This window comes from Eschrichtius robustus, chromosome 2, assembly GCF_028021215.1.
Source record: "Eschrichtius robustus isolate mEscRob2 chromosome 2, mEscRob2.pri, whole genome shotgun sequence".
NCBI lineage: Eukaryota > Metazoa > Chordata > Mammalia > Artiodactyla > Eschrichtiidae > Eschrichtius > Eschrichtius robustus.
The window spans coordinates 161,635,848-161,769,951 of NC_090825.1; the positions used below are offsets into that span (position 1 = coordinate 161,635,848).

At 39.6% G+C, this 134,104-nt stretch overlaps 2 protein-coding genes, 1 long non-coding RNA gene and 1 other non-coding gene across 9 annotated transcripts; 1 reads left to right on the plus strand and 3 right to left on the minus strand.

The window, feature by feature from the left end:
• Positions 1-4,976: 4,976 nt before the first annotated feature.
• LOC137758999 (zinc finger protein 845-like) lies at positions 4,977-51,792 on the minus strand. The gene is given in 12 exon segments (XM_068534930.1): positions 4,977-6,885; positions 20,840-20,929; positions 21,338-21,464; positions 23,425-23,498; positions 24,161-24,249; positions 24,586-24,837; positions 24,882-25,016; positions 25,085-25,348; positions 29,652-31,148; positions 39,859-39,948; positions 48,870-48,965; positions 51,730-51,792. Coding segments are annotated over 9 exon segments (3,786 nt in total). The 5' UTR covers positions 31,073-31,148; positions 39,859-39,948; positions 48,870-48,965; positions 51,730-51,792; the 3' UTR covers positions 4,977-5,551.
• Positions 37,090-37,162, minus strand: TRNAD-GUC (transfer RNA aspartic acid (anticodon GUC)). Its single transcript has one exon. It is a non-coding gene; the product is annotated as a tRNA-Asp (tRNA).
• A 41,390-nt stretch (positions 51,793-93,182) lies between the features above and the next one.
• On the minus strand, positions 93,183-119,235 carry LOC137759852 (zinc finger protein 354B). 4 transcript variants are annotated; one of them, XM_068536541.1, is made up of 5 exons: positions 117,931-119,160; positions 116,699-116,776; positions 114,637-114,763; positions 113,801-113,896; positions 93,183-95,732 (listed from the first exon to the last, which is right to left on the minus strand). In XM_068536541.1, exons 3-5 carry the CDS (start codon positions 114,668-114,670, stop codon positions 94,147-94,149), a joined length of 1,716 nt encoding a protein of 571 aa, XP_068392642.1. In that variant the 5' UTR covers positions 114,671-114,763; positions 116,699-116,776; positions 117,931-119,160; the 3' UTR covers positions 93,183-94,146. The 4 variants fall into 4 exon arrangements, with proteins under 4 accessions (XP_068392642.1, XP_068392640.1, XP_068392641.1 ...); XM_068536539.1 differs by lacking the exon at positions 116,699-116,776 and having other exon boundaries at positions 117,931-118,018; positions 119,068-119,158; XM_068536540.1 differs by lacking the exon at positions 116,699-116,776 and having other exon boundaries at positions 117,931-117,986; positions 119,068-119,156.
• Positions 119,236-119,400: 165 nt separating this feature from the next.
• LOC137758674 (uncharacterized) lies at positions 119,401-133,709 on the plus strand. Of its 3 annotated transcripts, none has more exons than XR_011073028.1 (3): positions 119,401-119,510; positions 124,390-124,680; positions 133,158-133,709. It is a non-coding gene; the product is annotated as an uncharacterized lncRNA (long non-coding RNA). The 3 variants fall into 3 exon arrangements; XR_011073027.1 differs by having other exon boundaries at positions 133,163-133,709; XR_011073029.1 differs by lacking the exon at positions 133,158-133,709 and adding an exon at positions 132,287-132,991.
• Positions 133,710-134,104: the final 395 nt, after the last annotated feature.

A 134,104-nucleotide genomic window follows, 5' to 3' on the forward strand; every position in this document is an offset into this window, starting at 1 on the left:
TTTACCAGTTGTTGTGTGACTTCTGACAAGTTTTCAGTCCTCTCTCTTCAACATTCAAGTGGAGATGGTAGAAATGGTCTCACATAATTATGAGGATTAAGTGAGTTAATATATGCAGAGTGCTTACGACAGTACCTGGCACAGGGTATGCCCTCAAATGTTAACTGTTATCCCCAGCGACTGGGGACACAGCTCTTTATATTCCACAGCCTGAACGCTATGGTTTCTGGGGTCAGGTAGGTTTGGATAGTCATTGTGGGGAGCTAGGACCAGATTGGCCATAAAAAGGTAAACACACTCAGAAGCCGATTTCTGGCCATGTCTTAGTGATATCTAATTAGATACAGGCAGCTTGCACATCTTAGAACACTGGGTACTTTTCTCATTTATTTTCAGAAAGACACACTGATGAATAATTCTTACGGCAACATTTTTTTTTTTTTTTTTTGGTGAGGATAGTGACGTGCGGTGTACAGGGTAACACATAGAACGAGGAGGGACACATCCACATGACCAAATCCTGACACAGGCAGAGAATGATCATGAGCACAACGGAGACGCCCTTGAATGATGGGAACAATAGAGCTTTGTATTTTTTTTCCCTTCACAAATTGGTATAAAAACATTAAAAGTAAAATATTACCCAAAATACATTTAGCAGGAATTGAGGTGGGCCAAGAAGCTAGGCACCTTCCCACTGCAGTATGGAGTAGGGTAGGAGCATTTTGATTATCCTGCTGGCTAATCCAGCCTAGGCGGGTAGGGCAAAGTACAAACAGGGTAAGGAATTAGACAGCTGGAGTTTATGCATTCTTAGATTAATTTCACGTGTAAGGGAATTAAACGTGGTCATTTTCTCAACTGAAGGCATGTGTGCGGTTTAGGGCTATTTTGTTTCAAGACTCTGAGGCTGGAAGCCCTAGTCTGCTGCAGGGTCAAGGTGCCATTTTAAAAGCAGTCGCTGAATATGGAGGAAGGCAACATGTTGGTGAGATGCTGCTCTCTAAGTTAGGCAAACTTACGTGGACAGGGAGAACCGAGGTGCAAAATCAATCAGCTGGAGATGAGGAAGACCTGATGAGAGAAGAATTAGGGCTTCCCTGGTGGTGCAGTGGTTGAGAATCCGCCTGCCAATGCAGGGGTCACAGGTTCGAGCCCTGGTCCGGGAAGATCCCACATGCCGTGGAGCAACTATGTGTGTGCGACACAACTACTGAGGCTGTGCTCTAGAGCCCGCGAACCACAACTACTGAGCCCACGTACCACAACTACTGAAGCCCGCGCACCTAGAGCCCATGCTCCGCAAGGAGAAGCCACTGCAATGAGAAGCCCATGCACAGCAACAAAGAGTAGCCCCCGCTCGCCGCAACTAGAGAAAACCTGCACACAGTAACAAAGACCCAACGCAGCCAAAAATGAATGAATGAATGAATAAATAAATAAATTTATTTTTTAAAAAAGAGAAGAATTAGAGGAATTTGAAAGGGGAAACTTGGAGCAATTATTTTTTCCCTCAGGAGATGGCACTTTCAGTGGCTATTCATGGGAACCTGGGGACATTGAAGAATATAACAAAGTCTACATGCTAATTCTCTACTCAAAGGCTTCCCCAGGAAGAGTAGAATTGGTACTTCCAAGGGGTGTACCCACTGGGCAATTCCAAAGCACCCTAGGAGAGTGCTGGTGTGGGAGACGGGTTCTAGGTCTGCTTCTCTGAGTCCAGATGAAGGGATTGGGTAGACTGGCTCACCACTTCCTCTGTCGCATGCACAGACCCGTTATTTTTTTAAAATTTTATTTATTTTACTCCTTTTTGGCTGCATTGGGTCTTCATTGCTGCACACGGGCTCTCTCTAGTTGCAGCGAGCGGGGGCTACTCTTCGTTGTAGTGTGTGGGCTTCTCACTGTGGTGGCTTCTCTTGTTGCAGAGTATGGGCTCTAGGCATGCGGGCTTCAGTAGTTGTGGCATGTGGGCTCAGTAGTTGTGGCTCACAGGCTCTAGAGCTCAGGCTCAGTAGTTGTGGTGCACGGGCTTAGTTGCTCCGCGGCATGTGGGATCTTCCCGGACCAGGGCTCGAACGCATGTCCCCTGCATTGGCAGGCGGATTCTTAACCATTTCACCACCAGGGAAGCCCCAGACCCGTTATCTTGAGATGGCATAGTCGTGGGTGTGCTGGGAAGTGTTTGTGCCAGTAGGGAGTAGTGGGGGATGGGTTGGATGTGCTGAGGATGGCACATTACCATCTAACCCTGGAGTGTCCCAAACAGTGGTCCTCATCTTCTGTCACGGTGTCTATCAGTAAAACTAGAAAAGCGAGGTGCAGAATGAACTGCTCCTCCTAGGAGGATGGGGTAGAGAAAAGTCCCTGTCAATAATTGCTCAACTCTTGTTAGGCACAGATAAGACAATTCATATGAATATATTTTTTACAAACTAATTCACCAATATAAGCTTAATATTATCTACATTACTTTAGACTTTTTCTATAACAAGGTATTCATGAAAAATACTATGAAATAAAGTATGTTAAAGAAATTTAAAAAAATAAATAATTGCTCAACTCTTGTCTAATACCATGCAGATCAGCTGGCAGAAGAAAAGGTGGCTGAGGGACTTTAACTCAGAGTTCTCAAAAACGCAATTTTGGGGGGTTAAGCCAAAGGTCAGACTGCCAGTGTGGAGAACCTACTTCAGATTTAAAAAGTATGAAATAGCACCCAGGCAAATTTTGGCTCACTTAGTTGAGAAGGTCATACCATAAGGTGTTAATCATATGGCAGAATATAATAAAGCCTCTGCTAATGGTCTGGTCAGATGAAGAGTACTATCATAAATATATCCAAGTTGACTCAGGCATTTCTAATAGGCCATTTACTTTTTGCCTCCCCAGCCAGGGATTAGTGACTAGGCATCTCAGAGGTCTAATTTCATGAAGACCCAAGCCTGACAGTGGTGGGCTCAGGGAAAGTGGACTGTAATCATATGGAGGGCTTTCAGACTGCACTAATGCTGGTGGAAGAACAGCTGCTGGAGCTGCCCCTGGGATGAGTGGCAGCAGGTCTTGGCCTTAGCCCAACTGCAAGCACATCCCAAGGGGCAGCAGCTCTCATTAAAAACAAACAAAAGGAACAACAAAGCGAGCTGAGAAATATGTTCCTTGTGAGGGATTCAAGGCAAGGAGGTAATAGTGAGGAAAAGGCGGGCCACAGGGATAGTACTGAAGGCAGATCTCTGTAGCAGTGAGCAGTTTTCCAAGTTTATTGTGGAATCGGGTTGCCAGCCATGTGAGGCTGCAGATGAACATGTGTGGGCCCAGGGCATGGAGAGTTCCAAGCAACCTCTTGAAATGCTGCTTCACCTGAAGCTCAATAGGGGAGAAAGGATGAGTTGCTGATCATCTAACAGGAGATGCCTACCCACACAGGTGGCCTGTATTAGGTGGGAGCTGAATTTAGAGAACTTGGGTATTTAAAGCTGCTGGAAGCTTCCAAGTCTATGTTCAACCTGAAGTCCTGATTCCACCATGACAGACTATCCTCTCCTGTAACTTGGAGCTGAGGTGCAGCATTTGTAGGGGCCGGCAGTTGCCCAACTTGATAGAGAGCACTTCCACAGACCAGGAACCTGTCACACTGCTTCCCAGACAACAGTTGACTTGCTCTTCTACCTTCATGCTGTAGTGTGCTCCAGCCTGCAGTAGTGTGGGCTCCCCATTCTTTGTGGTGGGGAAGGGGAGGTGCCCCCAGAGGCTGTGTGTGAAGGGACACAGATGTTATTTTATCTGTGATTTCTACTGACAGCACTGAAGAATTAAAAATAGTGAAGGAACTGTACCTGCAGGACTAGAGTATCACTCAGACTTCTGGGCGTGGACACTGCCCCTGCCAGAGAATGTCATGGTGCTGTTGACTACTCCATGGAATTACTCAACATGCTGCTCACCACTGTCAGAATGGGGTAATCTTTAAGTGGTGGAATACCCAGGTGGAGGACAGGAAATGGCCACTTCCAAATGCAAAATCAGAAATTCAAAGCTCTCTGTGTTTTCTGTGAACAGAGTTGATACCTTCAGAAAAGTAGACAAAAGCAGGGCAAGAACTAGGATGCAGCAGTTCAATATTCTGGGAGTAACAAATATACGCTAATGCAGTGGACACAGAGGACTGCCCAGCCAAGGGAAAAAGTGGGTGAGAGCCTTTTGACAACTCCCTTGAGGCTCTAACCTCCCTTGTCAGATGCACATCAGGAAATGCAAGTCACAGAAGTGGCAGTGGCCCAGAACATCTCTAGGGATGGGATCATCACATCCGAAGCTGAGCATGCCCCTGACTGCTGTGTGTAGCGTAACTACAGTGCAGAACAACTGGCTGGGGGAATGTCTGCACAGATTAAGCCCCTACTTTAGGGATTACCCCAGGGTCAGAGTCAAACTGAAGCCCAGAGGAACTGGGTAACTCAGGAATTTTGATCAACCTCTGCCTTCCAGATAGGGGTCCTGAGTTCTGAAAGCTGGGTTTGGAGCAACATCCAGAATCATGGACTGTGTGTGAGGTCAGATCACCACAGTCTTCAAGGGCAAACTGAGTGGTAGTAAGTGACGTGATGTTATCAGTTAGGAGTTGCTAAATCAAAAAGCAACACACGGGGGGCTTCCCTGGTGGCGCAGTGGTTGAGAATCTGCCTGCTAATGCAGGGGACATGGGTTCCAGCCCTGGTCTGGGAAGATCCCACATGCCGCGGAGCAACTAGGCCCGTGAGCCACCACTACTGAGCCTGCTCATCTGGAGCCTGTGCTCTGCAACAAGAGGGGCTACAATAGTGAGAGGCCCGTGCACCGCGATGAAGAGTGGCCCCCCGCTTGACACAACTAGAGAAAAGCCCTAGCACAGAAACGAAGACCCAACATAGCAATCAATCAATCAATCAATCAAATAAATAAATCTTTAAAAAAAAAAAAAAAAAAAGCAACACACGGTTCAAATGAATTGTCCCAGGAGAAGAATACAGGTAAGAAGCCAACGGACACACAAACCAGGGAAATCTGACAAAAGGTGGTTTGAAGCAGAAGGTGGGAAGCATAATTTAAGTAACTCCTGGGCCAATGCACAGGTGACTGCACTTTCTTTACACTGGGTGTAAGCAGCGGGGGTGAGGAAAACAAAGGGTTCCATTAAAGGTAGAAACCCTCCTATATAAGAGAATCAAGTACAGTAAAATGCTTATAGACCATTTTCTTAGTTTTTTGTTCCTGTGCTTCTCAATTTTTACAATTTTATAATTTCTCTTAATGGTCAACTAATTTCTATGTTGTAAATGAAGGTCCATTTTGGTTCTGATACTTGGTAATTCAGACTAATTCAGACTATTCAACTGAGGCAGTTCTGAACTATGAGTGTTTGCCATTAAGTTCTCAAAACCCACACTACTGTGAACCTTGACTCTCAGTAAATAAAATGACTATCTTCATGTAAGCTTTCATGGTTATTCTGTAGAATGGAAATTCTCTTGCATTCAATAATTAATACACTTAGTCTCAAAGCTCTTCCATATCACTTTTCTCCAATATGATGTCTCTGATGCTGAATGAGGTTTGCAGTCTGGTTGAAAGCTTTCCCACATTTATTACATTTATAGGGTTTCTCTCCTGTGTGAATCCTCTGATGTTGAGTCAGGTGTGTACTTCGGATAAAGGCTTTCCCACAGTTTTTACATTTATAAGGTTTTTCTCTAGTATGAATTCTCTTATGTTGAGTGAGGGCTGAATGGTCACTGAATGCTTTCTCACATATATTACACGCATAAGGTTTCTCCCCAGTATGAATTCTCTGATGCTGGGCTAGGGCTGATTGGTCCCTGAAGGCTTTCTCACACAAACCACATCTGTAAGGTTTCTCTCCAGTATGAATTTTCCGATGTCGAGCAAAGGATGAATTATCCCTGAAAGCTTTCCCACATTCATTACACTTATAAGGTTTCTCTCCAGTATGAATTCTTTGATGTTCAGTAAGGGAAGAGTTCACCCTGAAAGCCTTCCCACATTCATTACATTCAAAAGGCTTCTCCCCAGTGTGAATTCTCTGATGCTGAAGAAAACTTGTACTCTGATTGAAGGCCTTCCCACATTCATTACATTTATAGGGTTTCTCTCCACTATGAATATTCTGGTGTTTGGTAAGATGTGCCCTGCACACAAAGGCTTTGTCACATATGTTACATTTAAAAGGTTTCTCTCCAGTATGTATTCTATGATGGTGGGCAAGGTGTATGTTTCGGATAAAAGCTTTTCCACATAAGTTGCATTCAAAAGGCTTCTCTCCAGTATGAATTTTCTGATGATAAGTAAGTGAGGAGCTCACTGAGAAGGCCTTGCCACATTCCTTACATTCATACGGCTTCTCACCAGTGTGAGTTCTTTGGTGATGGATGAGGTGTGTGCTCTGGTGAAAGGCTTTCCCACATTCTCTACATTCATATCGCTTCTCTTTAATAAGAATTTTCCGATTTGCATTAAGTTTTTCAGTATGAATCTTCTGATGTTTATTGAGGGTTGAACTCTTAGTGAAGACTTTTCCACACTCACTACACTCAAAGGCATTTTTGCTAGATTGATATCCCTGACTCTCAACAAAGGATGAGCTCATGGTGCAGTGCTTTCCAGATTCATCACATTTCTTGTCACCAACCACAGATGAAGTTTTCTCGTGAGCAAGCATCACTTGCTGCAACTTTATCTCCTGGCTTCCATGCTGCCATTCCAACAGTGTATCATATTTCCAGTGACTATCTCTAGTGAATCTTTCCTTTATCATCCACTGACCCAATTCTCCTTCAGGAATATCTGCCTTGAAAGTTGATTTCTTACTCACAGGTGTAGTCATCCAGTCTGAAAGATATCAAAAATAAAAATGTCCGTTTTATCCTAGTAAAACATCTAGTTGGGATAAGAACGTGACCTTGTTTATAATGCTAACAGAGAGGTTGTAATTTTGAAGATTTCTTGAAGTGAAGATAAAACAGGAAAAGGGAGAAGAGGTGAACAGAGGACATGGCAGGAAGGGGTTGACAACTATACAATGTATGAAGCAGGAGAGCTTGGAGCTGGCGTTCAGAAGTCACAGGCCTGAGCTGGGATCCTGAGTACAATATTTATTTTCTTCGTGATTACAGAGAAGTTACCTGAATTTTGAAGCCTCAAAAAAAAACCTGTAAGACCACACTATGCTAACAGGTAAGAAAAAAATGTACCTTATCTGTTTTAGTGATATGGTTTTTAAAATAACCTAGATGTGACCTTAAGAAACCATTAAAACTAGAGGTCAACACTTGGTAGAAAAAAAGTTCAGCTTCGGAGTAACTACTAAAACCAGCATTTATGTTTTATAGACTCATTTTAGCATTCAGATGGAAAATAAAAAGTTAGGCTACTGTAGAGCCTGTGAAACACTGATATCTACTAATAAAGTTAGAACCTCCTGCTACCGGTGAGGAAGCAACATCTTCAAACCTATATCAATAATGTGACATCAATATAAGGAAAATGTACCATGAGGATGTATATGTGAGTATAAAAAATTAGGAACAAAGCAGCAAATCTGCCAGGATATATCCAGTATGTCTTGGAGGCAAGGCCCTGAATTTGGGGAAAGGAGTATACTAGTCATTAGAAATGGGACTCTGCTACTGGGATCTGGGCCAAGGTCCCAAGAATTGTCTGACAAAATGATTCCTCTCCCCACAAACAAATTTCACACTTACTCAACAACAGTCTCACTTGGTCTCATGGGTATCCTCATATTAACAAGCAGAGTTCTGAATGCATACTAGTTTTCTGTACATATTTGTGAATATCTGTCTTTTGTGTTAAGTCTATTTAAGACTTTGTACTAAGAAATGCATGATAAGGGCTTGATACTAACACAGATGATGCAAAGATTCCTGGGAAAGCCTATCAAGAACAAGCCTCCCTCAATGTTTTTTTCTCCTACTCACTCTAGAAAATCTATAAAGAGCTATAATAATAATAATAATAAAACTCCTTGTACTTACCTGGAAAAGAAAGTTAAACAGGTGCACTTTAAGGCTAAAATCCTTGTGAGCTTAGAATAATATATCCTTGCTCAAAACAAAGAATGTTTAAAGTTAGACACCAGGTTTGCCAAATCTCAAAATCTTAAGAACTGACTTTTCCTTCTGGACCTGACAGAGTAGCCTGTGGAAGACCAGATTCTTGCAAAAAACACCCGAAAAATCTGAATTGAAAAAAAAAAAATCTGTCTAAAGGCATCAGATATCACTTGAGGCCAACGTGATAGTCTAATATTTGGGATAGAAGGGAAATATAGAGGTGATCCTAACAGTGTTTTTTTTTCCTCAGAGAATTTGCTGAATTCTTAAGCTTCTCACGGCAAGAGACTAAGCTAAGCAGAAATTCAGAATTCTCTATAGTCTTACAGTACTGTTGAGCCAAAAACTGGAGTTCAGGACCTTCTGGGGGGCTGTGGGGTGAACAGTGGTCAGAGTAAACGTGTAAAGCTCTCGGTTGGGACTCCTGGAGGGCTACAACCTAGCAGCAAGAGCAAACAAGAGATAGGTAAAGCTTCACAAACATTCAACCCAATCTCCAGCTAATGAGTCCCAGGGTGGATGGATTAGGGTGGTTTGCTTGTACTCCAGCTGTCTACCAGAGGCAAGGCAAATCTTCTCTGGAGCAACATAACATCATCCAGAGCCTATTCACTCCTTCACACATAATGTCAAGGATTCAGTCAAAAAGTACCAGGAGTACTAAGAAATTATTGAATCAAGAGAAAAAAACAGACAATAGACAAAGACCCTCAGAACTCAGATACCAAAATTATCAGACATGGGGTTTAAAATAAGTGTGACTAACATGTTCAATAAAACAGATAAGAATGAGAATTTTAACAGAGAATTGGAACAAAAGAATCAAATGAAAATTCTAGAACTGAAAAATATAACTGAAATTAAGAACTGAATAGATAGCTTTAACAGTATATCGGACATTGGGACTTCCCTGGTGGTCCAGTGGTAAAGAATCTGCCTTCCAATGCAGGGGACAGGGGTTCGATCCCTGGTCAGGGAACTAAGATCCCACATGCCGCGGGTCAACTAAGCCCACGCGCCACAACTACTGAGCCTGCGCGCCTCAACTAGAGAGCCCATGTGTAGCAAACTACAGAGCCCACGTGCTCTGGAGCCCAAGCGTCACAACTAGAGAGAGAAAACCCACATGCCACAACTAGAGAGAAGCCAACATGCCACAACGAAGAGCCTGTGCGCTGCAACAAGAAGATCCTGCATGCCACAACAAAGACCTGACACAGACAAAAGAAATTTTTTTAAATAAATAAATAAAATGAATAAATATTTTTAAAAAACAGCATATCGGACATAGCAGAAGAGAGGAATAGTGAACTAAAAAAAATACATAGGCAGAAAATATCCATGGTAAAAACCTGGAGGAAAAAATTTAAAGAGACATATAAGACATGGTGAAAATGTTTATTAACACGTGTGACTGTAGTTCTGGAATGGGAGGAGGAAAAGAATGGGGCAAAAACACTATTTTTTTAAAAAAAGGTTGAAAAATGAATTTGAGAAGCACTACAAACTCCAAGCAGGATAAATTCAGAGAAAATCCACCTAGGTACACCATAGTAAAACTACTGAAAACATAAGACTAATTTGAAATTTCCTTGAGAGAAAAAATATATTACCTTTAAAAGAGAAAAAAATAAAACTGATAGCTCTCTTTTCAACCAAAAACAAGGGAAAACAGAAGACAATGAAATAGGGACTTCCCTGGTGGCGCAGTGGTTAAAAATCCGCCTGCCAATGCAGGGGACATGTGTTCGAGCCCTGGTCCAGGAAGATCCCACATGCCGTGGAGTAACTAAGCCTGTGTGCCACAACTACTGAGCCTGCGCTATACAGCCCGTGAACCACAACTACTGAGCCCTCATGCCACACCTACTGAAGCCTGCACACCTCGAGCCTATGCTCCGCAAAATGAGAAGTCACGGCAACAAGAAGCCCGCGCACCGCAACAAAGAGTAGCCCCTGCTCACCACAACTAGAGAAAGCCTGCGTGCAGCAACAAAGACCCAACGCAGACAAAAATAAAAAAATAAATTAAATAAATAAATTTTAAAAAATAGCTCTGTAATTGTGTAAAAAAAAAAAAAAAAGAAGACAATGAAATAGCATCTGAAGTGCTGAAAGAACATAATTGCTAAACTAGAACTCAATAGAAACAAAATGTCCCAAAAAAGTAAATATGAAATAGATATTTCCGTACAAATAAAAACAGGGATTGTGTCAACAGCAGGCCCATATTAAAAAAATAAAATAAAAAGGAGTGTTCCAGGCAGAAGAAAGATAATCCCAGGTGTAAAAGTAAGAACAGGCAATGGAAAGAGTAAATATGTGGGTAAATAAAAATATTATTGCACAAAACAATAATTATAATGTCTTGAGAGGCTGAAAATATATACATAATTAAAATACATAGCAAAAATAACACAAAAAATGAAAGAAAGAAAATAGAATTGTTTTAAGCTATTAGCATTGCCTGGGAATTATTTATTTTGGATAGTAATAAGCTGGTTTTACTTATTAGACTAACCAATAAAAGACTAGTTAAATAAGATACAAGCTCATACAGTCTTTAAGACTAGTTAAAGAAGATACAAGCTCATTGGAATACGGAACAATAAAAATAGTTGATTCAAAAGAAGGCAAGACAAGAAAATAAACGGACTTATAGAAGGTGAGTAAAATTAAAATTAAATAATGAAATAGCAGACATCCAATCCTATACATATTAGTAATTGGTCTAAATTATCCTATTAAAAAACTAAGGTTGTGAGGCTGGATTAAAAAAATAAAATCCAACTATATGGCACTCAGGAGAGAAATACCAAAAATATAGATCCAGAAATAAAAGGAAAGAAAAGAATGGAAAAGGATTTATCAAGCAAGAACTAACCACAAGAAAGCTGGTATACCTATACTAATATCAGACAAATCTCATAATATTAGAGAAAACAGGCTTTAAGATAGTTCATATTGACAAAAGGTTCAATTATCTAGGAAAATATAACAAATCTACATTTTCACATAATATAACTTCAAAATGTATAAAGTAAAAATTGAGAAAATAAAAAGGAAAAATAGAGAAAACTTAACAGTGATAGTGAGATATGTTTACATACCATTCTCAATAACTCAGAAATCAAACCATTAAGAATAGGGGATCTGGGCTTCCCTGGTGGCGCAGTGGTTGAGAATCTGCCTGCCAATGCAGGGGACACGGGTTCAAGCCCTGGTCCGGGAAGATCCCACATGCCGCAGAGCAACTAGGCCCGTGAGCCACAACTACTGAGCCTGCGCGTCTGGAGCCTGTGCTCCGCAACAAGAGAGGCCACGATAGTGAGAGGCCCACGCACCATGATGAAGAGTGGCCCCCGCTTGCCGCAACTAGAGAAAGTCCTCACACAGAAACGAAGACCCAACACAGCCAAAAATTAATTAATTAATTAATTAATTAATAATAAAAAAAAAAGAATAGGGGATCTGAATAACAAGATAAACAAACTTGATCTAAATGATATACTTACAACACTATACCCAACAATGACAGAATATACATATTTAAGTGCATATAGAACATTTACCAAAACTGAACATATAGTGGGATGTGAAGTAGTATGAACACATTTCACAGGGCAGAGATCATTCAGAATGTGTACTCTGAACTCAGTGGAATTATGCCAGAAATGAATAACAAAATACCAAAAAGACGGTTAGAAAATCCACAGATGTTTTAAAACTAGTCCATATATTTCTAAATAACTGATAAAGCAAAGAAGAAATCAAAACAAAAATTAGAAAATATTTTAAACTAAATGATAATAGAACCATGAAATGGAACTTACAAAATGCAGCTACAGCATGGTTAGAAGGAAATGTACATCTATCTTTCTGTATCAATTATCAATCTCAAGAAATCAGAAAAATAGCAAATTAAATACAAAGGAGAAGGAAAGAAATAATAAAAATAACAGAAATCGATAACTTAATAAAAAATTGATAGACCTCTATCAAGGCTAATGGAGAAAGAGAGAAGGCACATATTACCACTATCAAGAATGATAAAGGTGACATCAAGACAAATTCTAAAGAGATTTATAAGATAATAACATAACGAGGAAACTTTATGCCAATAAATTAAAAGACTAAATTCTAGAAAGGTATAGTGTATCAAAACAGATGCAAGAAGAAACAGAAAATCTGAACAGTCTTACATCTAATAAATAAATTGAATCTTCCATTTAATACCTTCTCACAAAGAAATTTCCAAGCAGAGATGACTTCACTAGTGAATTCTTCTGAACATTTAAGGAAGTCCAGTCTGTATATAAACAGGCCAGTGGAACAGATTATAGACCCAGAATCAGACCTATGTACATGCAGTCCCCATATGTATGACAAAGGTACACTGCAGTACAATGGGGAAAAAGATAGTCTTTTCAGTAAATGATCCTGGGTCAACTGAATACCTTTATGGAAAATAATGAAAATAAATCTTCCATGTGGATTGTAGACCTAAATATGAAAAACAAAAGAATAAAGCTGTTAAAGGAAAACACAGAAGATCTTCATGGCGTTAAATGTCTTAAGTAGGACACAAAAAGCATTAACGTTAAGAAAAACCCCAATTAATTGGACTATCCTAAAAATTTTGAACTTCTGTTTTCCAAATAACACCATTATTCAAAGTGTGAAATGATATTTATAATGCATATGTATCTATATGACAGAGGATCAAATCCCAAATGTACAACCCTACAATATATCATTAAGGAAAGATTAGACAACTAAATAGAAAATAGGGGAAAGACTTACAGATACTTTACAAAAGAGGATATTTAAATGATCAATAAAAAAATGAAAAGATGATCGACTTCATCAGTCATAAGTTGAGATACAATGAGATACTCCATATATCCTCTAGAATGGTGAAAAACAAATTTTTAATGACAATACTAAGTATATAAGAGGATATGGAACCCTCATATCCTGCTGGCTGGAGTATAAACTGGTATAACCACTTAAAAAAACTATTTGGCGGTTTCTATTAAAGCTTGCAGGGACTTCCCTGGTGGTCCAGTAGTAAAGAATCCACCTTACAATGCAGGGGACGCAGGTTCGATCCCTAGTCAGGGAACTAAGATCCCACGTGCCGTGGGGCAACTAAGCCCACAAGCCACAATTACTGAGCTCACATGCCTCAACTAGAGAGCCTGCATGCCGCAAACTACAGAGTCCACGCACTCTGGAGCCCGCGCCACAACTACAGACCCCACGCGCCCTGGAGCCTGTGCACCACAACTAAAGAAGAGAAAACCCTCACGCCACAACTAGAGAGAAGTCCGTGCACTGCAACTAAGACCCAATGCAGCCAAAAAAAAAAAAAAAAAAAAAAAAGCTTGCCTACTCATGAACATAGTACTCCTAGCTATATGCTCAAGAGAAATGTATAACGTACATTCTCTAAAAGATGTACAAGAATGTTCATAATAGTTCCAGTATTACTGATAATAGCTCCAAGCCAGAAATATACCAAATGTCTAGCAACAGTAGAATGTATAAATAGTGGTAGGTTTACAGAGTGAAATATCATACCTCAATGAGAATGAACCAACTATTGCTACATATGACAACATGGATGAATCTCAAATACACTGTGGAAGCAAAGAAGCCAGACACAAAAGAGTAGACACGTAAGATTCCATTTATAAAAAGTTTTAAAATAGGCAAAACAAAGTTATGGTCAGGGTAGTAATTATCTTCAGGACAAAAGAAACAGAGGGGATAGGAGGGGATCTCTGGTGTTCTAGGAACATTTTATTTCCTGATACAGGTGCTGGTTATACAGATGTATTTATACTGTAAAAATCTGATGAGCTGTACACTTATAATTTATGTATTTTCCTGTGTTAGTATTACTTCAATAAAAGTTTACTTTAAACAATCTGGCAGTGGCTTTCAAAAATAATAATTTGGCTCAATAAAAACAACCAATTGCTAGCTTTCTTTTCTAGCAGCTATTAGATAGCTATGTTTATTAAAGCCTTTTCTTGATTGTGATCATAAAACATCACCTATATATGAGAAAATTGGCTTTTTAATGTTTTGTGTTACAGGAAAACACTCATCTAATTGTGTATCAAGAGGGGGTCAAACACACCCTGGTTTCACCATGCTGAAGATGAACTGAGATGGGGAAAGACTGGACCCTCAGAGTCAGTTCTCACTGGGGCCCAGGTCACTTCACGGGGGCTGAATTAGGAGCAGTACCTGTAGCTGCATTGGGCCACACTAAAAAAAAAAAGTATGGTTTTAAACTATATATCAATAACTCTAGGGTATCAAGCAAGGCATGCAAGTAGTATGATCGAAACCCTATACAATGTAGTCAAGAGGTCACCCCCAGGGAGGGACCAGAAACTAACCCAATTTCCTCCAAATCATCAAAAGTTTCAAGACTTGGCACTATCAAGTACATCTGAGAGGGGGGAGGATAAAATAAGGAGTTTTGGTTTAAGGTCAGTTTATGAAGGCTTTATGCCCTCAGATCCCTTCCCCAACTCAGAGGAGCTGGAAGGTTTCCCTCTCCCAACTGAGGAAAGCCTCTAACATGAAAGAGATACCAAAGAGATATCAAAACAATCAAAGAGAAAATTTGAGAACACAGTGCCTATAAAGGAAGATGAAAGTGTTTTTGGAAATCATTATGTTTAGAGGTAAAATATTACAATTGTAAAACACGAATAAGAGCTTACAAATAAAACAAGAGTTCTTGGAAATTAAAAAGGATGGCAGAATTTAAAAACTCAACAGAGAATTCCCGCCATAAACAATTAGAAAACCAGGGAAAAAAATGAAACAACTATTTTTAGGCAACAGAAAAGCAATCCTGGAAAAGTAAACTCACAGTGACAGAAGCAGACCTGTGGTTGCCAGGGGCTGGGGACAGGGGATGGGATTAATTGCAAAGAGGTAAGAAGGAATTTTTGGTTAGAGATGACAAAAATGTTATTCCTTTGATTTGGTGATAAATTTGTCAAAACTGATCAAATATTACACTTAAAATGGTGAATGTTATTGCATGTAAATTATACTTTAATGAAGCTGATTAAAAATATTTTAAAAATCTCAATAGGTGAACTGGAAGACATAACTGAAGAAACCTGTCAAAAAGTAGAACAAAAAAAACATAAAGATGGAAATTTTAATAAAAAGGTAAAATTAGAAGACAAGTCCAGGTGGTATTAGGCATTCCATCAAGAGAAAATAGAGAAAACTGAAGGTGGAAATTAAAACTTGCTAAAAGAAAATGTCCAAGATCCACAGGGCAGAAATTTAGATGGAAAGGCTCACCAATGCTCAGTGGATCCAAGTATAGGAGCACACCAGGGTACACCACTGAGAAACACTGGAGTAAATGAGGAGATCCCGCAAGCTTTCAGAGAGGAAAAACAGGTCACAAATGATGAAGAACCTGAAGATTTTGGATTTCTCAATAGCAGACTTAGGTCTAGAAAACAACAGAGCAATGTCTTCAGAATTCTGAAGAAAAAAGATTTCCAGTGTTGAATTCTGTCTAGTCAAACTATCCAGAAAGTGTTACGGCAGAAAAAAGACATTTACAGACTTGCTAGGTTACCAAAAACTTATTCCTGTGCATCCTTTCTTAGGAGGCTACTGGAAGACATGTGCAAATGAAGAGATAAGCCAAGAAAAAGGATGATGTGGGACGTGCAGGCCAGGAAAGATGGGATTTGCAGGAGGATGACAGCTAGGCACCTACCGTTCCAGAACAGAGCAGGTCAGATGGCTCCAGAAGAGACTTCTCCAGGAAAATGAAATTGTCAGAAGGACTTCTGATCTAAAAGTCTTGAGAATCGAGATGCAGACAACTAGAGAAGGTCTGAGATTAAATTAAATTAAATTAAACTAAATGAACCCTGGGAAAGATTGCTTAGGAAAGCAAAAGCAAAAGTTGCCAGGATTTACTTCATGGATCAGCTGTGAATAGTGCTTCAGAATGTAAACAATGACTATTTCTCTGACCATTAAGTACACTATAACTCTACTGGGAGGACAGGGAATGGAAAAGGTAGTAAGATGAATAGTTGGGGAGGTGAGTTTAATCCTCACTTTTTATAGAAGAAATTCAGTAAATAATGCCTAGAACTGAAAAGTCAAGAGGTAGCAATATAAACACATTCCTTGGAGACATGGAAACAAATATACCAAATAATCAGCTGAAAGAAGAGAAAATGGTTACTTCTAAGGAGGAGAGAATGGGGATAAGGGGGGATAAGAGGCCATCAGTTTTCATAATAAACATTGTAGTTTCGTTAAACTAAATGCATTATTGTGATGAAATTTAATACTAAAAATAAAGAAAAAGGACAGAATAAGCTCCAAAAAAGTCAAAGGAAAGAAATAATGAAGAGCAAAAATTAATGAAATAAAGATAAAATAGAAAGGATCAGTAAAGTCAAAAATTATTAATTAAAAAGGCAAACCTCTGATAAGATTTATACAGAAAAAAAGAGACAAAAGTAAATTATTATTAGAAAAAATTCATGCTTTCATTCAACAAATACATACTGGGACCTGATGAGCTGAGATACAAGAGCAAACATGACCAAGTCCTTCCCTCATGGATCTAAGGGTAGAAAGTATTATTTAAACAGGACACAGAAAGCACTAAGATAAAGATCATTAAGACAAAGACTGATTACGAACTTCTGCTAGTAAAGAAAGAGAAAAGATAAGCTATAGACTGGCACACATATTAACTGATAAAGTATTCAATTCCTAATTATATATAGAAGTCCTACAAGTGAATAAGAAAAAGATAAACTATAACAGAAAAATGGACAAAGAATACGAATATGTCACAGAACACAAATAATCAAAATATGAAAAGATGTTCAACTCTACCAGTAAACAAGGAAGTGCAAATTAAAACCACAATGAGATACCATTTCTTAGGAATTTTGGTTAAGTTCCTGTTACTTGCCAAAGTAACATCAACTAACCTGCATCAACTATTAGTATAATTTGGATCAACTAATTTAATCAGCAATCTGGAACCATTTAGTAGAGCTGAAGAAGCATATACTCTTAAACCCACTATTTCTACACCTATGAATACACTTAAAGAAATTCCCAAACAAGGCCCATGTGTATAAGGAAGTATGTACAAGAATATTCAGGTCTGGACTTCCTTGGTGGCGCAGTGGTTAAGAATCCGCCTGCCAATGCAGGGGACACAGGTTCAAGCCCTGGTCCGGGAAGATCCCACATGTCGCGGAGCAACTACGGCCGTGCACCACAACTACTGAGCCTGCACTCTAGAGCCCGCGAGCCACAACTACTGAGCCCTCGTGCCACGACTACTGAAGCCCGCACACCTAGAGCCCATGCTCCGCGACAAGAGAAGCCACCTCAATGAGAAGCCCACGCACCACAACAAAGAGTAGCCCCCGCTCACCGCCACTAGAGAAAGCCCGCGTGCAGCAATGAAAACCCAACGCAGCCAAAATTAAATAAATAAATTAATTTAAAAAAAAAAGAATATTCAGGTCAGCATTATTCAAAAAGCAGCAACAAGTCTGGAAACAACCTACAGGTCTATCAGCAAGAAAATAGTTAAATAAAGGTATAGCCATTGAAGGAGTATCAAAGTGCAGTTAAAAATGACTAGAGCTACACATCTCAACAAGGATTTAAAACAATGCAAGCTGTGGAAAGGTATCTATAGTACAATACATATATATCAAGCTTTAAAGTGTGCAAAGCTAAACAATATTGCTCAGAGCTATGGATAAATGTGGTAAAGAGCAAGAAAAGCAGCACAGGAGCTAATGTAAAATTCAAGCTAGTGGCTCTCTGGTATGAAAGGAGGAAGATCTGATGAGGAGGGGCACATCGAACTTCACATATGCAGCTTTGCTCTGTTTCTTCAGCTGGAGAGCGGGGTATGGGGGGGTGTTTGCCCATTCTTCAGGCTGTTCGAAAATGTTACATGTTCTGTTCTGTAGATAGGATTACAGTATCAAAATACACTTGCTTTAAGTAAAAAAAGGAAATGATAATGCTAAGTGTCGAAATAAAATTATAGCATGTAAAAGAAATAGGAGCTGGTTCTCTACAAAAAGTCTCAACAAATTTTAGAGGAAAAAAACGTAGATAAAGTTGGAAATGAGAAAGAGGATATAGAATGTTAAAATTATAGATGAATACCATGCACAGTTGTAAATGAAGACATTTTATGGCTCAAGAAAAGATAATTTAAAGCTAAAGGGCAAAATGTACAATTGATATAACAAAAAGAAACTAAACAGATTAATAAATAAGGAAAAAATGTAAAAAGTTATTAGCAAACTACTCAAATTAAGGGATCAGGCCATTTTCTTTAGGTTTACTGAGTAAACAATTTCTGTAGAATTAAAGCTATTTTGGAGAAGGGGGGGTGGAAATGACACCATTTGAGGGTCACACTGGTTTAACCCTCATCCTGACTTGCAACAAAATGGCAACATTAAATACATTGATATTAGTTAACCAGCCTGAAGTTCAGTTTTCTGGGTTTTCTGTAAGTGGGGTTAATCATATTTGCCTCACGGGTTGTAAGGTTGAAAAGGGGCAGCTAACAAATCCCTGGAGGTCACCCAGCACAGTGCTGATCCACAGGGGCTCAAATGTCAGCTCCCTGCCTACACTAGATCATGGCCCAGGGAAGAGAAAAATTTTAAAAGAAAGCTATCAGAAGGACTTTTTCTTACTATTATTAAAATTGTCTTTCTAAACCAGGAGTGATTGATGCAACAATGGAAAAGTTCTAGATCCGATCCTTTGAAAAATCAGAGATAAACCTATTATCATTGTTCTACATGGTTTTTGAAGTCCTAGCCAGTCATTAAGAAGTGAAACAGAAATAAGAAAAAACTATACTAAAAATGATTCAGTGAACACTTTAAGAATAAGAATTGGAGAGTGACAAGAGGGGAATAAATATTTGGAAATGACTATCACTTCTTTACAGCAGCAATTTCCAGTTGAAAAACAAGGAGGTAGTTCTATTAAAAAACAAAACTATAACTTTAATAGGAAATTGAAGGAACAACTATAAAACTTTACTGGGGGAATTCCCTGGCGATCCAGTGGTTGGGACTCTGTGCTTCCGCTGTTGTGGGCCTGGGTTCAATCCCTGGTCGGGGAACTAACGTTGGGGAACTAAGATCCCGCAAGCCGCGTGGTGCAGCCAAAAAAAAAAAAAAAAACCAAAACACAAAACACCAAACAAAGAACAACACAAAAACCCAAAAGTTTATTGGGAAATACAAGATTTCTTTCCATGTCTGACTGGCTGACCACTAATCATCCTTCGTGAATCAGCTCACAGCTTAGGGTGTCCAGGAAATTCAGAAACAAGAGGTGCTGGAACAGAGGCTTGTGAAAGGCATCTGGGAAGGACTGAACCATGACCTCATGGTTTTTCATGTCATTACTCACACCTGACTATAAAATCCCTTCTAGGCATAAAAGTCCTCTTCATCTTCACAATCCCCCCTCAGAAGTGCAATAAAGAATTAGTGTCAATGATGAATAATGGAAGAATAAATGATGTTATTATGCCAGAGTACTGGGACAGTGGATTAATTTCTTTTAATTCCCATCCCTTGTCTTTTTTTGTTATAACACTGCTTGTATAATATAATACTGAGTGAAATATTAAAAATGCCTTAGCTTGGGTGTAATAGAACATACAAATTCAGAATGCTATTGGGGTAAGTTAAAAGATTTTTTTGATAACTGAGTTTTGGAGTTAAGACATATAAATTCCATAACAGATTAGATCCTAGACATTCCAGTAAACAGTTATTTACTGTAGGATATAAAGTCCTGCCTACTTCATTGGGCCCCTGTGAAAAATCAGTAACAAAAGGTTTTTAAAAATATTTTACAGTTGGCCAAACGCTGGCAGAAAGTGAAATGTAATGTCTTGAATATGCCAATAGCTCTCTAAAATACTGGGGGGTTTAGGGAGAGGCACCCCTGCTCCTGTTCTTAAGCTACCAGATCCAATGGGTTCCTCAAAACAAGTAACAGCCACTAAACTGTCGTGTTCTCTGTATCCCCAGGCAACAAGTCTTTGCCACTTACTAGGTGCCAAGCACTGTGCTGGGCATGAGCAATACAGCAAAACAGGCAAAAAATCTGGCTGTGCTTGTATGGTGCTTACAGCCCAGTGCAGCACCAGCAGAAGGTGGAGAATGATTAAATGCTGAATGTAGGTACACGTGGATGAACAAAGATGAAGGTGGTTGAAGAAATGTGCAATGTTTAGCTAGAAGAGCTGCCTCAGTAGGCACATGGTGACTGGCCCTAAGGACCAGAAGCTGCTCAGCTGTGTGTAACCCATGCTGTTCCTCCTCACTGGAGAAGTGTGAGCAGAGACTGCACGGTCAGATGCTGAAGGGAACAACAGGACACGCAAGCACAGTGGGGAGCTGTCCATCTACGCCAAATAGAGAGAGAAGAAAAATCATGGGAAGGAGGATCCAGGGAGGCACAAACTGCCAGAAGAAAGGAGTGCCACATGCACGTGGGGACAAATGTGGCAACAAGGTATTGAGGTGAACATGAAGGGAAAAAGATGCTCGTTTCTCAGTACATAGGCCTGGCGCACGTGCTGTGTTCCTCCCAATGCCTCCCACATGCAGGATGCTTACCAAGACAGAAGCCTCCCAAGGAGTCCTCCGGCATCCATTCTTCCCCTTTTCCCAGCTGGGAAAACGTATCTGGCTTGGGTCCTAAGAGTCCTGTTTTTGAGGGAAAAAAAAAAAATGGGCCATATCTGTTCATACTAGAGATAAAATCATTGCAAGGATGAGATCTGGTCCATGGAACTTCCTGGAAAAGGTGACCTGATAGGGGCCCAGGGTAGACAACAGTTCCCAGAAGGAGGAAAAGATGGTTTGGGCCTGACACAGAGAATCTGTTCCCGTCCTTCTCTTTGCTGGAAGGGAGGGAGGATTCGACCTCTAGTCACCTTTGAGACATCTGCACTTAGACTCCAAAGAGCCCTGTGCCCAGGACACAAGGGATAGGCATTGAGATAACATCCTCAGAACACCTCACTCCCAACCCAAACTTCTGTATGGAACCAGTTTAAGGGTCCCAAAGTAATCTCCAAATATGGAGATGAGCCTTCAGAGGCTCCCACTTACCCAGGGACACCAGGTTGCTGTAGTTCTCCAGCATTACATCCCTGTACAGGGCTCTTTGAGCAGGGCTCAGCTGCGCCCATTCATCCTGGGTGAAAAGCACGGCCACATCCTTGAAGGTCACTGATTCCTGTAAGGGCAAACCCATCCCCGTTGACTGGTGGCTACTCCCTCACATGAGTCTCTGGGAAATGCTGTGACCGTCTGCAGGGCTGTTAGCACAGAAGGGGGATGGCGTGCTGTGACAAGGGAAGCACTTCCTCAGGGTCTCCTAGGGGTCAAGCTTTTATCAGACTTCGTTCCCCTGAAGAAAAATACCTTGTGGAGAAGATAGGCCTCCTCAGCACTGGGACTTCACACTGGCTGTTCATCTTGCCCAAAACATTTTCTCCCATCTCCATCAATCTGCACAGCCCTGCCTGTACCCCCACCCCTATGACCAATCCTACCCAGATCTTGGCTTCAGCATTACCTCTTCAGCACCCCTCCTCAACTGCTCCCATATCACCTGTGCAGGGCCATCCAAGCACTGTCCCACTTTACTGAGTTTTGGTTTACTTTTGGTTTCCCCCACTGGACTGTTAACTCCAAGAAGCTATGGACCATTTCCACATCTCCCTTGTCTTCCCCATCATGTCTTCTAGAACATGGCCCATGTACCCAGCACCTGTTACAAATGTGTTACTCAGCAACTCCTGCTTTTCTTCAGCTGAACCCAACACACATACACGGTTCCCATGGCAACAGTCCTTCTGGACAATGTGACCTTGTTCCCTCTGATCACAACTAGTATCTTCTGTGGAAACTCTTGGCTGAGAGGCCAAGGGAGCTGGTGTGAACTGAGAAAGAAGAGTTAAGTAGAAGCCCAGAGAAGAAAGGCAAGGGTCCAAGAGAAAGGACTTTTAGATTATTCTAGACCCCACTTGCATTGCTGAAGTACAGGTGCATTTTGGCCTTTGGATTTTGGGCAATATCCCAGTATCCTTCCAATAAAGGCCTGCTTTTGCTTAAGGTAGTCTGAGTTAGGTTTCTGTTACCTGCACCCAGAGCCTTGCACAAAGTAGGCTGAACCAAGGAACATTTGTTGGACTGAACCCATGAACCAATCTGTCAGGGACCATTGTTCACCTTTGTATCATGGGCATAGATCTAATACCTGGCACATTTTACATCCCTAGTACAGGTCTGCTGAATGGCAACCAAAATTATGGCAGCCTATAAACACAAGATAATTGTGTGACACCAAGAATGAATTTGAGGAAAAGGTTAGGGAAGAGAAATATCACAGTGGACTGGCACCGTGAAGACGGGTTTCAAAGAAAAAGTGGTGCCTGAGATGGGTTCTAAAGGACAAGCTAGAAACCAAGGAGAAGGGTGAGCAACCAGTGAGCTGGGACTGGGTTGACATGGCACTTTCAATCGGCTGCTCAGCCCTTCCAGTGATTTCTGCCACAGATTCCTGCCCTGGACAGGTTTAAGTGTGAATGAATTAGAACAAATTTACCAAATTCATCAGAATGTGTACACTCAAATGAATGTTGTCTCCTTCAAAGTGGAGTCCATACCCTTATTCTAAAGAAGTTAGCACTGCTCAAAGCTTTTTAGTAATTTATTGAAATTGAAAACATACCACTAGAATGATTTCATTTGTACCCAATATTCCTCTGAAGTAAAAAGCCAAATATCATTTAAAAAAAAAAAAAGCCCAGTAAATCCCACCTTTCTAAGAAAGCATTCCAATTTCTGTCTTCTATCACTCCTATGTTAGGTACTGCCTTTACCACTTTAGACACTTATTTTACTTGCTAGTGGAAAGAGTGCAGGTTTCCACTTTGGACCAACCTGGGTTTCATTTCCAGTTGTGTCACTTAGGTGACCTTTAGCAAGTTCCTGAGCTCTGACACCCACCAGGATGTGCCCAAGATGGGGGGGGTGGGGGTGGGCAGGAGCGGGTCAGGCTCCTGAGTGAGACTGGACTGGGAGAAAAGCTCCTGGTCAGGGGAAAGAAACAGGCCCACCCTCTTCAACCACTACATTCAAATCTCCTAAGGCAATTTAGAGGGGGAAGCCCACAGCAATCCCTCACTCACCTGGACCACGGTTGGCAGGCACCTGACTGCCATTCCTTCTTCTCTGAAGAGACTCAGGCTGGTAACACCTTCTACTGTTTATGAGGAGAGGACTGGGTCAAAAGATATCACACAGCAGTCCAGAGTGGGGCTTTGAGCATTCACACCCTGGGAATCCTCCAATACTCCAGGTAGTGAATTCTTAGTCCCTATTTGCTCCCGATCCTCTCTCCTCCTGGAGGGTCTTTCTGATGGCCTCCCCTGTAAAGGGAATAGCTCACCTTGCAGCTACTCCCACCACCCCCCACCAATTTTCCCCCTAGCAATCTGAGTCAGATCCTCCATATCTTCCTTCTGTATCTTTAAATACTTTGACTTTTCTTGAAGAAAGCATCCTCCAGCCCGTTTTCACACTTTCTACACACCCTCCGGCCTTTTGCCCTTAAATTATGCTGAGAGATCTCAAGAAAAGTGTGTCTCCTGCCTGGACAGCTGCCTAATCCTGGGGCGGGGAGTGAAAGAAGTAGGGAAGGAGGGTCGTCTTCTTTCTCCTAGAAAAGAAGCCAAGAAGGCTGGAGTTTCATTGTCGAGACGTCTCTCAAGGCCATGCCGTTCTCTGGCCTCAGGCCTCTCCTTCTCTGGCGCCCAGTTTGGGAGACCTGGAGTCAAAGGTGGGAGAGAAGCAGTGTATTTGTGCGGGGTGGGGGTGGGGGTGGCGGTGGGAGTGGGCGTTGGGCGCCACGAATGTTAATCGTACAAACCACCCTCCCGCCCTCTGCCAGGTCCCCTGGGAAGCTGCTGCAGGGGCTGCGCAGCTGCTGACCCGGCCTCAGCAAGTTCCGGACACTGTGATCCGGACCACACCGGGAGCATCTACCACAGGGCGTAAATGGGCTTCCCGGAGTCGTTTCCAAAACACACGCCAGAGGCCCTGACCGCATCCTTCTCCACATGCACCCGCAGATTCGGACCCTAAACCCGAGAGCTCACACCTGGCCTTTTTGTCTTTGGAAGCAAACCTTAGCCATACGTCCCGGGAAGTTTGGGGCGTCAGATTACCGTCCTTCAGAACAGACCACGACCCAGACCTACTCGGTTTTCATCCGCCCTTCCCACCGGGCTCCACCACCCCAAGGCTGCTCCCGCTCTCTCGATGCGGCTTCGGCCACCGTGTCTAGTCACCACTGGGTTGCCCTTCGAGGAGCTTCTGCCCGCGGCGAGAGACTGCCACCGCCACATCGCAGGCAGAACACAATGAGCTGGAGTCTGCAGTCCGGATCCGAACTGCGCTTGCGCGTTGCCGGGAGACCCGCCGAGCCGGATTCCCTCAAGTCAGAGCTGCAGCTCTTCTGCTTCGCAGACTCCACTTCCCAGAGGGCGAATCGGCGGCAAGCGCCCGCACCAGCGCCGGGCGGAGAAACTGATATTGCGCGCCTGCGCAGATTAGGGCCCCGCCGCTCAACACCCCCACCCCCTACCCCACCCAGGCCAAGGGGGTTTCCTTGCAGAAACTACATTTCCCAGGGACCTCGGCGGAGGCGTCACGGTTCCCTAGGCAGGTAACCACCCGCGCGCTAACCCTCACGTGCGGATTTGGTTCCGTCTTGGTCAGACTACGGAAGGCAGAGACCAGCGAAAAGTTAACGAAGGGATAAGGAAGGTCAGTCCGAGGAAGCGGCACCTGATCCGGTGAGGAGAGCTAATCCAGGACGGCCGCCAAGGGCTCAGAAGGAGGCGACAAGTCGAAAAGGAGCGTTCCTGAGGGAGGACCGCGCGGAGATGACTTGAGAAGGCAGCGGGGCTGTGCCTCGGCCACGGGGATGCAAAAAATGCTAACAGTGTGGCCTGGCGTTCGGGCTGGGGCGTGGTTCGGGAGATGAGTGGGGCCCGGGGACCGGGAGGACGGAGGTGCGGGCTGAAGGCCTGCGGACCAGTGAGGAGGCTGCTGCGGCAGTTCAGGACCCAGCGGATAGAGGCTGGGACCAGAGTGGTGGCCACGGTACCAAGGGCATGGAGCGAGAAACGTCGACAGGTAGAATAAACTTGGTTCTCCACGACTTATCAGGAGGAAGGAGCTGGATGCCAAGGAGTCTGTCTTGTACAACTGGGTAGTATTTAGAAAGGTGGTATTTATTTTTGTGGACAGTATTTTGCGGAGACGGGCAAGGATGAGGTAAAATATAGAAAGATCCAACTGGAGATATTTAGTTGCCTTTGAATTTTCACGGAGCTTGGGAAGGAAAGATGAGAGAGTTTTAACTTTGTCGGTGGCGAAAAAAAGCCAAGAACGGGACCTGAGATTTGTCAGCTAGGGAACTGTTGGCCACCTCTTAGTGAGCAGTGTCAGTGACTTTACTTACGTGACACTATGGCATTCTGTTTTGGCTTTTACTGAAGATTTCATTCTATAGACACTTTTGGAGCATTTATGTGTCAGGCATTGTGCTAGGGGCTGGAGAAATAGTGAAACCCTGAACTTATGCAGGTTGAATTCTACTAGAGGGGGTACTCAATAAACAGAAAATATTGATTAGGTAGTGATGACACACTGAGGCTGTGTTACGGTTTAGAGTGTGACGGGGGTGGGGAGGTGGGGATTATTTTCAGGAGCGTTTTGAGAAGTTAGTTCTCTTTGAGGAGGTAACATTTGAGCAGAGATTTGAATGTAGTGAGGAAGGAAACCATGTGAATATCTGGGAAGAGAACAGAAATGCTGACCAGAGATAGAAGTGTGCTTGGTGAGCCTGTGGTTTAGCAAGGCCAGTGTGACAGGAGAGGGCATAGTGAACAAGGGAGAGTGGGAGAGGAGGTAGGAAGGGTAATTAGAGGGCTTGAAGGCCATCGTAAAAAGTTTGCATGTATTCTCTGTGTGACAGAAAACCATCGAAGGGGTTTGAGCAAAAGAGTGGCTTGGCTGAACACATTTTGACAGAATCACTGGTCTGCTGTGGGGCGAACAGGCTGTGGTGCAGCTAGAGGGAATACAGGGAAACCAGTTAGGAGGCTATTACACCAGTGGTGGGGGTGGGGGAAAGAGAGAGCCTCCTACAATTATATCACCTTCCTACAAGGCATTTGCTTTGAGAGCCTAAGATAATTAAGGGTTCTGGATGCCATGCTAAGGAGTTTGGATATTGTTCTGTTTTCAGATATATAAGGATAATAATAATAAAATATTTATTGAGCACTAAATATGTGTTGGGCACTTTCATAAGCACTTTACATTAGTATTGAATGTAATCCAAAGCTATGAGGTTTGCACTGTTAACAAATAAGAAAACTGAGACAGCTATATATTAAGTGCCTTGCACAAGGTCTCATGTCTAGTAAGTGGGACCAGGAGTCCTGCCCCTGCTGACAGAGGAAAGGTGCAGAAGTTTCCTCCTGACTGTTGCCCAGAATGGCTAAGCACTGACATACCAAGGCCCGAAGCTTCCAAAACTCCTGAAAAAGTAGTGAAACCTTCATTTATCTGACCCATTTCTCCTGCTGCTCCCTCTAAGTGTTAATATTTTACCAGTTTGGGGTTATTGCATCCATCTTAGGCTTCAATACATTTTATTCTTACTTTCCCCCTTGTCCTCTGCCTTCCTTTTGAGCCTTTAATTTTGCTACTGTCTTTATAATCTTCCATCTGTTTTCTACCCATCTCTCTGCCTCCTTCTTCCCCTCCATTTCTGTCTCTTGAGATCAGGTGGGGAACAAGAAAATACATGAAGGGAAAGGAAGAAGCTGGATGCAAGGGAGAGACATTATTTAAAATCTTAAGTTTCTGAGGTTACAATTAATTCAGTGTTTCATTCCTCCTTAGTCCTTGCCTTTTCTAATTCCATAGAGGTCCTGTAGCCCAAAGAGACCAAACTGCTCAAATTCCAAACACTCAGAGTCCATGGGGAACCTCCCGCCATTGCCACCCACAAATATCTTCTGTACCCATCGTTTCTTGCTTCCCACCTCTCCCAGTGGAAGGTTTCCTTCCTCCTGTTGAAAAAGATCCCTGCAGCCTCCACCTGTGCCCCAAATCTTATTTTCCCACTTTGAGCTGCACATCCCCTCCTTACTGCACCTTCAGACTCTCCCATGCAGTGATAAATATGCTCAGTTCTTCTACCTTAAATCATACAAACGCTCTTGGCAGATTATTCGTTGGCTAAATCAACACCTTTCTCAATCCCCCCCTTTCCTTGCCTACCTCCTCTATAGAGGCTGGAAGAGCTAAGTACTTATTTTTTTCAGCCTCCTTTGCTCCTAGCCTCCATGCAACACAGCTGTGGTCAGTGAGGTTTAGGCAGAAGTCTGCTGAGGGGCTTCTGGGAAAACATTTTCTGATAAAAGGCACAGATGTTGCTGGTGCTACACACACCCTTTCTTCCTGCTCTGAATGCAGATATTTTACCTGAAGCTATAGGAGCCATCATGTGACATGATGAAAAAGTCATGAAACTCAAGGCATTGAATTATTTTGTCTGAACCAATGCCAACCACCTCCAGATTTGTTATGGGAGAAAAACAAATCCCTATTTGCTTGTAAGCCATTGTTATCTGGGCTTTCTATTATTTGTAGCCAAAAGCTCTTCTGATATATACACCCTCTCTCAACCACAATCTCTCTCTAGTTATCTTCCTAAATTTCTCCTTTCTCAAACTACTAAGTTCTTTTCAACCTTTAACTCACTCTTCAACCCACTAAAATTTACAGAGGTTATCAATAACCAAAACCAAAGGCCATTTTCTATTTTTACCTTACTTTAATCCTCTGTGGCATTTGAAAATATGAAGTATTCCTATCCCTATGCTAAAATTCTTTTTCCTATGCCACCACCTTCTCCTGATTTTTTTCTGTTTTTCATTTTTCTTTTGCCTGTTGTTTCCCCTCAGCTTCTACTGATGACGCCTTCCACTTACTGCATTCAAAGACAGTACTCCCAGAAAACCCTTTATCACTGCCCCTTCTTATTCTACTGCCTATCAGGAATCTTCACTTGGATACCCACAGACTCATATAATACCCCCAGACCAAACTCATCATTGCCCCACAAAGTCGGTCAACTTTTTGTGTTCTTAATTATGGCACCCATCCACCCAAATAAATTCAAGTGCTCACATTTAATTGATTACATTACCTAGATTCTGCCTTATTATTGCTTGAATTCTTCCTTTCCTCTCCCATCCCACTGCCAGTTTCTCGGTTCAGCCCTTAGAAAACAAAACAGACTATCTTATGCAGTTAGATTTCCTAATCATATTTATCACCTATTTAGCACTTATTAAATGTGTATAAAATAAATGAAATTGCCTTAACTACTCTCATAACTATAGATCTATAAAATCTTTCTCTATGATTGTTTTGAATATGTTGTGAGTAGCAAAGATTTTGTTAATATGTCAAATTTTCATGTCTGTTAGTGTTTAGCCTCTTCTCCTTTCCACTTTGATAGTTAGAGTACAACACAAATATGTATTTGAATCCTATGTACTCAAAGACTATATTTGTTATATTGTTTTCTAAGTAATTAGCTTATTTAACAATAGTTTAATGACTGTTAATTGAGAACTTAAAACAGCATGCTATTGCATTAAGATTTGCACAATTATTCTATCACCTGGTAGCAAGCAGCCAATATTTCAGAGGAGAAAATAACAGGGGGAGGGGGAAGGACATGGAGGGATAATAGAAGTTGGTATTGGTAGAGAATTTTGACTCAAAACATTCAGGGAAACCAGATTGTGGAACAGGAGCATCTAGATAACATATATAACATGGTGAAAAATCAAGCATATTTATGTTTGTAGCATTTTAGAGCTTATAGGGATCTTGGAGCCTTCTAAATCTAAAATCCCTCATTTACCAAATAAGGACACTGGGACCTGGTGAAAGTAGGTGACTTGTCCAAGTTAGTGGCAGATCAGGACTACATACCAGGTCTTTGGGCTATCCAGTTAAGCACTCTCACATTTCCTCTCCAGTGTGAAGTCTCTGATGTCCAAAGGAGAATCTGCAGTATAATACAATAGAACTTATCTTCAGCATGAATCCTCATTGCTTAGAACATTAGCTACTTAAACCTTCTGGTATAAAGTTTTACTTTCTGAATCAAGATTTCTCCACTTTTATATGGTTTCTCTGCAGTGGTCTGTATTTTCTGATATGGTATATTATACTTCAACTAAAAGATTACTATAATCGTTACATTTATTAGGTTTCTACATTACATGACTTATCTGATTATCACTGAAGAGTTCATCACGGTGAAGGATCCCATGGAAGCTTCCCTCACGTATGAGTTCTCTGATGCCGTGTAAGATTTGTACTCCGACTGAAAGCTTTTCCACATTCATTACACTGATAGGGTTTCTCTCCTGTATGAGTTCTCTGATGCACTATAAGGGATGAATTCTTAATGAAGGCTTTTCCACACTGATTGCATTCATAGGGCTTCTCACCAGTATGAATTCTTTGATGCTCAATAAGGTATGCGCTCTGGCTGAAGGCCTTTCCACATTCACTGCATTCATAAGGCTTCTCTCCAGTATGAGTAACCTGATGTACAGTAAGGGATGATCGCCCAGTGAAATGTTTTCCACATACCATACACTCATAAGGTTTCTCTCCAGTATGAATTCTCCGATGCTGAGTAAGAGATGAATTCTTACTGAAAGCTTTCCCACACTGATTACATTCAAAAGGTTTTACTCCAGAATGAAGTCTCTGATGCTCTATAAGGTATGTACTTTGGCTAAAGGATTTCCCACATTTGTTACATTTGTAGGGTTTTTCTCCAGTATGATTTCGCTGATGCAGGGTAAGAGCTGAGCTCTTACTAAAGGCTTTTCCACATTCACTACACTCATAGGGCTTTTCTCCAGTATGGCTTCTCTGATGAACAGTAAGATGCATACTTTGACTGAAGGCTTTTCCACATTCATTACATTCATAGGGTTTTTCTCCTGTATGAGTTCTTTGATGCACTGTGAGGTTCATACTTTGGGTAAAAGCTTTACCACATTCATTACATTTGTAGGGTTTCTCTCCAGTATGAATCCTTTCATGTTGAATAAGGGATGAATTCTTGCGGAAAGCTTTTCCACACTCTTTACATTGATATGGTTTCTCTCCAGTATGAGTTCTTTGATGAACAGTAAGGTTCATGCTCTGACTGAAGGTTTTCCCACATTCGTTACATTTGTAAGGTTTCTCTCCAGTATGAATTCTTTGATGCACGGTAAGCGAGGAGCGTTCAATGAAGTGCTTCCCACATACATTACAGTTATAGGGTTTCTCCCCTGTATGAGTCCTCTGGTGCTTAAGGAGGGATGAACTCTGGCTGAAGGTTTTCCCACACTCGTTACATCCATAGATTTTCTTTCCTGCAAACATTCTTTGAGTTTTAATTAATTCAGCATTTTGTTTAGTGTCTTTTCCATGTGAATTCCAACTGTGAGGACTTTTCCCCACAGGAATAGTTTGTTGTGTATCAATGATTGAACCCTGACTGAAACATCTTTCAAATTCATTACCTCCACATGTCCTTCTCACAGTGAGGGTTTCCTTATGGGTAATGTGTACTTGGCCCAGATGTCTATCCTGGTTTTTCTGTTGCCCCTCTAACCAATTATCAGGTTCCCAGGTTTCCCCTAAAGAAGAATGCCAGAGACCTTCTCTTTCCATTATTACCCCATAAGATAAATCTTCAGTAATTTGGGCTTTGTAGTTGACTCTTTGGTTTCAAGTCTTGTCTCCCAGTCTGAAAAAAATAAAAAATTCAAATACACATTGGTTTCTGTGCTGGGAGACTGAAAACTGTATAAGGCAGGAATAAGAGAATGAAACTGAGAATAACTATAGGGCACATTTGAGAGCTTTCAAAGATGTCCCTATAATTAGGAAGAGAATTGGAAGGGAGGGAAAGAACAGTGAGCCGTCCATAAATAATAGGAAAACTAGAAGCAGGGTAAGCAGAGGAAAGAGTGAGCCTATGCAGGAGGGATAGATACTGAAATCACTGCTGGACAAGGCTAAATAATGAATACGGAACTAAGGGAAGATATACAGACGAGCTGGGATTGGGAGAGGCAGATCACAAAGCCCTGGCACATTTATCTGGTACTCCTACCAGCAGTTTCTTCCCTCCCGAAGGCTGCCTATAATTCTGATACTAAATCTTCACAAAACATCACAGTGTGACACAGTGAAAAGATTGTTTACCCTAGAGTCAGACAAACGTGGGTTTAAACACTGGCTGTTAATCACTTATCATCTTAAGTAATTGTTTCTCTGAGTCTGAGTTTTCAGAGCTATAAAATGAGGATAAAATAATCTGATAAGGATTAAGTAAATTAATGTATATAAACTACCCTTAGGGAACATACTTGTCTGGAACGCAAAATACCAGAACATGCTTGAAACTTAAACTCTCAAGGTAGGACGGCAAAATCTAAAAGCTCCTCTCTGCTCCGCAAGGAGCATGTGGTTTTCTCACTCTCCTAAGAGAGGACTCTCTTAAGAGAGTCCTAAAGGGCCCTACCCTTTCCTAAATATCCATTCCTTACAGATAAGAACTGGTGGCAGAGGCAGGTAGGGGAGAATCTGTTGAACTGCTTGAGATGGGGCTGGAGGAAAGGCCTTGTAGCCACTCAGACTTTATTTTCTCAGATCCCATTTCTTATCCCAGACAAAACATCCTGGAGGCAGAGAGGCAGAGCACAGGGAACTACAATCTGAGAATCACCTTGTCAGCTTGATCAAAATTATCAACATTGAACCAACAGACCAAAGGTCTGTGGGCAGGAGGTTTACTATGAAGCAAAAGATACGCATGAACTGGACTTCCTCCTTCCAATCTGACCTGCTTACATAAAACAAGAGAAAAAGTGGAAAGCCAAGCAGGCTCCACCTATAAAACACACACACCACCAAGTAACCTCACAGAGGACCTATCCAGTCAAGCATGAAATACCAACAGGCAACACATGAACTGGAGGCTGCCTCTTGCCCCACTTCACTCTATCATATCCAGCTATCCAACTGAAGTTCTTTGAGATCATTCCAAGTGCTACCCAGTAAACAACATAAAGGACATGGGGCATCTATTCACACTGTTAGACAAATACAATGTCCAGACAGACAAAACTATTCAAAGATAAATGACACAGAAAATATCAAATTTGGAAACTAGGTAGAGGTTCAAGAAATTCTTAAAATAATAAAAGCAGGAGAACAAGGCGGGGGGGGAAGCATTAAAACCAAATGGGAGAATAAACATTGGAAGAATAAATGCTTCCAGTCATCAAAAGATGTAAAAAAAAAAAAAAAGTTACATACTGGGAGGAGGGATTTGCAACACGTGACCCAAAAAGAGCTCTAGAACTTAGACTTGGAAAACAATACCTGTAGAACACTAAGCCCACTAGAAAAATGGACAAAAGGCTTGAATAGACACTTAAGGAAAGGAAACCTGGGGACTTCCCTGGTGGCGCAGTGGTTAAGAATCCGCCTGCCAAAGCAGGGCACACGGGTTTGAGCCCTGGTCTGGGAAGTTCCCACATGCTGCGAAGCAACTAAGCCCGTGCGCCACAACTACTGAGCCTGTGCTCTAGAGCCTGTGAGCCACAACCACTGAGCCCACATGCCACAACTATTGAAGCCTGCGCGCCTAGAGCCCATGCTCTGCAACAAGAGAAGCCACCGCAATGAGAAGCCCATGCACCACAACGAAGAGGAGCCCCTGCTCGCCGCAACTAGAGAAAGCCCACACACAGCAATGAAGACCCAATGCAGCCAAAAATAAAAATAAATAAATAAATTTATTTAAAAAAAGAAAAAGAAAAGGAAACCTGAATAGTGAGTAAACATAAGCAAAGATGCCAATCCAACAGTAACCAGGAGAAGGTTGAGTAAAGCCTCAGTGAGATACTATTACCACATCTACCTGAGAAACAAAATTCAAAAGTTCAAACTGACAGCTTCAGAATTTAGAAAGATGTGCAGTATGGGGAACTTTCACATACTGCTGGTAGGAGTGTAATTTGGTTCAAGTATTTGAAAAACAGTTTAGCACTACCTAGAATGTAGAACAGGCACACAGACTATGATTTAGCAAATCCACTAGTAGGTACATACACTTAGGTAAATCTATCTTGTAAAGGTTCACCACGATTCATAATTTTTAAAGTAGCATTGTGTACAATAGCAAAAAACTGGAAACAACCCAAATGTCTACCAACAGGAGAAACGATAACTAAATTGTCAAATACTTATACAAGAGAAATGAAAACAGTGAATGTTATGGATTTCACGTCTGTTCTCCCCAAAATTCATATGTTGAAGCCTAATCCCCAGTGAGACAATATTAAGAAGTGTGGGTCTTTGGGTCATTAAGTCATGAGGGTAAAGCCCTGATAAGATTAGTGCCCTGATAAGAAGTGGCACACACGAGGGAACTTGCTCTATCCTATGAACCAGGAGGAGGGCCCTCACCAAAAACCCATCCATGCTAGCACCCTGATCTCAGACTTCCAGCGTCTGGAACTATGAGAAATAAATGTCTGATAAATTCAGTCACCTGGTCTATGGTATTCTGTTACAGCAGCCTGAACTGCTTAAGACAGTAAACATTAATAAACTAAAGCCACACATATCAATATAAATGAATAAATAATTTAAGCAAAGTCACAGAAAAATAAATACAGTAAGAGTCCATTTAGGTAAAGTTTAAAAACAGACTATAACTAAATATATTGTTCATCTGTGGATAGCAATACTATAAAGAAAAGCAAGGGAAGGGATTTATCACAGAAGTGAGAACAGTGGTTATGTCTTGGGTAGAGGAAGAGGATGGGAATGAGCAGGTGCATATAAAGCTACTAGGGTACTAGCAGTGTTCCGTTTCTGAATCTGAATCTGGGCTCTAGTGCCTGGGTGTTTGCTTTCGTTATTATTCATTCATTTTTATCATCATGAACTATAAAAAAAGCAGTACGGTTAAGACAACAACTTTGGAGCTGCTCCACCTGGCTCCATCACTGTTAGCTGTGCGACCTTGGGCAGATTACTTAACCTGTCCTGTGCTCCAGTTTCCTCATCTGTAAAATGGTACCTATCTAGTGTTGATATGTGAACAATAATTAGTTGATATTTATAAAGGGCTTAGAAGACTAGGTAGGTTTTTGCTAAGTAGTACCCATATTTTACACATTCTTCTGTATATATGACATTTCAAAAAACAAATGAGAACAACAACAAAATATTTTCTATTTTGGAAAATATTGATCATTTTAAATTGAAACATATACTGCAGAAAACTTAATAGTAAGGGTTCAGTATATCTTCATGGAATTTAGAGACCTAATTTAAAAAGTTACCTCTGAAGATTTGCTGCTTAAGAAAAAGAAAAAAAATAGACTGCCCTACAAATTTTTTAAAAACTGGCCTAACTGATCACTCCAAGAACATGGGATGCCAAAGGACAGTGGAGTCATGTCTACAAAGGACTGAGGAAAAACTGATGTGACTCAAGAATTCCACATAGCCAGTCTCTATACATGCATAGGAAAAAAACAAAACACGTTCTTAAATATGAAAGATTCAGTAATTGCAATACTCCTAAACCATTCCTGAAATATTACTTAAATGTTTAAATGTTTGAACAAAGGATTTATCCAGGAATTCCAGAATGCTCACTATTAGGAATCTAGTAATATATTAATAGGTCATGGGAAAAAGGGCATATGATCAACCTGATGGATGCTTCAAAGTATTTGATAATATCCAACATCCAATCCTGATTCAAAAACAAAAATATTAACATTGTACCAAGCATAAAAATAAAACACTAGAAGAATTCACACTGAAAAACAGAATCAAGGAAAGGATGCTTACTATTACTGCAACTATTTAATATTGTTCCAAAAGTGTGATCACTTTTAGACAAATGAGAGGGGAGGAAGTTTCATTTTTCCCAGATTACATGACTGTCTCTGTGGAAAACATAAAATTGTTAAGGTGGCTTTACTCATATTAGTGAAGTATTGAAGGTTGGAACTGAGCACTAAAGATCAAAACCATAGCTCTTTCAGGATTGGACGACATTTCAGATCCTTACCATTTTGCTCTCATTAAATAAGGACCTGTAACATGCACAGCTTTATGCTTGGCCACAATAAGAGTTCAATGATTGTTAGAGGTTATCATTATCATTATTATTTTATGTCAAACAATATGCAGCTCTCTCTTCCATTCCTTTATTCCTAAGCAGTTCTTTCAAGTGATGGCCCATACTCCCTTACAGTCTTAGAATGCCTAGTTAACTTTAGGATTTATATTAACTTTGGTACTCATCAGGACATAAGAGTCCCCAGGACCAACGGGTATGGGAAAGCACAGCTCTTTCAGTATTTATGGCTGGGACTGGCCGTAGTAGAGGCCAAGAGCCTGCAGAGTATTTGGCCGGGGGTCGGGGGCCCGGGTGAGAGACTTGGGCAGCAGGCCCTGCTCTTCCTAGGGCAAGCTGATTTCTTTCTTTTCTCCTTTTATATTTCTTCCAGCCTAACAGTTAAGTTACTCCTTCCATTCAACCAGACTATTTCAGTACTCACCTGACTGGACTTCCTACGTAACACTCTTGCTACCCTACAGTGCATTCTCCACAAAGGAGCCAGATCGATCTTCTGAACATGATAAATCATTCATTCAATAACTATTTATTGAGTGAGGCACTGTTCAAGGTGCTAGGGATACAGCAATGAACAAAAGTGCCCTGGAGGAACTTATATTTTAGTGAGAGGAAGAAGGGTAATCAACATAATAAATAAGTAAAATATTTAGTATTTAAGTGGTATACCTTATGGAAAAAATCAAAGCAATAAAATGGAAATAGGGAATATGATGGGTAAGGGGAAAAGTTTGTCATTTTAGATACAATCTTCGGGAAAGGGCTCACTGACAAGGTGACATTGAAGACAAGACTTTAGGGGCCAAGGAGGGAGTCACAGGACTATCAAAGAGAGAGCATCCCAGGCAGAAGGAACCACCAGTGCTGAGAGCCTGTGCAAGGAGGAACAAACTTTTTGGATTCACCTACATTGATTACAGTCTTTTAGATTAGTTTTCCTACTGGAAGCAAAGATATGTGCCTGTATTAACCATTAATGAGGCTCATTATGAAGGTTGCATGAAGGTACATGGGGACTCGGTAAGAGCACATAAATTCTCTCTCTTTGTGTGTGCATGTGTACACACGTATACATTTACTCACACACAGAGGTAAATCAGATGATGCCTGGGGAAGAGCTGAGCACAGCACTCGGTTGTCGCTTTCCCCTCTTGGTTTTGGACAGCATAATGAGACTAACTGGCAGTAACATCAAAGAAAATCTAGACAGAACAAGATCTGGAGTTTGCACATCATCATGTTTTCTGAGCTCCGTTCTCTTCCTCCACTTTTCTTTGTCTTTATTTCCTTCTCTCCAACGGGTACCTCTCTGCTCTTGTAAATGCATTCAAGTCTCTATCTCAGTAAAAAACAAATCGGAGGCATTCTACATCTGACTTCTTTCAGGTCCTGCCCTTTCTTCCTTTTCCTTCAAAGTTAACTTTGTTGAAACGATGGTCTGTACTTAAAAGTCTCCCTCTTTTTTGTGGGGGTGGTGGTGGTGGTGGGACTTGCCGCACAGCTTGTGGGATCTTAGTTCCCTGACCAGGGATTGAACCTGGGCCCTTGGCAGTGACAGTGCAGAGTCCTAACCACTGGACCACCAGGGAATTCCCCGTAAAAGTCCTTTTTTACTTCTTCACTCTTCTCCTCAGGCACATGTCCTGCAGCACCAGAGTGCTCCTCCCTGGGTTACAGGCCACTTCCTCAACACTAAGACCAATAGGGTTTCTCATTTCTTACTTGGCACTGTTGCACTCTTCTCTGTTTTTCTCTCTTCCCTTGGCCCGGCTCTCCATAACTCTCTCCTCTCCCTCTGACCACTTTTTCTGTCACCTTTGCTAGAGCATTTTTGTCCCCCAGTCAAATGTTATTCCTCAAGATTCCATCCTTGCTGCTTTGCCCTTCTTATTCGCTCTTCCTGATAATTAAAAATATTCATTGATGTGAGTGTCATAAATATAATTATAATTTTCAAAGCTATAGTTTTACCTGATTACTAAAAATTCTACTTGATGTCATCTAATATTCACTCAACAAAGATATTAAATACCTGCTCTCGCAGACAACATGCTAGGCAGGGGATATAAATAAAAGTAAGCTCAATCATGACAATTCAGTAAGCCTACATACTAGTGGCTAGATAGATATTCAAAGAGACAAGAGAAATACAGTGTGAAATGTAATCATACGCAAGTGATAAATCTTTAGTATTCAGCCCAATAGAGAAGTTGGAAGGTGGGTAAAAAACTGGGAGAGGAAAACCCAGTATGAGCAATACCTTTGTTTGCCTCTGATGCTTCTAGAAAACCCACCAACATGACAGTGAAAGAATGAAAAAGTCATAAATAAATGCACTAAAATAATCTAGGGAACAAAATGCTGCAAAAGAAAACAAAAACAAAAACAAAAAACCCCTACCAAAAATATAATTTATATATCCTCATACAGACAAGAGAAGTTAATACATGCATTTTAGAAGACTGCTATTAAAAAAGAAGGAGCACTTAGAGAATGAGAAGGCTCATAGAAATAAAAAATATGATAGTAGAAATAAATTTTTTCACAGAAGGACTGAAAGACAAAGTTTAAAGAAATCTTCACATCTCACATTTTCCCTTCAGACAATGCCATGCAATTTACCACAAGGTCTTTGCACCTGCTGCTCCCTGTGCCCAGAATGTGCTCCCACATGACCATCACTTTGAGTATCTGTTCAGTAGTCACCTTAAAGAAGAGGCCTTCCCTGATCACCCCTATAAAACAGCACTCCTGTTAACTGATCTACTTCCCTTATGATGTTTTGTTTTTCCACGCAGCACCTGACTCTATGAATAGTCAGTCCCTCCCTTCTTCCTTCCTTTCTTCTCCCTTCTCCTTCCCTGCCTTCTTTCTTGATTAATTTATTGTTTCCCCGACTAGACTATAAACGCCACGTGGAAACTCTGCCTGTTTTGCTCATTGCTCTACCCCCAATGTTAGGAACAGAGCCCAGTGCTCAAAAAACATTTGTTTGTTATTTATGTAAGAATACAAATAGCAATAGTAATTGAATCCACAGAAATCTGTAATAAAGTTAATTAAAGCTACCTTAAGCAATCATTCTATACCTAAAAATTAGCATGAAAAGCATAAGATAATATCCAAAGTTGTACAATATGTAGCAAGAGCCACAAAAATGTATATATCCTTTGACACAGTGACCCTTCCAGAATCCTGTTCTTTAGAAAGCTTAATGGAAACAAGCAGCGATGGTCACAAGATGATTTTTTTCCTATCAATGTTTTTTTACTGATTTCTTTTATTGCTCTGTACTTAGATAGCCATACACTATCCAGAGATCAAAAAATATATGCCTAACTCTTTAAACAGTGTATGAAAAGAAGTGATCAACACTTTCACATGAGTAGAAAAGATAAAGGTGTAAAATGCATTTTTTCAGAGAAAAGTCATGATAACATCTAATAAAGAAATTTCAGTTGTGAGGGGGATTAGTAGGCAGATAACAAAGATTACGAAGCATTAAATGCTTAGAGGAGAATGGGATTAAATAAGTAGTAGATTCAGATTAAAAATTTAGGAATGAGAAAGGAAATACATAAAATGTAAGGTTACTAGTAAAAAGAACAGGGCTAAACTCACTTGTCATTTGTTTTTAAATGAAGACTGTATAAAACATCTATATAATTCAGAGGAGGAGAAATGTTAGTTTCCTTTTAAAAAGCTGACAGATGTTTAAATGAATAATGGAAAGGAAGCTATGGATATAGGTAATGGCTGAGAAGAAAGATTCACAAAAGAAAATAAAGAGAATAAAGTAGAGGGGGATAGAAAGACAGGGATTGAAAGTACAGATGAGGGAAGTCCCTGGTGGTCCAGTGGTTAGGACTCCTCGCTCTCACTGCCGAGGGCCCGGGTTGGATACCTGGTCAGGGAACTAAGATCCCATAAGCCATGCAGCATGGCCACAAAAAAAAAAAAAAAGAAAGAAAGAAAGAAAAAGAACAGAAAGCACAGATGACAGAAGAGGAAATAATAACTGCTGACATTTACTGAATGTTCAGTATGTTCCAGGCAATTTAAAGGAGTCACAAATGTAGTAACTCATTTAATCCTCATACGATATTACCTCCCACTGAGGTAAGGACACATGCAAGACCTCGGCAGGATGAGTGACATCAACAATGCAGAGGCATTTGAGAAACACACAGCAAATGGTACAGGTCTCAAGAGACCCAGGGACCTCTGAAGTGGTTTCTCCCCAAGGTGACACTCATGGAACAAGTTCTTGCAGCCAGATCCTTACCTGGGGAAATGCACCCTGGATGTTCTTTTGTCATCAGGCTCAGTTCTCAATCCAGCTGAGATATCACATTTGGTTTGGAAAGCTGATGCCCTGCTCGGGAGGAGAAACACTAAATTTGACTTCTGAACTGAGTATAAAAACCACTCCCAGCATATGTCTTATCCCTTCCTCTTCAGGGCTTCTGTAACAAAGGAAGGTGTGGCTTCTGAGATTTCCCATTTTTCCATTCTCTATAGAAAAGGCCTTTCACCTTGAAAGACAGGACACTAAGGGACTACCCTAAAACAATGTCCTGTAGTATCAGGATTTCAAGTCCAAATTCACAAATTTCAGAGGCTGTACAAGATGTCAATAGTGGGAAAGATGGCAATAGGTAGGTTTTGAGTTACGAGAAGTCCTTACCCAGCGAAACCAGGTTACTGTAGTTTCCCAGCATCACTTTCCCATACAAGTTCCTCTGAGCAGAATTTAGATTGGACCCACTCCTCCCAGGTGAGATCTACAGACACATCCTTGAATGTCACTGATTCCTGAAACTATAAATTTCTACTGAACAAAGGATTATGCCAATAACACCCTCTAAGGAAATTAAAAAACAAAACCCAAAAAAACAAGCATTAGAAGGGACAGAAGAAAGAGATCTGTAAGAGAAAAATATTACCCTCCAAAAGAAACTAAACATCTGCAACAAAAACAGACATTATCATGAAATAATCAGAGACAAATATAGAAAGTGCTTTGACATTTAAGGACAGGAAGAGGAGGTACAAGGAGTCATAGGGAAGGATAGTGAAGGCTGCTCTAGATTAGCACTGGAGAAGAGTAGGTGGTGTTCTGATTGTATCCTATTCACTCCATTGATGAAGGAGGGATTCCCCACCCTAAATAGCACACGGTGACCAAATATATCACACCCAGCACTGGACAGATGAGCCTGACAGGAGTTCATTAGTCACAAGTTGGCCTCACAACCCCACACCATGCAAGACCGCTCGGGGCCTGTACTCAGGCACAGTGAACCGCAGGCGTTGTGGGAGGCAGACTTGGTACTGACAGGAGGCTGAGGTGACCCTTGGTTCCCACGGGAAGATGTGACTGGCTTGTTTGAACACTTTCGTGGGCTGCTAGGGAGATGAAAACCATTAGGTTGAGGATTAGGAGGGGTGTACCTGGCCAGGCTGACAGGGGAGCTAGTTGGGTGTGGAGAATTTAGCAGTGGGTGGGGGCCTATCTGGGGAGAGCAGGGGAACTCACAACGAGGTCTTTGGAGCTCCCTAAGGCTCAGAGTTGTAGAAGCAGCACGTGAAATTTTAGGCTTTACAATCACTGGGTGGGAATTCCAATTAATGTGGGGAAAGCATGTGCAAAGAGGATAAATCTAGACTGTGGTTGGTCTATGAGACAACCAACAAAACACCCAGCTTGACTTGAAAATGGCATTTCAAATTTATAAGCCCATTTGAGCTTTGTTTTCTAGCCCTTAGACTAGGAAATAAAACTCTGTAAGCATTCACTATCTATTTGATGCGTATAATGGTTAATTTCATGTGTCAACTTGACTGGGCTAAGGTATGCCCGGAGAGTTGGTAAAGCATTATTTCTGGGTATTTCTGTGAGAGTTCTCCCATTTGAATCAGTAGACTGAACAAAGAAGAGGTGGGAGGGCATCATCCAATCTGCTGAGGGCCCAAATAGAACAAAAAGGCTGAGGAAAGGCGAATTTGCTCTCTCTGCTTGAGTTGAGACAGCCATCTTCTCCTGCCCTTAGACATAAATGCTTCTACCTCTTGAGCCTTCAGACTCAGACCAGGACTTAACACCATCAGTCCCTGGATCTCAGGCCTCCGGGTTTGGAGTGGGACTGCAGCACTGGCTTTCCTGGGCCCTATGAGTGTAGATGGCAGATCATGGGGACTCTTCGTCCTGCATAATTGTGTGAGCCAATTCCTCATAATCTCTTTCTGTATATCTACATATATCCTATTGGTTCTGTTTCTCTGGAGAACCCTAACTAATACAAGGAGGGAACACTAACTGAGTGGCAGTTACCATAAATGATAACTCACGTTGTACTCAGTTTTGTACTAATAGGAGGTTCATATGCCTCAGCTCATTTAATCCAAAGGACAACCTGCTAAAGTGACAGAATTAAAGTCATCATTTTACAGATGAGGAATCTGAGGAACAAAAAGGTTAAATAACCTCTCCAAGATCATACAGCTTGAACCCAAGGCCATCCAACTCCTCATGTTGTGAGGAGAAGGCCAAGAAAAGACCCTAGCAATCCTCAGCAAGAGGAAGAGCGAGAGAAAGACAGAAAGGGAGATGGAAGGAGACTCAGGATTGAAGCTCAGGAGAAAGAGGGTTTCAAAGAGGAGGGACTAGTCAACACTATCAGAAGCTGGGTGGGTCAAACAGAATGATGATTGAAAAGAATCTGCTGATTCGAAAATTAGCTAATTTTAGAAGAGTCGTGAAGGAAGAAGTCAGCTTACAGTGAAGAAGATAAGGAAGATAAGATAAGGAATCAGAAGCAGTCAGATGAAATTACTTCAAACTTTTTGTGAAGATGTGAGATAACACTGTATGAAAAGAAGTAAGGAATAAGTTGTGTAAATAAAGCAATGGAAAAGGTTTTTGTTTAAGGACAGAGAGCATTGTAATATGTGAATAGGCAAAGGGGAGAAAGTTAGCGGAAAGAAAAGGACTGGAGAGACCAGAGATGGAATGAAACCAATTTCCAAGCAAGTTGTGTATTTTACATCCTACTGGCTATGAACTCCAGAAAAAGTGTCAACCCTGAGGCACAGAATGTATTATATATCTTTCTACCTCATTATTTTCTCCTAATACTTTTAAATCAATATATCAAAATAACAAAAAAATGTTAAAAATCACTGACAAAGAGTGTCAAGAAAAGTAAAAGTAGCTACTAGCAGGATATAAATACATGGCAGAATTTTCATTTTATGAAAGGAAGAAAAGAAAACAAGAAAAATCATCAGTTCAAAAATTTAAAGAAAGGAGAAGAAAGGAAACAAGAAAGCATAATAAGGACAAATCATTAAATAACCAGAAAAAGACTTGATACATGTATAACAACAAATGTAAATGGGTTGACTTTATCTATTAATAGACAAAAACTGTAAAATTGGTTTAAAATACAATTATATGGCACATACAAGAGATACACCTAAAACACAAACCAAAAAACTGTTAAAAAGGGGTGGTGATAGAGACAAGATATAGCAGGCAAAAGCAAACAAACAAAAAGGCATGGAGGAGACCATATCAATATCAGATAAGGTAGAATATACGTGGAAACAAAACATAAGCCCCTTCTTTCTGAAAAACATAACAGATCAGAAATATGACACTCTCTTTCCAAAAATTAATCTACTTTCAATAAATTAATTACAAGGCAATCGCCTTTTTAGCTGAACATATTGGGCAAAATTAAAAGCCCAAACTCAGACTCCTGTGGGCTATATGCTGGTCTTCCCCACTTCCCTAGATTCTTCTATTCACTAGATTCCCTTAAGTGCAGAACCTACCCACCCCCAACCTCCAGCCCTCGTGCTGCAGAGCTTGTCCCTACTATGTAACGTACTATGGAGCCCTGGGTAGATTAGTACAGAAAGGCATTTTAAAAGGCTGAAGTGAAACTTAACTGTATCGTTCATAAAATGTATTTGTTGTTAATCCCTTAAAATGTTTTCTGCCTTTCCCCTTTCCACTTATTATGGGTTTTTTCTCCCCAGCACTACATTAAGCACGGGATAACTCAGGGTGCTTGAAATAAGCAGCTTCATGGGTTTATCTCCTTTATGCAGAGGTTTTCTTAAACCTAAAACACAGGCTTTTTTGATATTGTTATTCTTTAAAAAGATGAATTATCAAATGGAATAAATAGGGATATTTTAATAATGAAAGTATACTTTATAAAGAAGATATGATAGTGATGAAGTTTTAGGCACCACAATGGCAAAGTGTCTTCAAATATAATTCTTAGCAACCCAATTTCTTCTTCTTTTTTTTTTAACAAAGTCACAATCATGGATAAATCACAATCACAGTGCAACAAAAATGAAACACCTCAGAATATACTTACTAGGAATAAGCAAGAGCCTCATGATCAAAGTTAACAAAACCCATAATGAAAGATCCAAATAAAATGAAGGGTAAGTTTTTTACTCAATAGGAAGAATAAACATTGTGAATATGGTAATCTTCCTCAAATTGATACAGATTTAATGAATCCAAATCCAAATTGCATATTTTTTCTTTTTAACGGTTTCTGTTAGAACTTGATTATAGTTAACAAAATTTGACCCTAAGGATAAATGTATAAGAACAGTACAGTAACCAAAATTTTGAAAAGAAAAACAAGGGGGGGGGGTGGATTTTCTTTATAAGATAACAAAATAAATTCTAAAACAAATAGTGTGTTACTATAGTAGAAATAGAGCAATAGAACAGAATCCAGAAAAATAAACTCATGCGTGTATGTATGTGTGTGAATATATTATATGTGAACATCTTATATACACATATAAATTTAGTATATTTTAAAGGTAGCATTTCATATCTATGGAGAATAAGCAGATTATTCAATAGATTATTTCAACAGATTTACAACAGTTTGAATGCCATCTCCTCAAAGGTGCCCCGTCACACTCAGCCAGGCCACCCTGCTGCGTGGCCATCACACGTAACCTCGTCCTCAGTAGTATTTCTTCTTCACTGCTGCCTCCTCTTTCCAGAAGAGAAGATCCAGGAGGAAGGGGCTTTGCCTGTTTCATTCACTGCTACCTTCCCAGCACCTAGAACGCTGCTTAGCACATGGTAGGGAGGTGCTAAAAATCTGTTTAATGAAAGGATGGATGATGAAATGCCTCACCACACCATGTTAAATGAAGTTAGAATACAACCTCACATATATACAATAAATTCCAGATAGCTCAAGAATCCAAATTTAAAATGATAAAACTAATAAAAAATGTAGAAAAGTATTTCTATAATCTTAGGGTACAGAAAGCCTTTCATAGCAATGATTCCAAAGCCACACAAGGGAAAAGGAAAGTTAACTGCATAAAACTTCAAAACTTACTTGTAGAAGATTATAAAAAATTTTAGAAGAAAAATGACAGGGAACAGGAATGACAATTTATGGGAAAGGACTAATATCCACATTATATAAAAGGCTTCTTTTATATATAAACAACTCAATATAAAAAGGGGCAAAGGATATAAAAAGCTATCTTAAAAGGCTAGAAGAATGTACATCCATAGTTATTTTTGAGGATCTGAGACCTAGAAATATATCTTATGGCCTTAATTTTTTTTTTAGAACTATATGCCTAATATTTATATTCAGAAAAGGAAGATAAAATTTAAAGGCAAACACAAGTCATACTCGGGCAATTCACAGGCACATCACTGGCCAATGTAGGAAAGATGAAAATATTAGTAAAGATGAAAAAAGGAATACAGCTCTAACGCTGCACTGATACCTCCTAAATCAATCACTGTACTCTTCGAAAGTGTCAAAAGTCATCAAAGACAAAGACTGAGAACTGTTCCAGATTAAGGGAGACTAAGGAGACAGGACAGCTAAATGCCAGATGTGATCTGGATTAGTTCCTGGACCAGATAAAGGACATTTGTGGCAAATTAGGAGTAAGGTCTGCAGATTAGTTAACAGTAGTGTATCAAAGTAAGTTTCCTCATTTTGATAATTATATTTTGGTTATGTAAAACAGGGTCCTTTGCTCAGCAAATGCCTTTTGGCTAAACTGTTAAATATTTGTCAAGTTAATAATGGCCAATATATTCTCCACTGCATTCCCTGGGTGGGGCTCAGCACAGCCCTTACACTATATATATTTTTACTGCAGGCCTCAAGCTATCACCATTCCCACCCTCTGACACTATGACAGCACTTTTGCTGGTGGGTCATGCCCCTCTCCCAGGAATGACCTTGCTTTGCTTATGCCTGAGTGAAAAATAAACATGTACCTTTTTTTACAAAAAAAAAACCAGGGTCCTTATTTTTAGGAAACACATACTGAAGTATTCAGAAATCAAATCAGTGTTTGCCTGGGATGGGGATCGTGGATAGGAAGGGTATGAGGATACTTTCTGGGGTGATAAAAATGTTCTATAGCTTGACTGGGGTGGTGATGATGTTGGTGCATAAATTTGTCAAAACTCAATGAATTATATGCTTTAAGTGGGTTATTTTATGTAAATTATACCTGAAAAATAAAGCTGATTTAAAAATTTAGTTAGTACTATTTTAACTAAATAAAATAAAATCAAGGCTATTGACAACCAAACCACAACCTTCATCAACCAAAATTTTCTGAGTGCTCCCCTCTTAAACCTTCCCCTCTTCCAGAAACTCCCTCTCTCTGATACCTATTTTTGTGAGTTATGTTGCCTTTTAAAACTGAGCTTGATAACACTGAGAAGAGAAAGTAGTACAAATAGAAATCACAACAGTTGGACTTCCCTGGTGGTTGGTACAGTGGTTAAGAATCCGCCTGCCAATGCAGGCGACACGGGTTCAAGCCCTGGTCTGGGAAGATTCCACATGTCATGGAGCAACTAAGCCTGTGTGCCACAACTACTGAGCCTGTGCGCCTAAAGCCCGTGCTCCTCAACAAGAGAAGCCACTATAATGAGAAGTCCGTGCACCACAACGAAGAGTAGCCCCCGCTCACAACTAGAGAAAAGCCCGCATGCAGCAACGAAGACCCAATGCAGCCAAAAATAAATAGATAATTTTTTAAAAAATCACAACAGTTAATGCTTTTCTTCATGAAGCCTTTAAACTGGTTCCTCTTGTAAATAACCAAGTGCCATATTTAAGAGAATCCTAACACATGATCTTATGAATAAAGAAAAACCACAAGTCCTTTGGGACGGCAGACAAAGTTAAGTAAACCTAACCCTAAAAAGAAAAGCAAAAACAAAAAAAACCCAAGAACTTAAGGTTTCCTGGGTAAAGTGCCCCTGATGTCTTATTTCCTTTTCCAGAGAAGGAACAACTCCAGGTTCTAGCAAAAACTAGCAGGTTCCATTTTCAAGCAATCTCACAGGGCAAAAAAACCCTAGGCTCCTTACTCACTTTTTTTCCTCTATGATTTCCTCTAGCTGACAGACACTGCTTCTTCTTCTTTTTTTTTTTTTTTTTTTTTTTTGGTTGCGCGGGGTCTTTGTTGCAGCGTGCGGGCTTTCTCTAGTTGCAGTGAGTGGGGCGTGGGTTTCTCATCGCAGTGGCTTCTCTTGTTGCGGAGCAGGGGCTCTAGGCACGTGGGCTTCAGTAGTTGCAGCAGACAGGCTCAGAAGTTGTGGTGCTCGGGTTTGGTAGTTGTGGCTCACGGGCTCTAGAGGGCAGGCTCAGTAGCTGTGGTGCACGTGCCTAGTTGCTCCGCAGCATGTGGGATCTTCCTGGACCAGAGATTGAACCCGTGTCCCCCGCATTGGCGGGCAGATTCTCAACCACTGCGCCACCAGGGAGGTCCAACACTTCTTCTTCTTAGAAAAGCTCTTATCATGCCAACTCCCTTATTTAAATTCCTCTGACTCCTCCTCTACTCCCATGCCTACCACCCCACCAAACACACAAACTCCTCCTTCCTGGTACTTGACCCCAAACTGTATCTGATTCCCTCTCCCTTCCAGTCCCTTCTACCTTCGCTCCACCTCTAAAACTTGTCACCTACAAATTGGCACTTGCTATCTACATCTACCTCTACAAGGATCAAATTACGAGCTGCTACAGCTGCTGACTTTCAACATCCCCTGAAAGGAGTTCAGGGTGGAGATCAGCACTCTGCTCTGGGAAAAACTGGCAGAACAGGTCTTCAGATAGTTAGATATTTTTCAAGAGACAATTTTATGAGCCCAATTCTTATACCTCCTCACATCTAGAAAAGCACTAAAATCCTTCATGGTGACGTCTGCTCCTCGTGACTAGCAGTAACCTTCATGAGACTAGCAGAAACCTTCTGCAAAAAAAAAAAATGTGTGCTTGATTGCATGCACCGCCCCCCCTCACCAAAATCACATATATACTGACCATCCCCCCTGCTTCTTTGGATCAGTTTCTCAGAGCTATCTGAAATGCTGTCTCCCAGGCTATAGTCCTCAATTTGCCCCAAATAAAACTTAACTCACAGCCCTCATGTTGTGCATGTTTTTTCAGTCGACAAACTCTAAAACACCAAGTTAGTGGCTGGAATAGCGCTAAGAATGCCTACCGCTGAGCTAGTACCTTCAACATTCCAGGAACCAAAGCTGGGCTCTTTTTACTTACATTATTTCATTTGAACTTTCAACAAACTTATGAAGTAGGTATTATTAAATGAAATAAGTCCAGTGAAATTCTTATCAATGTCAAGTATGTGGCAAACACTCAGTTAATGCTGTTATTTCTATAATCACATGAGGAACTGATGCTTCAAGGGAAGTCAAGTCACTCGTCCAAGACAGTGCAGCTATTAAATGGTAGTCGGAATTTAAACTTGGGACACTCTGACTCCATTACAGCAAATCCTGTCCAGGTATCCCTACCCAACCCTACTTCTGGTCACCACACTGATCTTCTCTCTTTCCAGGTCTTGGAACACTGACAATGTGGGTACCTAACCACACTTGTTCTTATTATCATATACGTGTGCAATCATCATGACTGTTCCTTGTAGAGATGTGACCTCTTTTATGTTCCCTGAAAGTCCATAGCCCTATAAGCACCAGGACCATCTCTCACATGATTTTTGTTCCTATTCTGACACTTGGACAATACCAACAGCTCAGCAGGCCAAGGCATCCAGCTGAATAAGGAACTGGAAGCTGAGAACCTAGCTGAGGGACGCTGAGGGGGAGTTTTGTGGAAAACATCCAACATTCAGAGATCTCAATGGCCCTGTTTTCTGTGGTGAGGCCCACCTACAGTATAGGAACAAGGAGTAAGGGAGAGGTTTAAGAGAGAAAAATGAGCTCACCTGAACTCCCAGTAGTAGAGGCCCAGCAGCCATTGCCTTCTCCTTCCTTCCTGTGGTGTCCTTCCCAGGGGATGGGCAGGATCAGAGGAGGCAGAGCTGAGGGAAGGAAAAGATGTGAGAAACAAGGCTCCAGCAACAACAAAAAATATTGAGAAATGGAATACTGCCTGCCATATCAGTAAACAAAGGATGTCACAGTCATCAGCAATTGCAGCCACCACCAGCGAGCTGGTGAGCCCTGAGGGAACTTAGAAAGGAAGAGAATACCTGTCATCTAGCAGCCATCAGACTGCAGCCACTCCCCACAGTGAGCCCTGAGGAAACTCAGGATGTGAAAACACAGGATACTGGCCCCAGATAGCTGAGGTGCATATCAAAGGAATGATTTCAGTGAACCCAGACTCTTACATCTTCCCATACATAGAAAAGTGCTAAATTCCTCAACTTGAGATATCTGGTTTTCTTTAATTAACCATAATCTTCTGACGGTCAGACTACCTGCCCTTTGTTGCAAAACTCCTATATATCCTGCCCCCACCCCCACCACCTTGGGGCAGTTCTCTCAGGGTTACTTGAGATGCTGCCTCCTGGGCCTGAAGTCCTAAAAATTCCTGCCGAATAAAACATAACTCTCAACTTTTAGGTTGTGAATATCTTTTCTCATCGACAATATAATACCTACAGATAAGCCAAATAAAAAGTGTATAGTATTAATGTAGAGAAAACTGTACTTTTTATTTATTAAGCTTATTTAGATATATAAAGAAAGCTGAACAGAGAGAGACATACCATACTCCTGGATAGGATGTCACAGTATCCTAAGTTGTCACTTCTTTGAAATTAATTTATAAACTTAACATATTCCCAACCAAGTTACAGCTAAATAATAATCTTGTAAAGTTAATTATGGAAAAGATGATTTTTTTTAAAAAGTTAATTGTGTTGTATAACAATGGATGTGAGAATTTGCCTTCCAGATATTATAAAGCTATGATAATTAGAACATAGTGTTACTGTATAGTGTCACTCATTCACCAGATATATTGTTGACCACCTACTGTGTACCAGGCACCATTCTTAGGGCAAGGGATGAATACAGCTGTAAACAAAATAGATAAACTCTCTACCCTCGCGGATGTTATAGTCTAACAGGGAAAAGGGTGAATAGAACAAATTAAAATCCTACCAACGCAATCAGTTCAGAAAAAAAATTTATATATAAGAATTCAGGATATGAAAAAAGTGACATTTCACATCAATGAAGAAAGGATGAATGATTCAGTAACTTGGAACAAGGACTTACCATTTGGAAAAGAATAAAAATTTGCATATAAAGTGAAACTAAAGTACTATAAGAAAATGAAGATGAACATTTTGTGACATATGGAATAGAAGACCCCCTAACAATGATGTCAAAGACCCAAACATGAAGGGAAGGTTTGCACATCTGAACATATGAAAATGTAACATTTCTGCATAGAAATTGGAAATATACTTGTGTATCAGACACAATTTAAAAACAATGCAAACTGCATAAAAATATTCACTAGTTTTCAATATGCAAATCTAAACAACCCTATTGTTTGCACCTCTCAGAAAGTTAGAGAATAGTAACACTCAGACTTGCTGTGGGTTAATCAGGCACCCTTACCTTGCAATGTTTATAAACTACTACTTTTCTAGAGAAAACAGGACAGGAGGTATCAAAAGCCTTACAGTATGATCTAGAAATTTCACTTGAAGAGATTTATAGAATGAGACAAGAATGCAAAGATATATGTAGCCAGATGGCCTATATTGTTTCTAATACTAAACAAACAAACAAAAAACCCCACAACAACCCTGAGAAAGAACACAAAGGCCTAAAGAGAGGATTAAATATGGCACAGACATACTTTTCCTCATATTCATTAACAAGCAGACTTAGCTGTTCTTAAAAATTGGTATAAGTAGATAGTTTCAAAACTTACAAAAGGTTATTCTGCATCTTAAGTGGTACTACACAGGTAAAAATATTTATTAAAAAATCACGGAGCTTAAGACTTGTGCAATCATTTTTGAAGTAAATGGAGAAAAGAATACTAATATCCATATATTTGCTTAAAAACAAAGCGTTTCTGTGTTTATACGTATATACATGCCGACATGCAGATTCTGACAGTTTTCAAATGATTTTTTCCTTTTTGCTCCTCTGAATCTTCTAGTTGTCCTACAGTGAACTTTTTTTTTTTTGGTAAGAGAAAAACTGCTTTAAATAAATAAATAAAGGAAGAAAAGAAAGAAAAGGATTCCCTGAAGTAGAAATCTGCACAGGGTTGGCCTCCCCATTCTTACAGAGAGATGAGTTAAGGGGAGCCCACGCCATCACCCTTAGGAATCGGAAATCAGAGGGCGGTCCCCGAGATGCGGTTTACACAAAGGGCAGGTGCTGGAGCCCGGAGACCCGCACCCTGGTCCAGCATCCCCCGAGAACTCCGAGGTGGGTCCGGGGGACAGCCCGCGACGGGGAGGAACCCAGGGTCCGAGCGACTTCCAGACCCTTCGGTCCCTCACTTGCCCCTGGGACCCGGGGCCGCCGCGTCGGGTCCCCTGCCCTCACCACTCGGGGGACAGGTGGTGGAAGGACCACGTCCGGCGCCTCAGGCTCTCGGTGTTCCCAACCCGGCTGGGCCCCTGGGGCGAGAGGAGGAACATCTGGAGCTAGAAGCCCGGCGCCGCGCAGGGTCCGAGAGGTCGCGGCCCATCTGCAGCCCGCCCCGCCCCGCCCCTAAGGAGCCTCGCCCGGCTGTGCCGGACTCCTCCCGCCAGGCCCTCCGGCGCCCGCCAGACCCGGCGCCTCCCGCCTTGGCCCCGCACTCACCCTCTCCCAGCAGGAGCCAGAGCAACCAGCGGACCAATGCCGCCCCTCCTAGCATCTCCACCCCGGGGAGCCGGACTACATTTCCCACAAAGCTGCGGGGGCGCGGCGCGGGCGTCAGGAGTGCGCAGGCGCGGGCCTCGGGTGGTGGGGGGACGGGCGGTTCCAGCGGGACGGAAGGTGGTGGCTCCCCGAATGGCTACCTCATTTTGGTGGGGTTGTGGCTTGCCAAGCCAGGAGTTGACTGCGCGGTAATCTTACCCCGGCAACCCTAAAGAAACCTCTCATTAGAACCTGTGGGTTCCTAACCCATGGGTAGGGAAGAAGGGGCAGACAGCCTTGGCTAAGCCTCACTTTCCTCCTCTGAAATAAAGGGAGCCTAGAGGAGTCCCTTGCAAAGTTGTCAGAAGACTGAGTAGATGTGGTAGTTAACAAACCAGATGCAGAGTGAGCACTCCATGAATGGTGGCTACTGTACCTCCTTTCCTATCTCAGTGACAGGTGCTGCCGTATTTGCTTCAGAATTATCACTGTATAGAATGCAGACAAGGGCTTGGCTGGTGGCGCAGTGGTTAAGAATCCACCTGCCAATGCAGGGCACACAGGTTCGAGCCCTGGTCCGGGAAGATCCCACATGCGGCAGAGCAACTAAGCCCGTGTGCCATAACTACTGAGCCTGCGTGCTGCAACTACTGAAGCCCACGCATCTAGAGCCTGTGCTCTGCAGCAAGAGAAGCCAATGCAATGAGAAGCCCGAGCACCACAACAAAGAGTAGCCCCCTGATCACCGCAAACTAGAGAAAGTCCGCGCGCAGCAAAGAAGACCCAAGGAAGCCAAAAATAAATTAATTTTTAAAAAAAGGAATGCAGACAAAATCGCTAATTAAATGTGTGGCCAGCGCTGTCAGTTACATCTGGGTCTGCCGCTGGAATTTGGAGAAGTACATGACATTTGGGGCAGATCAATATGGTAGCTTAGATTGTAATATTTGTTTTTCTAAAAATAACCGGTACCTTCATCTGCCTCTTTCTGTTGATATGACAAAGACTCCACCTTTGACCAAACTTTAGGAAGGTTCCTATGAGTCTTCTTTTCTACTAGGCCTCCTCATTGAGCCCTGTCCTTGGCTTGTGGAGCCCGGTTTTAGCAAGAATACTGCTAAGTCAGTTTAGGTAGAATCCCCCATTCTTAACATCTGATCAAATTCCTTATCCCCTACTCTTGATGTCTAAGTCCTTGGCCAGCCTTTGGCAAGGATCCCCCCAAATTTGCTCTCTCCTTTTTAGTAATTTTCCATCCACTGACCCCCTTTACCCTGCTTGTTGGAGCTGTAAATCCCCAGCTGTCTTTGCTCTACTGGGAGTTGGGTTCAGTTTTACTGAAGCCCCTATTGCAATAGTACTGGATAAAATATGTCTTTACTGTGTTTAACTAGTGTCCAACTCTGTTTCTTTTTGAGAGATGCTTGAACTATTTCAAAATATTGAAAAACATGAAAATCTTCACACTTCATTTAATCAAGTGAAGGTAACTCAGATAGCAACAAACAAACAAAGTAAAAATCTACCACTGTATTTTTCGATTCAAATACTTTGAATCAGACAGTTGTTCCAGGACTACAAGGTCGTTCGTACATCAGAAACTGCATGAACATATTCATCATGGTTTGGTGGAGAAATGGCCCTTGATAAAACTCACAACATAAGAACGTGCAATTTCCCAACAAGTAGGCAGAGAATGTAGAATAGGGAGAGGGAGAAGGACCAAAAGAAACCAACCCGCCCCCCCCCCCCGCAACAACGCAACAACCCACAAACATAAAAATTCAGGTAAATAAAAAATATACAAGAAGATGATAGCAATAATGTCAAGTCTATTAGTAATCACTACATATGCACATGAACCGAACTTTCCAATTGAAAGAAAAATACTGTCAGACTACATTTTTATAAATCTAAGCTATATGCTAAAACATAAGGATACACAAACCTTGAAAGTGGAAAACTGGCAAAAGATATACCTGGCAAATATTAACCCCAGAAAGTTAATGTAGCTACTAACACACACACACACACACACACACACACACACATTAAAGCAAAAAGCATCGCTAGAGGTAGAAAAGGTAATTACATAACAATAAAAGAGTTAATTCACCAAGAAAAGAAAATATTCATAAACTTTTATGTATTTAATAATGGAGTTTCAAAATATATAAAGCAAAAATTGACAGAACAAAGAGAACTGACAAATCTACTGAGTTATTTTTAAACTATCTTTCTCAGTAATTGATAGAAAATCTCACCAAAAAAGTCACTAAAGATATAGAATATCTGAAGAGCAAAATTAACAAGTTTTACTTAATGGACAAACACATAGAATATTGCATCCCCAAATTAATGAAAATAATTTTTAATCATAGGGTTATAAAAAAATGACCTTATGCTAGGCTATAAAAGTAGTCTCAACACATTTCAAAGAACTGGTATCATAAGTACCACATTCTTTGACAACAATGCAATTAGACATTTTTAAAAATACCAGAAAAGTTTTTAAAAATTTAGGTAAAGGGAATATTTAGAGATTAGGCTGGTCACACTCTAATCAGGCTCCTCTGAGCTCTTTTTCAACTAGGCCTCAAGAGTTGGGTTCTCATTTTTGTTTCTGCATTGTCAAATTTTAGCAAGAATACTACTAAATCTGTTTAGCCAGAATACCATATCCTCCATATCTTATCACTCTTGATATCTGGTAATTCCTCCTCCACCATGCCTCAGGTGATGTCTGTTTTCAGCAAGTATTCCATTAGTTTGGTCCCCCCTCACCCCTGATGTTTCCTCTTAGTAATTATCTATTCTCTGACCACCCCCACCTGGCTCATTGGCTATAAACTCCTACTTGCTTATGCTGTATTTGGAATTGATCCCAGTCCCTCTTCCCAACTGCAAGATTCCATTGCAGTGGTCCCTATACCCAATCACAACGGCCCCCCTTGAATAAACTCTTCCTTACTGTTCTTTAACAAATATCATGAACAATTTTTTTTAACAGGTAGGATAATACTTTTTTCTCCAACAATACATCAAATTTTGTTCCCTTCCAAAACCCAGTAAAGCCAAAATTAAGGTATTATTTGAAAAGTTAACTCACAAGTTCAGGAAAAATCAGGCAAGGACACATCAGCAACATTTTGGACCTGAAAAGTAGACGGTTGTTATTTTCTTGGCAAACCTGAAAAATGCCAAATCCCCAGACAGCTATAAAAAAAGCTGAAAGCCAGTCTGACTTTATATCTCAGAAACCTCAAAAGTACAGGAGTGGTAATACCAGATACTTCTGGAACAGGGACTGAAGGTGGAGGCTAGAATAAAAAAAAGATAAAGAGGGCAAGGAGAAAACTCTTTGAGGCAGATCTTTAGATCTCCTTTCCCAATCAACATTACAGTCAATTTCCCCTGCCCCACCAAGTAGACATCTGGATAGTTAGTCTCTGGAGAGGGAATTGGGAAGAGGGAAGTAAGACAGAGGCCAGCCATGTGGCAAGAGGTTGAAGCTTTAAAGAAAGTTGGTCAGTGTGGAAGTCTCAGGAATTTAGAGTAGCCTTGGGGAACACCTGAGAAAGCTGATGCATGGGTTACAGAACTCTCTATTTTCCTTTATTTAATTTTATTTTTTAATAAACTTTTTAAAAATGGAAGTATAATGTACAGACTGACAACTCTTAAGTTCTGTAAAAGACTGTGAAATGGACCAAAAAGATTATTTGGTGTCTGCAGGAGAAAACTATGTGTCTAGCGCATGCCCTTCCAGGTTATCTGATTCTATAAGGTACGAACATTTCATTATCTTTGAGCTATTTTAAGAGTTTGTAAGTTTAAATATCAGTAGACAGCTGAAAACCATACAAATTATTCTTTTCTGTACACTGGCAAATAAACTGTCTGGTGGAAGGACAACTGATTTCCCTCCAGCCACCCCCCACACAAAAAAACAGTTCTGTATCTGTTTTGCACCATTTGTATCTTTTTGTTTGTTCCCTCACTAGTTAATTAAGTAATTAACTTAAAATCTGTTCATTTTATATCTATATGACAGTCATAATTTTACCTTAAAAAAAGCCCTATTCTTTAATAGCATACTGCTTAATGAGTCATCACAAGTTAACACTGCTATGTAACTAACCAAGCAGGAACCTATGGGACCTTCCTGGGACAGACCCCTCCCGTATATCCTCTGCTGTAGCTCCTCTCTGAAGTACCTATATAATAGTATCTGATGCACATTTCCTGAGTTGTTTTGCAAATGCTAAAACCCCTCCAAATGGAAGAAATTAACTACCTGATGACCATGAGCATGTTGCCACCAGACCTATTGGTGCCTGAGGATTGATAACGTTAACCCCAGTGATACCACCCTGTTACCTCACCATCAACCAATCAGAGAATTGTGCATGAACTGATCACAGACCCTGGGACTCCTCCTCCCTCACCTTGCCTTTAAAAATGTTTTGCTGAAACCCATCCGGGAGTTAGGACTTTTTGAGCACTAGCTGTCCCAGACTCCTTGTCTGGTGCCTTACAGTAAACGCCGCACTTTCCTTCACCACAACCCAGTATAGTACATTGGTTTACTGCCTAAAGGCTAGTGGACCAAAGTTTGGTTCCTTAACACAACCACCATCCAGCTATATAACTGCCATCCAGGGAAATAGAATGTTTTCAGTACTCCAAATACTCCCCTCATGCCCTCCCAACAACTATCCCATCCCTTCTACCCAAAGGTGACTGTTACTAGACACTATTGGTCCCACCTTGGGGTGCATAGCCAATGAACACACCAAGTACTTTCCATTAAAACAGAAGCATTTATTATTTTTGACAAGTAAGGAGACAGGGACATAACTCTCCATGAACAGCTGGACAGGGGAAGTTTTATGCCTGGGGGCATCACACATATTCATGAAAGGGTAGGCATGATCATTATAATGAGGTAAAGGTTACACTAGGTTGCCAAAAACTGCAAGCAAGCAGGTTCTTGGTTGTTAGCACTGTGGTATCTTGTTGACTGGAATGCACTGTAACCTTTTTGGGACATGGTGTGTTTCTGCCATTTAACTGATAGTTTCTGCAAAACAAATCACACTTTGGTTTAACTCTATCCTTTCCCTACTGCTGCCTAGCTAACATGACCACTATCTTGACTTCTAACACTGTAGATTATTTTTGCATTTTAAAAACTTTAAATAACTACAGTATACAGTATATATTCTCTTGTGTCTGGCTTCTTTCATTCAACATTATATTTGGAGATAAACTCATATTGTTGTATATTGCAGCCCATTACTCTGTTATGTGAATACATCATAATTGATTTATCCCATCAAACATTTGGGTTGTTTCCAGTTGTTGGATATTAAGAAGAATGCCGCTATGAATATTCTTTTACTTGCCTTTTCGTGTATATATATATATATAAAAAATAAAAAATAAAACTTGATCCTTTCCTTATCTTATTCACAAACTTAATAGTGTTGTCGAACCCTAGTTAGTGTGTTCAACACACAATGAGCCCAAACAAACCAAAACATCGGAGTTTGGAGCAGAGAAAGGTTTACTGTAAGGGCCAAGCAAGGAGAACAAGTGACTTGTGCTCAAAAAGCCCAAACTCCCCAATAGTTTTCAAGGAAGAGTTTTTACAGGAAAAATTTGAGGGAAGGGCTGCAGGGTGTGTAACCTTCCTCTGATTTGGTTGGTGGTGAGGTAATGGGGTGGTGTTCCAAGAATCTCAATCATCAACCTCCTGGTTCCAACCAGTCTGGGCCCATGTGCTTGTGCTCAGCCTGAAGTTACCATCCTCCACCTGGGGGTGGGGAGGCTAGTTCCTGTAGAAGAACGCAGAGACATATTGTTATGTATATACCTTGAGGAGGAACCAGGACCCTACTCTACTCTACCCATGCTCTACTCCCGTTTCTTTCTGCATTCTCTCACTGTCCTAATTAGTAACTATTTGAATATGCTTGAATATGCTCTTTGGAACTCAGGTAAGGTCTAGGAGGCTGAAAACCTTTTTCCTACAAACCAGAAATGGGGCACACAGAAAGTCTTTTGGGCCCAGGAGGGCCCCACAGGGGCCTGCTCAGTTTCAACTCCCGCCCCCCACCTTTCCTTTGATACTCTTCAATCTTGAGGGGAACAGGTGTTGAATAAGAAAGGGAATAACATTTTGGATAGAGAGGTTAATCATAAATTTGTCAGAGGAACTCGATTTTAGGAGGACTCAGTTTCAATAGTATGTGGATTATAGATCTAAAGGTGAATGGTAAAGAAATGTAGATTCTAAATCAGTGCTGTTCAATAAAACTTTCTATAATAATAGACATATCTTACACCTGCACTTGTTACCGAGTCCAAGCTCGCTCTGCTCGTCGCAGACAGGCCAATGAATTGGAGACGAGGTGTTGATGCTGCCGAAATATCGGCTTCTCTGTGCACCGATGCCGAACAGAAACACGGAGGCAGAGATTTTGGATGAAGAGAGAGATGGCTTTATTTTTCTGCCAGGCAGAAGGGAGGACACAGCAGGCTAGCGCCGCAAGAACTGTGCCCTCCTGTCCTGGGGAATCACAGGGTGTCTTATAGGTGGAACTCGCAGACCAGGATAAGTGGTAAGGATCAAAGTGGTGAAGGTCTTGCATTCTTCTTCTTGCAGTATTTTAAAACAGTCACTGCTGGCGTCAGGCAACCTGGTAATTGGGTCCGTTCATCTCTGGGTTATGGCCTGCGACTTTTTTTCTTAAATGTAAACAGCTACAAGGGGTGATTTGCTACAAGAGGATGCAACGAGAGTAAATGCTAGAGGCAGGGAACAATTCATATGGAATCAGAGTAATTAGCTTTGTTTAGCTTTGTGAAGTACAAGTCTAGCTACAAGTGTTCATTAGTAGTAACAGCTAAAGAATAACCAAGATTGCTTAACTCTTTCAGGCCTGTTTACGTTGTTTCCTCAGCCTGTTCACTGTTGCTTGTTTTCCTTGTTTATCAGAAAAGTCTCATTTCTATTTTTGCTGCAACAAATTCCCCACTGCTAGTTCATTCCCTCCATATCAATGGAGGAAGGGAAACGGGCGCCCTTCTTGTCTGACTTAGGACAAAACTTCAGTTTTGCTCCATTTGACAAACACCAGCTGTCCGGCCCAGGGGCCCATCTATCTTCCATTTCAAATCCCACCTGAGACATGAACCCCAAGAAATCTTTATTGGGAGGATGAGGGACTATGTTCTGTCTTCTGTAGCTTCGTCAGGCTGGCAAGGGGCTCGTAGACCCCACCTAGTTGGGGTCATGGAGCTCTTGCCCTGTTTTACTAAGGGGCCCCACGGTGGCTTCTGCTGTTATTTTGGCAGGATCTGTTCTTAGAAATGGCTGGAATCTTTGCATCATCATTATCTTGATGTGAACCTGTTGTAATCTGGAGGAGACAGAATTTAACAAGTAGTTTGAAAAAAAAAAGAGGCCAAAGATTAGTAAAAGAATTATTGTAACCAGGGGCCCAAGCAAGAGTAAGAGCCATGTTTCGTTTGGTAGTAATTTTGATCCTAGTCCAGATAAAGTCAGCACTTGGGTTACCCTGTCCAAAGGAATGGAGCCATTTGGCGTGGTCATGTACATTTTTGATGTCCTTTTTATTAACCCAGTGTGATTGATGTCGGTGTAACAGACTCAGAAGTAGTTGGAGGAGTGACAACCTGAACATTTATAGACAAAATAGATCTTATCTCTTTTTAGGAGAATAAGCCTGAATCCCAGTCGAGACCTGGCACTTTGAGGAGACCTGTAAGCAGGTAGCCAGTTGGCTAGGTTTATCCAAGTAGGTTTTAATCTTTGATGTGGTATTAACACATAAAACAAAGCAGTTGTCACCATTAACAATTTTTTATGCTTCTCTAGGTAAGAGAAGATGCAAGATTTGGGGCTCATAAAATCTTTTCCTGAAAATATCTAACCATCTGAAGGACTGTTCTGTTTTTCCCAGAGCACAGAGTGCCTCATTCCTGACCTCCACCCTGAATTCCTTTCAGGGGGTGTTGAAGGTCACCAGCTACAGCGGCTCATGATTTAAGCCTTGTAGAAGTAGATGGCAAGTGTCAGTTTCTAGTCAGCAGGGCCCCTTTATAGTCATAAGTTCAACCATGGTTTGGCGCATTTCATGACCATTTTGTCCCATGGTGCTAGGAATGCTCATTCCCAGGTCTGGCAAAGATTTTGCTGATAGGGCACTCCATGTGCTATTACTGGACTAGGCCTTTACTGTATCCAAGTCTCTGGACCTGTCTTCCTAGTCTTTCATGGTCCAGGAAATAATCCCTCTTGTTGCTTCTCCTCATATCTAGAGTTAGACTACTGCAATCATTGATCTCATATGGAACTATATATCACCATTTTATCAGAGGATCAGTCACACATTTGGTAATGTAAGAAACAACAATTTTCTTTTGAAATAGGCAAAATACAAACAACATAGCTAGTAGTATTAGTAAAGTCATAAGTAAGAATTAAGCCAAGAACTTCCATTAGGTGCAGCCCAGTATATCCCAGGTCATCTAACTTATTAGTGTGTTCTGTACCAATCCTTATCTTTCAGGGAAACTATATATTGGCACTGTCCATAAGGCGTCCAGTCCAGTTTCTTAGCGTTACTAGACTGATTATCCTTAGTATGATTTATTTGTTCCTAGCATAGGGGAGTCTTTAAACTTAAATTACCATAGCCTGGTGTTAATTACATAAATCCATCCCATAACTGTGGGAGGTTTTATTCCTTGGCTGAAATTTTGCTTGTTGTTCTTTTTTTTTTTTTTTTTAAACTATTTTTTTTTAAATTATTTATTTATTTATTTTTGGCTGTGTTGGGTCTTCGTTTCTGTGCGAGGGCTTTCTCTAGTTGCGGCGAGCGGGGGCCACTCTTCATCGCGGTGCACGGGCCTCTCACTGTCGCGGCCTCTCTTGTTGCAGAGCACAGGCTCCAGACGTGCAGGTTCAGTAGTTGTGGCTCACGGGCCTAGTTGCTCCGTGGCATGTGGGATCTTCCCAGACCAGGGCCTGAACCCGTGTCCCCTGCATTGGCAGGCAGATTCTCAACCACTGCGCCACCAAGGAAGCCCTGCTTGTTGTTCTGATTGAACTTTGAGTAATAGAGGAAAATTCTTATTTATGGTCAGTGTCAGAGCAGGTACTATTAACTGGTCAGGTGAGGGGATCTCATCTAGTAATACCAATAGTGGCCTGAACATGACTATAATTTTCCTTTTAAGATAAATTTCCTAAGAGTCAACCAATTATAGCCTTGGAGTAGAGAAATCCACTCAGGTAACCCAGAAGTACTAGACATAGGTAATTGGCCACAAATCAACAATTGGATCGATTTTTAAAACTAGCATAGGATCGTGCCTATGATAGAAAAACATTTGATTGATATACAAAGGTTCAAGAAGTCAAGAAAACGTTATAAATGATCATACAAGTCAGGTCCAGGATTGTGGGTAAGCTGTCTACTTTTGATGTCTTCTTCTCATCCTGGTGTGAGTGTAGTTTCTCCTCTGTTTGAGCATTGTTTTAAGGTGATTTTGAGGTCAGCCGTTCTCTCTGATAAGGGTCCTTTCATCCAGGTTGGAGATAGTCCTTTAAATTGTGTCTTTTCCAGTATGTATAATCCCCTGGTTGTAAGTCATAGGGCATCCGATCTTTATCTAAAGATAGACTAGTGAGATAAGCTTTAGAAACAAACTTAGAGTGTCCTTTAATAATCTAATTAAACTTTTAGCAATATAACATAACAGCAAGGAACTATCTGGGAAGTGAGTCTTGGTAAACACAGACCTTAATTAACAAAACTAGAATTTAATATTTAGTGAAACATAATTTTTTTCCTTTGTGAGGGCATTAATCTTGTAGCCAGGGAAGGCTTTATCCCATCAAATAAAATGAGATTTGTCAGGGAGCCAGAAAAAGCCAAGTGGCCATCTTGGATTTTCCATAGCCCTGACTGTTTAATTTACAGCTATTGCTTACCCATTTTAAACTCTCTGACTTAGGAATAGACCGTTGCCATGCTACAAAGACATCAGGATAGCAAAAGTCTGACAATGAGGGGTTAATTTGTGTAGAAGCCAAATGGACTTTATCTACGTGTGCCAACATCTTCATAGATCATTGTGAAATAATACTTATTTACTTAACCAAAATAACGAGAAATTTTAAAAGCACATACAAATCACTTGAAGGCAAAGAAATTTACATAGTCTGTTATTAAAAGCAGCACTCCAAGAAAACTTTGTTCTCTTAACAGAGAGAGAACCAAATTTCAGTCTGGTCTCAACAAACTTGGCCTGATGATTTATGTAACTGTAATTGATCATATAGGCTTTTTTGCTTGCTGAAATTTTTATAAGGGGTCTCAGAGTGAACTTTTAAAAGACCTCTCAGAAAAGTCACACCAAGGGCTTGTCACAGATTTTGCTTACCAGATCTAGGTGAATTCCTCCCTTTTCAAGTTCCCCAAAATACCTTGAGATTTCTGTACCTGTGAGAAAGCTTTCCTAATTGATCTGATAAAGCTGCTGGGGACCTAAGAGTTTCCAGTCTCTGGAGGGAGCAGATAGAGAGAAAAGATAAATGTTTTAATTTTACACATAGATGTAAATTACCAAATTATTGTAAACCATAAGTAGCTTGAGGAGAAGAGCTTCTTTATATCCAGTTTATCATTATGGTCTGAAAGTCAGAAACTTGTGTTTATCCAAAAGTCCTTTTTATAAATCTTCTTGAAGAGGAAGCATTTTTGCAAAGGCATCAGAGTGAAACGTGTAAGTGTCTATAATGACAAAAGACTTAAGGCATGTTTAAAATCTGATTACAATGTAATTAACAAGGTAACTTGGTTACTGTTGTGACATATGACACGATAATAACTAGAATTATAACTGATAACATTTTACCAGGGCATATCAGAATTTTTTGAAATTCCATATATAATTTCTAGAATATCTCTATTAGTAACAATTACCATACAATGTAACCTAAGAAGATTTATTACACATTTGACAATACTTCCCATGTACTTTTAAAATACCAAATGAACCTAATTAGTGTAATATCTCTCTTTCGGATGTTTCAGGGGCCCTTTGAAGCATCCCAAAGTTAGCTAGAGGTCAAAGAAACTTCGCTGCCCCTGTTATCAGAGCCAATTTGAGCACTATCTGGTTTAAATTTTAGCTATGAAACCATGACCACAGAAAGAGAAAGATGATTTCAGGGGAAGCTGATAACAGGGGGATGATAACAGGGGAAGTTTTATCAAAAAAACAAAAGGGTTTAGAACACTCAGTCAGATAAGATCATATGTCACTGTGAAACAATAGTTATTCACTTAGCCAAAGTAACAGTAAAAGATTTTAAGATATAGACCTGATCACTTAAAAGGTAAAGAATTAAAATCTGTCATCCAAAGCAGTTCAACATCTTAAGAAAACTTGTACCATGCACAAAACTCTTTTCTCGGGGTTCACTTTCCACAAACTTTTTTTGTCACTTTCTGTATCCATCACTTTAATTTCCCATTCAGAAAACAGCCACCTGTAAGTCAGTCCTACTTCCTTTTTCCTTAATAAAATGTAATTCCATTCCTCATACCGTTTTTTAAAATAAATTTATTTATTTTTGGCTACATTGGGTCTTTGCTGCTGCACGCGGGCTTTCTCTAGTTGCGGCGAACTGGAGGGTTGCAGTGAGCAGGCTTCTCATTGCGGTGGCTTCTCTTGTTGTGGAGCACGGGCTCTAGGTGGGCGGGCTTCAGTAGTTGTAGCTCGCGGGCTTCAGTAGTTGTGGATCGCGGGCTCCAGAGCTCAGGCTCAGTACTTGTGGCGCACGGGCTTAGCTGCTCCGCAGCATGTGGGATCTTCCCGGACCAGGGCTCGAACCCGTGTCATCTTCATTGGCAGCGGATTCTTAACCACTGTGCCACCAGGGAAGCCCCCTCATACCTTTCTTTACTAAAAACATACATCTTACTTTCCTTAAGCAACCATGAACTATCCTTTATATCAGCACTCTGTAGGTTGGTAAATATACATCCAAATAATAATTTTTGAAGAATGTGCTTTCTTATAGAAAACATCTCAGTGTGGCACCAAACACATTTTGTAATAGTTCTAAACCTTTTGTTTCTCTGTAAAAGGAAGCCAATGTTCAGTAATTACAGTTTCAGTACCTTATTTTATTTGGAAATGGACTAGTTATTTAATAAACTTCCATCCTTTAACTTAATTTAGCACAACTCTAAATGTTTTAAGTTGTCTAATATCTAGAGAGATTATTCTTAAGTAGATGTTCCTAAAGCATAATTATTCCTAAAAAGTTCACCCAAGGATCTTATCTTATTTGCATTTTTTTTTTCTTGGAAGTTTCTTCTCATCGAGTTATTTTCATTGCTGACAAATTCGTAACAGATATAATAAGTTTATTATTTAGTTTATATTAAATAAGTTTATTATTTAGTTTATATTAAACCTAGGCACAATAAAAGTATTATCTTAATGTTGCTGGCTCTAAAGACATGTTTATATTAATTAGGTCAACAAACTTAAACATTAATACCAGGTATTAATTTAATATTGAATATTTCCCAGGTCACATGAACTTGAAATTTATTTAGCCTAATTTTTCTTGTATTTAGAATTGTTTGATTTGTAAGGGCTTACTTTTCTTTTAAGCCAATTAAATAGAGCTCATTTACAAATTAACCTCAGCAATATTATCCAAAGACAAAAACACATACTGAGACATACACATATATCCAGACAGAGAGAGCTCTCATAGTTTTCACTTGAGATTTAAAATGTCTCTTTGCCTCTTTTTTTTTTTTCTTCTTGCCTTGAAGTTCTACTAATTAACCCAAGGCTGAAGTCTCAGGTAATGTGGGCTGTGTTTGTAGCTCAAGGACATGATAAGAGTTAACTTCAAGCTTTGTCTTAGGTATATTTTTGTTCTCTCAGGGTCAGAATTTTGAAGAGAAGTAGTTTAACAAGGTAGCTTTTTCTAATTGCACATGCCAAAAGGACTGGTTTTTGCAATTTTAAGAAAAATTTTATTTTAACCAATTTTCTCCGGAGTCTAAAGAATATTGTGGCCATACTGTCGAAAATCATCTTTCTCTTTCTGTGGTCATGGTTTCATAGTTAAAATTTAAACCAGATAGTGCTCAAATTGGCTCTGATAACAGGGGCAGACTGGCTGATAAAATGTTGTCCCAGCAGGGATTGTCCCTCTGGGGAGGTGGGGTCTTAGATTGATCAGAAGAATCTGAAGGAGTAAGGGAACTTGCAGGAGTGGGGGAAGCTTGGTTCCCCCACCCTGAGAGTTGAAGCTTGGTTCCCCCACCCTGAGAGTTGGGAGAAGTTAGAAGGGGATCATTTAGAATGTCAGGAGAGTTGGGTTTTTTCCCCTCAGGCTTTTGATTATGGAACCATCCAGAGCAGGATTATAATAAAAGGGACATAAATTCCTGAACATAAGGGAACCTCAGTCCATTTTCCCATCCTGTGGCAATAGAGATCTAATTGTAGGAGACCCATTTTCAGGCCATTTTTCTTTGTCATTGGATCATAGCCATAGGTCGACCAGTCATTTAAAATTTTCCCCAAGGGTTCCCAGGTTGGGGTGGGACCTTAGAGGAAGCGCTTCCCATTTTGGCTCGAGCAGTTGGTAACAGACGTTAGATGTTAGCGCGCTCAAATCAAAACATAAACCTTCACCTCGTCAGCTGGAAGTCGCACATAAAACATAAACCGTAAAAGGAAACAGCAAAGGGATGCTCAAAAAGAAAATGGAGAAACATATGGCGGAGACGCGCCCAAACGTGACTTCCGAGTCCCACTCAACCTGGACCGTTGCCCCAAAGCGGCGCCTTACATAAGAATCTCCCTTTGCAAGGAGAATTCCACATCAGAATTTTCCCTTTGCAGGGAGAATTCCACATCAGAATTTTCCCTTTGCAGGGAGAATTCCACATCAGAATTTTCCCTTTCCAGGGAGAATTCCACATAAGGATTTCCCCTTGCAGGGAAATCCCCAAATTGGAACCGAAGTTCCCGTACGGGGACAGTCAAAGGTCATGGAGTGCACTCCGGGAGACTCACCGTAGGTGCTGACAGGTGCGTCTCGATTTCCAAATGCCCTTTTTCTGATCCTCCAATATTTAGTGTTTTCTTGGAGTGGAAGTCCAGGCCGACGCGGGCATGAGAAGAGAAGGTGTCCTCAAGGCAAAAGGAGCTTCGGCAGCTGCTAGGTTAGCCTCTCCCCCATTCTACGCCGCAGCCTCGGAGTTCCACAGCCGAGTCGGCGAGCCGGGTGTGACCCGGGCACAGCCCTGTGTCAGGGAGTCCCTGGCAATCTGGACTCAGAGATATTCTCCGACCCTCTGCTCTCCTGAAGGAAGCTGGCGTAGAGAGAGATCCCCGAGCTTCCGATCAAGCCCAGCGGCCCTGTGGGGCAGCTTGCCCGTGAGCAGATCCCCATGTTACCGAGTCCGAGCTCGCTCTGCTCGCTGCACGACAGGCCAATGAATCGGAGAGGAGGTGATGAGGCAAGGAATACGACTTTATGCGGAATGCCGGCAGACCGAGAAGACGGCAGATTACTGTCTCTGAAAAACCGTCTTCTCAGGGTTTGGATGCCAGTTTCTTTTATAGCACAGAGATGGGGAGGAGATGAGGAAGTAAAGTAAAAAGGCCATAAGTTTTGCAAATATCTCCTGGAGTGGCCAGCCTCGGCGAGGGGATGTGTAAATTTCTTCTTTCTTGCAGCCATCCACAGGTGGGCGGGGTCAGATTGTCTTCCGGTGAGCTGAACAGAGGCACTTTAGTTTAACATTCAGGCAGAGGGGCAGGGTTCCCTGAGGCCGGCCATTATGTATGATTATAATAACAAAAGCCACGAAAAGCAAAGGTTAAAGTGAAAGAAACAGATCAAACATGGAGACCAGTTTAGCTCTTTCTTGTTATGATTCCCCACTGTCAATGTCCATTCCACAATCTTGTGGAAAAAGGGGTGACAACGTTTTAACTGCTCAATAAGATGGATCTTTCTGGGAGTGTCTGCCATCGGTGTCAGAGTTCCAAATGTTGAGATTTGTCTTTTGTTCCGCTTTGGAAGAGTCTACTTTACACTTGTAGACTTAAAAATATTTACAGCCTAAAATTTGAGAGTTAACAAGAATTTTGAGGTCTTCTAGCTCAGGAGGCCACATCTCAAGTTAAGGAATTTAGCATTTTTCTATGTATGGGAAGATGCAAGAGTCTGGGCTCAATGAAATCATTTCTTTGATATATACCACAGCTATCTGGGGCCTGTATCCTGTATTTTCATATCCTGAGTTTCCTCAGGACTCACCATATGGAGTGGTTGCAGTCTGATGGCTGCTAGATGGCAGGTATTCTTCTCCTTCCTGAGTTTTCTCAGGCTTCACTGGCTCACGTTGGAGGGCTGCAGTCCCCGATGATTGATCTTCTCCTCTTGGTCAGGAATTTGACCAATATTTGGGAGACATTTTATGACCAAATTTTGTCCCACAGTGCTGGGAGGCTTATCCGAGGTCAGGCGAAAATTCTTGATATGCTACTCAAGGTGCTAATTTTTGGATTAGGCCCTATTGATAATTAAAGATTCTCTGGATCTTCTGTCTAATTATGATCCAGAAGACATTTTCCCTTGTTGCTTCTTCCCATACCTAGAATCACATTATTACAATTATTTTATGTTATAAATGTGATCTATTTCCTTAAGATGTTTAGCCATAGAAGAAGTTTTGTTGGAGGCCTGGTTACACACTGGGTACTACAAGAGGCAACAATCTTATAAAATAGACAGGATATAAGTAATGTAGCTAGTAACATTGACAAACACATAGTGCAGCAGGGAGACACAAAGCACAAACAATTTGGAAACAAAGAACAAATTAAAACAATGATTAATATAATATCAAGTCCACAGGAGAGCCAGCTAGAGACAACAAATTCTGGCAGGATCAAGTAGAGAGAAAAAAAAGGTTTCATCTTTGTTTACAAAGGCATACTTTATCAACTTGTTGTAGGTCATAGCATAAGAGAAAATGTTTTTCCGAAAAACAAAGATTAAAACCCGTATATTTCCCAAAGTCATAAAGTTATAAATCATATTTACCAGTTCGTTCAGCGCCATGTAATTAATTCCCGTTGATCTGGATGAAATAATCAGGTTTCCCATTAGTCTTGTCATTTGTTACCCAGTCCAGTGATATTATCTAAAGGCTATCAGAAACTTATATTTGTTTAAAAGTTCCTTTTTTATCAGCCTTCTTGAAAATCTTCATTTTGTAAAAGCATCAGGACAAAACTTAAAATAGCATAGTTAAAGATTTGAGTACAATGCAATTAGCAGGAAACTTGGATATACCATTTTAGAATAACTAGTATTATGATTGATAACATATCAGGACATATCAGATGTTAGGAATTCCATATAAATTTTGGAATATCTATATAAATGACATTTATCCATACACTATAACCTAAGGTTCATCTCCAATCACTTGACAATGTTTTTGAAGTAGTTTAACATACCAAATAAACCTAATTCGACATTTCTCTCTGAGATGTCTCGGAGATGTTCTTTCGAAGTATCCCATAGTCAGCTGGAGGCTAAAAAGCTTAGATTTGATATTTGGGAAGTTTGTTAAAAATATCAAAACAGTTTTAAAACACAACAGGTCGCTGTGAAACAATACTTATTCATTTAACTAAAGTCACAAAACGATTAAAAGAAAACAAATACGCATCACTTAAGGGCACAGAAACTTATATAATCTGTTATCAAAAAGAGCACTTCTAACAGAGAGAAATCAAATTCCAGTCTTGTATTAGCTTACTTAAAAAAATCCACTTACTTAGTTAACTTCAATCTAAATTTAGTTAATCCTGACAAGGTGCAAAACTTTCTCAGCAAAATGTAATTCCCTTTCTCATACCATCTTAACGGAAAACACATATTCTACCATACTGAAATATTTTATTATTTTCAGTAGCTTTAATTATGTATTTAAATTAGAATCCCCTACTCTTAAAAACCTTGATTTCTAGTGACAACCAAGAGGCAAGTAATAGTTACTAAAATCTGGAGAAACTATTTTAGATGATTTTTAGAAAGTAATTGTTTTTAGTTTACCTAAAAGCTCTTATCTCATTTATATTTACTTTAAAGTTTCATCATATCAAGTTATTTTTCTTCCTGACAAATTTGCAACAGATACAACAAGATTTCATTTAACTTCTATTAAACCTAGGTGCAGAGAAAGTACTATACTTAATGTTGATGGCTCTAAAGACATGTCTATATTAATTAGATCAACAAACTTAAAAATTAATACCAGGCATTAATTTAATACTAAATATATCCCAGTTCACGTGACCCTGATACTCATTTAGCTTAATTTCTCTTGTATTTAGAACTGTTTCGTTTGTGAGCACTTACTTTTCTTTAAGCCAGTTAAATAGAGGTCATTTACAGATTAACTTCAGCAATGTTATCCAAAGACAAAAACACATACAAACATACAAACAAACAGAGAGGCATCATTGTTCTCATTTTAAAATTTCAGCCCTGAGTCAGGTACAGCAATGTAAAATACATCAGTTTACAAAAGAGCTTGGATTAAAGTTGGGTTTCTGGCAGATGGAACAAATCAAGCTCACTTATCTAGATGGCTAAAACCTTTCTACTAATATTTATGGACAGCAAGTCAAGTTCTAAATTACTGTACCCTCTTTTTTTTTTTCTTAATTTGCATTTTAAAAAGATGGCAGAGAAAAGGGTTTCTGAGAAGACCGGATAGGACATTTGTATCTCAAAGATACAGGCAAGTTTCTCCTAGGATGACTTTGTTTCCCCTTTGTTTAATATTTACAAGCCTCTTAAGACCACCTGTATCTATTAGAAAATCAATCAACTTGTTCCCCACTGTCAATGTTACCTGGGGCTCCTGTGGGGAAATCAGAATCGGATGCCTCAAGTCCAAGGGAGTCCCCTGGCCTCTTACAGGATATTGGGGCAGGGGAAATTGCCCAGCTGCAGAAGTAGCTCCCGGTCCAAATTCGGTGCCCTGTCGGGTCTTAGATGGTGATATTAAAATAGGTCCCTGTGCTCCAGTTTTTAACATAGAAACTTCTATTTGATCCCCACGGGTAAGGGAAACAGGAGGTGGTGAATATGATGGTGGCATGGGGTGGGGGCAGTTGGAACAACTGCTGGTGCAGCCTGCTTGGCCATTGGGGAAGCTGGATAGGCTGGAGGGCAGGTTTAAGTTTTGAAATAACATGTCCCCACTCTCATTTTCTCCCTCTTCCCTTGTAGAACAGATTTCCCTTTTTGTTTCCTTTCAGACTGCTGCACCATAAGGTGGCAGCCCTCTGACTCCATTTCCTCCTGATGCAATAGCATAAATGCTCCTACATATGGAATCTCATCTCTTTTCCCTGCTCTTTTGCAGAACATTTCTAACTTCAAGATTGTATAATAATTGAGTGAGCCATTCAGGGGGCATCGTTCTTCTGATCCTAACATATATTGGGTCCACACACTATTACAATAGTATATCATGTCTTTCTTAGTCATAGGCTCACAGCTATGTTTTGTCCATTTATCTAATTACACCCAAAGGGCTTTCCTTTGGGATAGATGGAGTATTTTCCATTTTTATAAGTTTGATAACACCAAAACACAAAAGACGCAGACAAATTCCAACAGAAAAGGCACAAACAAATTATAGCACCGATGCACACAAAAACCAAGACAAAACCAACAAACTAGTTCCCAGATGGGTAGACTTACCCTACAAAACCAATGAACTAGTTCCCAGCGAACCGGTTCCTAGAATCAGGTAGAGTCCAACAATTCTCCCCACCAGCAGGGTACCCCAACCAGATTGGCTTGTCCCATAAAGGAAAATCCCACATTGAGGGGGGAATATGTTCCTGGCGTGCACTCTGGAGCGACTTACCCTCCAGAATTGAATCGAGTCCATCGACTCATAGCCCCAGATGGAACCGAAGTTCCCCAAATGGAACCAAAGATCCCCAGATGGAACTGAAGTTCCCCAAATTGGAACCAAAGTTCCCGGGATGGAACCGAAGTTCCAGAATCGAATCGAGTCTGTCGACTCATAGCCGCAAATTGAAGTTTATCAGTCCCTTGCTTCAACTGCCAAGCGCTGGGGTAGCTGGTTCCACTTCAGGGAACTTTGAAGGGAAGAGCCTCAGGACAAATGGTCCTGGCAGCTGTTAGGGCCTTGCCCCAATATTCCCTGACCGGGTCTGGCTAGCTACTAGCAGCAACGCTCCTGGCTGGCTCGCCAAATTTGTTACCGAATCCAAGCTCACTCTGCTCACCACACAACAGGTCAATGAATCGGAGACGAGGTGTTGAGGCAAGGAATACGACTTTATTCAGAAAGCCAGCAGACCAAGAAGATGGCAGACTAGTGTCTCTGGAAAACCATCTTATCTGGGTCTGGATGCCCATTTCTTTTATAGAATCAGAAAGGGAGAGGTGGTGACTAAGTAAAGTAAAAGGGCCATCAGTCTTGCAAAACATCTCCTGGAATGACCAGCCTTGGTGAGGGGATGTGTTAGTTTCTTTTTTCTTGCAGCCATTCACAGGTGGGCAGGGTTCCCCGAGGCAGGCCATTATGTATGATTATAATAACAAAAGCAATGAAAAGCCAAGGTTAAAGTCAAAGAAATAGATCCAACTTGGAGTCCAATTTAGCTCTTCCCTGTTACACACTTTCCAATGTTATAATCCCTACTGTATGCTGTTATTGAGTATTCTATTAATTTTTAAAAATATTTATTTATTTATCTATTTATTTAGGCTGCACAGGGTCTTAGCTGTGGCATGCAGACTCTTAGTTGGGGCATGTGGGATCTAGTTCCCTGACCATGGATTGAACCTGGGCCCCTGGCATTGGAGGCACAGAGTCTTAACCACTGGACCACCAGAGAAGTCCCATATTGAGCATTTTAAATGTAGCTAGTGCAACTGAGAAACTGAACTTTTAACTTAATGTAATTTTAATTAATTTAAATAGTCATATGCTGCTAGTGACTACCATATTAGAGAGTACAGTTCTAAAAGATAAAATAGGAGGTCATCTTTATAACTCTATGGATATCTTATTTATTTATTTATTATTTATTTTTGGCTGTGTTGGGTCTTTGTTGCTGCGTGCAGTCTTTCTTTACTTGCGGCAAGCGGGGGCTACTCTTCTTTGCAGTGCACGGGCTTCTCATTGCGGTGGCTTCTCTTGTAGCAGAGCACAGGCTCTAGGCAAATGGGCTCAGTAGTTGGGGCACATGGGCTTAGTCTCTCTGTGGCATGTGGGATCTTCCTGCACCAGGGTTCAAACCCATGTCCCCTGCATTGGCAAGTGGATTCTTAACCTCTGTGCCACCAGAGAAGTCCCCATCTTTATAACTTTATGATAGGGAAAGTGTTTCCCTTTTTAAAGGTTGCAGAAAGCACTAATCATAAGGGAAAAAAACTTGATAAATTAGACTATATATTAAACTGCTGCCAACTGAAAAAAGACACACAATGTGAGAATCGTGAGTTAAGTTTTATTTGGGGCAAAATGAGGACTATAACCTGGGAGACAGCATCTCGGATAGCTCTGAGGAACTGCTCTGAAGAGGTGGGGGGGTCAGTATATACGTGATTTTGGTGAAGTGGGGTACATGTAGTCAAGCACACATTTTGGCAGAGGCTTGCTGGTAGACATGAGAAGGTTGCTGCTAGTCACCAGGAGCAGATGTGTCCATTGATTTTAGTGTTTTTCTAGATATGAGAAGATACAAGAAATTGGGTTCATAAAATCTTCTCCTGAAAATATCTAACTATCTGAAGGCCTGTTCTGCCGGTTTTTTCCCAGAGCACAGAGTGACTCATTCCTGATCTCCACCCTGAACTCTTTTCAGAGTGTATTGAAGGTCAGTGACTGCAGTGGCTAATGACCTAATCCTTGTAGAGGCAGATGGCAAATGACAATTTTTAGTTGGCACCACCATGCGTTCAAATTAGAATTTTCTGTTTATCAAAAGATAGTTAAGGTAATTCAAATGCAAGACACACAATGGGAAGAGATATTTGTAGCACACTTAACTGGCAAAGGACACATCCAGAATATATGAAAAGCTCCTAAAAATAAATGAGAAAAAAAGCAGAAAATCCAGTTTAAAAAGAACAAGTAATTTGAACAGAAAGATATCAAAATGGCCAATAAACATTTTAATTATCAGGGAAATGCAAATTTAAATCACAACACAGTATTACTACATCCCCAGCAGAATGGGAAACATTAAAAGACTGACAATATCCAGTGTTCATGAGGATGTGCAGTAGCTGGCTGGATACAAAATGTGTATTGTACAACTTCTTTGGAAAACTCTTTAGCTGTAACTACTCAAATTGAACATTTACATCCTTATGAGCCAGCAATTCCACTAAGATACCCATAAGACTCTTTGATTTTTAATAGTATGAGTCTGTCACCAAGGGTATGTTCATCTTTGTATGCCCTCAGAAAGTCAGTTTATGAATCTGAAAGAGAACTGGACTCAAATCTGGAAATGCAGTTAGAAGCTGCCTCTAAGAAGGGCCTTCAACAACAACTAGCGTCCCTTCACCAGCAGTCCTCCAAAAGGTAACCTAATTAGTACTTGAGGAAGTGGGCAGACAACTAAGATAATGAGAGGCAGGCAGTTGAGTGGGAGAAGATATTTGTAATACTTAAATGTCTACAAAGACTTGAATTCATGAAATATAAAGGACTCCTAGAAATCAGTAAAAAACAGACAACCCAATAGAAAGATGGGCATGAAACATGAATACACAAGAAGGATATCAAAATGGAAAAAAAAGTAGGATATCCAAATAACCAATAAACATAGGGAAAGATGCTCAACTTGATTAGACACCAGGAAATCATAAAATAAAATCACAGTGAGATACCAATACACACCCACCAGATCCATTAAAATAATAGATAGGCAACACCTTGTTTGCAATGATGAGGGAAATATAAATTGGTACAATCACATTATAAAATTGTTTGGCAGTATTTATTAAATATTAAAGCTGAAATATGTCTTTCCTACTACTCAGCAATTTCACTCCTATTTCCAACAGATATGGATACATATACTCTCCAAAACACACACAGAAAAGTGTTTTGTAGATCTAGTCCTTTTATTTTCTAGGAGGATAGTAATTAATCCTCAGTTAACATCAATTGATATTGGTCTTTGATAAATACTAATGCATGTGGTGCATTTCTAGGCTAATCACTAGAATAAAAATGACAGAGTGAGTAACTTCTGCTTGGAAGAGAGAAAAAAGATAGAATGATTAAAAGTTATTAATCCAAAAGAATTCAAGGATGGAGAAAAGAGAGGGGACACAGAACAGATGGAACAAATTGAAAGCACAAAGTTATATGGTCTATTTAAATATAAATGTATCAGTACTTATGTTCAATGTAAGTGGACTAAATCTTCCAGTTAAATGACTTATTAGAGTGGAAAAAGTAAACAATATTTAATTATATGCATTTTATAAGCAAAACATCTAAAACAAGAAATACTGAAAGGTTGAAGTTGAAAAGAGATTTGAGGGACTTCCCTGGTGGCACAGCGGTTAAGTATCCGCCTGCCAATGCAGGGGACACGGGTTTGAGCCCTGGTCTGGGACGATCCCACATCCCACAGAGCAACTAATCCTGTGCGCCACAACTACTGAGCCTGTGCTCTAGAGCCTGCAAGCCACAACTACTGAGCCCACGTGCCACAGCTACTGAAGCCCACATGCCTAGAGCCCATGCTCCACAACAAGAAAAGCCACTGCAGTGAGAAGCCTGCATGCTGCAACAAAGAATAGCCCCCACTCACCACAACTAGAGAAAGCCTGCACACAGCAATGAAAACCCAACGCAGTAAAAAATAAATAAATAAATAAATAAATTTTTTAAAAAAGAAAAGAGATTTGACTGAAACATTAACAACAACACATAAAGCTTGTGTATCTAAATGAATAGACTCGGAATACGAATTCTGGAACCAGCTGCCTTTGCTGGGTTCCCCAAAGCCAGCCGGAAGATGGCAGGAACATTGGGTGTGTGCCCTGTGGCTGCAGGGGTTGCTGTGCCTAAGACCACTCTGGCCCTGACTCTGATACCAGTGTGGACTTTGAACTTTTAAGATTTCTGCCATATGCTCTTGCATTTGCCACCAGCTCTCTTAGCAGCCACTCTTCTCTACACAGTGGGGACCTATGCCCGAGTTGGAGCACAGTCTCTATAGTTGATGGCTTTGATGCTCATCAGCTGCAATTATTTGTGATTATAAAAAATAAAACCTTTAAACAACAAACAGTATCAATAACAAAAATTTCCACTAAGAGAACATTGCCTGTCCTCTGGGCAATAGAATAGGCCTTGAAGATGCAGAGAAGAGAAATACAGACTGCTCTCCAGAATTTCAGTGTTAAGTGCAGCTGAAATCTCAGCAAATAAAGGAGGTAAAATAGAGCTATCTACTTACTCTGCTTATGGCAGGTCACTAGCTTATGTGTCTTTCAGTTATTTCATATGTATTTATACAGCCCTGAAATATCTTCTATGTTTATAATAAATATTAAGTCACTTGTCTTCATAGCAACTTACAAGGAAGGTATTATTACAATCCCTATTTTCCAAAATAGAAAACTAAGGTCCAGCATGTTTTACTCACTGGAGCAGGACTCCACAGTTGTAATTTTCAGAGCTGGGACTAGAACTTGCCACTTGGCCCTGGAGTGCATGATCTTAACCACTGTGCTATGCTACCATTCTAATTTTAATGAGAATGTGAAGGTGCTTTGATTTTTCAGCTCAGTTTATGTCTTTCACATCTCAGTTATTTATGTAATAGTTATTTTCAAGTCCTTGTCTACTAATTCTTTTATAAGTATCACTTATGGGTTTGTTTCTTTTTTTTTAATTTTTATTTATTTATTTATTTGTTATTATTATTATTATTTTGGCTGTGTTGGGTCTTCGTTTCTGTGCGAGGGCTCTCTCCAGTTGTGGCGAGCGGGGGCCACTCTTCACTGCGGTGCACGGGCCTCTCACCGTCGCGGCCTCTCCCATTGAGGAGCACAGGCTCCAGACGCGCAGGCTCAGCAGCTGTGGCCCAAGGGCCCAGCTGCCCCACGGCATGTGGGATCCTCCCAGACCAGGGCTCGAACCCGCGTCCCCTGCATTGGCAGGCAGACTCTCAACCACTGCGCCACCAGGGAAGCCCTATGGGTTTGTTTCTATTGATTGGTATCTCTCCTTGTCATGAATTGGATTTCTTGCATGCCTTGTAATTTTGGCCTGGAGGCTAGACATCATTAATTTTATGTTGGTGGTTGGTAGCTTGTATATATATGTGTGTGTGTGTGTGTGTGTGTGTGTGTGTGTGTGTGTGTGTGTATTTGTATTAGTCAGGGTTTTCCAGAGGACCTATTATATGTAATATACATATATCCCATTGGTTCTGTAACCAATATTATATTATGTATAAAAGGAGATTTGTTATAGGAATTGGCTCACACAGTTTTGGAGGCCAAGAAGTCTCATGATCTGCTGTATGCAAGCTGGAGAACCAGAAAAGCTGGTGGTATAATGCAGTCCAAGTCCAAAGGCCTGGGAAGCAGGAGCTGGGATGTTCAAGGGCAGGAGAAGATGGATGTCCCAGGTCAAGGAGGGAGAAAGAAAATTCACCCTTCCTCCACATTTTTTCGTGCTATTTCGGCCCTCAACAGATTGAATGATGTTCGCCCACATTGGTGAGGGTGGATCTTCTTTGCTGAGTCTACCATACAAATGCTAATCTCTTCTGGAAGCATCCTCACAGAGACACCCAGAAATAATGTTTTACCAGCTATCTGGGCATCACTTCACCCAAACAAGTTGACACATAAAATTAACCATCACAGAATTATTTTAAATATTTTTAGACTTTTTAAAATGATGCAGTCATTTTAAAGATCAAGAGCTTGATCTTTTGAGGATACTATAAAAGCTTTGTAAGGCAGGACCAGGATAGGCTAATGTGGCTTTGCTAGTGGGGCAATACGTTTCTAAGGACTCTATAGCATGACCCACCAGGTAGGAGGTTTTTCCATTCTGACTTCTGCGGACACAGAATGACCCACTTGAGTGACCCCGGGGATTGTTCAGCTTGCTCCCCTTTCCATGGTTCTTATCCAGCCTGGATAGTTTCCTCATGTGCATATACTCATTAGTTCCTGTGCAAAGAGTTCAGCAAACACCCATGAAGATCTCCAGAGTTCTCTCTGTGTGCAGCAACCTTCTATTTATACTGTGGCCCTAGATTTATAGCTGCCTTTCCCTCCTCAAAATTTTATCCCTGTTTCCTTAACTTAATTAACTCTCTGCCTGGATCTCCTCATCACTGTATCCTGGAAGCTCTGCAGGCTCTGAACTGGGGCAGCTGTGGGCCTCCCCTCACTTGCTTCCTGCCTCTAGACCACTGTCCTGTGCTCTTCTCATCCAGTGTCTGAAATATTTGCTTTACATAGTTCATCTGGCTTTTTACTCATTTGATGTTGGAAGGAAGTCTGGATCTTGTTATTCCATTATAGGCAGAAGGGGAGGCTCTGAAAGGATTTTGAAATAAATTCTTGATTATTAACTTGGGACTGAGAATCTTTGTTACTTTTTTTAAAAAATAAATTTATTTATTTATTTATTTTTGGCTGCGTTGGGTCTTTGTTGCTGCACGCGGGATTTCTTTAGTTGCGGCAAGTGGGGGTTACTCTTCGTTGGGGTGCGCGGGCTTCTCATTGCTGTGGCTTCTCTTGTTGTGGAGCATGGGCTCTGAGCATGGGCTCAGTAGTTGTGGTTTGAGGGCTTAGTTGCTCCGTGGCATGTGGGATCTTCCCTGACCAGAGCTCGAACCTGTGTCCCCTGCACTGGCAGGTGGATTCTTAGACACTGTGCCACCAGGGAAGTCCTGTTACTTTTATATAATGTAATTCTAGCTTACTTCTTAGTGTTAAGAACGTTAGATTTTTATTTTCAATAGTGTGATTTTCCATATTTTAACAGATTCACAAGCAAGGATTGTGAATTAATAGTGATTACCTCATGTTAAAATATCTTCATTTTTAAAAATTAGGTGATGACTGAAATATTAAAAATTTTAAGTCATTAAGAAAGAAAAGGAAACTCAGGGACAAGAGAAGCTTTCTGGTTACAACATTCTATCAGTCACTTTTCTTTCTCTCTAAACTTTCTGTCTCAGCCTCAGGACCTGCACCAGCTCTAAATTCCCCTCCCAGGCCCACAGGGGCATCTCTGAGGCTGACAGGGCCTGTGGCTCCCTGTACCTAGAGCTCTGTCTTTGTCTACAGAGTGGTAAGCAGAGGGTGATCAAGGCCCCTTCTGAGGATAGATTACATTCCTGAAACAAAGGATGAGCCCTTTCAGGCCATGAAATACTTAGTCAAAGTCCTTGTGTTCTGTCAGTTTTCAGATTTTGTTATTCATTAGTGAACTTGAACAATACCCAGGCAAACAGATGTTTCCTGACAAGCCCTCGAGTACAGGGATTGGACATTACTTCTCCCAGTGATGCTGGGTTCTGACCTTCTTGTTAATGTTTTATCCTCTCCCAGACATTTGTCTGACAGACACAAAGGCAGGTGTGGGCCTTGTCAGTGTAGAGGGAGGGTCTCTGAAAACCACTCAAATATACAGAGTGAGTCATGCCAAGGTGCATCCACATTTCTCTGTCCCTTCCTGGCCAGTCCTTGTTGTAAGAATGGGGAATCCTTTGGAAGTTTCATCTTGAGTCAAAGAAGAAGAATCATGTACAGCAAAGACAACTGCCCAGAGTCTCAAGCCCAGGGCCACAAAGAAGAACTGGAAACAATGTCCCCAGATTAGTTTGTAAGACTTGAATATTCAAGAGGCCAAGTGAACACTGGCCCGTCATTATGGAGAAGCCCTACAGCAAAACCTGGGCCAGACTGGGAGGAACATATCCCCTCAGGTGTATGTCTCTTCTATACTCCAATTCACGATCCTTAGGTGACCAACAAGTGCTGGCCCAACTCATCACACTGCCCTGAGCAGAGTAGAGAATTATGAGACCAGCCTCTGCCCATGGTCCTGTCTTCACAAGACTGGAAAGGACTTCACACACTGAGCTTGCCCTGCCTCTCTCTCCTAGTTGCTCCTCAACAACTGTGGCCCAAAGCAACAATGCTGAGGGAATCATCTGGGGATATTGTGTAGAGTGTTCATGGCCCCTGAGAAAGGCAGGTTCAGAGGCAGAGAGCCAAGGAGTAGGTCTGGGCCACCTAACCCAGCCCTGATGGTGTTTGTTCCAGCCAGCTCTTCCCTGTGCACATGGCCACCTCCCACTTCCCAGGACCAGCTCCAGGCTTGGTCCATCTACATTCCTGAGGGTCAGAGCTCTGGATCTGCCCCCTCAAAAGTGAACTATATTGAGACACTTGAGTACTGTTATGGGTTCTGTGAACCTTGGGTCCTGTCTGGTTATCTCGATACCCATTTTCTGGTCTTCTGTTGACAGACCTCAGGCCCAGCAGCAGTGGTAGACTCCATCTGATTCTGAACCAGATCCTGATCTTAAAGACAGGACTTAAAGTCATGTAAACCTGGATCCCAATTCTGTTTGAGAGACAAGTGTTGCATCCATTGAATTGTATAATATCAGAAGGTTAACACTGTGAGTGGTGTGTGTGTGTGTGGTAGAGTTCACTAAAATAATCCAGCCAGTCATTAACAGTATAAACAGTATAAATATGAACATAAAAGTATTGGAAAGACTTTCCAATACAAGGATTGGAAATACTCCAAAATACAACAAAAGATATGAGACACATAAAAAAATAGAGAAGCATGGCCCATACGCTGGAAAATAAGCAGGCACCAGAAACTGCCTGTGAATAGATGTCAGATGAAACAGAAAAATACTTCAAAATAGCTGAAAAGTACAATTGAAATGAAAAACGTGCTAGAGTGTCTCAATAGATTTGAACTAGTAGAAGAAAGAATTAGCAAACTTTAATGTAGATAATAAAAATTATGTAATCTGAAAAAGAGAGAGAAGAGAGAATGAAGAAAAATGAAAGGAGACTCACATAAATGTTGGCCATGGTTAAGTACACCAATGAATGCATAATGGGAGTATCAGAAGGATAGGAGAGAAGGGAGCAGAAAATTATTTTGAGGAAACAATAACTGAAAATAACCCAAATTTATTTAAAAAACACAATAACCTACACATTCAGGAAACTCAACAAACTCCAAGTAAAATAAATGCAGAGAGAGCCACAATTATATACATCACATTAAAAATACTGAAAGCCAAAACAAAAACATAATCTTGGAGACAGCAAGAGAATAACCACTTGTCACTTATAAGGGAAACCTAATAAGAATAACAGCTAACTTCTTATCAGAAACAATGGAGGCTAGAAAGCAGTGGGATATTCAAAGAGCTAAAGGAAAAAAAACAAACCTGTCAACCAAGAATCATATATTCAGCAAAGCTATCTTTTAAAAAATGATGACAAAATAAAGACATTCCCAGATAAACAAAAGCAAAAATTTGTTTCTACCAGACCCACCTAGCAAGAAACTTAAAAGGAAATTCTTCAGATGATAGTTCAAATCCAAATGAAAAAAACAGAGCACTGGAAAAGGTAATTATGTAATTCTAATAGATAATATGTATACATATTTCTTATTTGTCTCAACTGATTTAAAAAAGTAGCTGAATAAAACAGTAATCATGTAATGTATTGTCAAGCCTAACATTTAGAAAGGTATTATATTTGTCAATTATAGTACAAAAAAGGTGGGTGGAAACAAAGCTGTACTGGGATAAGAAGATAATTCTAGATGGTTATCCACAGGAACAAATGATGAGAACCAGAAATGATAAATAATGAGGTTAATATACCAAAAGCTACAAACATTTACTTGTACTCCTTTCTTTTCTCAGCTTTTTAAAAGTCATAACATTACATAAGATAATCATTATAACAATGTACTGTTGGGTTTGTTATATTTATACATGTAATATGTATAACAATAATACCACAAAAAGGGGGGAAAGAGAATACAATTATAAAGAAGTAATGTTTCTATACATCACTGGAATTAAGTTAAAATAAATTTGAAGCTGATTTTGATAAGTTAAGATGTGTAAGGTAAGCCCTAGAGGAAGCATGAAGGAAACAACTTTAAAAATTATAATGAAACAATCACAGAATTTAAAATGCTATTTTGGAAAATATCCACTTTAACGTAAAAGACAGCAGTGTAAGAGGAATAGAGGAACAAAAAATACCTGAGACATAGAAATCCAAAAGTAAAATGCAGTTTGTAAATAAAATGTTTTACATATGGGTAGATTACACAAAACATAATAAAAAGTCAGAGATCATCAGTCTAGATAAAAAAACAAGATCTATCTATACACTACCCATAGGAGACAATGTTAGATACAAAGAGATTAAAAGTAAAAGGATGAAAACTATATTTCAGGCAAAGAGCAATGATAATTGCTGGAGTGGCTATACTAAAACCAGACAAGGTAAACTTCAAAACAAAAAAGTTAGTAGAGATGAAGAGGACATTTATAGTGCTAAAAGAGCCAATGCACTGAGAAGATAAAATAATTCAAGGTGCATGAACCATTTTTAACCCCTCAGCTGTGTGAGAGTGTTCTATTGTACTATATCTTTGTCTGCACTTGGTATTATCAGTTTTTAACATTTAAGGAATTCTGGTGTGTGCGTGGTGGTGTCTCATTGTGGTTTTAATTTGCATTTCTCCAAACTTGCCTCCTTAGCGAAGTAGGCACCGCATCAGTCTCATAATTTTCATTTCTCCAATAACTATTTTTGAATAGCTTTTCATGTACTTAATTGACATTTATGTATCTTCTTTGGTAAAGGGTTCAAATCTTTTTTGGGGGGTTATTTGCCTTCTTATTTAACTGTGAATGTTCTTTATATATTCTGTGTTAAAGCCCTTAATCAGAGAAAAAGAAAATATAATAATTCAAAACATATATGAACCTAATAACAGAGCATGAGGCTCAGAGACCTCTGGGACAACATTAAGCACACCAACAACCGAATTATAGGCATCCCAGAAGTAGGAGAAAAAAAGAAATGGTCTGAGAAAATATTTGAAGAGATTACAGTTGAAAACTTCCCCAGCATGGGAAAGGAAAGTGTCAACCAAGTCCAAGAAGTGCAGAGAGTCCCATACAGGAAAAACCCAAGGAGAAACATGCCAAGACATAAATTAATCAAACTAACAAAAATTAAACCCAAAGAAAAAGATATTAAAAGCAGCAAGGGAAAAGTAACAAATAACATACAAAGGAATCCCCTTAAAATTAACAGCTGATCTTTCAGCAGAAACTCTACAGGCCAGAAGGGAGTGGCAAGATATATTTAAAATGATGAAAGGGGAAAACCTACAACCAAGATTACTCTACCCAGCAGGATCTCATTCAGATTCAATGGAGAAATCAAAAGCTTTACAGACAAGCAAAAGTTAAGAGAATTCAGTACCACCAAATGAGCTTTACAATGAATGTTAAAGTAACTTCTCTAGGCAGGAAACACAAGACAAGGAAAAGACTTACAAAAACAAACCCAAAACAATTAAGAAAATGGTAATAGGAACATAAATATCAATAATTACCTTAAATGTAAATGGATTGAATGCCCCAACCAAAAGACACAGACTGGCTGAATGGATACAAAAACAAGACCCATATATATGCTGTCTACAAGAGACTCACTTCAGACCTAGGGACACATACCAACTGAAAGTGAGGGGATGGAAAAAGATATTCCAGGCAAATGGAAATCAAAAGAAAGCTGGAGTAGTTATATCTTCTTCTTCAATCCAAGAAGAAGATATAACAATTGTAAATATCTATGCACCCAACACAGGAGCACCTCAATACATAAGGCAAATGCTAACAGCCATAAAAGGGGAAATCAACAGTAATACAATAACAGTAGGCGACATTAACACCCGACTTACACCAATGGAAAGATCATCCAAACAAAAAATAAATAAGGAAACACAAGCTTTAAATGACACATTAGACCAGATGGACTTAATTGATATTTATAGGACAGTCCATCCAAAAAGAACTGAATACACTTTCTTCTCAAGTGCACACGGAACATTTTCCAGGACAGATCACATCTTCTGTCACAAATCAAACCTCGGTAAATTTTAGACAATTAAAATCGTATCGTATCAAGCATCTTTCCCGACAACAACAACTCTATGAGACTAGATATTGATTACAGGAAAAAAACTGTAAAAAATACAAACACATGGAGGCTAAACAATATACTACTAAACAACCAAGAAACCACAGAAGAAATCAAAGAGGAAATCAAAAAATACCTAGAAACAAATGACAATGAAAACACGACAACCCAAAACCTATGGGATGCAGCAAAAGCAGTTCTAAGAGGGAAGTTTATAGCAATACAATCCTACCTCAAGAAACAAGAAAAATTTCAAATAAACAACCTAACCTTACACCTAAAGCAATTAGAGAAAGAAGAACAAAAAAACCCAAAGTTAGCAGAAAGAAAGAAATCATAAAGATCAGATCAGAAGTAAATGAAAAAGAAATGAAGGAAACAATAGCAAAGATCAATAAAACTAAAAGCTGATTCTTTGAGAAGATAAACAAAATTGATAAACTATTAGCCAGACTCATCAAGAAAAAAAGGGAGAAGACTCAAATCAACAAAATTAGAAATGAAAAAGAAGTAACATCTGACACTGCAGAAATACAAAGGATCATGAGAGATTACTACAAGCAACTATATGCCAATAAAATGGACAACCTGGAAGAAATGGACAAATTCTTAGAAAAGCACAATCTTCTGAGACTGAACCAGGAAGAAATAGAAAATATAAACAGACTAATCACAAGCACTGAAATTGAGACTGTGATGAAAAATCTTCCAGCAAACAAAAGCCTAGGACCAGATGGCTTCACAGGCGAAATTCTATCAAACATTTAGAGAAGAGCTAACAGCTATCTTTCTCAAACTTTTCCAAAATATAGCAGAGGGAGGAACACTCCCAAACTCATTCTACAAGGCCACCATCACCCTGATACCAAAACCAGAAAAAGATGTCACAGAAAAAGAAAACTACAGGCCAATATCACTGATGAACATAGATGCAAATATCCTCAACAAAACACTAGCAAACAGAATCCAACAGCACATTAAAAGGATCGTACACCATGATCAAGTGCGGTTAATCCCAGGAATGCAAGGATTCTTCAATATATGCAAATCAATCAGTGTGATACACCATATTAACAAATTGAAGGAGACAAACCATATGATCATCTCAATAGATGCAGAAAAAGCTTTCGACAAAATTCAACACCCATTTATGATAAAAAACCCTCCAGAAAGTAGGCATAGAGGGAACTTACCTCAACATAATAAAGGCCATATATGACAAACCCCAGCCAACATCATTCTCAATGGTGAAAAATTGAAACCATTTCCTCTAAGATCAGGAATAAGACAAGGTTGTCCACTCTCACCACTATTATTCAACATAGTTTTGGAAGTTTTAGCCATGGTAATCAGAGAAGAAAAGAAATAAAAGGAATCCAAATTGGAAAAGAAGAAGTAAAACTGTCACTGTTTGCAGATGACATGATACTATACACTGAACAGCCTCAAGATGCCACCTGGAAACTGCTAGAGCTAATCAATGAATTTGGTAAAGTAGCAGGATACAAAATTAATGTACAGAAATCTCTTGCATTCCTGTACACTAACAACAAAAAATCAGAAAGAGAAATTAAGGAAACACTCTCATTTACCACTGCAATAAAAAGAATAAAATACCTAGGAATAAACCTACTTAAGGAAGCAAAAGACCTGTATGCAGAAAACTGTAAGACACTGATGAAAGAAATCAAAGACGATACAAACAGATGGAAAGATATACCATGTTCTTGGATTGGAATAATCAACATTGTGAAAATGACTATGCTACCCAAAGCAATCTACAAATTCAGTGCAATCCCTATCAAATTATCAATGGCGTTTTTCAGAGAACTAGAACAAAGAATTTCACAATTTGTATGGAAACACAAAAGACCCCGAATAGCCAAAGCAATCTTGAGAAAGTAAAACGGAGCTGGAGGAATCAGGCTCCCTGACTTCAGACTATACTACAAATCTACAGTAATCAAGAAAGTATGGTATTGGCACAGAAACAGAAATATAGATCAATGGAACAGGATAGAAAACCCAGAGATAAACCCACGCACATATGGTCAACTAATCTATGACAAAGGAAGCAAGAATATACAGTGGAGAAAAGACAGCCTCTTCAATAAGTGGTGATGGGAAAACTGGATAGCTACATGTAAAAGAATGAAATTAGAACAGTTCCTAATACCATACACAAAAATAAACTCAAAATGGATTAAAGACCTAAATGTAAGGCTAGACACTACAAAATTCTTTGAGGAAAACATAGGCACAACACTATATGACATAAATCACAGCAAGATCTTTTTTGACCCACCTCCTAGAGTAATGGAAGTAAAATAAAAAATAAAACAAATGGGACCTTATGAAACTTAAAAGCTTTTGCACAGCAAAGGAAACCATAAAGAAGACGAAAAGGCAACCCTCAGAAATGGGAGAAAATATTTGCAAACGAAGCAACTGACAAAGGATTAATCTCCAAAATATACAAGGAGCTCATGCAGCTCAATATAAAAAACACAAACAACCCAGTCCAAAAATCGGCAGAAGACTTAAACAGACATTTCTCCAAAGAAGACATACAGATTCCCAACAAACACATGAAAAGATGCTCAACATCACTAATCATTAGAGAAATGCAAATCAAAGCCACAATGAAGTATCACCTCACACCAGTCAGAGTGGCCATCATCAAACAATCTACAAACAATTAATGCTGGAGAGGGTGTGGAGAAATGGGAACCCTCCTGCACTGTTGGTGGGAATGTAAATTGATAGAGCCACTATGGAGAACAGTATGGAGGTTCCTTAAAAAACTAAAAATAGAACTACCATACGACCCAGCAATCCCACTACTGGGCATATACCTTGAGAAAACCATAATTCAAAAAGAGTCATGTACCACAATATTCATTGCAGCTCTATTTACAATAGCCAGGACATGGAAGCAAACTAAATAAATGTCCATCGACAGACGAATGGATAAAGAAGATGTGGCACATACATACAATGGAATATTACTCAGCCATAAAAAGGAATGAAATTGAGTTATTTGTAATGAGGTAGATGGACCTACAGACTGTCACACAGAGTGAAGTAAGTCAGAAAGAGAAAAACAAATACCAGATGCTAACACACATATATGGAATCTAAAAAATGGTACTTATGAACCTAGTGGCAGGGAAGGAATAAAGATGCAGACATAGAGAATGGACCTGAGGACACGGGAGGGAAGGGGAAGCTGGGACGAAGTGAGAGAGTAGCATTAACATACATACACTACCAAATGTAAAATGGATGGCAAGTGGGAAATTGTTGCATAGCACAGGGATATCAGCTCGATGCTTTGTGATGACCTAGAGGGGTGGGATAGGGAGGGTGGGAGGGAGGCTCAAGAGGGAGGGGATATTGTGATATATGTATACATATAGCTGATTTGCTTTGTGTGTTGTACAGCAGAAACTAACACAACATTTTAAAGTAACTATAGCCCAATAAAGACATTAAAAAACAAACCAACAAAAAAAACAGAGCACCAAAAACATGAACAAAAAACTGACAGAAGTGAAGGAAGAAGTAATAGTTAAACATTAATACTTGGAGACTTTAATATCCCATTTCAACAACAGAACAACCAGGCAGAATATAAACAGGGAAAGAGAAGACTTGAACAACTCTATAAACAAATTAGACCTAACAGATATTGGTAAAACAATTCCCCCAACAACACAGCTTATATAATCTCTAGGGCACATGAAAAATTCTCAAGGATAGATCACATACTAGACAAAAAGAAACAAACAAAAACAAAAACAGAAAACCCTCAATAAATTAAAAGTATTGAAGTAATACGATGTACATTATCTAACCACAATGGAATGAAATTAAAAATCAATAACAAGAATATGGAAAACTCACAAATATGTGGATATTAAACTACACACTCCTAAAAAAATCAATGGGTCAAAGAACAATTCAAAAGAGATATTAGAAAGTACTTCGAGATAAATGTTTGTGTTTCAAAGTATACCATCAAAAAATGAAAAGTTAACTCACACAATGGGAGAAAATAATTGTAAATCATATATCTGACACAGAACTAGTATCTGGAACATACAGAGAACTCACAACTCAATAATAAGACAAATAATCCAATTAAGAATGGGCAAAGAATAGACTGTTTTTGTTCTTTTTGATGGTAAACTAAATTGAATAAGTAAATTAATTCATTAATAAATAATGTCTTCATTTTCTGATATAATCTTTTTAAACGAACAAAGGATTTTCAAAAATAAATTATGTATTTTTATTTATTTATTATTTTTGGCTGTGTTGGGTCTTCATTGCTGCCCGTGGACTTTCTCTAGTTGTGGCGAGCAGGGGCTACTCTTTGTTGTGGTGCATGGGCTTCTCACTGCGGTGGCTTCTCTTGTTGCAGAGCACAGGATCTAGGCACGTGGGCTTTAGTAGTTGTGGCTTGTGGGCTCTAGAGTGCAGGCTCAGTAGTTGTGGCACACAGGATTAGCTGCTCTGCCGTATGTGGGATCTTCCTGGACCAGGGCTCGAACCCGTGTCCCCTGCATTGGCAGGCAGATTCTTGACCACTGCACCACCAGGGAAGTCCCAGGAACCAATATTTTTAAACAGGACTCAGGAGACTAACTTTAAGTTCATACATATTCTCTATCCACTCAGTTCTGTTCTTGAGCCCATACAGTGAATTTTTAAAATTTCTGTTACTGCATGTTTTCAGTTCTAAAATTTCCATTTGTTTCTTTTTTATCTTTTCTACTTCTTTGCTGAGACTTAAATTTCTTTGATAAGGCTCTATTTTTTGTTTCAAACATTTTTGAAATTGCTCATCGAAGTATTTTTATGATGGCTGCTATAAAAATCTTTGTTAGATTATTCTAACATCTCTGTCACCTAATTGTTGATGTTTACTAATTGTCTTTTTCATTCAAGTGATCTTCCTGGTTCTTGGTATGATGAAAGTCTTTTGTTGAATCCTGGAAAATTTGGGTATTATGTTATGAAACTCTGGATCTTATTTGAATCTTTTGCTTCAGCTGACTTGCTTTGATACTGCTACAGCAAAGATGGCATTATGAAGTTCCACCTCATAATGGCCATGTGGGGTAGAAGTTCAGCTTTCCCATTTGGCCTCCCTAGACACACAAGGAGTTAAGGGTCTCCTTTTTATTCCTTGATGAGGGTGGGACTTCTAGTTCCTCACTAAGCCTTCACTGATATCACTCTGGTTGAGACAGATAAGAGTGCCTTGTTTGCTCCCTACTTGGCCTCCAATGGCACTATGGGGTGGGAGTGTGGCCTCATCACTGTTGGGTAGTGGTAAAAATTCTGTCCCTACACTAGGCCCCCTCTGATACCACACCAGCAGGGAGAGGATGCGATGCTCTTACTACTGAGTGGAAGGGAGGGGGGTGTCCCAGTTCCCCATGTAGTGTCCATTATTATTGCTGGGAAGAGAGGTTGTTTATTACCACCGGGCATGAATGAATGTCCTAGCTCTTGGCCTTTTCTGGCACCACCAGCAAAGTTTTATGGCCCCTCTTTACAGTCTTATAAGGGTGGAAGCCTAGGCTCTCCACTCGGCCTTTGCTGGTGTGTGTAGTGATGGGACCAGTTTTTTCCGTGTTGTTTGGCTGGAGTAGAGTGGTTATTACCTAAGAGTTTTCTGTCTTGCTAGGGCACCCCTTTCCTGGTCCTTTGGCTAATGAAAGTAGGCTTTGTTGGGGTTTTGTAAATTTTTTTGTGTCTATGTCTCTTGCTGTTTCTGGGTTCCTGCTTCTTCAGCTCTACATTTGGGATATATGAGGCAAAAAGAACCACCGCATCACTGGTCCTGAGGTTCTTAGCTGGCCTATATGCTTCTCTCCATTTTTCAGAATCTTATAATTGTTTTAAATATAATAAAGAGGGGTTTTAAATGTACTTAATGGGAAAATAGCAAAAAGTATATATCTGCCTACTCCATCTTCCTAGAACAATTTAATTTTTAGATAGAAAATTTTAGTTTGTAATATATAATTTGATTATTTTATCCAACAATATATGCTAATATTGTTACCAACTAATGATGTTTCTACCCCCAAAATACATAAGATGAACATTAAAAAATTTGAGTTAATCTATACCATTAGGAACCGTAAAGCAGTATATAAAAAAACACAGTGGAATTTCTAAGGTTGAAAAGGCCAGGGACTATGTAACTTCAACCAGAATGGGGGCAGGAAAACACACAGGTCTCTTGACTTTTTGTCCAATGCTCTCATTGAAAGTTCTCTCGGGCTTCCCTGGTGGCGCAGTGGTTGAGAATCTGCCTGCCAATGCAGGGGACACGGGTTCGAGCCCTGGTCTGGGAAGATCCCACATGCCGCGGAGCAACTGGGCCCGTGAGCCACAATTACTGAGCCTGCGCGTCTGGAGCCTGTGCTCCGCAACAAGAGAGGCCGCGATAGTGAGAGGCCCGCGCACCGCGATGAAGACTGGCCCCCGCTTGCCGCAACTAGAGGAAGCCCTCGCACAGAAACGAAGACCCAACACAGACAAATAAATAAATAAATAAATAATAATTAAAGGTGCTAATAATTAAAAAAAAAAAAGAAAGTTCTCTCTCTCAAACAAAACAAAAAAAACTTTAAAAATAGTTCTTGAAAGTTGCATTCCTTAAACAACTGTTTTTATAACCTGAAGCATACTGACTTACAATACTAACTGAAATTATATGTTCTCATTTTGAAAGCATAACTGCACCTTAATTAAAAAGAAAATAACACTGTCAGCTTGAAGAATTTTAGCATCTGTGGTATTTGTCAATTTGTGCAGGACAATTGTCAGGCACCAAGAGCAGAGCTAGCCTCTTTTTTTGTTTTTGTTTTTTTATCTTCTCACTAAACATTTCTCACAGACTGTCCCAAACTCCTATTCTCAAGAATCCATCCTTCAGCCAGTTTCTCAAGCCAGAAACTTTGAACCTTCTGCCCCATCAGTCTTCCTAAAACAGGTTTCAAATTGGCCATTTGCTCCTCAGAAATATACTCTGATTTAATATCTAAGGATCATATCCAAACTCCTGTACTCTCAGATAGCATTTAAGGTTTTTAATAACCTAACTCTAGCTTTCATTTCCAATATTATTTTTTTCTTTTATCCTATCAGGAATCCTCCACATCAGCAAGGCTTGTTTACCTACTGGTCTCTATAGATGAGACATACACTCTCCTTCTGAGCCTTTTGCTCCCGTGGCACTCTTGTCCTTGCCATCCCCTTCCTCTCTCTAGGTATTATGATTCCATCCATCCTTCAGATTTGGATGATAAAAAAATTTGCTCTGAGTTCTTAAACACATCTTGGTCACTTCATCAAGCTTCTACTTATTAAGAAACCTGATCTTATAAACACATACAACGTAAATGATGATGTATCATGACCAGGTAGAATTTATTTCAGGAACGCAACATCGGTTAGCATAAAAATTCAGTCCATATAATTACCTATTAAAAGTGTGAAGAGAACAATTATGATTATTTCACTAAATGCAGAAAATAAAAATGACAAAATACTACTCCCATTTATGATAAAAACTCACAGCACACTGGGAATACAGGGGTATGTTTCTATTCTGATAACAGATATCCACATCATTCAGGTAACATCATTAAATGGTGAAAAATGAATGTTATCATTCACATTCAACATTGTACTGGCTTGTATATAGTACTATAATGTAAGAAGAAAATTTTAAATGTATTACAACTAGAAGAGAAAAATAAAACGGTCATTATTTACAGATGATCATTGTGTTTGCAGAAAATTCCAAAGAATCTACAAGCAAGCTATTAGAAAAAGTCAATTTAGCAAGGTTATTCGCTATAAGGTCAATATATAAAAATCAATTGTATTTCTATGTACTAGTAACAAATAATTGGAAAATGAAGTTTAAAAAATACTACTTACAAGAGTACAGTGAGGACATCATGTCCTCTTATGCTTCCTTTCCATTGCACAAACTTTTCCCGTATGTGAATGTCTTTCCATCTACCTCCACACACTTGCTGAACTCCTATAATCCTTTCCAGTCTCTGTTCAGACTTATCACTCTTTTAAAGCATTCTTTCTTATCCTAAGTACTTTTTAAACTTTAATTTACCAGCAAATTCTTTTCTTAAAAAAAAAAAAGTAACACAGATATCAAACATATAGAATAAAAGTGGAGCTTTCTTACTGAAACAGGAGTATAGAGCGAACTCAGAGGCATGACTTCCTAAAAAGTCTCCAAAACACAGATTGAAACTCATTAACATTTTTAAGCACCCAAAGATCCAAAAATCGCTACTATAGTCAACATCTTAAAAAGTGAAATCTTTCCCCGGCTTTACAGAAAATAAGGTCAGCAGATAGAAATTCCTTCACCTCCAAATTAAACAGAAATTTATCTGCATTCCTATCTTTCTGTAGGCTTTCTCTCTAGCCTAAGGTAAATTCTTCCACCTATGCTCTAATTCTTTCATAATCTCTCAGAAAATGTTTCACACAATGATCTCTTCATTAGTTCATCTTCAACATGTGTATACATTGCCTCAATTATTAACACAGAAATGCTCCCTAAGTAATTTTCTCCCTTCTAAATGCAACCCTCTTTTCTTCCCTTCATTTAAACTTCTTGAAACATAGTGTAAAACAGCCCACTAGTTCTCATCTTCTAACCTAGAATAATGTGGCTTCTGTTCACCCTAATTAACAGAAATTGCTCTTGCCAAGGTCTCCAACATTCTAGCTACCAATTCCAATATACTCTGTTTTGTGATCTGTGGCACCCGACACTACGGAGATTCAGTTCTCCTTTGGGCTCAGTGACACCACTCTTCTGGCTTTTCTCCTACCTCTAGGGCCATTCCATTTCATCTTAGTTAAATTCCTTTTCCTCCACCAACTCCTTATTTACTGATGTTTTTGTGGGGTTTATCCATGATCCCTGCTTTTCCTTCTAATCTGTACACTCTGCTGGTGAAGTTCACATACCGAGGTTTTGACTACCGTGTATTTTAATTACTCTGAATTCTAGTCTACTGACTCTAGTCTTCTAGGCTTGTCTGTTCAGCTGTCTTCAACCTCCTAAATTCAGTCTCCACACCTTATTGCCAGAACAATTTCCCTTATATAAAATCTTTCATTGGTTCTAGAAATTTCAGAATCAAGTTCTTTAGGATGGCAGTAAGACCTTCAGCTCTGCTTTCTTCTCAAGCTTCAACCTGTCATTCTCACAACAGATGTTCTACAAACGTGTCATGCTGTCACCCACCTTTACCTTTGCTTATGTGGCTCCCTCCCCTTGAAGCACTCATCTCACTCTCTGGAAAATTCCCATTATTCTTCCAAAACTGGGCTCAGGCATGACTGTCCCTGGTCCTTTCAGGCTCCCTTCGTTAGGACCATTCCTTCTTTCTGCATCCTGCACAAATCTCTACAGCATTTTTGTTCTGTAACATAGTATCATTGTATCATCTATTTCTCTGTGAAAACTACTCTAACACATGGTAATTTACTTACTTTGTTACCTCTTCAACCCCCTCCTTTTGCCCCTCAGTTCATGACTTCTTGAAGGCCTGTTCTTTTCTCCTGAACAATTTCCAGTGCCTGGGATAATACCTGGCTCAGGGGTTAAACAAACATTTACTGAGTAAACTGGTTTTTAAAAGGTTTAGAATTCTTTCCCTTCTTTTATTTTCCTTTGGAGTCTGAGATTTTTAAAAACTAGAAAACCTCAAGCGGGGAAAACATACTTTTATTTCATGAAATTGATCCCTTTTTAAGACTTTGCCACAGGTGATAGGTTCTTAGGATTTCTTCTACAGCGAACTAAAAAAATTAGCTTTAACTTTAAAGTGATTATCTAATCAAAGTATATTTTTCCTACTTAAATTAGCACGCTGTATAGAACATAGCAAGTACAGTTATAGAATAAATGACTTCAATACAACAAAGAAAAATAATTCTGAAAACAAAATTAGAAATTGCATAAAAAATTTGGGAAACAGGTGTAGTTTAGAAGTAACTAGAAAAATAAAGGAGGAAGAGAACAGAGGGTTTTTCTGTTTTTGTTTTGCCTCTTTTTTGATGAAAACCACGCACAAAGTTTGACAACAGTTTAGGAAAAGGCAAGTTCCAGACTGAGGTAGTTTGCAGTTTATTTTTATCTATTATTTGGTCCTTGGCTCTATAAATGCATATATTTTAAGATTTTGTTTGCTATTAAAATGTTAGTTGTAATAAATATGCTATTAGCTTATACAGTTGGTTTCTAATGAGAAATCCAGCGCCCCTGCACCCAGATTTTTCTGTTTATATGCTGCATAAAGTGTATAATGCTGTATAAAGAGAAAAACCTTACCTTTTATCTTACAAATGACCAAAATCAATATTTTGTTGTTTGTCTCAGGATATTTAAAAAAGTGACTGACAGGTGTGAAAGTATCCCACGTATTTATTACACAGTCAAGGTTTATCCTTAGACTTTAATAACTGTGAGGACTAAATTAAAATAGAAGTTTTATCATATTCATTACATTTACTAAATCATTCTCAAGTATGTATACAGTTGTCCCTCAGTATCCATGGGGGACTGTTTCCAGGATCCCCCCACAGATACCAAAATCTGAGGATGATCAAGTCCCTTATATAAGATGGTGTAGAATTTGCATATAACCTATGTACATCCTCTCATGTACTTTAAATCATCTCTAAATTACTTGTAATACCTAATACAATGCAAATGCTATGAAAATAGTTGCCGGTGTGTGGCAAATTCAAATTTTGCTTTTTGGAACTTTCTGGAATTTTTTTTCTGAATATTTAAAATTTGCAGTTATTTGAATCAGTGGCTGTGGAACCCAGAGATAAGCAGGGCCAACTGTATTCTAATGAGCTTTGGTTTAAGGATTTCACACATGCAAATCCACTTTGAAGGGGTTCTCTTCAATGTGAATTTTATAATGGTTAGTAAGGGACGACCTCTGGCTGAAGAGTTTCCCACATGCATTACATTCATAGGGTTTCTCTCCAGTATGAATTCTTTGATGCGCAATAAGTGATGAGCTCTGCCTAAAAGTTTTCCCACATGTATTACATGCAAAGGGTTTTTCTCCTGTATGAATTCTTTGATGTTGAATAAGAGCTGCACTTTGGCCAAAGGACATCCCACATTCCAGACATTGATACGGTTTCTCTCCTGTATGAATTCTCTGGTGATTACTAAGGGATGAGTTACACCTGAATGTTTTCCCACATTCATTACATTTATAGGGTCTTTCTCCAGTATGCATTCTCTGATGCTGAATGAGAGCTGAACTTTGTCTGAAGGCTTTCCCACACACTTTACACTTACATGGTTTCTCTCCAGTATGAATTCGCTCATGAATAATGAGTGTCGAGTGGGAACTTAAGGCTTTACCACATTCATTACAATTATACAGTTTCTCTCCAGTATGAATTATTCGGTGTCTATTAAGTCGTGAAATAGAAGTGAAACCTTTTCCACATTCATTACATCTATAAGGCTTTTCTCCAGTGTGAATTCTTTCATGTTGAATAAGAGATGCACTCTGACTAAAGGCTCTCCCACATTCACTACATTTAAAAGGTTTCTCTCCTGTGTGAATTCTCTGATGATAACGAAGAGATGAACTAGACTTAAAGGTGTTGCCACATTCATTACATAAATAGGACTTCTTTCTGAGATGAATTCTCTGACATCCAGAAGGGGATGTGCTACAACTGGATGCCTTCCTTCCTGGGTTATATTTGTGGGGATTTTCTCGAGCGTGGATTTTTTGATGTATAAAAAGGGTAGACCTTCTGCTGAAGGATTTACCACATTCTTTACATCTATAGGATTTTTCCACAGTATGGGTTCTTAGGTGTTTACAAAGGGATGCACTATGGCTGAAGGCTTTTCCACATTCTTTACATATATAGGGTCTCTCTCCAGTATGAGTTCTTTGATGTTGAATAAGAGCTGAACTTTGGCTGAAGGCTTTCAAACATTCTTTACATTGAAATAATTTCTCTCCAGTATGGTTTTTCTGATGTTTACGAAGGGATGAATTGTGAATGAAGGCTTTTTCACAAATGTTACATTTATAGCGTTTTTCTGCTGTCTTGATTTTTGGTTGGTTAAGTAAATTTGAATCCTGCCTTAAGCTATTTCTTTGTATTTCATATTTTGAGGGTGTTTTTTCTCTAGCAATCTTCTGTTGCTTAACAAACATTGATTTCAGGCTGAAATTCTGGCCAAAGTCATTATCTTTATGGCTTCTTTCTACAGTGAGGATCTTTGTATGGGTGACTGAAATTATTTGTAAACTTTCATTTTTGTCCTTCTGTTTCTTTATTCTGTCTTCATATATGCAGGGTTTTTCTGATATGAAGTTCCAGGGTTCATTTTTTTTGAGTCTTTTCCTTACTGGCCCCCAAAACGACGCATCTTGAGTTTGAGTTGACTTTGTGGTTTTAGGACTGCTCTTACATCCTGAAAAAAACAAAAAAAGAAAGAAATTGCCAATGATTCACATGATTAGCTGAGACTAAATGTGTAGAAGGACTAAATAGTAATGATATCTAAATAAGGCATTGCTTTCTGGCTAAAGGAAACTAGCAAGAGGAAAAAATAGGAAAGTAACAGTGTTACCGTATAAAATAATAATGGATGAGAGCTGGAGTACTAGGGTGAATAAAACAAAGATGCTCATTTAAAGAAGGTGATAGAGTATACACATTACCAGGAGAATGGAGAGAAGGCATCAGAGGAGGAGTATGAATTGGGAAATGCAGTGTAGTATCCAAAGCCTATGACAGACTCATACATTATCTCCATGACATCACTCTCATTTCTGTAATTATTTCTAATCTTGAATGTCTTCCCTACTTTTCCTACATGTCAAACTTCTTTGTAGCCTTCAGATTCAGTTCCAGTGTTAAGCTCCTCTTTGCACCCTTTCCTGACTCTGAGCTCCAACAATCTATTCCCCTTATTATACCACTTAACCACAGTATATTATAATATGTACCAAAGGGAAAAAATTATGAGTATATCTAGAGATAATGAGAAAGCCTTAAAAAAATTCAGCACCATTGATAATAAAAATAGTCAAGAAAACAGGAATTGAGGGATGCTTCCTCAACAAGATAAATACATATACTTTAGTCCTAAAGCCAGTATCTTATTTAATGAAGAAACTCTAGAGACAGTTCCACTATGGTCAAGAACAAGGCAAGGATGCCCATTACTTTCACTTCTATTCAACATTGTACTAGATGTTATCAACCAATACAAGTACACAAGCAAAATCAATTAGAGGCATAAGGAGGAGTAAAGAGGAAATAAAACTACCTCTATTTGCTGATGATATAATACTATAGCTGAAATTAAACCTCAGAGAATCAATGATAAACCTTGATCAGTGACATACCAGGATATAAAATTAACACACTAAAATCAATAACTTTCATTTATACAAAGATTTAGGGAAATGAATTCACAAGAAATATGAGAAACTTATATGAGAAAAAATTTAAAACAGTCTTTAAAAAAAATTTTTTTTAAAGATTTTTTTATTGTTGTTGTGGACCAATTTTAAAGTCTTTATTGAATTTGTTACAATATTGCTTCTGTTTTATGTTTTGGTTTTTTGGCCCCGAGGCATGTGGGATCTTAGCTCCCTGACCAGGGATCAAACCCGCACCCCTTGCATTGGAAGGTGAAGTCTTAACCACTGGACTGCCAGGGATGTCCTTAGAACAGTCTTGAGTGACATTAAAGTTACCTGAAAAACCTCTCCTATTCTTGGATAAAACACTTCAATGTTATAGAAATATAAGGATTAAAAAATATATATATATAAAGATATTTAAAATCCTGCTGTAATTAACAACATAACTTTACAACTTAAGGAACTAGAAAAAGAACAAACTAAACCCAAAGCTAGCTGAAGGAAGAAATAATAAAGACAAGAGCCTAGATACATAAAACAGAAAACAGAAAAACAGTAGAGAAAAAAATGAACAAATCCAAAATCAGTTATTTGAAAAGATCTACAAAATTGACAAACCTTTAGTGAGACTAAAAATAAAAGAGAGAAGACACAAAGTACTAAAATCAGAAATGCAAGTTGGCAACATTACCACGGAGTCAAAAGAAATAAAAAGGATTATAAGGAAAAACCATGGATAACTGTATGACAAAAAATTGGATAGCCTAGATGATATGGACAAATTCCTAGAAACACAAAACTTACCCAAACTGAATTATGAAGAAGTAGAAAATCTGAACAGACATATAACTAGTAAAACAACTGAACCAGTAATCAAAGCATCCCAGTAGTAAAAATGCTCTGTACCAGATAGTTTTACTGTCTATCAAATATTAAAGATGAACTAACACCACTCCTTCTGAAACTCTTCCAAAAAACTAAAGAGGAGGCAATATTTCCTAACTTATTCTATGAGGCCAGCATCGCCCTGATAATAAAGCCAGACAAAAACCCTATAAGAATAGAAAACTAAAGACCAATATTCCTTATGAATATTGATTTTAAAATCCTCAATAAAGTACTAGGCAAAGAGAATTCAGAATATTAGAATGATTATACACCATGAGATTTATCCTTGGAATGCAAGAATGGTTCAACATATGAAAACCAATTAAAGCAACACATCACATTAACAGAAAGAAGACACAAAATCACATGATCATCTCAAGTGATGTAGAAGAAAGCATCTGACAAAATTCAAAATTCAACACCTTTTCATGATTAAAAACAAAACACTCAATAAACTGGGACTGGAGGGAAAATACCCCAACACAATAAAGACCATCCTTAAAGAACCCATAGTTAACATCATACTCAATGGTTAAAGACTATAATTTTTTCCTCTGAGATCAGGAACAAGATAAGGGTGCCCACTTTTACCACTTCAACCCAACATAGTATGGGAATTTCTAGCCAGAGCAATCAGGCAAGAAAAATAAATAAAAGATATCTAAATTGGAAAGGAAAAAGTAAAATGATCTCAGTCACAGATGACATGATCTTTTTTAAAAATTTATTTTATTGAAGTATAGTTGATTTACAATGTTGGGTTAATTTCTGCTGTACAGCAAAGTGATTTGAGTTACACATACATACGTTCTTTTCATATTCTTTTCCATTATTTATGGTTTATCACAGGACATTGAATATAGTTCCCTGTGCTATACAGTAGGATCTTGTTTATCCATTCTATATATAATAGTTTGCAACAGATGATAATAGATGATCTTATACGTAGAAAATGTAAAGGTTCCACAAAAAAACTGTTAGAACTAATACACAAATTCAGCAAAGTAGAAGGATAAAAAATCAACACAAAAACAGTTGTGTTTTTATCCTCCAACAATGAACAAGCCAAAACAGAAATACAGAAAAGGATTTCATTTACGATAGCATCAAAAAGAATAAAATACCTAGGAATTAACTCAAAGGAGGTAAAAGATTTGTACACTGAAAACTACAAACACTGCAGAAAGTAAAGACATAGGTAAATGGAAAAACATCAGGTATTTGCAGATTGTAAGATTTAATATTGATAAGATGGCAATACTACCTAAAGTGATCTAGAGATTAAATGCAAGCCCTATCAATATTCCAATGCCGTTTTTTTTTTTGCAGAAATAGTAAAACCCATCTTAAAATTTATATGGAATCTCAAGGGACCCTGAAAATCCAAAATAATCTCGAAAAAGAAGAACAAAGCTGGAGTACTTATACTTACTGATTTCAAAACTTACACAAAGTTACAGTAATCGAAGCATTGTGGTACTGGCATAAAGATGAACATATAGACCAACAGAATAGAATAGGAAGTCTAGAAATAAACCTTCACATATATGGGCAAATGATTTTTGACAAGGGTGCCAAGACTATTCAATGGGGAAAAGACAGTCTTTTCAACAAATAGTGCTGGGAAAGCTGGATATCCACTTGCAAAAAAAATGAAGCTGGACCCTTTACCTAACACCATACACAAAAATTAACTCAAAATGAATACATGACTTAAATGTAAGATCTAAAACTATAAAATTCTTAGACGAAAACATAGGGGTAAAAGCTTCATGACTTAGGATTTAGCAATGATTTCTGGGATAGGATACCAAAAGCACAGGAAACAAAGGAAAAAAATAGACAAATAATTGGATTTCATCAAAATTAAAAGCTTCTGGGGGAATTCCCTGGCAGTCCAGTGGTTAGGACTCGGCACTCTCACTGCTAGGACCAGGGTTTTATCCCTGGTCAGGGAACTAAGATCCTGCAAGCCGAGCAGTGTGGCCAAAAAAAAAAATTAAAAATAAATAAATAAAAGCTTTTGTGCATCAAAGAACACTATCAGCAGAATAAAAAGGTAACCTACAGAACAGCAAAAAATGTTTTCTAATTATGTATCTGATAAAGGGTTAATATCCAGAATATATAAAGAATTCCTACAACTCAACAATAAGAAAACAAACAATCCAATTCAAAAATAAGCCAAGGACTTGAATAGACATTTCTCTATAGAAGACATACCAATGGCCAATAAGCACATGAAAAGATGTTCAACATGTCAGGAAATAAAAATTCAAAGCACAATATTCCACTTCAAGTCTGTTAATATGGCTAATATATATTTGTATGTGTATATTTTATATACATGTGTGTATGTGTGTGTATACACACAGAAAATAACAAATGTTGGCAAGGATGTGGAGAAACTGGAACCCTTGTGCACTGCTGTTGGGAATGTAAAATAATATAGCCACAGTGCACAACAGTATGGCAGTTCTTCAAAAAGTTAAGCAGAGAATTACCATGGGATTCAGTAATTCCATTCCTACAGATATACCCAAAAGAACTGAAAGCAAAGACTCAAAGAGGTATTTGTATACCCATGCTCATAATAGCATTATTCACAATAGCCAAAAGGTGGAAACAACCCAAATGTCCATTGACAGATGAATGGATAAACAAAAAGTAGTATATACATATAATGATTATTCAGCTTTACAGAGAAATGAAACTCTGATAGATGCTACAACATGGATGAACCTTGAAGACATCATGCAGCGTGAAATAAGCTAGACACAAAATGACAAGTGTTATATGATTCCAGTTCTGAGGATTCTAGAACAGTCAAATGCAGAGACAGAAAGTAGAACAGTGATTACCAGAGGCTGGGGAGAAAAGCAGATGGAGAATTATTATTTAATGGGTAGAGAGTTTCAGTAAGGGATTATAAAAAACTTCTCCAGATGGATAATGATAATGGTTACAACACTGTGAATGTACTTAATGGCACCAAAGTGTATACTTAGAAATAGTTAAAATGGTAAATTTTACATTACTTTTACTTTACCACAATAAAAAAAAAAATTAGGGGACAATAAAATGTTTTGTCGAGAATTTGGGTAAATTGGAACCTACATACGTAGCTGGTGGGAATGTAAAATAGTAAATACACCTGCTCTGGGAAACAGTTTGGTAGTTACTTAAAAAGTTAAACATAGCCTAAACATATGACTCAGTAATTTCATCCTAAGTATACACCCATGAGAAATGAAACATCTGTCAAAATAAAAACTTTTACACGAATGGTCATAGCAGCATTATTCGTAATAACCAAAAATGGAAACTCAAATGTCCATCAACAGATGAATGGATAAACAAAAGGTGATATATCCATACAATGGAATATTAGTTATCCATAAAAAGGAATGAGGCACTGATACATATTACAACATGAATGAATCTTGAAAATATGCTAAGTAAAAGAAGCCAGATAGAAAGAGCTACATATTATATGATTCCACTTACATGAAATGTCCAGAATAGTCAAATCCATAAAGACAGAAAGTAGATTAGGAGTTCCCAGGGGTTAGGAGGATGCAGGAATGTGGAGTGATTGCTAATTGGTACAGGATTTCTTTCTGGGGTAATGAAAATGTTCTAAAATTAGTGGCAATGGTTGAAGATCTTTGTGAACATACTTAAAACCATTAAATTGTACACATTAAAAGCATGAATTTTATAGTCTGTGAATTATACCTCAACACAGTTGTTTAAAAAAGAGAGAGAAAAAAAGCAACAATTCCCAGCATCATAGCCCTGTATGCTCCTGATCCTCACTTCCACAGGTAAAAGGCTCTGTGATGAGCAATGGTAGAATGAAAAAAAAAGCCAGAGAAAGGAAGAACTCTAGCAAAGAGCCTGAAGAAGAGCTGAAGTGACCACCAGAAAGATTAATCCCACTTTGAATTGAAAAATATGAAAAAAATAACCAAGAAGATCGGAACAGGAGCACAGGAAACATAAAGTACAGCTTAATTTAAATTCCCAGCTCACAACACTAGAAAAACTAAGTAAATGGAAAGAAAGCCATGGAAGAAAAAAGTAAGGATAAAAACAGGAATTAATAATGAAGAGAATAGATATCTCTATTCAAATCTATGAAAACCTATATGAAACAGATAATTCCCTAGAGAAATGCAGGTTACCAAAACTGACCCCATTACAATTAGAAAGCTGGGACAGACCAATTATCATTGAAAAAATTAAGTTATTAAAGAGCAATCCTATAAAAAAAAGCACTGGAGAATTCTACCAAATCTTGAAGGACCAGATAGTCCCAAGGCTCTATAAATTATGCCAGTGCATTTAAAAGAAAGGAAAAGTTCCTAGTTCCTTTTATGAAGGAAATATAATATGGAAAAAAACCAGATAATAATACAAAGAAAGAAAACTACATAACAGTATCAGTTATCAATATCAATGCAAACATTCTAAGAAAATTATCTTTAGCAAACAGATTCCAACACCACATTATTCCAGGAATGCAAGCTTGCTTCAATATTAGTAAATCCATTAATATCATATAGTTTCCTCTTCTACCCTGTGGGTTATGACCAGAAATCATCTCCTACTCACTATAAATTCCTCCATATGGCACTCAAATTACAATTTTTGTTTTACTTATCTTCTTTAAACACAGTTTTTTAATCTTTTTGAACAATGTCAAATACTCTTAGTTGATATACACACATCTTTTAAACTCATATTAGAAATTGCATTATAGAATAGTTGGGTTGTGGGGAGGTTTCAGGACCAGTCCAAGCAGGGAAACAGGTAGGCATTATTGAGGTAGTGTATGGAAATGTCACAATATAAGATGAAGCCAAAAGTTGTGAGCTAGGAAAAGCCAGTATGTGCCTCCAGCAAGAGGCAATGATGAATTGCATGCAATACTGAAAAGTCAAGGGTCAGTAATATGGACAGCCAAGGACAGAAGGAGGTAAAGGAGGGCTAACATGATAATAGTAAAAAACTGAATTCAATTAAAATTTTATTAAGGCCATAATTCAATGATTTCAGTTAGAATGATATTTATATGGTTCACTGAACTATAAAAGATAGCACAGTTTTAGTTTACAAAAAGTTAAATTTCAATAGGTAAGTTTTAAAGTAATGTTGGAACTAAAATGGAAAATAAAATATCCTGTAAATAAATCTCTGGCTCTGTTTTCTAAAGGAGCTCTAAACAATATCATCCCACCAGTACATGTGTGTTATAGTCTTCAAGATTTTGATCTCTAACACTAAAATGAGTGAGGACTCCTTAGAAGGATGGCTATTTCCTTTATGGCCTATGAGAGGTACAAAATATGTGTGAGATTTCTTTGTATGGGCTCTGCAAGGTGGTACATGGTGAGTGTGGGACATACTGATATTAGTAGAGAGCAAGGATGCTAACAAAATTTATAAGGTTAGTAAGATAAGCATTAAATTCATTAGCATGTTTGCCTATCGTGGTGTGGGGTGAGATAGGGAATAGGGAAGAGAATGGAGTAGAAATATAAGAATGAAAAAATGGGCCTTGTAGACATGAGTGTAAAAAATGTGCTATTAAACAGAGTATGGCTAACTCAATCCTCTGCCCTTGAGATTCAAAAATATATACTATATATACACAAACATACACGTGTGTGTGTGTGTGTGTGTGTGTGTGTGTGTAGGGCTGTGTCAAGGGACATAGGGACCTGCTTTAAAAGAGTTCCTGATGACTAAGTCGACAAGCTGTATCAAAAATACTACATCATAAAAAGCCATGAGTTCATAATGATAATAGAAAGAAAAAAGAAATTATCAATTTAAAAAAAGGGAACTATAACTAGATTGATATTTTTGAGAAAATTATTATTCAGTTTTAAGTATGTTATCAAGATTGACAGATGACTACCCACACACAAAGACTTATATATTCATCATAAATAAAAAGTTTGAAGGAAAAAAAAACAGCTTCAAAAATCTTAAAGGAATAGTGTCAAGGACACTCACTTTATATGCCAAATTATAAAGGTGTAGACTATTACAAAGCATTAAAAAACCATATCAAGACATTCCATTCAGATAAGAGGTCCTACCAGTCAGCTTGGATGAAAAAGGTCATGATCTGCAAGATAGGATGACAATCTTGTAAGCCTAGCTACAAGGCACTGTATCAGTTCTACTCATCCCAACTACACCATAAAGTGCCAACACCAGAGTCCTAAATTCATACAAAGAAGAGCCTTGGACCATGCCCCTGAAGCAAAGAAGAGCCTTGGACCACGGCCCTCCTAAGTGCTCCTTATGACCAGCTTAGGCTTTTCTTCTTTTTATTTTGGTTTTAGCAAGGCCTACAAATCTGTCTCCTGAAGTGCAGATCAAACATTGGTCTATATTAAACCAAACCTGAGCTACCTCATGAACAAGTCAGAAGTTTATAGAGACCAAAATGATCTTGCTTATCTCTCCTCTGCCAGGGGGCAGAAGGTCTAACAAATGACAAACAGCTGTCATCTGTGCATGGTCACCATCCTGACTAGTTTCTGTCATTAGGTCTAGATTCTCTCTCCTTGGCTCTTAAGACTCTGAGATTCTATCTTCAACCTTCTTCTTTCCCTAGTTGATTTTATCCACTCTAACACCTGCTACATGAACGACTATCCCAACTTTCCTCAAAGTACTTTAAGTGGTATTTCTAACTGCCTACTAGCATTTCCATTTTAGTATTTTTCTTATACTTCAAATTCAGTCTGTCCAAATCTGAACCTGGCACATGCTTTTTCAAACCTTTTTACTATTTTCCCTAGTTCAGAATGACATCATAACCTTACTGTTGCTCTGCCATAAGTTCTTAATTCCATCTCAAAACTTTCTGCCCCCTGCATTCCAAGCCTAGTCCCCAAATGCTCTTAATTAAATTCCATCACTGAAATGTCTCTAACAGCCATCCCTAAAGTATGCCTAGGTTGAGGGTCTCATTACCCTATAATGGTTACTGCTACTGACTCTCACTATGTTCCTTTGATCCCAGTTTCCTACCCATCCAGTATTATTTTCCACTGTTTTTATCCTTAGAGAACTCATCTTGTGTATTAGTTTCCTCTGGCTGCTGTAACAGAGTATCACAAACTTGGTGGCTTAAAACAACACATTTTATTCTCTTACTGTCTAGAGGCCAAAAGTCTGAAATCAGTTTCACTGGGCTGAAACCAAGGTGTTAGTAGAGCTCAAGGGGAGAATCCACTCCCTTTCTTTTTCCAACCACTAGAGCTGCGTTCTTTGGCTCATGGTCTCTTCCTCCACCTTGAAAGCCAACAGCATAGCATCTTCATATTTCTCTTTGCTTCCATCATTATACTACCTCTGCTTTCTTGTCAAATTTCCTTCTGCCTCTCTCATAAAAAGTCAACTGTGATTACACTTGGGCACCCCTAGATAACCCAGGATAACTTCACCATCAAAATCCCTAATTCAATCATATTAAGGTAACTTAAGGGGATATTAAGGCAACATCACAGGGACTTCCCTGGTGGCGCAGTCATTAAGAATCCACCTGCCAATGCAGGGGACACGGGTTTGAGCCCTGGTCCGGGAAGATCCCAAATGCCGTGGAGCAACTAAGCCCGTGCACCGCAACTAGTGAGCCTGCGCTCTGGAGCCCGTGAGCCACAACTACTGAGCCCATGTGTCACAACTACTGAGGCCCACGCTCCTGGAGCCTGTGCTCCACAACAAGAGAAACCACTGCAATGAGAAACCCGTGCACCCCACTGAAGAGTAGCCCCTGCTCACCACAACTAGAGAAGGCCCATGTGCAGCAAAGAAGACCCAACACAGCCAAAAATAAATAAATTAAAAAAACAAAACAAAACAAAAGGTAACATCACAGGGTCCCAGGTATCTTTAGGGGCCATTATTCAGCCTATCACATTCTGTTATTTAAAAGACACTGATTACTCTTTATTTTATTCATTCAACAAATATTTACTGTGTTGCTACAATGTGCCAGACTCTATTCTAGGCACTGGTCCTCTGTAAGACACCAGGGATCTAGTAATGAAAAGAAATAATTCGTTTCCTCCAAGAGCCTAGTTTAACATTAGAAATGAATAATTCAACGTGCAGTCACAACACAATGTGATCATTTCTACAACAAAAACAAAAGATAGAAACAGAAGCAAATGCGAGCTTTGAATAGTATCCAAAGTCTTCCATATCTTTACTGTATCAACATCAATATCTTGTTTGCAGTCTTGAACTACAGTTTTGGAACTGGGTAAAGGACCAATGGGATCTCTCTGTACTACTTCTTATGTGAATCTACAATTATCTTAAAATCAAAAAATTTTTTTTACTAAGTAAAATCCCTCTAAAGTAAAAAGTCAAATTGGTATCATTCCTCCAAATCTGATCTCCTAGTACCACTATCTCAGTGAATTATATCATTATCCATCCCTGAACAAGTCACAAACCAAGCAAGCATCCTTGACAACTCAATTTCCTTTATCTTCCATATCCAATTCATCTTTAAGTCCTGCTGCATTTATCTCCTAAATGTCTCTGAAACTGGTTCCCTTCTTTCTGTGTCCATCACCACTAACCTAGCCAAGTCATTCATGCATTCATTAACTGGAAGCCAACTCTGACCGAGCACTATTTTAGGTACTGGAGAAATGGGTACAAATGAAACAGACAACCCAGCACAAGAGAGTTTATAATTCAGAGGAAGAGCAGATTATAAATAAATATGTACTATTTTGCAGTGATAAGTACTCTGAGAGAAAAGAACACATGGTGAGGGCATAAAGACTGTGGAAGAATGCTGGAGAGGGTGTGGAGAAAAGGGAACCCTCTTACACTGTTGGTGGGAATGTAAACTGGTGCAGTCACAATGGAAAACAGTATGGAGGTTCCTCAAAAAACTAAAAATAGAGTTGCCATATGATCCAGCAATCCCACTCCTGGGCATATATCCAGAAAAAACTATCACTTGAAAACATACATGCACCCCTAGTGCCCACTCTGCCACTATTATTCAACATAGTTTTGGAACTCCTAGACACGGCAATTAGAGAAGAAAAAGAAATAAAAGGAATCCAAATTGGAAAAGAAAAAGTAAAACTGTCACTGTTTGCAGATGACATGATACTATACATAGAAAATCCTAAAGATGCCACCAGAAAACTGCTAGAGCTAATCAATGGATTTAGTAAAGCTGCAGTATACAAAATTAATACACAGAAATCTCTTGCATTCCTATACACTAACAATGAAAGATCAGAAATAGAAATTAAGGAAACAATTCCATTTACCATTGCAACAGAAAGAATAAAATACCTAGAAATAAACCTACCTAAGGAGACAAAAGACCTGTATGCAGAAAACTATAAGATACTGATGAAAGAAATCAAAGACGACACAAACAGATGGAGAGATATACCATGTTCTTGGATTGGAAGAATCAACATTGTGAAAATGACCATACTACCCACAGCAATCTACAGATTCAGTGCAATCCCTATCAAATTACCAATGGCATTTTTCACAGAATTAGAACCAAAAATTTTATAATTTTTATGGAAACATGAAAGACCCCAAATAGCCAAAGCGATCTTGAGAAAGAAAAAGGGAGCTGGAGGAATCAGGCACCCTGATTTCAGACTATACTACAAAGCTACAGTAATCAAGACAGTATGGTACTGGCACAAAAACAGAAATATACATCAATGGAACAGGACAGAAAACCCAGAGATAAACCCACACACATATGGTCACCTAATCTATGACAAAGGAAGAATATACAATGGAGAAAAGACAGCCTCTTCAATAAGTGGTGCTAGGAAAACTGGACAGCTACATGTAAAAGAAGGAAATTAGAACACTCCCTAACACCATACACAAAAATAAACTCAAAATGGATTAAAGACCTAAATGTAAGGCCAGACACTATAAAATTCTGTGAGGAAAACATAGGCAAGAACACTCTTTGATATAAGTCACAGCAAGATCTTTTTTGACCCACCTCCTAGAGTAATGAAAATAAAAACAAAAATAAAAAATGGGACCTAATTAAACTTAAAAGCTTTTGACAGCAAAGGAAACCATAACAAAACGAAAACCCTCAGAATGGGAGAAAATATTTGCAAATGAAGCAACTAACAAAGGATTCATCTCCAAAATATACAAACAGCTCATGCAGCTCAGTATCAAAAAAAAAATTAAAAATTAAAAAATGGGCAGAAGACCTAAGTAGACATTTCTCCAAAGAAGACATATAGATGGCCCAAAAGCACATGATAAGATGCTCAACATCACTAATTATTAGAGAAATGCAAATCAAAACTACAATGAGGTATCACCTCATACTGGTCAGAATGGCCCATCATCAAAAAAAATCTACAAACAATAAATGCTGGAGAGGGTGTGGAGAAAAGGGAACCCTCTTGCACTGTTTGTGGGAATGTAAATTGATGCAGCCACTATGGAGAACAGTATGGAGGGTCCTTAAAAAACTAAAAATAGAACTACCATATGACCCAGCAATCCCACTACTGTGCATATACCCAGAGAAAACCATAATTCAAAAAGACACAGGCACTCCAATGTTCACTGCAGCACTATTTACAATAGCCAGCATATGGAAGCAACCTAAATGTCCATCAACAGAGGAATGGATAAAGAAGATATGGTATATATATACCGTGGAATATTACTCAGCCATAAACAGGAGTGAAATTGGGTCATTTATAGAGACTTAGATGGACGTAGGGACTGTCATACAGAGTGAAATAAGCCAGAAAAACAAATATCGTATATTAACGCATATATATGGAATCTAGAAAGATGGTATAGATGATCTTATTTGCAAAGCAGAAATAGAGACACAGACATAGAGAACAAACGTATGGATACTGAGGGGGAAGGGGGAGTGGGATGAATTGGGAGATTGGGATTGACATATATACACTACTGAGACTATGTATAAAACAGATAACTAATGAGAACCTACTGTATAGCACAGGGAACTCTACTCAATGCTCTGTGGTGATCTAAATGGGAAGGAATCCAAAAGAGAGGGGATATATGTATACGTACAGCTGATTCACTCTGTTATACAGTAGAAACTAACACAACATTGTAAAGTAACTATACTCCAATAAAAATTAAAAAAAAAAAGTAGACAGCTAACCCTCCCCTCCACAAAAAAAGGAGTCAAGCCACTGAACCGTAAAGGAAATGAACAAAATTAAAACTATAAGTGAAATGGAGATTACACCACTAAAATTCGTGTCCACATTTATTTTTTAGCTCTCTGAAAATGGAGACCTTCTTATAACATTTAAGTCTGTTGCTTGGACTTTACACATTTAACTTGCATGCAAGTTTTAAAGAATGCATTAAGTATAAAAATGTTGTGTTTCCTTTGTCAAAAAAAAAAAAAAAAGAAAGAGACAATACATGCATCCCTATGTTCATAGCAGCACTATTTACAATAGCCAAGACAAGGAAACAACCTAAATGTCCATCAACAGATGAATGGATAAAGAAGATGTGGTATATATACACAATGGAATACTACTCAGCCATAAAAAAGAATGAAATAATGCCATTTGCAGCAACACGAATGGATCTAGAGATTATACTAAGTCAAGTAAGTCAGAAAGAGAAAGACAAATACCATATGATATCACTTACATGTGGAATCTGAAATATGACGCAAATGAACTTATCTACGAAACAGAAACAGATTTGCAGATATAGAGAATAGACTTGTGGTTGTCAAGGGGGAAAGGGGTGGGGGAGGGTTAAATTAGAAGTTTGGGATTAGCAGATGCAAACTATTATATATAGAATGGATAAACAACAAGGTCCTACTGTATATAGTAGAGGGGACTATAATCAATATCCTGTGATAAACCATAATGGAAAAGAATATGAAAAAGAATACATATATGTATAACCAAATCACTTTGCTGTACAGCAGAAATTAACATAACATTGTAAATCAACTATACTTCAATAAAATTAAAAAAAAAAAAGAATGTGGAGGACAGAGGGCCAGGTTCAGATGTGCTGTGTCTAATAGACAAAGTGCCATCTGAACAGACACCTGTGCAACTCAAGGAAGTCAGTCATGTGGCTTGTGGCTCAGGAAGAATGGTCCAGGAGAGGAAAAAACAAGTGCAGAGGCTCTGGGGTGGCCTGTCTGAAGAACTACAAGGAGACCAGGGTGATTAGAGTTCTTGAATGAAGGGCAGAGAGGAAGGAGGTGAAGGTGAAAAGGTAGCCAACGCCAGACCATGAAGGCCACACTAGGGGCTTTGGATTGTGTTCTATGTGATAGAAGCTACTAAAGGTTTTGAGCATGGGAGTGAGATAACCTGATCTACCTTTTAAGTAGACCATTCTGGCAGCTACGAGGGAAATAGATGTTGGTGGCAGGGGATGAGAACAAGACTAAATCAAACATATTAAACAGGACTACAGAGCATTTGGGCTCAACTTTCACCTTGTAAATTAACTCTTTAAAACCACTGCATGTTATTTTAAAACCACTGCTGCTCCAACCCCTACAGCACCTTTCTGCAAATTAAAAAAATTTGCAGATGCAGCCTCAGCAAATCTTGGTGGGTGGAAGGCAGCCCACAAGGGACCCCTCAGCCGACCACCCTGCCAGGTTCAGTCTGCCCTGAATTCTTGCATAAATATAACAAAGAAAGAGAAAAAGACAAAGAAAAACACTTTTTCATTGGAGGTAATTTACCTAATCATCCCTGAATTTTTAAATTTTTGATTTTAAGAATATTTTCACATTGGGTGTCAGCCAAACTCATGAGACTTTCAAGTTGATTTAATCACGTTATTCATATTTTATATATATGTATACATGTAAAATACATATGTATATATGTATACATATATATATATAAAATATTCCAGAAAAGTGATTAGACTTTGGGTTCATTTCTTAAGCAAGAGACTCAGATGAGTCTCTTTGAGCCATTTTCTCCCATCTCTCAGTATAAAACATACAGAGCCAGGCGTGACACAATTTGTTTTTCTGTTCATTTTATTTTTCCTAGTTGTAAATAGTTTTGAAGTGAAAATTATATTTTAAAAACACACTTGGAGGCAATTAGAGGTTCTAGGAGTCCTACCCTGGAAGCATAAGCTTTTCTGTCACTGGCTGTTCAAAGGGTCGGTTTTTGGTTCTGGTCTAGAGTTAATGATCAAGGTGCTTCCAAGAACATCCAGGTCCTTCACCTGAGCTCACAGGGAAGTGAGCTCCCCTTGGAAGGGAAACTGTTCTGAGGGCACTTTAGTCCAGGCAGATGGGAGACTCGCTAGGGGTGCAGGAGAGACACAACCACAGGCCAGCACACCCAGGACGCTCCATCTGACTGTCACCTTTGACCAAAGAGAGCAGGTTCATCCCATCAAGAGAAACGCGCACACCAGTTGGCTCTGATGTCCTTACTTCCTCCAGACACCCACTCAGAGTTTTCCTTCAGGGACAGCTTCCCAAACCTGCGAAGGACTTGACATCACCACTAGGTGTCTTCAGGGTCTCTCTGGACAGCTTTGGACTCCAGTCATACTTTCTATTCAGTTTAATCCAACTAACACTGCACTCAGGAAGGGGGACTCCTCATGGATCAGAGGCTCCCGAGGCGAATGGAAAGGGAACAATTCTTCCGTCTCTTCCTTTTATCTTCCACGTCAGACTCAGTCCACACCTGACGCCCCTCCTAAACTCTCCACTGGTTCCCTGCTGCCTGCATTCTCTGTTTACTTTGTGGTGGTCTCCAGCAGTTCCCACAAAATTAGAATATTTCTCCCAAATGACAGTTAAAAGATATAAGGAGAGATAAGTGTGGTTCCCATCTCAAAAGATCTCACCTTATACGGGGAAGAATGAGCTCTACTAAAGGTGTGGGTGCTTTAGGGATCGAGACAGCCTGTCCCACAGCCCTTCTGCTGGGCCCGCATTGTGAGGGGTCATCACTGACTCGTCTGGACCCGACAGCAACCTCAGACAAGTCCTACCACGTCTATGCCAGGTGGCTCCACATTGGTTGCAGGCTGATCCTTGCAGAATATAAACCTGGGCCCGTGGCCAGGGTACTTCAACTCCTCAGAGGCTGTGCCTGGTTCTCAGGTCCCTGGCCCCCCTCTACCCGCTCCCGTCTCCACACACCGGCTTCCTTTGGACTCTCGGACATGCTCTTCCTGCGCCTGAACGCTTCTCACAACGTGGGATCCGGCCCTTCCTCGGGAAGCCTTGCCCACAGCATCCCTCCTGTTCCACGTTCTCACAGAACCTGTGGCTCTTCCCCAGAGGTCCTCACCAGAGTCTGTCATTCCACAGCCCTGTGTGCACTTAGCCTTCCCCTCCACTGAGCTCCGCCAGGGCAGGACCTGCGTCCTTCTGTCCAAGGTTGCACTGCTGTTTATCACAGGACAGGAAAGCAGTGGGCGAGGGTTAGAACCTGGCTCCCCCAGAGCCCTGGCCTCCCCAATTCAACAGCTCTCAGTCCTCAACTTCCATGAGAGCCGAATCTGCCATTTTTCTCCTCTGGTGACTTCTTCTCAGGCTCAGCCACAGATTCTTCCTTCTTAACCCACCTCATAAACATTGAGGTTTGCTGGGACTCTGTGCTCTCCTCCGTTCCCTCATCTGCTCAGCTCAAGGTTTCAAATGCCACCTTCTCACTGACGGCTCCCTGACCTCCCTGTTGAGTTCCAACCCTGTATACCTTCTACAGCTGTCCACTGGCGACCTCTACCCATATTTCACTCACATCTCAAATGAAACCCATCCCACACCGAACTCATCCTGAACCCTTAACAAAGGGACCTCTCCTCTTTCCCTTTTTAAAATGTTATATTTATTTATTTATTTATTTATTTTTGGCTGCATTGGGTCTTTGTTGCTGCGCGTGGGCTTTCTCTAGTTGCGTCAAGTGGGGGCTACTCTTTGTTGCGGTGTGCGGGCTTCTCATTGTGGTGGCTTCTCTTGTTGCGAAGCTTGGGCTCTAGGCACGCCGGCTTCAGTAGTTGTGACGCGCAGGCTCAGTAGTTGTGGCGCATGGGCTTAGCTGTTCTGCGGGATGTGGGATCTTCCCAGACGAGGGATCGAACCCATGTCCCCTGCATTGGCGGGCAGATTCTTAACCAGTGCGCCACCAGGGAAGTCCCTCTCTCCTCTTTCCTGAACCCACTGCACGTGCCTTCCTGCAGGTAACGTCTTGCCTGCATTACACAATAATCTCCAGAAGGTTCCCACCTCTAGTTTTTCCTCACTTCAAATCTAAGACCAACAGTGTTTCCAAAGTGACCATTCTTATTAAATTGAAATTGCATAATAAGGACTTCATGAATATATTCTCTGTGAAAATTTTAATAACATTACATGTAAATAACGTCCCCTTTCATCAATACTCATTCTCGATCCTAATCCAAATGTAACTAGTTACCAGCTTAGGTGTCCCGCGACCTTTCTCTCGGCACTTACACGCATATTATGCATATTGACAAACACCCACGTAATTTTCTTTACACATAAATGGCGACATGCCATAATCATGCACCGTAACCTGCTTTAGTCCTTCACGTGCCTTGGAGCTCCACCCACACCAGTGCTTCTTGTTTCTGACTGTGGTGCTGTGTGCCAGTGTAGGGATCCACCTCAGCTTCTTTAGCTATGCCTTTACTGAAAGACATTTAAAGTGTTTCAGACTCTGACCATTTTTTCTAAAATATCAAGGACCATGTAATTCTTCTGCTTAAAATCCTTGAATTATTTCCAGTCATCCATGGATAGTTCCCATCTCTAAGAACTGTACCAAAGCACTTCAGAGTGTGGCCCCCACCTGGCTTTCTGATCTCATTCCTTCCTCATCTCTTTCTTTTCCCACAACCCTGGGCTTCAGTCAGAATGAATTATCTGCAGTTCCTTAAATGGACTAAGTTTGCTCAATGAATACATGAAAATGTAGCCCTCCCCTGAAACAAGAGGAAAGAATAAAGATCCTGAGAGATTCACCTGTGAAGTGATTATCAGAGATGAAGCAGAAGTTTGTGACCCTTCTCCACAACTTCTTGAGGATTGAGAACTTGGAGAAATTTCCCTGACCAACAGCCCCAAGTTGCACATGTACTCATTTACCAGACTGCTGCCTGCAGAGATTCCCCACCCACTCACCTACAGAGGAGCCTCCAGGGCTTTCTTTCTCTACCTTCCAGGGATCTTCTCCTTCCTGCAACAGGGAGATCACCTCAGGTTTGGAAAATGGGAGTCCTGCTCATAGAAAAAAAACAAAAAAATAAAAACAACAACAAACTTGGTTTTGACATGAAGAGGTATCTGAGATCTGAGTGGAAACTTAGAGGATGATACAAAGAGCTCCTTAGGGTGCTCAAGTTCTGCCCCCATGGTGTGAGGGGTGTGTTAGGGAAAAAGCAAGGGACTTGTAAAACATAACAATGTAATAATTAGTTGCATGTTAGGGAAATACAATAAACATGTACCCTTGAAATAGAGTACCATTAGCTTTCTATAGAAGAGGAAATATATGAGATGTACAGACTAAATTCAAATTTACAAACAGGTATCTATGAAGAGGATACCAGGTAGATTGTTTAAAATGAGAAAACACTATCTGGCTCCCTTTCAAGTATGGATTATACAGTGTTCATCTAGCTGGAAAAGAGAATGGGAAAGGCAAGTGGTGGGTCAAAGAAGAGGGATGAAAGATGCTCTCTGCTTAGAGATGAGCAGACACATCACAGAACAATCATAGTGGGAAATGCCTGAACTATGAGGGAATTTCTAATGTGCAGCTCTGTAGATTGTCCCATCCGTGGGGCATGAGGCATCCATGCCTATGAGGGGTAAAAAGTTTTTCAGACTTATTTGTGGAGATCCAATGTGTACAGTGCTAAGGCAAAACTCAGCTAAAGTTTTGATGATCCATGGCTTTTATCCAGGGAATGAGATGCTGAGTTATCCCAACTTCTAAACAGAGGAAATTTCCTTACCCAATGACACCAAGTTGCTATAGTTCTCCAGCATCACATCTCGGTACAAGTTTCTCTGTGAAGGAGTCACCTTTCTCCACTCATCCCGTGTAAAGAGCACAGCCACATCTTCGAACGTCACTGACAGCTGTAGAGACAAGCATCCCAGCTCAACCAAGACCACCCATCACACAGGGTGAAGAAAGCGGCAGTGGGAAGTAGACAGGCTACCATGAAATGCTTCTATATTATTATAGGTTCTTAAGGTTTCAAGTCACTGGTTTAATGAACACTTGACCTGTGACAAATATATACTGAGTAGCATGAAATATGAACCAGGGCCTGTGTTAACCACACAGAGATGTGTGGAGGTTTTAAGACCATTAGTGGGAGTGTTAATTAGAATAATCTTTCTAATAGCAATTTGATAATACATATTAAGAGCTTTAAAATGTGCATACTCTTTAACTCTCCAATTACTATATTTGTTTGATAATGAACAGTGCAAAACAATGCACACACAAGGACATTTATTATGGTGTTAGTTAACAGCAGAGAAACGGCAACACCTACAACCTAAATAATCACTGACAGAGGCTTGGTTAAATAATTTAAGGCACTATCTGTGTGCTCTCTGAAGCCTGAGGACAGTAATAACGGAAATTAAAACAGCTATCATTAATTGAATGCTTTCTTCAGGACAAGTACTATTCTTAGAGCTTTATATTAATCTTTAGTGTAAATTTTTATTTTACCTTCACAACAACCCTAGGAAGAAGGTACTATTATTGTCCTCGTTTTACACAAGAGAAGTCACAGAAAGGATAAGAAATTTGTCTAAAGTCAGTGGTAGTGCTGGGATTCCAATTCCAGGTGGATGTCTAAGGCTCCATTCTTAACCACTCTGTAAAACTGCCTCTCAAAACCTACCAAATAGCTAATAAATAAATGAAATAATCCATACAATGTACTTAAAACCATACACGGCTCATATTAAAGGTTCAGATCTTACCTCATGACATTATCATGTCAATATAAACTACTATGAAAGCATTAAAATTGATGGTGTAAGTCAATATTTTTGACTTAAAAAGGCATTCATAATAATGTTACGTATAAAAAGCAAGTTACATATCAGTATGTATAGTTTGTTCCCATTTTTTTTAAAAAAATTATATAGGTACATAGCAAGTGATGCTGAGAGATGCATAACAAATGGCTGACAGCGATTATCTCCAGATGGTGGGATTAAGGGTGATTTTACTTTTTTTTTGCATATACGGAAAAAACATATAGACAAATACATGTACATACACACATCTATGCACATATGTACATTTACAAGCATATATACATATACCCATACATATATATGTGCATATTTTATTCTCTATAAAGTTTTTTGCCATGATCATGCAATATTTTTATGGTAAGAAAAAGCATTAAATTATTGGCACATTGGGAGGAATACAAGAAATGATCTCTGCTCTCAAAGAACTTACAATCTAACTAGCAGACAAGAAAAGTGCATGAATTTGAACACTAAAAGGAAAATGTGTAGCTGGATAGGACCATACACCATCTCTGCTAATCCTCATTTTAGAGACAAGGAACACAAGATCCAGGACAGTCAAGATTCCAGGTCACATACTTTATTAATGGCAGAGACAGGACGATAACTAAAGTTTTCTTTCAACACAGCACTTGGTATACTCTCTCTCTGATCTTAAATATCCTGTTACTGAGTTTTACACACAAGTCCACACAGCAGGTGAGGTTAGGGAGAAATGTCACATAGGACTCACACACAGGGACAGAGAAGATTCTGGGCAAGAGAGCAGTTTGACTCTGTTGGAATGGAATGTGAAAGCCTTAGAAAAAAGCAGCCCAAATACGCAAAGGCAGGTCCTAGCCATAGCCTCAGAAGATCAACGACCATCACATTTCGTGGGTCCAAATGATATACAACACTGCACTGCAGAGAGCTCTGGTAACACAGGGGCTGGGCCTGCCATGTGTTCTGAGAGACGCACCAGAAGAATGGCTGGACAACAACCAGCATGAACTCAGAGGCCAGACGTACCTGGGTTTGATTTCAGGTCACTTGACTTCTTTGAGCCTCAGTTTCCTCATGTGTAAAATGGGGGTAATAACTGCTGCGCTGTTATGAGAGTGAGAACAAAGGTAAAGCCCTCGGGATAGTCCCCCAGCAACATTAACTATTATTGTCAGATGAAAATGAGTACAGAATGAACAGTATTTTCTGGGTCCTAAAAACACTGTACAGTTAATTTTTATCTATCAACAGTAATAGTATCATGTACTAAAATAATATTGTTCAGCTACCACAACCACCACATATTGAACATCAACTATGTGCCCGGGCCTTATTGAAACACTTGCCATGCTGCAATTCCTCTCATCTACCCTATGAGGTACGCATGGTTGTTATTCCCATTCTACAGGTGAGGAAACTGAGGCACAGAGAGATGCAATTGCCTAAGGCCCATAAATGGTAACAGAAGATATGGGTTCAAACTTGGCTGTCTGGCTTGAGAGCCCCACTTCTAACTGTACACCCTGTATACCTTGCTTCTCCACTACTGATATCCCACAAAACCCTCCATGCCACTTCCTGAGGAGTCTTCTCTCAGCTCTTAAAGTCAAGAGACCACTCCATCTGTGTCCCCACCAAAATGGATATCCTTTGTTCACACACCGCCTCACCTGGATGGGGTCCCACCCTCATTCCCACAGAATAAAGATGAAAATGGCAGGTCAAGATCAGTTTTCAAGAGAGTGATAGAAGCAAGGCACATGATCCAGAAAGTTAAGAGGGAGAAAAAACTAAAAACTATGGACTGGGAAAAGCCTGGGTAAGGTATCATGAGGATTCTCAGGGGTGGAAAGAAAAAGAAAAGCATTCTGGCCAAGGGTAGGGAGGGGGACATGAGTGAGCAAAGGAGGCAGGCCAGAAAGAAACTCTGCCAAGTGCACATGTTTGTTTGTTCTGACCCCAAGTGGTATAAGACATGTGGCATCTTACCTGTCAATTCAGTAATCATACAGTGAATTGAGATTAATGAATAAAAGAGTGTCTATAAAAAAAAAAAAGAAACACAACACATGGATTGGGGGGTTGGAGGCGAGCATTCCCTATGCAATCCACCATCCACCAGGATGGACCAACTCTTCAAAGGAAGAAGGACATGGGCTCCAAATCCTGGCGAAGACTGTATTGGGGAGAGAACTTCAGTTTGAGCATTAAAAAACAAACCTATCTGTCCGTAAGACCTGAGATGGTAATGCACTCACCTGAGACATTGCTTCCCTCTGTTCAGTAGCCATGTCCTCTTTCTGGGCAGTTTCCCCTTAGGATGAGAGAAGTCTCCAGAAGTCAAATCTGAGCGAAGAAAATGGGAGCCAGAAGGAAGCCCCTTCTGCTTTCCACCCCTCAGAATCAGCAGCTCTGAAACCTTTATACCACTTGAGAATGATGCCAAGTGCCCTCAGAGAAGGAAGTCAGAAGGAACAAGGGGTAGACAGGACCAGAGAGAAGGGCTGGGTCATCCTGGTCCAGGCCCAGCTCTTTCCCTGGCTCAGAGGAAGAGGTCCTAGGACTCCATCAGCAGTAGCAGCAACTCCCTGGGCCTCACCGCGTGCCAGGCACTACCTACCAATACATCATCGAGTCCCACAGCACAGTTGGCACTGTCAGCACCCCATTTTATAGATCAGGAAACTGAGGGCAGAGTGGGAGCAACTTGCCCCAGTCCACACAGCCAGGGAGGGTGGCACCAGGATTCCAAGCACCGCGGGCTCCAGAGCACCTGCTCTAACCTCCCTGCGTGCATGTGCCAACTTTTCTCCACCTCAAGCCTTCCCACCCAATTCCTCCCCCTCCTATCAAGGAAACAATTTCCAGATTTCTAGAGAAAGCTGCTTCGGAAAGGGAAAACATCAGCTCTCCTATGGCGGGGAGGGGGCTGCTGTCTTGAGGAAAGGGCACAGAAAACCAAAGACCTGGGTTCCAGTCCTGGCTCTGCCACTGGGGGAAGCCGGCGACTCACTTCTCGCGCAAAACAAGCCTGTCACTCGGGAGTGCAGGGGTGATGGTAAGGGGAGGAAATTTCTCACGTTCACTGCCGGCCCGAAACAAATTCAAATGCCGGCGGGCGCTGGGCAGGTAGCGCACTGGGAACGGGTCGGGAGGAAGCAGAAGAGTGGCTGGGTCCAGCCAATGGGGACGGAGTGCCCGACCTGTCTCGTTCAGGGGCACTGTGGGATGGCTGGTGGCGGCAGGCGGACAGAGCCGGGGTGCCCGGCCCTCGGCCCGCCGGCGCCCACAAAGGCCCGGCTCGCGCCTCCTGGGCCTGTGCCCCATGCCCCGGCGCCGCATCTTCCCGAAGCCCGGTCCTCCCTCCCGCATCCCGCCGAACCTCCGCCGCTCACCTCACCCAGGCCTCGGGGGTTCCGCGGGCCGCAGGCGGGAGGCTCCGGAACTGCAACGGCCGGACGGCAACTTCGGGTCGGGACTCCCCGGGGTGCTGCCTGGGCAGACCTCAGCCCAAGACGCCGCTCACGCCAGCGACAAACACCCGGACTCCCTGTGCAGGTCCGGAACTGGGTAGTGTGGGGGAGGCGGGGGAACGGTCGCTAACCCCTCTGGGAAATGTAGTCCACGCGAGAGCCCAAGGATTCTGGGAAGTGTAGTTCTCCGCGCTTGCTGCGTGGAGAGGCCCAGCTGAGCCTGTCACGTGCCCAGGTACGCATTCTGGGCTCGTGGCCGCGCTCCGTGAGTCGCCGGCTCCTGGGTTCCCGGTTCTTCCGGGAGGAAACGGGGTTTCGCCGAGGACAGTGTCTTGTAGCTCTGCATCTGCGTAAATGATACTAAGGCAAGTAGACAACCGCCAAAAACAAACCTGTTTCCTCTTAAGTCTTTCAATAAGTATATTGAGCACCTGCTACGCGCCAAGCCCTATTGTAAAGGATTTGAAATACCTCAGTGAGCAAAACAGAGATCATTGCTCTGGAGAACTTTTTTTGGGGGTGGGGGTGGGGGTGGGGGTGGGGGAAGGAGGGAGGGAGCAGACAATAAGCCATGAACATAATTATATAGCATTTTAGAAAATAAGCTTTATCGGAAAAAGCGAAAGGAAAGCAGGGTTGGAAGTGTCTGGGGAAGGTACGGAGGCAAGTTGCAGCACGGAATAGGGTCACGAATACTACTCTTTGTTAACATATTAGGAAACAATCTCGATAAGGTAGAATGAATATCCTTCCATAAGTTCTTGTTCAACTGTCTTGGCTATAATCAACTCATATGAATAATCATCATCGTGTCAACTTGTAAATAAAAATGCTGAGATTTTGACTGGTTTCTTTGACTCTGTAAATCAACCTGAGGAAAATTAATATCTAACAATATGGACTTTAACAATCCATTACCATGGTACAGCAATCCTTTTATTTAGGTCTCCATATATTTTCTCCATAGCAGTATTACATATTTTTGTGAGTTTTATTTGAGTATGTTTCATACTTTTTGAAGCTATTGTAAGTGGTATCTCTTTTTAAATTTCATTTGTAGAGTACCAGTTTTGTGTATAGCTTACTGCCTGAAGTCTTATAAATTCCAGTAATGAATTTATTGTGTGTTTTGGATTTTCTATGTAATATAATATAATATGTGAATGACAGTTTTGTTTCTTTTGCAAAACTTTTGCTTCTTTTATATTTTCTTTCTTTTAATCGTCATATTGAGTGGGCTGTGATTTTTAGTACAATGTTAATATAAAGTCAAAGTAGAGGCACGTCAGCAAAACGGCTTAGCAGGCCCAAGCCCACAGCCCCCCTTGGAAACATCAAAAAACAACTAGAAACTGGCTAAAATAACCATATGAAAGCTCTGGAAAACAGTAAAAGATCTACAGCAAAAAAACCTGAAAACTCAATCAAGGAAAAAAACACATTTGAAATCATGGTAATACTGTGATGTTTTTACTTGCCCTTGCCCCATCCCTTCCTCAGTGTAGCAAAATCTTGGTCTGGAGTGGCCAAAGCTAAGTTCCCAATTCCCTTGCTCCAACAGAGAGGGAACAGAGGAGCTTTTATTTGTAAAGTTCTGCCCTGTCTGAGGGCTGCCAGAAGTACTGGGCTCTATCTTGTCTATCTCGGAACTCAGGTGGGGAGAAGCAGTAGGCGCTGCTCCTGAAACTTGTGGGTGGACTACAGTCCCACAGACACCTGGGGCAAGACATTGAGGGTAGAAACATAAGATAGACCATCTAAAACCCTGAGGAGAGGCTGTGGTTAAGCTTTGGGAAATCAAGACATTTAAAAGCAGCTGAAAAACCAACATAAGGCCCAACCACAAAAGACCTAAGGAGCTCTTTAAGTTTTCACCTCCATCTGGTCCCTAGGCTGAGAACAAGCCAGCTAATTAGTAAAGGACTGCTCTAGCACAGAACCAGTCTGCAAAGAATGGGAGAGGTGACTAGTTTCTCGTTTTGTTCTGTTTTTTAAAAAAAGACAAAAAAGTATTAAAGAGCAGTTTTAGGTTCACAGCAAAATTGAGAGGAAGGTATAGCGATTTCTCATTTATTGTCTACCCCAGCACATCATAGCCTCCCCCATTATCAACATCACTCACCACAGTGGCACATTTGTTACAGTTGATGAACCTACACTGACATATCCCAGTTACCCAAAATCCATAGTTTAGGGCTCACTCTTGGTGTTGTACATTTTATAGGTTTGAAAAAATATATAATGAATGACATGTCTACCATTACAGGGTAGTTTCACTGCCTTAAATCCTCTGTGCTCTGCCTAGTCATCCGTCCCTATCCCCTAACTGGCAACCACTGATATTTTTACTGTCTCCATAGTTTTGCCTTTTTCAGAATGTCATATAGTTGGTATCATACAGTATGCAGCCTTTTCAGATTGGCTTCTTTCACTCTGTAATATGCATTTAAGTTTCCTCTGCATCTTTTCATGGCTTGATAGCTCGTTTCTTTTTAGAGCGGAATAATATTCCATTGTCTGAATGTACCACATTTTATTTATCTGTTCACCTACTGAAGGACATCTAGGTTGCTTCCAAGTTTGGACAATTATGAATAAGGCTGCTATAAACAGCCATGTGCAAGTTTCTGTGTGGACATAGCTTTCAACTCTTTTGAGCATGACTTCTGAATGATATGATAAGAGTATGTTTAGTTTTGTAAGAAACTGCCAAACTCTTTTCCAATGTGGCTGTACCATTTTGCATTCCCTTCAGCAAAGTATGAGACTTCCTGTTGCTCCACATCCTCGGCAGCATTTGTCAGTGTTCTGGATTTTGGCCATTCTAATAGGCATGTAGAGGTATCTCATTATTGTTTTAATTTGCATTTCCCTAATGACATACAATGTAGGGTATATGACGATCTTTTCATATGCTTATTTGCCATATATCTTCTTTAGTGAGGTGTCCGTAAAGGTCTTTGGCCCATTTTTTAATCTGGTTGTTTATTTTCTTATTGAGTTTTAAGTGTTCTTTGTATATTTTGGATAACATCTGATAGGTCCTTTATTAGATATATTCTTTTGCAGATATTTTCTCCCAGTCTATGGCTTGTCTTCTCATTATGTTGACAGTGCCTTTCACAGAGCAGACGTTTTTAATTTTAATGAAGTCCAACTAAACAATTATTTCTTTCATCAATCATGTTTTTGGTATTGTATCTAAAGTCATTACCATACCAAAGGTCATCTAGATTTTCTCCTATGTTATCTTTTCAAGTTTTACATTTTGTGCTTTACATTTAGTTCTTTGGTCCATTTTGAGTTGATTTTTGTGAAGGGTGTAAGGTCTGTGTCTAGAGTCATATTTTTTGCATGTGGATGTCCAGTTGTTCCAGCACCGTTTGTTGAAGAGACTATCATGGCTCCATTGTATTGCCCTTGCACCTTGTCAAAGATCAATTGGCTATATTTATGTGGGATTTCTATTGTGTTTCACTGATCTATTCTTTCACCAAGATCATGCTATCTTGATTACTGTAGCTCTAGACAGGCATATCTCATTTTATTGTGCTTTGCTTTATTGCACTTTGCAGATATTACATTTTTTACAAATTGAAGGTTTGTGGCATTGTGCCTCGAGCAAGTCTATCAGCGGCATTTTTCCAACAGCATTTGCTAACTTTGTGTCTCTGTGTCACGTTTTGGTAATTCCCACAATATTTCAATTCATTATGAATTCACAGTCATATTCCTTACGATTATATTTGTCATGGAGATCTCCGATCAGTGATATTTAATGTTACTATTGCAAAAAGATTATGACTTATTGGAGGCCCAGATGATGGTTAGCATTTTTTAGCAATAAAGTATTTTTTAAACCTAAAAATAGAACTACCATATGACCCAGCAATCCCACTACTGGGCATATACCCTGAGAAAACCATAATTCAAAGAGTCATGTACCACAATGTTCATTGCAGCACTATTTACAATAGCCAGGACATGGAAGCATCCTAAGTGTCCATCGACAGATGAATGGATAAAGAAGATGTGGCACATATATACAATGGAATATTACTCAGCCATAAAAAGAAACAAAATTGAATTATTTGTAATGATGTGGATGGACCTAGAGTCTGTCATACAGAGTGAAGTAAGTCAGAAAGAGAAAAACAAACACCAGATGCTAATGCATATATATGGAATCTAAAAAACCGGTACTGATGAACCTAGTGGCAGGGCAGAAATAAAGACACAGACGTAGAGAATGGACTTGAGGACACAGTGGGGGAAGGGGAAGCTGGGACGAAGGGAGAGAGTGGCATGGACATATATACACTACCAAATGTAAAGTAGATAGCTAGTGGGAAGCAGCTGCATCGCACAGGGAGATCAGCTTGGTGCTTTGTGACGACCTAGAGGGATGGGATAGGGAGGGTGGGAGGGAGGCTCAAGAGGGAGGGGATATGGGGATATATGTATACTTATAGCTGATTCACTTTGTTGTACAGCAGAAACTAACACAACGTTGTAAAGCAATTATACTCCAATAAAGATATTAAAAAACATTTTTTAGTTAAGGTATGTACATTGTTTTTTTAGACATAATGCTGTTGCACACTTAATAGACTACAGTATAGTGTAAACATAACTTTTGTATGCACTGGGAAACAAAAAAATTCATGTGACTTGCTTTATTTTGATATTCAGTTTATTGCTGTGGTCTGAAGCCAAACCTGCAATATCTCTGAGATATGCCTGTAGTAAGTCTTGACATCAGGTAGCATCAGTCTTCCAACTTTGTTCTTCTCCTTCAGTATTGTGTTAGCTATTCTGGATCTTACGCCTTTCCATATAAACTTCATACTCAGCTTGTCAATATGCACAAAATAACTTGCAGGCATTTTGATTGGGATTGCGCTGAATCTATAGATGAATTTGGGAAGAGCTGACATCTGGACAGTACTGAGTCTTCCTATCCATGAAAAAGGAATATTTCTCCATTTATTTAGTTCTTCCCTGATTTTGTTCATCAGAGTTTTATAGTTTTCTGCACATAGATCTTACACATGTTTTGTTAGATTTATACCTTAGTATTTCATTTTGGGGGGTGTCAATATAATGGTATTATATTTTTAATCTCAAATTCTACATGTTCATTGGTGGTATAGAGGAAAGCAATTGACTTTTATATATTAACCATGTGTCCTGCAACCTTGCTATAGTTGCTTATTCTAGGAGTTTTTTGGATTTTCTACATAGATGATCATGTCATTGTTGGAGGAGGTCATCAAGAAGATGTGACTGCTAGTTGACCCAGGCAATCAGAGGCTCCTTAACCTCTCCCCCATCCTTGGAATTTATGTTCCACCTACTATTTCCATACCAGCAGCCGTTTCGAGGATGAAGCCTTGAGAGAGTAATGTGTTGTTGAGACCATCTGGACTGGATGTGTGACGAATCCCGTTAAAGCCTCTTCATAAACTTTTAAGATTCTGGCGGGAGGATGCAAAGATCTACTTGTCTTGCGACTGATGAAGATAAGCCTCCTATGTAAGTTCCGTTGTTTATTAAAACTGCCACCTACTAGCCTGGAGTGGTCTGCCTCTTTCTTCAGTCTCTCCTTGCCCTCTGTGTATGGGGGCCAGTTTTAAATTTCAGCCAGTGAAGTCCTGACTTTGCAAATGAACAGTCATCTGTGAACAAATATAGTTTTTTTCCCTTCCTAATCTGCATGCCTTTTATTTCCTTTTCATGTCTTATTGTATTAGGTAGAACTTCCAGTATGATGTTGAAAAGCAGTGGTGAGAGGAGACATCCTTGTCTTGTTCCTGATCTTAATGGCAAGCTCCCAGTTTCTGACCATTAAGTGTGTTAGCTATAGGGTTTTTATGATAGTTTTTATCATGAGTGGGTATTGTTTTTTGTCAAATGGTTTTTCTGCATCTACTGATATGCTCATATGATTTTCTTCTTTAGCTTGTTAATATGATGTATTACATTAATTGATTTTCAAGTGTTGAGCCAACCAACCTTGTATACCTGGGATAAATCCCACTTGGTACTGGTGTGTAATTCTTTTCATACATTGTTGTATTTGATTTGCTAGTATTTTGTTGAGGATTTTGCATTTATCTTCATGAGAGACATTGGTCTTGTTTTCTTTTATCCTGTATTTTCTTTGTCAAGTTTTGGTATTGGGGTAATGGTAGCTTCATAAAATGAGTTACCATTTTATGAGAATTAGAAGTATACCCTTCTAATTCTATATTGTGAAAGATATTGTAGAGAATTGGTATAGTTTCTCCTTAAATGTGGTAGAACCCATCTGGGCCTGGTGCTTTTCATTCTAGAGGGTTATTAATTATTGACTCAATTTCTTTAATATAGGCGTATTCAGATTGTCTATTTCTTCTTGCATGAGTTTTGGCAGATTGTGACTTTCAAAGGGAGTTAGTCCATTTTATCTAGATTATCAAATTAGTTGGCATATAGTTGTTCATAGTATTCCTTTATTATACTTTTAATGTGTTCTGTAGTGATATCCCCTATTTCATATCTCATATTAGTAATTCATGTCCTAGCTCTTTTTTTCTTAGTTGGCACAGCTGGAGACTTTTTGATATTGATCTTCTCAAAGAACCAGCTATTAATGGTTTCATTGATTTTTACTATTGATTTCCTGTTTTCAACTTCATTCTGCTTTTTGATAATTTCTTTTCTTTTGCTTACTTTGGATTTAATTTGCTCTTCTTTTTCTAGTTTCCTAAGGTGGAAGCTTGGATTATTAATTTTTGATCTTTCGTCTCCTCATAGATGTATTCAGTGCTATAAATTTCCCTCTAAGCACTGCTTTCCTTATACCCCACAGATTTTGATAAGTTGTGTTTTCATTTTCATTTCATTCAAAATATTTAAGAATTTCTCTTGAGATTTCTTCTTTGACCCATGTGATATATAGAAGTGTATCATTTAATCTCCAAGAATTTGGGGGATTTTTTCAGCTATCTTCTGTTACTCATTTCTAGTTTAATTCCATTGTGATCTGAGAGCAGACATTGGTGTTATTTTAAATTTATTACGTGTGTTTTATCGCCCAGAATGTGGTCTATCTTGGTGAATGTTCCAGGTTAGTTTGAGAAAAAAGTATATTCTGCTGTTGTTGGGTGAAGTGTTCTGTAGATGTCCATTATATCCAGTTGATCCATGGTGTTACTGAGTTCAGCTATATCCTTACTGATTTTCTGCCTGCTGGATCTGTCCATTTTTGATAGAGGAGTGTGGAAGTCTCCAATTATGATAGTTGATTCATCTACTTCTCCTTGAAGTTTGATCAGTTTTTACCTCATGTAGTTTGATGATACATTGTTATGTGCATTCATGTTAAGGATTGTTATGTCTTCTTGGAGAATTAACCCCTTTATAATTATGTAATTCCCTTTCTTTATCCCTGATAATGTTCCTCACTTTGACATTTCCTCTGTCTGAAATTAATAGTTATTCCAACTTTCTTTTGATTAGTGTTAACATATTATGTTTTTCTCCATTTATTTACTTTTACTTTGTGTGTCTTTATACTTAAAATGAAAACAACGTATCTTACAGACAACATATAGTTGAATCATGTTTTTGATCATGTTTGATCCATCTGACAATCTCTGTCTTGGTGCATTTAGACCACTAACATTCAAATTGACGTAGTTAGATTAATATTATATTTGTTACTGTTTTCTATTTGTTGCTTACGTTCTTTGTTCCTGTTTTTGTCTTCCACCCTCTTTCTGCCTTTGAGATTTTAATTGAGTGTTTTATTTATTTAAAATTTTTTCTTTTAATTTTACATACTGTTTACTGTTTTTTTTTAAAGTTTTAATTTTTTAAATTGAAGTATAGTGGATTCACAATGTTGTGTTAGTTTCTGGTGTGCAGCAAAGTGATTCGGTTATTTATATATATATATATTCTTTTCATATTCTTTTCTATTATGGTCTGTTACTGGATACTGAATATAGTTCCCTGGTCTATACAGTAGGACCTTGTTGTTTATCTATTTTATATATAGTAGTTTGTATCTGCTAATCCCAAACTCCTAATTTATCCTTCCCCCACCCCATTTCCCCTTTGTTAACCATAAGTTTGTTTTCTATGTCTGTGAGTCTGTTTCTGTTTCATAAATCAGTTCATTTGTGTCATATTTTAGGTTCCATGTGTAAGTGATATCATATGGTATTTGTCTTTCTCTTTCTGACTTACTTGACTTAGTATGATAATCTCTAGGTCCATCCATGTTGTGGTAAATGGCATTATTTCATTCTTCTTTATGGTTAAGGTATTCCATTGTGTATATATACCACATCTTCTTTATCCTTTCATCTGTTGATGAACGTTTAGGTTGTTTCCTTGTCTTGGCTATTGGAAATAGTGCTGATATGAACATTGGGGTACATGTATCTTTTTGAATTATAGTTTTCTCCAGATATATGCCCAGGAGTGGGATTGCTAGATCATATGGCAACTCTATTTTCAGTTTTTTGAGGAACCTCTATACTGTTTTCCACAGTGGCTGCACCAGTTTACATTTCCACCAACAGTGTAGGAGGAGTCCGTCTTCTCCACACCCTCTCCAGCATTTGTTATTTGTAGACTTTTTAATGATGGCCATTCTGACTGGTGTGAGGTGATGCCTCATTGTACTTTTGATTTGCATTTTTCTAATAATTAGTGATGTTGAGCATCTTTTCATGAGCCTATTGGTCATCTGTATATCTTGTTTGGAGAAATGTCTGTTTAGGTCTTTTGCCCATTTTTTGATTGGGTTGTTTGTTTTTACTGTTGTTATTGAGATGTATGAGCTGTTTGCATATTTTGGAAATTAAGCCCTTGTTGGTTGCATTGTTTGCTAATATTTTCTCCCATTCCGTAGGTTGTCTTTTCGTTTTGTTTATGATTTCCTTTGCTGTGTAAAAGCTTGTAAGTTTGATTAGGTCCCATTTGTTTATTTTTGATTTTATTTCTATTGCCTTGGGAGACTGACCCAAGAAACTATTTGTACTATTTATGTCAGAGAATGTTTTGCCTGTGTTCTCATCTAGGAGTTTTATGGTGTCATGTCTTATATTTAAGTCTTTAAGCCATTTTGAATTTATTTTTGTATATGGTGTTAGGGAGTGTTCTACCTTCATTGATTTACATGTGGCTCTCCAGCTCTCCCAGCACCACTTGCTGAAGAGACTTTTCTCCTTTTATATTTTTGCCTCCTTTGTCGAAGATTAATTGACCATATGTGTGTGGGTAATTGAGCATTATATATGATTTCATTTTCTCTTGTTTCATAGCATTTCAGTAATACTTCTTTTATTATTTTCTTTAGCAGTTGCCCTGGAGTTTGCAATGTACATTTACAACTAATACATATCCACTTTCAAATAACACTGTACCACTTCATAGGTTGTGTGAGTACCTTATAACAATAGCAAAATAATTCTAATTCCTCCCTCCTGTTCCATTGCTGTCATTCATTTCACTTATATATAAGCATACAGAAGCATCTGTCTTTTTATCTACCTATCTATATCATGTACACAAGCATACAAAATCAAATACGTTGTTAATATTGTTTTAAAAAAGCTGTTACCTATTAGATCAATTAAGAATTAAAAAAACAAAAGTTTTAGTTTTATCTTTGCTTAATCCTTCTTCAATGCTTTTCCTTTCTTTATGTAGATCTGAGTTTTTGACTTATATTATTTTCCTTCTCTCTAAAGAAGTTTTTTTAACATTTCTTGAAAGACAGGTGTCCTGATAGCAAATTCCCTTAGTTTTGTTTGTCCGATAAAGTCTTTATTTCTCTTTCACTTCTTAAGGATAGTTTGCAGGGCACAGAATTCTAGGTTGGTGGGTATTTTCCTCAACACTCTAAATATTTCACTCTTCTCTCTTTTTGCCTGCATGGTCTCTGAAAATATGCTGGATGTATTCTTTGTTCCTCTATAGGTAAGGTGTTTTTTCACCATAAAAGTTGCAGGGGCTCAGCTCTGTTTGTAAAAGCTGGTCGATGTGAAAGCTTCTTCCCACAGAAGGATAAAGACTGCTTCCCATAGAGAAAATGTATTTTTCTTACAGAGTGGAAAGACAAAAGTTTATACAGATTGTACTTTCATGGTATGGAACACGTCCATAGGATTCGGAGTAGCTAGGGCCATGTTTGAGACACCTGAAAACCGACATTTTGAAACATGGCATCAAAAGTGGCGAGATGGTCTGAGATAGTAGGCAAAATAAGAGTGAAATCCTTGCCGATCGCATGCCAAGGCCTGCTTGACCCTTAGTAAGAGTATTTGTTTTAAAAGATGGATGCAAAAAATTTTAAGGCACAGTGCTTTTTCAGGATGTGGAATGTACATCAAGTGAGTGAAGTGGGTAGTGATTTATTTCACAGTTGTCTATCACCACTGTTTCCAGGCTACTTTGAGTCTCTGCAAAACAGGTGTGAGAATGTAATCAATGGCCTTGTCAAGCTGCAAACCAAGAAGAGGCTCCTGAGCAACCAGAAGCCCTTTGGATCAGGCTACCAGCACAGAGTTTTTCCAGCAGTGTTTTCCCATCAAGGAGCGTTCTACCTTGTATGTGATAGAGGCAGACATGTGTTCCTGGAACTTGTAAATCTAGCAACTGTAATTGCTAAGTGAGGTTGCGCTCAGTTTAGAAGGTGACTTCTAAAGCTGCAAGATGCTCAGTGGTCCTAGGTGGAATGAGAGTGAAATCCTTGCAGACTGCATGCCTAGGCTTGTTTCACCTGTAGTAAAAGCATTTGTTTTCACAAGATAGACGCAAGAAATTTTAGGGACAGTGGTCTTTTGGTGTATGGAAGGTAACCGAAGTGACTGAAGAAGGTAGTGATTTATTTTACAGACTTACAACATGAGTGTTTTTTACAGACTACTTTGAGTCTTCCTCAAAACAGGTTTATTACCTGAGAATATAAGCAATGGCATCCTCAACCTGCATCCAATGAAGAGTTTCCCATGGTAACTATAATGCTTCTTTTTTTTTTTTTTAAATGTGACGTATATATATATATTTTTAAATTTTATTTATTTATTTATTTATGGCTGTGTTGGGTCTTCGTTTCTGTGCGAGGGCTTTTCTCTCTAGTTGCGGCAAGTGGGGGCCACTCTTCATCGCGGTGCGCGGGCCTCTCACTATCGCGGCCTCTCTTGTTGCGGAGCACAGGCTCCAGACGCGCAGGCTCAGTAGGTGTGGCTCACGAGCCTAGTTGCTCCATGGCATGTGGGATCTTCCCAGACCAGGGCTCGAACCCGTGTCCCCTGCATTGGCAGGCAGATTCTCAACCACTGTGCCACCAGGGAAGCCCTATAATGCTTCTTTTTGAGATGTCCTTTAAAGCTGTGCTCAGCTCTGAGTGTAAAGCAAGTAAGTGTGAAGTAAGGAAAGTCCTGTTTCCCACAGAGATAATGTACATATCATACAGAGTAAAAGGAGCTGCTAGAGGCTCTGTGTTCAGAGGCAAAATGAGAGTGAAATTCTTCCAGACTTCGCATGAGGGCTTGTTTCCTCCATAGTAAAAGTATGTGTTTTTCACAAGTTAGACGAAAGAATTTTTAGGCACAGTGTTCTTTCATTGTTCATAACTGACCCCAAGTGACTGAAGCAGGTAGTATTTTATTTCACATATAAGAATGCACTGTGTTTTTTTATTGAGTGTAAGTTATATTTGTTTATGATGCATGAAGTATGTTGTTAAGAGATCTGTAATACTTCTCTTTGGAGAGGTACTTTAAAGCTGCTCTCAGCTCTCTGTGTAAACCCCAATAGGTGTGAAGTCCTTTCACACTGTGGAATTGTCCAGATTTCCATAAGAAAATGTACTTGTCATACACGTATGAGGACTAAGTTTTACACATATTTTTCTTCCAGTGTATGGAATTTTTACCCATGATTTGGAGTAGCTAGTGAAATGTTTCAGAGACTGACAAACCAATCCTCTGTATAGTTGTATGGAAAGCTGAGAGAAGCTCTGTGTTCAGAAGTGAAATGAGAGTGAAATTCTTGCAGATTACATGTCAAGGCTTCTTCCCCCTTCAAAAAAACTATGTGATTTTCACAAGATGGACTAAGGAATTTTTGGCACACTGTTCTTACACTGTATGGAACTTACTGCAAGTGACTGAAGGCAGTGGTAATTTAATTCTCAGACATATATAACAAGTGTTTTTCCAGGGCACTTTGAGTCTTTCCTCAAAACAGGGTTACTAACTGAGAATATAATCACTGGCCTTGTCAACCCACATGCAATGAAGAGTCTCCCATCACAACCAGAACCGCTTTGCACCAGGCTACCATACCAGTACAAAGTTTCTCCAACAGTGTTGTTTCCATGAAGGAAAATTATACCTTGTATGTGATATGGGCAGAGGTGTGTTCCCTGAACTTGTAAATTGGCAACTATAATTGCTAAGTGAGGTTGAGCTCAACTAAGTGTGCTCAATGCAATTGGAAGGTCAGGCCTTTCAGATGGCATAAACATGATTCTCACAGAAGGAATGTAGCCAATTGTTTCTGTTAAACTTCTATGCACTGTGTTTTTTTTTTTTTAATAGAGTAGAAGATGTATTTGAAGTGTGATGCATGAATTATATTGTTTAAGAGATGTAATACAGGTCTTTCGAGGGGTAATTTAAAGCTGCATTCAGCTTTGTTTTTATGCCAATAGTTGTGAAGGCCTTTCCCACGTAAGGAAAAGGACTGTTTCCCTTAGAGAAAATATACGTGTCCTACAGTGTAGAAGGATGAAGTTTTATACACATTGATCTTTCAGTGTATGGAACATGTACCCAGGATTTAGAGTGAAATGTTTGAGAGACCTCAAACCAGTCCTATGAAAAGTGGCATCAAAAACTGCAAGAAGCTCAGGGTTCAGAGGCAAAAAGAGTGAAATCCTTGCAGACTGCATGCCAAGCCTTGTTTCTCTCATTGTAAAATATGTGTTTTTCACAAGATAGGTGAAAGAACTTTTAGGCACAGTGTCCTTTCAGTGTTTGCACCTTACCCCAAGTGACCGAAGCAGGTAGTGTTTTATTTCACAGCTGTCTTTAACACTACGGTTTTACAGGCTACTTTGAGTCTTTCCTCACAACAGGCTGCTAAATGAGAATGTGATCAAGGGCCTTGTCAACCCGAATACAATGAAGAGTCTCCAGTTGCGACCAGAAGCATTTTGTACCAGGCTACCAATACAGAGTTTCTCCAACAGTGTTCTTTCTCTAAAGTAAAGTTATACCTTGTATGTGATAGAGGCAGAGATGTGTTCCCTAAACCTGTAAATCTAGCAACTGTAGTTGCTAAGTGAGGTTGAGCTCAACTAAGTGTGCTCAGTGCGATTGGAAGGTAAAGCCTTTCTTCAGAAGCCATAGTTAAACATGATTCTCATGGAAGGAATGTAGCCAACTGTTTTTTTACCTTAAGAAAGAAATCCTGTGCGCTCCATTCTTCATTGTGTGGAAGATATATGTGAATTGTCATGCGTGAAGTATATTGTTTCAGAGATCTGTAATACTGGTTTTTGGAGAGGTACTTCAAAGCTGTGGCAATTGGCATGAAGGTCTTTCACACTGTGGAACAGGCCTGATTTCTATATAGAAAATATATGTATCATACAGGTAGAAGGACGAGGTTTTATACAGATTGTTCTTTCAGTGTTTGGAAATTGTTCCCAGGATTTGGAGTAGCTAGTTAAATGTTTGAGAGACCTGTAAACCAACCCTTTGAAAATTGGCATCAAAAGCTGCGAGATGCTCCATGTTCAGAGGCCAAATGAGAGTGAGACTGTATGCCAAGGCCTCTTTCCCCCATAGTAAAAGTATGTGTTTTTCACAAGATAGAGGAAAGAACTCTTAGGCACAGTGTTCTTTCAGTGTTGGGAACTGACCCCAAGTGACTGAAGTAGGTAGTGTTTTATTTCATAGCTGTCTAACACTACGGTTTTACAGGTAATTTGAGTCTTTTCTCAGTACAGGTTACTAACTGAGAATATAATCAATGGCCTTGTCAACATGCATACAATGAAGAGCCTCCCATCACAACCAGAAGAACTTTGTACCTGGCTACCAGTATAAAGTTTCTCCGACAGTGTTCTTTTCATGAAGGAACGTTATACCTTGTATGTGATAGAGGCAGAGATGTGTTCCCTAAACTTGTAAATCTAGCAACTTTATTTGCTAAGTCCTGTTGACCTCAACTAAGTGTGCTCAATGTGAGTGGAAAGTAAAGGCTTTCAGAGGGCAGAATTAAACGTGATTCTCACAGAAGGAATGTAGCCAATTGTTTCTTACCATAAGAAAGAATTTCTGTGCACTGCGTTCTTTTATTGAGTGGAAGATGTTTTTGAAGTGTGATGCATGAATTATATGTTTAAGAGATCTATAATACTGCTCTTTTGAGATGTACTTTAAAGTTTTGCTCAGCTCTATGTGTATATGCCAATAGGTGTAATAACCTACAGTGGAAGAGAATGTAAAAAAATATGTGTGTGTGTAACTGAATCACTTTGCTGTACACCTGAAACTAACACAGTATTGTAAATCAACTATATTTCAATAAATATTAAGCTAATAATAAAAACTAAAAAAAAAAATAAAGGGATTAATAAAGAGTCAATACCTGTCCTTCTCAAACTATTCTTAAAAAATTGGAAAGAACATTTCCAAACTCATTCTATGAGGCCAACATTACGCTGATATCAAAACCAAAAACACTTCAAAAAAAGAAAATTACAGGTCAAACATAAATATAAAAATCCTCAACAAAATATTAACGAACTGAATTCAACAATATATTAAATGGATCTTACATCATGATTAAGTGGGATTTATTTCAGGGGTGCAAGGAAGGTGCAATATCCTCAAATCAGTGTGATACACCACATTAACACCCTGAAGCATGAAAATCATATCATCAT

Coding starts and splice junctions, on each gene's coding strand:
- LOC137759852 (XM_068536539.1), bottom strand. CDS start 117,963: ATGGCTACTGAACAGAGGGAAGCAATGTCTCAG. Junction 114,764..117,930: donor AGAGGGAAGCAATGTCTCAG/GTGAGTGCATTA, acceptor TTGTCTCTACAG/CTGTCAGTGACGTTCGAAGA. Junction 95,733..113,800: donor CCCTGGAGGCTCCTCTGTAG/GTGAGTGGGTGG, acceptor TGTTTTTTTCAG/GATGTAAGAGCAGTCCTAAA.